At 41.5% G+C, this 144,179-nt stretch overlaps 1 protein-coding gene across 1 annotated transcript; it reads right to left on the bottom strand.

Annotated features, from left to right (window-relative positions):
* Positions 1-17,785: 17,785 nt before the first annotated feature.
* Positions 17,786-76,726, bottom strand: RSPO3 (R-spondin 3). Its single transcript, XM_009092411.3, has 5 exons — positions 76,190-76,726; positions 44,572-44,763; positions 42,912-43,058; positions 40,431-40,628; positions 17,786-18,834 (listed from the first exon to the last, which is right to left on the bottom strand). Exons 1-5 carry the CDS (start codon positions 76,284-76,286, stop codon positions 18,641-18,643), a joined length of 828 nt encoding a protein of 275 aa, XP_009090659.1. The 5' UTR covers positions 76,287-76,726; the 3' UTR covers positions 17,786-18,640.
* Positions 76,727-144,179: the final 67,453 nt, after the last annotated feature.

Below are 144,179 nucleotides of genomic sequence, written 5' to 3' on the forward strand. Positions count from 1 at the left end.
TTAAAAACAGGAAGCTGAATGATGCTGAGGAGGAGGAGTGGGAGAAGAGGAGCTCAGGATGAGTTATTTTTCTCAGTTCTCTCAATCTGTTACTTTTGCTGTATCTGTACCCATTCTGTCTGTGAACTCCCAAGGAGAGATCCTGATTCTTTTGTTTTCATTTAGTGGCATTAAAAAATTCCACACAGCATACAAAACAAATTTATTTTATTGCCCCAGTTGGCAGGCAAGGTAACATTTTCTTCTGCCAATAAGTAAACATTGACTTTTTCCATTATCCCAGCTGTCAAAATCATATCACAGTATATGTTGCTGTGGAATTGAAGTCATCCATATGGTGATGCAGACAAGCAGAAAAATCCCACCGCAAAACAGTTATTGCATTACAATACAGTGTGTTTCAATCTTTTAGTTTTCCAGTCAGCAAGTTTGCAGGATTGATGCCTCTTTTCCCAAAAGTAAATCTTGTGCCTTAGTCTCATCATCACTTGAATCCCTTTCTCTTTGACTTCTTCCCTATCAACCAGGGGAGTAACTAAACTCATTAAAAAGAAAAGTATTTTGGGATCTTCAAATCATGATATTTACAAAATTTACAGGGTTAGATTTTGTTGTTTTGTTTTTTTTTTTTAATTTGGTCACAAGTTTTACATTTGTAGGACTTAAGTTATTTAAGTAACTTATAACTGCACATAAAATGTCTGTCTGTACCTATAAGGCAGGCTTTATTTTGACTTTACTGAAGCTGAAATTCCTGCAGAATCATACATCTTCAGGAATGAAATCCTGAAAACTAGCTAGAGTCACAAGATTCTTGATATATGGAAAAAGAGTAAATCACAAGGTGCAGGTAATGCACTAATGCTATATTTTCATGAAAGCAAACTATAAAAAAATGTTGTTGTCATCTTCATCTTTAATTTAAAAAAATAGTGAATGAGCAGTTGCAATTTCCTTTTGTATCACTAGATGGTGTATGGTAACTGTGGGGAAGCTGAGCTCTTAAAAAAATGGATGTAGTATAGGTACTACTGTCTCTCCTGATCCAGATGTTGCACTGACCAGACTCCTTGCTTACAGAGGGAATGCCTGCAAAGCCATTCCTGACATCTAGAACTAATCCTTGTAGTTCCAAACCATGGCTCAGTTGTAGACAATGGCAAAACTTACTGAGTGATTCGGTGCTCGTGTTTTCTGGGAAACTGCACAGTATTTAGGCCTCAAACTCAGAATTACACTTTTGAAAAGGGGAGCTCTATTTTAAAATGCTTGAAAACACCCGTGCTTTATTGGAAAGTTCATAAAGTCTTCAAACGTTGTGGATCTGACCCTCTGAACTACCTGCTGGTGAGTGCTCAGTAGGTGTAGAAGTCCATGTGGCAACAGAATCAATGAAAGTTTAGGTTTGTAATTTTAGTTATAACAATATGAACTACCATATAGTTTCCATGCAAGGACCTACTTTTACACTAGAGGGCAGATTTTTATTTTCTCAGGTAATATTTTTGAATGCTACATTATCACAATCATACCAGCACCTCCTATAGTAATTATATATATATTTAAAAATATGCTAGTATAAAACGTTTGCTAGAATTTATAAAAGAACAAAGAAGATTTTATGCTGTTCCATTTGGATTAACAGTTCAGCAGCTTAAATGGAACTATTTCCATGTAGATGCTATAGTAGTCCATGACACTGTAGTTTGAAAATTATTAGCTCAAAATTAAAACTTTCCTGGATGACTCTGTCCTCTGGGCTTTATTTGTGTGAAAAGGGTGTCATAAGTAAAATTTATAGACACAATTCTGTGGTTAAATCTTATTTTTCCTATTCCATAGGACCCAAAAATTTTTTAGTGCTTTTTAGAAAAAATGGTGTCCAGTTTTCAGAAAAAAAAGGCGTCCAGCTACTTTGCTATTTGGTGGCTTGTACTTTTTGCATTCCCTTGGTCTCTCATATGCTTAGACTCTGTGGCTTTCTGGGTAAGAGACCCATTATGATGGGCACTATTATCTGAAGCTTTCATAACCATTTCTTACAGTGTCACCAGATTGCCCAGCAGCAGGAAATGCTGTGGAGAAGGACTCAGAGTGCAGGGTTCTTTCTTCACAGCCTGACCCTGCTGGGCCCTTGCTGCCCTTGGTCTTCTCCGCAGTGTGTGGCAGGTTCCTCGGGAGGGAAGAGAGTGAGGGACAGAGCCGTGTTGTGTGGTGTGTGATCCCCCAGCACTGCACCAAGGCAGCGAATGAGGAGAGAGTGTCCTTCTGTGGCTTCACCAGACTTTTCTCCAAGAAGAGCAAAAAGAAGATGGAGTTGTTATGGTAAAGTCTTGGAAGGAAAGTATTTTCAATCAATGCTTAAATAATTTTTCTAATTGCAGTTTTGATGACTGTCACCTTTCGGAGCCATAGAGTGAGACAGTTAATGCAAATGTAATATTGCAGATGAAAGAAACAGTATCACTTGCTTTGCATCTGTCTAATAAAGTGTTCTGAGACAATATGACAGCATCGCAGAAATTTCTTAGTGGCGTGAAACTTTGAGATGACAGGAGTTCGTTGAGGATTTGATGCATGCAATCATCAGTAATGCTGTACTGCCTGTTGTATCTCAGTGCTTAACAAATTAATTAACAAATTCTGTAAGGGAAAATAACGTCCATGAGCTGTTAAAGGGACCTTCAGCATAGATTGCAAAATAAATAATACAGTCAAAAATTAATAATTCTGATAACCCACATGGCCCTCAGGCCAGTACTTACACACCTTACATTTTGCAAGTTAGTTTCATTAGATCCATCAGCATAGACTGCCCATATGTCTGTGAATATCAGTGTGTGTTTAGCTGCCTGCTACCTGCAACCCGCTTGGGTTGGCCCAGGGTGCATGTGGAATGTTTTTCCCCTTCTCCTGTAGAATGGAATGGTTTGAAAACATGACAGTGCAATTACCCCTCTGTAGATCTTCTCTGAGGGGCTGAGAGTGACAAATTTACATCCTGGTTTAATTTGCTGCCAGACTGGTTTAGAAATGGCATGAGCAGGCTGCCCTGATAGCACCATTTATCAGAAAGAGGTGCTCCAAGAGAAGATAAATGACTTGTAATCTCAGAAGAGAAGGGGTGCATTTTCTACAGCCTAGAGTGCAAAGCCCTTTCCTTCTGTATGCTTAATCCCTTAACTTCAGCCATTTCCTGCTCATTTGGTTAGCTCTAATAGTCCTAGCTGTGCTGATTGAGTTCATATCAGTTCTGTGGATTTCATAGGATGGCAAAAATTAGCTGCAGCAATACTATATTCTCTCTCTGGACCCAAATGAAGAGACCAAGCAAAGGAAAATGGAAGGCGTGAAAGAAGAATTCACAAAATGATCACAGTACTTTTGGGATCCCAAATTTTCCAGATCAGTAGTCATTTTAACTAGCTATGAAATGAACTATAATACTGACCTGTTTCACTGGGATCTTATCCGGATTCATTAGATATAGTCCTTTGAAGATGGAAACTACCAAGTGGTAGTATTCTGCTGGCCCCAAAATCCTCTCCAGGTTCCTAAGTGTCAGTAGGCAACTCTCTGGGTAAAGCAGCTGCTTTCAATCTGCAGTTACATATCATTTATTGTGCATACAATAAATTATTGTATCTATTATATATGCTTGAGTTTATATCTGCTTGGGTTTTCTTTGGTGCATTTTTTCCTTCTCTTTGGTTTGATTGATAGGATCTCAAGATGAAATTAATTTCTTCAGCTCATGGTGAGGCTACCCTGGGGATGACTCACTTGAGCCTTTGTGTGCACCGGTGCATAATTACTGATCTCACTGGAATTTTAAAAAGTGCTGTTCCAGGGCTTCTTGTTATGTGAATTAGGTCTCTTGGTACATCTGTAATGTTAGCTTGGAGTTTGTTTGTTGCTTAGGTTTGTTTTGTAATCCTGAAAAGCCTCTGATGTATTAATGCATCATTAATTTTCAAGAATATGTACTCTGTTAAAGGGCTAAGGTAAGGAGAGCAGGCATTTTGTTATTTCACTTGAAGTCTTCACATGACCTGCATTTCTAGAAGTGTTCTAATTTTGGAGAGCATTGAAAAGCAATGGAGGGAAAAGCAATGGAGTAAAATGTTCTTGCTTCTTGGCTTCTCGCAGTGCTGATAAAAGCACATGAGAGGTTCATATTAGAAACAGATGAAGAATCTCAGTTCCACCACTCTGGTTTTGGGTAGGATGCCACTTTGGGCTCAGTTCTGCCCATTTTTCTTGCTGAGTAGCACTTAACTCTAGAATTATTTTCACTGATTTCAATTAAGTTATTCAGTTGTATGATGAACACTTCTTTCCGTGTTGTTCTCTCTCCAGGGAATTTCTGTTAGGCTTTTAAAAACTCATGTAAAGGAAATGGCTACACTATTTCCAGTGACTTTGAAACGAGCTCTGAAAAATCTCACTTTTGCATTTCTCCATTTTGTGGCACCATTGATCTCCACTGCCTTTAGCTGTGTATTGCCTAATGTCACAGGAACTCACTCACAGCCAGCAGAGCTCAGTGCCATTCCATGGAAGCTACTCACATCAGCAATGAGTAATGTGTAGCTTTTAAAGTACACATGTATGTGATCAGCAAGATGAGTAGGTTGTATCTTCCAATTATATGAATTCTTGGATTTGTATGAGGGCTGTATTTATGGCATCTATTTACCTGGGGCCTCAAGGCTGCTCCCATTATTCATTTTTACCAGGATGCTGGAACTATGTTATTTCACTGATCCTGGATTGAATTCCCTGCTATTGTAAGAGGATATAGCTAACTCCTTGAGTTCCAGTGAAGTGACACTGATTTTACACCATCCACAGACTCACTTGTATGATTTCATCCAAGATTCCAACACAGTTGGATAATGAAACAAAGTTGAAGTATAATGTAATGGCTTAAAGAGTGAGCAGGAAGGCTAGAAAAGGTGACCAGGTATGTATGAATGAGGGAATGGATGAATGAATGAATGAATGAATGAATGAATGAATGAATGAATGAATGAATTAATTAATTAATTAATTAATTAATTAATTAATTAACTTAAATGTGATTCATATTAAAGAGTTTGCAAGGCTATAAATTTCAAAGATGAGGCTGCACATTTTACAGGAGGCATAATGCTCAGTTTGAGTGGAGATGGTGAATGAATCTGTACTTCCATTTGAATTTCCATGGTGTGAAAGGTATCTATGTGATTTTAATGAATGTGTGCAGTTGTGTACATCTTCACATATGCGGTTGACAATACACTGTGCTTTGTGTTGTGTGGCAAATTTCTGTGATGCTTAGGCCCAGCAAAGTAGATATTCTTTGTAGGTTCAGGTTAATTAGTGCTGGTGCTTTTGGTTCAGCTTGATGTGATATCAACTAACTATGTTGATGGAGCGATTATTTGCACTATGTAGCTTACTACGCCTCATTGCTTTCACCTCAGTTTCTAGTTTGCTGTAAAATAACAGCAGGAGGGATAAATTACAGAATTCTGCAGGAGAAGCAGAAGGCTTTGCAAGGTCTGCAGAGGAATATTCAGAACTCAGGGTATCTGGATAGGTGTGGTGGACAGTTAGCGATTGCTGAGTGTGTGCTGAAGCTGCATATTTCTGCTGAAAAGGTTAGCAGTGGTATGATTATTCCTTCTATAGTTCTAGTCTCTGATATTATCAGGCTTCATTCTTCAGTGAGGCACATAGTATCCATCATTGTTCCTCTTTGGTTAGCTGAAGAGCTGCTGAATCTTCTTCAGGAGCCCAGATTCTGTGGGATTGTTTTTTCATTATCTTCAACAATGGGATAGAAAGTTCTTGTAACTAAAATAAGACTGGGAGAAAACTTACAGCTTTACACAGAACAAGAACTTACACAGCAACATTCTTTGACTGATCACCCAGCTAAAATGCAGTAGCAGTCAAGATCTCTCAGGAAAAAATGAAAGCCCATATTGGAGAGGCGCCTGGGGTGATAGTAGACTGAAAAGGGCAAAGAACAGAGGACTCATATTTTAAACTCATTTCAAATTCTTAACTTTGTTTAGAATAGAAAAACGGTCCAGTTATGACAGCTTAAGAACTGATGCTCTTAGTTGAGTGCCCTTAACTGTCTTTGTATAAACTTTTAAACCAAAAGGAGCAGGTCAAATTTAGGTCACATTGGGAGATTCGATATGAGTATTAAATACACTTCAGCCTCTCTAAGTGTCTATAGATGTGCCACCCATTTAAATTTGTGGAAATGTAGCTAGGCTTCAGATGTCTATGTGCATGTCTCTTGGACCTCTTGAGTTACTGTAGAGTTTCTGAGACACCCACTGGGGTCTGGCACATCTAACACAGTGCCTTTGGGACACTCAGGTCTGCAGTAGTGTCTGAACTCCAGGCAGGCTGTCCCAGGGCATCTTGGATGGCAATCCATGAGCTGTTCAGGAAGCTGCACTGAGCTCCTGGGCAGTACAGTCAGAAGAGCCACTGGATTAACTCACTGGATCAACTCAGTTTGCCCTGAAGTGACTTAGAAGGCAGGTGACAGCCATGTATCATTTCAGTTATGACACAAGCTTTACAGGAGATATGCCCTTTTTAACATTCTGTTTGTATGTCAGCACAGGCTTGATAAGGAATGTAAAATGGCCCTGGGCACCTACCTTTGGAAAACTGCATTATTCTCCAGACTCCACTACTCTGTTCACCAATTTAATGTTGACAAATTCAGGATTTTAGACATCTTATGTGCGCAGACACCTCCATGGAAACAGTGAAAATTGGGCATGATAGTCTCAGTGTGAACCTTGTCCTTTGCCTCAGCCCTGAAACAGAGAGGTGAGCGAGGCTGATTTGGCCAATGAGTTGTGCTCCAACTCATTGGCCAACTCAGCTTCTGGTGCAGGAGTCAGGTCACTGACTCCTGCACCAGAAGCTGCTCTTTTTTTCTAGGAATTGCTCTTGCCTGTACACAAACATCCATGTGCTGGTAGAAGCCAAGGGTTTTAAGGGCAGCTGTGAGCAAAAGAGAGGCTGTTGCACTGGTCAAAGCTGAAAAGGCTTTTGTGTCCTGATGGCAGATGGTGAAGAATTGGATCCCAAGAGCTTGCACTTGTGTTCTTTCTAAAATATGAGATATACATAGAGATTCCCACTGTGTGATGGCAGCAAAGAGACAATGTATTCAAGAAGCACCAAAGTTTTCATCTTTCCACTGTCCATCTGTGAGCAGCAAGATGGAGTAATGCCATAATAGAATAATTACCATAATATTCTTTAGCAATGAGAGTCTCACTGGTAGCTGAGCATATTTAAGTTATGTAATTTCTCATGATGCAGTGAAAGGCAATACCATTGTCTGTCAGTATCCATAACTTTACAGGTAATTGTAGCTATGTATGAGCCATGCTCTTGGTTGATTAAATTTGTTTACCCAATAATTAAAGGCTTATTGTAGTATAATTGTAATTGTAGTATACTGTGTTATTTCTGAACAATGGAAAAGTAAAGTCTAAAGGGTATCCAGTGGAACAAACTACCTCCTGCATGCAAATAAATTGTCCAGTTGCTGCTATAAACAAGAATCATTGTGTTCTGCCAGACTTGCAACAAAGAAATCATTATATGTCTGGCCTGTGTGTTGAAGAACAATGATCTCTATTTCCAAAATTAAAACCATAATTAACCTATTATTATGAGTCCACAACACAAGAATGAAGAAAATGATAGTGTTAGGCCCCTCTGAGTCTCAGATCCCCAATTAGCAACCCCTGAATCAGTGGTTCAGATTTTTCCCACATGAAGATTGCTTCATGCCTGACTCTCTGTTGGTTATAGAGGCATCACCCCATGGTCTGAGTCACTGAAATGCTTCTCTCATTACCTACCTGCTCTGCAGGACATTGCCAAGAAAGGCAAAGTCTCATAAGGATGTACCTCAAACACCTTAGGAAGAAACTTAGGCTTTGTTAGTTACTGGAAAGCAGAAAATTATATAGGAGGCCTCACACTGATAAATAGTTGTCACAGAATTTTTTTAAGCTAATAAAAATAAGCTGAAATCCCTTCTTACATCCTTTTTCAGACCTGCATTTCACTTTCCTTTGGGTATTGCTGGGAGTCTTGGTCTTGATCATTCTGTCTTAATAGAATTGTGGAAAATAGAGTTAAAAAAAGACAAAGGTAGCATTTCAATATTTCTACCACAAAACAAGCCCTCCAAATTGCAGCTGAGAATATACTGACGTGTGTGTACATAAGTATTTTTTCACATCCTTATTACTTTCAGATGTTGAGGCCAAGATCTTCATAAGTCTTATGTTTCATATGTGTTGTTAATGTGTCATTGAATTTAAAATTAAGACATTGTTCAGGTCATCTGAACACAGTGACAAATAGTAAAAGTCAGTAAAATGTCTCTGGCTAGATCTTCAGTATCGCCTAAGCTTCTGTGGAAAATGAGTGAGAATATTGCAGCTAAAGAATTTGCTACATTATTTAAACTGGCCAACAGTGCAAAAGGGACTTCAAATTTTGAAATACAAAACTGCAGTGAGTCAGAAAAGAAAGAGAACAATTTTAATGTGACTCACCCACTCACATCCTATCTCCAGGTTTAAGGCTGCAACCAGCTGTGCAGTCTGGAATACCCTGCATGAGTAGGGTAAAAACTAAAGCCAGATGACTAGGTCTTTTCTTTTTGTAATGAAAGCTTTGAGGTAAAAACATGATCCAGTTCAAGAAGTTCCAGGTAAAATAGGTTTTACTGACTTAATATTATGGTCAGATTTCCTATTCCATCAGTTGTTCATGTAGCTTCATTCTTCTTCTGCACTTCTGTTTTTCTGCCTCTTGTAGTGCCTTTGGAGGGACTCCTTAAACCACTGCTTTCCTCAAACAGATCTTCCTTGTGCTCGCATCAGTTCAGCAGCCACATCACTTTCTGCCCTGCACACCCATGTTTTGCTGGTGAGCAGATATAACTCTGCTCAGCCACTGAGGCCGGTGTCAGAGATCCCAAAACAGGACTTCTTTTAGTAGGTGTTGCTTTGATTCCTGGCCATGTGATCCTAGCTGCCTTAGTGTGCATGGCCTGAGTTGGAACTGTCACACAGTAGGAACGCTGCTCTGCTCGGATGTCTGCTCCAAAGTGGGACACTCAGCTGTGAGCCCAACTCTCTACTAGTCCAGTGAAATGTCACTGTCCTGGATCTGGGCATTTGGAGTATAGGACTCTCCCTGTCCCCTTGTTTGTGCTTGTTTTACTTGCAGGTCACAGCATATGCATGAAATAAATCACTTGCTTGGGTAGACAAAGATGCACACACCTGGAGACTGAGTGCAAGAATTCACTTTTTAGTTCTGACTACATTAGATAGCTCTTTGCTCTGATTTCTGATGAAAGCTGTATTGGATCTTTGTTTTCAGGATGCACTTGGAGTGGGAGGACTTATTTTGATATCGGGAAGTCTGCACATGCTGACTGGTAGCTCAGGATCTGTCTGTTGAACGCCTGCTTTGCACACACTTAATTTTTTTTCTCTCCAAATTAGGGTGAAACTGGCCATCAAGGTGGAAATTTGCTAGGCCAGCTCACTACCAGTTTTACAGCGAGGTAGCACAAGTTTTTTCCTCTAAGAAAGATGATAACTTTTATGTTTTGCATTTTTCTTCCAAATTAGGAGGCTCTAGTGTTTCTTTGAATCACTGGGAATCAAGGAGAGCAAATTTTATTTGGAAAAGAGTAGGAAAGGTGTTATTCTTTTCTAAAATAATGAATGAGGGAGCTAGGAATGCAAACACGCACATCCTGAGAAAGGGTAAAATTAGGTACTGGCTACAGATGGGATGGAAGAGATATGTTAGTTTTAGTGCTGGGAGTCTTGTGTTTTGCTTTCTCTTTTGCTAAATGCTCTCAGTGAGTTATATTGTTTAGTATATCCAGAAAGGGAGAAATTTGTACAGATAAAGAATTATTTTTTTCCGTTTTCCTTCAGCTGATTCCCATATGTAACCATATCCCTTTCATCCTTGGCAGTGCTGTTGTATGGCTATTATCTCCTTCATAGGTAGGTAGGTGTGGGAACATTTTTCTGAAGCTATTTTTTCTTTTTTTAAGCTTTGATCATTCTCAATGCTTTTGCCTGAACAATTTCTAGTTATACCACTTCTTTCTTCAACTGTAGTACCTGAAGGGGACATTGTAGTTCAGCTGATACTTCTGGCAATACTGAGTAGAACAGAATTGTTTCATATATATTACAGGCTGTATTTCTGTATGTGTATCCCAATATGATGCTTGCTTTCTTTGTGATATGACACTATTTACATTCAGCTGTGAATTACCACTGCTGCCTAAGGGGCCATTTTCTTCTTACTCTCTGCATTTGTATGCTCCTACCTTCATGTGGCGCTCTGCATTCTCCCCTTTGATTTTCATCTTTCTGCTTTACAGAAGCCCACGGGAACCTTTTCAGCCTCTGGCCACAGCCTTCTGAGAGATTTGTTCTTGTGCTTAGCTGAGAAAAGAGACTGTTGGAGCTTCAGACCAGCTTCAGCAGAGCTTGTGCAAGGGAACTCATGTTTGTACAGACAGCTTTATAGAGGATTGTAAGTCACTGTTACTGCTTGCACAAATCATGTGCAAAGGCACCTTGACTACAGATCTATCTCACTGTATTAAAAAATCAAGGCAAAAACTGTTTAAAACAATACACAGTGCTGTCAATGCATTAAGTAATCCTCTGAGTGCTTTGCATCACCTGTTGCCTTATAGCAAGCACAGAATGTCCACTTTTCAAATTAATACAGAAATTCCTTTTGATACTGTCAACTGTTCTCCAAAACATGGCAGTTATTGCTCTCCTGCAGGGGGAGATGGCTGAACCATGAGGAGGATGCTTCTGGAGCTCCCCCTTGTAGCAATAAATAATACAGTGCATGGTGCTGCTACTGTGATTTTTTATGAAGTAACATTTCAGTAAAACTGGTTATAAAACACACCAAGTATGATTTATAGGCCTGAAATGATGACTATCCAGCATTCCTGAGTGATGGATTATTTGTTCTTGTAGTCAGAAGACAAAGCTTTCTATATTGAAAAATAGCTGATACCTCTTTAATTACAGTCTAGGTACAATGTGCACATTGTGCTTCTTAACCACCCACTGACAGACACTAAAGTGCAGTGGACCTGCATTTCCTAATATAAGAAATTGCTCCTAGGATCCTGCAGGACCCATGAGAAAATTGCAAAGAATTCTTACTTATCCCTGAGCAAGTCTGTCTCAGCTGAATAAAACTTCTAAGTCTTTCTAAAACCTTCATTCTTAAGATCTTATACTGAGATGACCCCCTAATGGTGCACCAGAATTTCAGCTTAAGGTGTCCAGCTGACTTTCAAATAGTTACTTTTAATTATCATTCTTTTCTTTCCCCTGGGATTAATTTTGAACATATAAGTCCCTGGGTGCGTGTGCTTAAGAAATTTTCTTGTGTTGGCATTTTTGCCTTGTATAAAAAAAGGAAAGCAAACCAAAACAAGAATTTGATATCTCAAGCAAGATTTCTACTGCCATGAGAATACTTGGTTTTCTTTTTCTTTTTCTCTAAGCAGCAAGTACAATATGTCTAGACTTTAGTAATGCATTTGGCACAGCAAATGTAAGGTTGTAGGAAACAAGCTGTGAAAAGAAACCACAGATCAGGGATGCTAATTACATCGTTTGATGCACTACTGGAGCTCAGATAATGCCAGCAAGGTAAAAGGATTCATAAGGAGTAGAATATGTGCTCTTGCTCAAGATTATCTGGGAAGCTATCACCAAAAGGTACTCCAAATAGGATTTGTCAGGATGGAGAGTAGCAGGTGGCTCAGCCCTCACTATTCATTAACCATAATGTAAACAACTTAATTAACATTCAAGAAGACTGTTCATTTGTTACAAATCCCATTAGGAAGTGAGCTAAGCATCCGTAGTGAGGAGATTAATACCGAAATAGCACAGTATATTCCAAAGGTGTAGAAATTGGCCAAAGCTGTAGCCCACGAGGTCAGCCTCTACCCTTGGGATTCATCTCAAATATGAACACAAGAGACTAAAATGTGTGAATGGTCTCCCACAGGCTTTCAAGGTGTTCTAAACTATAATTTTGGCTCATCTAATATCCTCCCTCTTTTAGAGGTGTTCCATCCAAAGTGCAGTCTCCACCAGTCCCTCCATCCCTGACTCCTGTCACACACATGGGCACATGAGACATCCAAACCACTCAGTCTTGTTCTCAGCAGAACTGGATTAGTTATCCCACATGAGGAACAGCTACAGAACAGAAGGCAGGGGCTGGTGGGTAGGAAAATGTTTTAGAAAGAAGTAACTAGCATCGGGAAAAAATAGAAGCTGCTCACACTCTGTGAATGGTCAAAGTCACTCTTTAATGGAAGTAACAGACTTGAAGAGATGTTAGGTATTAATAATATCTCAGGTCTTATTACTGAACAGAGTGACAGCAGGACATAAACCTCTGACATGAGAGACATTATCCCAAAACATGACCGAATTGTGCTCTTCAGCCTCTGTTCAAAAAATTTCCTGGTTTAAAAACAGGCTGACACCTCCTTGCTCTTTATTTGGTCTCTGGCTTGCAAAACCAGATGCTTTTTTATCAGCTAGTTCAGGAGTAATGGGGGGGGCTTGCTGGGGGGAAAGGGCTGATAAAAGGATGACCATGAGTTTATTATTTTGGATATTACTTTTCCAGTAACTAGCAGGAATACGAGGTTATCCATCAGTGTCTCGTGGACATAGTTTACTCATTTTTAGTTCCCTCCTGCTGTGTGAAACTGTCAGAGAACAAAATTCTTAGAGTAGCTATAGGACAGATTCTGTTGTAATTTACTCACTGGAGGTTTATTTTATGAACAAAGCATCACTGTGAAAAATAACCTCCTTTACTATTTGGAATTGTGCTTTTGCCATGAGATGTTTTTCAGTTTCTACCATTGTTCAATTTTGACAGCAGACTAAACCAATACATCATTTCTTATGAAAAAGGAACACAGCCCTGAGCAGATGATGCTGATTCCCATAAGAAATATTAGCTGCATTTTCCTTTTTCATGGCAGCCTCCTTTATGAACTGCTATGTATTTAAACAGTACGTGGATGATGTAGTAAGGATTGAATAATTTGTAAAACCAGTATTTCATGCTATAGCCTAAAGTAGGAATGGAACTACCCTTCTGTTTTTCAGTCACAAAAATTACCTCAAAATCACAAAAGCAGTTCCTTAATATCATGTTCTGGGGAAACACTGGAGTTTTACTCGAGCAAGTTATTAGTTCCTTTACGGCTTCTCCCTGGACAATGTCTGTATTAACATCTGTAGAACTTTAATAACCTGTTTAGACATAGGAGTACTGGAGTAGGCTGTAAATGAGTAGAGATTACTTAATGCATAGATTAAATAATAGTGACAACATGTTTTTCATCTTCCTGCTTATCTGCAGCCAGCCAGCACTCTGTTCCCTTCTCTGCATTAATTTGTCTCATCTCTGGTTTCCTTCTATATGCACATGGAGAACTAAATTAATTTTATCCCATTGGTTTCATTCTGGGATCATTTATCCTAGTGCTTTACTTCCAATAACATGTGGTAGCTGTTACTAGTTGAATTTTGTTTACATCATCTTTTTAAAGGTGGCAGACCAACTTTTTTCTCTCCTGTCCTTGCTATATGGCCTCATATTTTGGTGGCACCTGCAGAATTTGTTCTGCTTCCACAGTAGGGACCACAGAAGAAGTTGTGCTGCTGATTTTATCCAAGAGAGCCTGCTTACCCTACCCTTCTTTCCCCTGGCTGACATTCCATAATTACAGGTGAGTCTGCTAGTAAGACTGTTTGGTTTTACTTTAATTTATATGGACATTATTAGCACTCTGAAACACTGTATAGAACACTTTCAACAAGAATTTCCACATGAAAACACAGAAATTACTGTGTCAAACCAATAAATGGGTACTCTTACTTTTTAAATGCAATTATCATTCCAGATCTGAAAAGGCAGGCCTAACCCACTAGGAGTATCACAGTGAAGTTAGGAGATGAAGATGTAATGGGCAGATGGATTATTAAAATGGTGAGTGAAAAAATATGCTGACTTCACTTCTCTTTAAATTATGCCAAATTATTGCAAAATACTAGGAAAAATCCAAACCCCTATTAACAAGAGGCCACATGAGAAAATTATTTGTGGATGTGTAACAACAGAGTGTGCTTGCTTGTAAGAGTGCAAGGTCTTTAATGAGTAAGTTTTGTGCTAAGTGACAGCAGTGGAGTAGCAGATCTGAGCCTGCAAATGTGACCAAGCCCTTGCTGATGGACTTAGCAAAGACTGAAGCTGTGGCTGATGCTCGCAGAATGTCACTTTGAAGAGTAGCTCCCATGATCAGCTGTTATGTCATCCTATGCAGAGGTTTTTGTTTGAATTTATGCAACTTTATGTGAACCATGCAAACTGAACCCAGTGCTGTCTCTGCAAATGACAATGCACAGCAAGTAAGTACAAGTGTCATGGTAAATTCGTGTGGCGTCAGAAAGTTCAGCCTTCAATAAGCTGCAGATCCTAAAGCCACAGAAAGAAAAAATAATTATAGTGACTCATGAGGGCTGTAGAGGAATTCTTCTGAATTAATAACAATATTCATGTGCTGCTTTCCCGTCAGCACATCAACCACAAGTACACAGAGGCTGAGGTAGCGACGCAAAACCTTCATTGTGGGCAATGATGGTGATGATGATGGTCCCATTCTGCTGATGGGATCTTCTGCTGCCACTTTGCTACAGGGTACAGCAAAACCTGTCATTTATTTAGTGCGTTGGTCAGCCTGACAACTCTGCTGTGGTGGCTCAGAATAATGTTACTGGGACAAATTCAGTGAAGGGCTCAGGAGTTCAGTGCTTAAACTCTTTAACATTGGATTCCTTTATTCAGGTGAGAGAACAAGCTACAGCTTGGTCAGACAGATTTGAAGTCTGGGACATAACAGTTTGGTTTTCTCTGTCTCTTTGTTACTAATGACAATTCCTTGAGCAGCTTAACTGTCAGAAAAAGCACTTGATATGTGTTTATCTACTGGGCTTAACTAATATTTAGTATTTTATTTCAGATATATTCTTTAATAATTAGCACACTATGAATTTGACTTATAATTAATGTCCATTCAATTTGTTGAATTCTCTGGGAATCACTTCAAATCAACTCTTAAGATTTTGAGGTATTTTTTTACTGGAAAGCCATTGTCAGAAAAGAAGTTTTGCACAGATTGAGTCACAGCTACTCCTGTTACCTAATCAAATCTTCTCCAGTAAGGTCCTATGAGTTCTCACTAGCTCTTACTAGCATGTAAGATCTCTCGATTTTACACATTTATTACTGGATGGGCAAAAGGTGTTATTGCAATACACTTAGCCTACAAAGGTCCATATTCTCCTTCAGTTTCTTGGGAGTCCCAATTGAGTAGTTCACCTACCAGCAGGGTGGTCTACATTCTGTGCAAGGACTTGAGAAAATTTTAGTTGCCCAAGTGACTGGGACATACTTCTTCGTGCTTCACCAGGGCTATAGGCAATATTATCAAACATTTTTCTGTGTGGGAGGAAGCAATATGACAGCAACTTCCTTGTTCATTTCCAGGAAAGAGGTAGCATGTTTTTTCAGGTACTAATGCTATAAATTATTACTGGCATGGGCCAAATTCTGTTTACATTTTTATTTCTTGCTGAAAGGTAACAGCATTCCAAGTTCTGCTCTTGGTAAAACAGACTTGTCACTGCCTCTTGTGTAAGCAGAGGATTTATAATAAAGGTTTTTGTGACAGTGTATAACAGAGCTCACATTTGTATCCTAAATTACTTTCTTTTCCTTCCTCCCTCTTTCTTTTTCCTCAGTCTGTAATTCTTGAACTACTTGATACTGCTTTTCCAGTCTTCTGTTTATCTTTGCCAGATAAATGGCATTCCTTTGACTCCTCCAACTGTTGTAGTAGAGAATAACTGAGATCAGGGACATTTTGGGTATAGTATCTGATTTTGCTTTTTCCTTTTTTTTAATTCCTCTCTGAACACTCTTGTTCATTTTTATTGATTTTGTTTGTGCTATTCTTCCATACTAAACACCCTTGCCATTTAGCTCCTATATTTAATCAAAGCAGGGAAAAAACAATCCTACTGGTTAGTTTTAAGAGTTGCAGACAAATCTTCCCTGAGTGCAACTATTCATGTGGTCCAGCTGCTGACCTAGTTTGCTGAATCCAAGTAGGGATGCTTCATCTGGCCAAAAACCTGTCTTTGGAGGAAGTAAATTGAACAGTAAATTCTTTCTGAACAGCTGAACATCCCTGTTTGCCCACCAGCACTGCAGACAGATGAATGACTGCAGCTGTAGGAGAGAGTTTGAAGCACTGGGTTCCCCTTTCTGTTGTGATACCAGCACCTCTCAGCCCAGAACTGCTACTTGCACCTCCTCTGGTGCCAGCTTCTGAGTCTGGCAGCATGAGGATTTCTCCTTTCCTCTCTCTACTTCAGCATCACCCAGAGCCTCAGTGATGCACACAGGTTCTGCACCTTCCTCTACTCTAAGACCAGGTCCTCCTCAACTGCTGCTGCCAACAAGGTGGGAAGATGTTGGTGGAGGGATTTGACTGCTGCTGCTTGGGTCAGTAGTGGGAGACTGAGACCAGACCACTCTGGAGGAGGGTATAAACAAGTTATGCAATGGAGCTGGGAGCTCACAAATAGTCACCCCTGCTCCAGCCTCCCACTGCTAGGTGCCCCTCACAGGCATTCAGCACACCCTGCTTTGCTCTCTTACCCATTCAGACTCCATTGTACGTGTGAGGAGTGTTACATGATCCTCATCTCTGTAAAATTCAGCTTTTCAGTCTTCTGAAAGACTGAAAAAATATAATAAATGCATAAAATCAGGGACTGGTTACAGAAAGTTTTAATTAATTCTCATGAATGTAGGAGGCAAACTGTGGAAGCCTTAAACACCATGTGGTTAGACTACTGCATCTACATCTATCATCAGAGAAAAAGCTCTTACAAAGCAAACTGTAGGAGACCATCCTCCATTGCTGTCTGGATGATTAGGATATTACTTGGAAAGTCACTGGCACCTGTCACTCAGGTGTCCTCAGCCTGAGAGACAGGCTGCAGTGTAGGACAGGGTCTTTTTTAAAGTCAAACTCACTGTGAGAAACAGAAATAGTGAACAGGAAGGGCAACTGATTCCTGCCACCTGTTCTGGTCCACGCTCCACAGTGGGTGGGCTGCTACCCCCGTGACGGCTGTCATTGGGCAAAACATGGCAACAGAACACAAATCGTGAGGCATGCTGGTTCCTCGACATGTTTCTGGAAAGGGTAGGTCCATTTCTGAGCAGCAACTCAGTGTGTAGCATAACCTGTGTTTCAATGATGGGCTGCTCTAGCCTCTAACAAACCTGAATGGTACCACAGGATTTGGTTTGTCCTCTGAGCAGTGGAGATTTTCACTTCTGCTGTGTCAGAGAGAAGAACCAGAATAGGAATTTAAGTAAAATTGGACAGAAGTTTGTAATTTGTATACATTTTTAAATTTATTTTCATGGATACTCTTTTGCTAGATGCACAGTGTGGGTATAAGTTGTGTCCTCTTCTGTCTGTGAAGCTATAAAATTATTCCCTTCCCCAGCAGAAAAAGTGACTCCATCACTGTGAAAAACACATACTTACATGATCTATTTTTCTGGTTTTTATTAACTCAACGTTGTCTCCTACAAATACGATTTGTCATTCACCAGAAGATTTGAAATGTAGACTTAAGTTACACATAGGTATAAAAAGCATAAAACAGCACACGGTACCACTGTTTAGACCAGAAAACATTGTGTTGTCCACAGATAACAGCGTTATTCGAGCTCAGCTCAGTTTCCTTCTGCCTTAGGGATTCAGTCTTCAAAGCTGCAGATGCTTCTGCTTCTTATCCCTCAGCAGCTGAAGCCCTGCTGGCTTTCTCCTGATGTTTCTCACCCATGTCTGGAGCACGGACCGGGAAAACACGGGGCAATCCCATCCTGCTCCACCAGAGGTTGTAAAACCTTGGGCTCCTACTGGCTCTTCAGAAATGTTTTCCTCCTTCTCTTAATTATGTACAATATATGAAGGGATACGATTTTCATCTTTGATTTAGACATATCTCTTGCCTCATACTTAAACAATAACTTGAAAAATATTTTACAAAGAAAAAGAACATTGTTCATCTGAAAGTCATTCATTATTATATTGCTATATTTTATACCCTATTATTATTATTATTATATACAAAATTTCTTAATTGCCTTTTACAGATGCATGGAAGCATATAATATAACAGTTTTAAAGGATCCCATCTTTAGATTTTTTTTCCTTGGCTCATGTCAATCTCTTTAATAAACTATGGTTGCTTGGAGAATATAGGAAGTATTTGGAATGTTGTTTAAAGTTTAGCAATAACTGGTAGCATTGTCCATTTGCAGCCTGAATGGTTGGAACACCTGTCAGGGCGATCTGGTAGAGATAGCAGCATCATAAGACTCAAACAATCATGGAGGGCCATTAATGTGCAGTGTCAGCGGGTGCCAGGTCCTGTTCTTTGTTTGGGGCTTTCCTTTTCTTCGGCTGCGTTTTGTTGTTGCTTTCCCTCTGTTCTCGGTTTTGTCTTCGGGCTGCTCGCCCTTTGCTTTCCTGTCTTGTCTCCTTGCTTTCATCTTTGTTGGATTTTTTTCTCTTCTCCTCCCTATTTTTTTTCCCTGAAAAGAAATGATGGCACATTAGAAGGCTTGCTCAGATTATTGAAATTTCTGAGTCCCTCACTTTGCCATAATCTGTGAATCCACCCCTGTTTAGCACCTCCCATTAGGAGCTGGACATTAGTATTTGGAAATGTCTGATAACCACACCCACATCCCAGGGGATTCTTGGTATTGCAACATGAATCCCATGGAGTGTCTGCTCCAGCACAGGTGTGTGATGGTCTTCAGACTAAAAGGTTTCTCAAATCAAACTCTAGATCATTGTCACAAAATTAGGCATTCAACTACTTTATTGCTTTAAATCAGGTGAGATGTTGAGGAATTTTCGGCTGCTACAGACCTCTCCAATAAAGCATCCTGTCCCCTTATGAATATTAAAACTTTGTATATTGGCTGTGGAGATGATATACTAGAGTGCATTTATACATGCACATGAGGAAGAAATTTTTTATGCTGAGGGTGGTTCAGCACTGGAACAGGCTGCCCACAGAAGCTGTGGATACCTCATCATTGGATCTGCTCAAGGTCAGGCTGGATTGGGCTCTAAGCAACCTGATCTAGTGAAAGATGTCGCTACCCATGGCAGAGGTGATCTTCAAATACCCCTTCCAACCAAAACATTTCTGTGATTCTATGATTCTGTTTCTTAGCTTTATAAACTAGTGCAGGAATGACATTGGCTTGAACTTGTAAGTCCACACAAGCCTAAAACAGATTAGATTTTTGTCTGTGCGGAACTACTGAGCTATGGAGCTGAAATTCACCTGCAGTTAGATGAATCCCAATGATATCTTGAAAGGCAACCTCTCTGGAGACTTTCCTGACAGAATATCATGCTGGCCCCTATGCCTTCTTACATGGAGAAATTTCTGGACAAGTACTGAAAAACATCTGGCTAAACTCTCTTTTATGATATCTCAATAGTGATACTAATGAAAGTCATCTATTCTTCTCTGTTACAGAGAGAATACTTTTTGGTTTTAAATTTTAACGGAGATAATCCACGAGTGTATGGAGAGTTACACAAACCTGGCAGTAGCTCTTGCTGTTGAGGGTGCTAAATTTTTATAAATTTTGCCCATTCCTGCCTCAAAACCAAAGACAGTGGTTTTTGATGCCTCACTGAGCTCTGTGGGAGTATGTCACAATGAGGGAGTAGTTGCAGGGGAAGTGGCTTTGTTCTGAGAACAGAAGACCATCCAAGGAGGTTCAGGGTGCAGGTCAGATAAAGGAAGAGAGATTCAGAGGAGGTGAAGAGAATGCAAAAAGCAATGAGCAAGATCAAGATGTCAGAATATGCTCTTCTTGCTGTGTATTTCTATGGAAATATTTTACACCTTCTCCATTCTTTACCACCACTGCCTAGGATTGGAGAGCAAGGGAAAGTTTAGATACACAAGTTAAGTAGTGACCAATATCTGCCTTTATCATTTGTTATTTCTGGGACAGTAAAACTTTAAATGTAAAATGACACCTTAAATTTCAGGGAACCAGTTAGAGACTACCTGAATATATACCCATAAACCTGCTGAATCCCTCTCTGAATTTGTAAATGCCAGCTAAGATGCCCACAGGTGAGCAGGGGAGACCTGCAGAACTGGTGTGGGAGGCTCAGAAAGAGCTGCTACCACTGGGAGAACTGGGAGACCTCCACGCAGAAGTAAGGCTGCATTGTACCCAGCTGTAATGCTCTCTCTCACTAATGGATAAATGACAGTATGGGATTTCATTCCAGTGGTTTGTAAATACTATTGGCCCAAGATGAAATGTTATTTGAATGGAAACTGTCCAGACATTCAGTGTTTGACATTACTCACTTGGTGATTAGCCAAAATCATTCAGCTGTGACTTCCCAGCCACAGTTCTTTAAGTATGTTGGAATGACATGTAATGGTTTCCCATTCAGTCATGGATATATGTATTTATATGTGTGCAGATATACTAAGAATAAGATATCTTTGTCTAGCTAGAGACTTATCTAGGCACAGCTTTACTGTTTCTGTTTTAATCAAACTGGTATCTTTACAAATTACAAGGAAAACTGATCTCTGGAAAATACTTAAAATCGAGTTGTACTTTTCCTCTGCTCTGAGGACAGCTAGTTTGGAGTCCTCTGTGCAGCTTTGTACATGGTTTAATGTTACCACCTCCATTCTGCTGCCATTTGGGAAAAGATCTGCCCTCTAGATCTATACTGTTATGGTAAAGCAGTATATCATAGAAGGGTCATCTTTGCTGGATCTTTTGTTCCTTTCGCTACTATTTTTAAAAATGAAAATTTTTATGTGACAGTGTAACTCCTAGTCAGTTTGTGTTTCACTTTAGACCCAAGAGAAGATTCTACCAGCAGTTCTCTGCTAGTATTGGGATATAGCTGGAGCCCCATTTTTGTGTGCATTGCCCTCCCTGTTCATATCCCTTCTCTCTTCTTCCCAGAGATTTGTTCCTGAATATTTTTTCTTCTTTCTTCTACTTGCTGAAACTCTCATCATAGCAGCACATTGAACTGGGTACCAGGTATCATGGAAATTCATTGAAAATTTGGGCATTTGGCTATCTGTGAAATGAAAAGTGCAAAAATTGCATGGGCCATTATGTTTACAAGTTCATCTCTGAATAAGAGTTGGCCTTTCTGTACTTAAAGAGAGCTTATAAAAAAAGATGGAGAATGATTCTTTATATGGACAGGTAGTGATAGGACAAGGGGGAGAGGTTTTAAACTAAAAGAGAGGAGATTTAGATTAGATGTTGGGAGGAAATTCTTTATCGTGAGGGTGGTGAGACATTGAAACAAGTTGTCCAGAGAAGCTGTGGCTGCCCCATTCCTGGAAGTGTTCGTGGCCAGTTTGGATGGGGCTTGGAGCAACCTGGTCTTGTGGAAGGTGTTCCTGTCCATGGCAGGAGTGCTGGAACTAGATGACGTTTAAGGCCACTTCCAACCCAAACCATTCTGTATTTCTATGACCTACTTTGCCTTTGAAGAAGATGACAAGGCAAGGCCATTATTAAAATTGGAATTCAGCGAAGAAACAAACGATGCAATAACATGACCTGGAGAAATATGTTCTCCTGGAATTTAAATTCCGTTTACGAAGAAAGTTCTTGTTAGAACGTTCTCCCGCTCTGCAGCCTGTAACATTTTAGGCGCATGAGTCTCTCTCTCTCTCGCGGCAGTCTTTCCCTGCTCCCCGGCAGTGCTGCAGTGCCCGTGGCGCCCGCGCGGGGGCGCCGCGGCTCCGCGCCAGGCGCGGCTGGGGCGGGGGCGGCTCCGGCTCGGCAGCCGCAGGTTCCCTTCCCCGTCCCCTCCGGTCGTGTCCTAAAGTTCCCGCCCGTGCCCTTCCTGCAGCTCTGCCCTCTGTCTTTGCTTTATTTTGCCTGCGGGTGAACTTTCCCGATGAGTCACGGAATTCTTGCTATGATGCACTAACGTTACTAACGTTTATTTCTTCTTATAGATTCAATGCAACCGTCCAAAATTAAAAGTAGAAAAAAATAGCCTAAATATTTTTAGAAAGGAGATGAAATATTTTCCAATAGAGTGTTTTGCTTATGAAGAGAATATATATAATATATATATCAGAGAAGTATCCGTGAGAATCTAATACATCTCTGATATTATTGTACTATTGTATTACAAATGTAATGCATTAATAACTATTGTATTACGAATGTATAATACTTGCAATATATATTCCAATAAAGTAATTAATTGGTGTTAAAATAGCTTTTACGTTGGAACTAAAGCTTTGTACAGACAACTGTACTGGAAGAATTGATCTGCAGGCAGTGTGAGTTTTCTGGTACACAGGAGATACCTTGCTGCTTCTAATAATAGCAAATTCCTATATAGATGAAAATCTAGTGACTTGCTATGATTTTGAGAAGTACAGTAGTTCAAATTAAATGCAGACATGAAATTAGTTTGGATAACAGTATAATTACATGTCTAATCAGATTCAAGGTGCTGAGTTCTTGTTAATATATTTTATAGCCCCGAGTCAAAGAAATACCCGAGTCTGTATTTACGCAATCCATGTCTGAATACATCTATTTAAACAAGCCAGGGTATTTCAGAGAAGCCTGTGCATTATCTCATCAGATGTGGTATTTCCACTAGATCTGTAGCTGTATTTTATGGATTAGCAGCAGGACGCTTTGGCCATGACTTGGGAGGCCTTGGTACTCAAAAGCACTCTATGACAGACAGTTACTTAGAAAATCATGGCTGGCATGGATTAACTAACACAGGGGACAGATTTCTTATGCTTTAAGCATTGTCACTTAGTCCCACCTATTATATTCAGCTGAAATTATTACAGGGGGCTTGGGTGCTGAAATCCCAAAACATCATAGGAAGACATAAAATCTGATTGTGCAAACTGCTTCACTTTGATGGGGAGGAAGTATTACAGGGTAGGCTTCGTGGAAATCCCAGAGGGATGAGAATCTGGCCTCAGACATTTGTGATGATTGTATTTCTTTCATCACTCCCACGAAGACATTTACTATGGGAGAGCAAAAGGAGCAAGAGGGTCATGGCACTGCTCCTGTTGGGATTGCAGACACTGATGTAACAGGCCCCTCTCTGGAAGGGTCCCACTGCTTCTACTGTGACTGTCACCATGGACCACAAATCCTCCCCACTACACTGTAAGAAGCTGAAGAGCTGCAATAAAAGACCACAAGCCACTGCTGTAACATGCCACAGTGTTCTTTCACACCCCCCACAGCCTTGTCTGACCTCTTGGTGCTTCCTGGTTATTGGAGCACTGTCAGCACTGATGCTGCAGCACCAGCGCCCCAATCCCCCTGTACCCCATGGCACAGGGACAAAACCTAAAGGTTAAGTGCTGCTACACCGTGTTGCTCTCCTTCCCACCTGTCCACACCCTTCTCAGAGGCATTTTTAGTCCTTAGACTAAAAGTCTGTCACACTTTCCTCATCATGTGGCCTGGAAAACAACAGCATGACGCAAAGAAACCATGCTGAAGGAAGAAACCAGGAAGAGAAGCATGCCCCAGGCTCTGAACTCCCTAACTCTAGCTCTGTCAACAATACAGTCATGCCATATTATGCAAATGAGCAGATCATTCTCATTTTCAAGAAAAGTGACACATTTTTTTCTGGAACATGGCCTGTAGTGTGTACTCACACTACTTGCCAAGATAAGATCTCTCCAAACCCCCGGCTGCCCAGTGATGCAATGGACTTTCTCCTTTCATTCCCAAGCCACAAGTGGCTGATTCATCTGGTATGTCTTTTTGAAGTTTAAACAGCATAACTGCATAACTTTTTTCACAGCAGTCTTTTTTTTTTTTTTCTTTTCTTCCTTAGCTATTGCAGCCCTGTTTTATAATCACTAGATTTCTGGGTAACCAGAGTGTGAGGGTCAACAACTTCAGAACAGTCTAGATGCTACATGACTTCGTGTATTTCCAGGCCTGCCTTACTGCTGCAGTTGTTCCAAATGCTGAAGAGAATATAGGTAAAACATTTAACAGAGCTAAGGTCCAAAGACATTCAAGGAGCAAGAAACTTGGCCAAACCTTGGGTCTCCTGCTGTTGAGATGCATAACAGTAGCCTACCTGGTTTCCATACCAGTCTAGATGGATACAGATCTTAAGGCATGTGTCATATCCATAGTCCTATGTAGTGATCTTTGATAATCCAAGATACCTGGACAAGATCAAAAAGTGGGCCCTTGGGAATCTCATGAGGTTTAACAAGACCAAGTTCAAGGTGCTGTCCCTGTGTTGGGACAACTCTCAGTGCCAGTACACGCTGGGTGGTGAACAGATGGAGAGCAGCCCTGCCGAGAAGGACTTGGGAATGCTGATGGATGAGGCTGGGCATTAACCAGAAATGTGCTCCTGCAGCTCAGAAAGACAGTGGTATCCTGGATTGCATCCAAAGCAACATGGCCAGCGGGACGAGGGAAGGGATTCTGCCCCTTCTCTCTTGTAAGATCCCACCAGGAACACTGCATCCATCTCTGGGGTCCCAGGCACAGGAAGGACACAGACTTTTTAGAGCAAGTCCAGGGGAGGGACACCAGTATGATTAGAGGGATGAAGGCCCTCTCCTATGAGGAAAGACTGAGAGAACTGGGATTGTTCAGCCTGGAAAAGAGATGGCTTTGGTGAGACCTAATTGTGGCCTTATAGTACCTAAAGGGAGCCTACAGAAAAAATGGAAAGGGGCTTTTAAAGACAAAGGCAGGTAGTGACAGGACAAGGAAGAATATCTTTAAAATGAAAGACAGTAAGCTAACATAAGATCTGAGGTCTTGGATCTGAGGTCTAGAACTGGTTGCCCAGAGAAGCTGTAGCTGCCCCATTCCTGGAAATGTCCAAGACCAGGTTGGGTAGAGCTGCAAAAAAAACTTGGTCTAGTGGAAGGTGTCCCTGCCCATGAGAGGGGATTGGAATTAGATTATCTTTAAGGCCCATTCTAATCCAAACCATCCTGTGATTCTATGATGATGCGATACCTCATATGTACCATATGTATTGATACTTATGTTGAGCAACTGTGTTATGGGGCTTGGTGACTAACTTGTTCTTACGTGTCCTATCTCCTCTGAAGAGTGGAAATATTTCTCTGGATGTAGACTTTAGGTGTCTTTGTATCAGGATCCTTAAAGTTTGTTTGCCTCTGAAAATAGGATCTGGACTACTAGATTGCATTCACTTGAAAAATGTTCTGATTTACATTGTGTGTGCTAGCTTGTCCTTGTAAGAACAGTGCTGAAGGAGGCACATTAGCAGGAATGAGAACGTTGTTTCCAAATACAAAAATAGCTGGGGCCTGCACCACAGCTGTTGGCATGAAGCAGGCAGAGAGGAATGGGAGGAGGCTGACCTGATTAGTTACACCAAGACAGAAGATGTCGAGTTTTTCACTGCTGTAGGAGATAAGGAGGAAGTTGTATTCTGTTAGGTGTATGGGAAGTCAGGAGATATCATTTCTTCTGTGGATGGTTGGGAAATGACACTTCTACACTCATGAGCTCATAAGCAAGGTTTATGGAAAATCCCTGGCTTGTGATGACCTCTTGCAATAGAAACTGGTTGGATGTGCCTTTCCAGTGCCATAGAAAAGATATTGCCAGTGCCTGAAAATAGAATATCCTCCAGTCAAAGAAGCAGCCAGAGAAGGAGGATTCCTATAATGAGTTCTGTTTGCTGTTTGTGGAGACATTTACTGCTGCCTCTTCAAACAAATGCTTGTGGGGATTTATTCCCTTCATGCTTGTCTGTTGGGACCAAGGGAATTTGCTAGCAGCCTTGTTTTAATCAGGATTAACGTGCTAACAACACCAATTTTGTAATTACATAACAGTTTTCATTTTATAAGAACCTGCAGCTTATAAAGTCTGAACGCAGCTTCCAAAGACAGAAAAGTAATGGCAATTTAGCAGACCAGAAAATCGCTCCCCATTCCTTAGGACAGGAAATGACCTAGACCATCCTAGTATTTAGGAAACTGGCATTTTCTTCTTTTGAGACTTTTAATGGTGAATTCTGAATGGGATTGGGTTTTTACAGCTCTCCTAAAGGAGGGAAAAAGGTCCATGAGAGAAAAGCTCTCCTAAAAGAGGGAAAAAGATCCAAATCCACTTGATGTAACTCTTTTAAGATTAGGAGAATAAGGAACCAGTACAAATATTGGGAATAATAGTGATTGGTACCAAAAGCCCATATCCTGTTGTTAGAGCATCAGGATATTGAGTAAAATTTCTAATAGCCTGTTTTCCTTTTAGTCACCAACAATCCAAGCCCTCCTGTTAGCTTGGATTGAGGTCATAAATATAGTCCTTTTTAGAGACTTATTTCAGCTGGTGCAGTCTTTTGAACAAACCAGAAATAAAAATGTGATGCTGCATTATGTCAGAGCTGCATGTTTAGTCTGCTGCTCTAGAAATAATCAAGAAAAGTTGTACATGATAAGAGACAGATGCTAGTGCCTCAGCAGACATTTAAACTCTTTCTAGTACAATAGTAACATGGAGAAAACCCCCAAAGAAACTTCTTTGTTTGGTACTCAAATTTCTGCTCAGTGTTCTCTGAAGCCGGGCTGGGGGGGAATACGTGAGGAAAGATGTTTTCCTCAGCTTTGCTTAAATTGATTGCCTCAATGGAACCTGGTAATTCAGGTGATATTTGTATGACCCCAATACCTGGATGCATCTCCAAGGAATGCCTTTTTGCATTATCGACCATGGCTCAGAGCTGGGCTATACTGGTGATTGGGTACAGATCCTGGACGCATTTTGCAAGTGCTGAATCCAACACTAGAATCGGGCCAGCAGTTCCTGCCCTGGTACTATACACCAGGAGCAGGGAGCCTAGGCATCTTCCACCATTTCATTTGCTGATATAGGTGCACCTTCCCCCTGGAGTCCCCTCCTTACATTTTCTTTAGTTTTCTGATATGCCAGGAAGGTAAAGGAAGATGAGGAGTCAACAGGATGCCCCTCTGGCCCCTCTCGGCACGGTTCACTTGTCCCCTCCACTCTGAGCATCGTTTGTTTGCATTTCTGCCTGGGGTGACGCTTGTGCTGACAGGTAGACAGGAGTCCCTGTGCACCCCAGGCCAGCTGAACAGCTGGATCAGCCTGTCAGCAGCAGGTAACATACAGGGGGACAGCAGCTCCTGATGGATCCTCTCAGCAAATCCATCAGCACAGAAAAAGGCTGTTTTTACCAAAATTCACCAGAGGCCTGATTCTGACCTCTGTGTTGTACTTGCTCGAACACACAGAGGTCACCAAGGTTGGTGTTTGGTGTAACTGCAGGGAGAATTTGCTTTCAAGGATACTTTTCAAGTCAAGGTGTTGAAAATTGACTGTCCCTTTCTGTTTTGTGTCTCCAGTGTGTGTGTGCTATTTCAGCTGGCCAAAACATTGATCCTCCCCTCTCTAAGTAGTGCCAATATTTCCGAATACATTTTCACATTGATTAAAGTGACAGGTCAGGCTTCTAAATTTCATATGGATCAGAGACTCCAGAAATTCTGTCTCTGAAAGGGTGACATGAAATTTAACTTTGGCTATCTCCATGTGTTTCTGAAGGATTTTTCTTACCTATTGAGAGAACACCTGGCAGTTTACCAGGTGGAGAGAAGCTTATGGAAAAGGACATTGGGATCACCAAGACTCATGGGCTGCCTCTAAAAAAGGCTCAGGGAATTTATATGCCAGAAAGATTCAGAATTGAGCCCAATGAAGCCTAGAAATCTTGGACCAAGCTGCCAAAGGGATCTCAGGTTTTCAGGCTGTTGAGTCTTTGTCAGCCTGCCAGGTGGGCTGCCAGAGGCCAGACCAATGGACAAACTGAAAGGATACTAGGTAGAAACCTAACACAAAGGCAAGGTTGTTTTAAAAACCTGCCTGCTTTCAACTGGGGCTTCATTGAAATCAGCACGTTTCTGGGAAATGTGATGACTCTGGTAATCTGGTATTTTCCATTTCTTTGGAAAATCAACGCCTATAAAATATTTTAAAAAGTATTTCTGAGTGGGGTTTGTGGTGGATATGCACAAAAGGAACTTGAATGCAAATATTTTAACATTGCCCATAATTCTTCAGTTTAACATGAATCACAGACAGGAGTTGACCATGTGAATTTTATCCAGGCTGTCTTGCCTTCTTTTATTTTTTTTTTCTTCACCAAGAATGTGATAAGTTTATTCTTTTTAAATTCCTCTGAGGATGAACTTTGCATTTAGAGCTTTTTGCAGTAACAAAGCTTTGCGCACTGAAGTGAGCAGCCAGCTTTATGAGTAGCTGGAAGTGGAATGTGAAGAATGATTTTGCCATGTGACAGTGCATCACTGGAGCCCACTTCACTTAGGATACTTCACCAACTGACTGCCATGCTCTTGAGATGGATGCAGGCAAGCCCCTGTGGCCCAAAGGCTGGAGGAGATGCAGCCCCCACTGAGATGAGAATGCAGCCTCTCATGAAAGAGCACCCCCAAGTGCTAAGGAAGCTCTGGAACCCCTGATCCACCTCCACCAGGAGATCTGCCCCATGTCCTGTCTCACACAGATCCTGCCAGCAGTGCACAGTAGCCATTCAGCACAACTTGCATGTTTTATTTTTCGACTTGGCAGGTGCCTTGAGAGTGTTACAGCAGTGCTGGTAAAATGGTAACACCCCTAGGTGTTCCTCTGGTGCTGGTTACAAGAGCTGAACTGCTGGAACACAAGAAAGATTCTAAGGGACCTGATGCAGAAGTTCAGCAAGTGATATTTTCAGTACAACAATGTATTGCACAAAGTCAGGATTCTCTGGAAAAAATTGGGACTGTGGAGATCAGCAGCCTCTCTCTCCAGCTGCCTCCTGCCTCCAGGTGAAGAAGTCCACTGTACAGTAGTCACCAAATATGTTCATGTTTCTCTTTCAAACTCAGTAACTAATCATTTTCTTGCCCACTCCAAGAAATTCTGTTTCAGCCAAAAGCAGAAATTGCTCACTATTTCTACAGATTTAAGCACCACCTGCTTTTGTTAGCAATTCATTTGGCACTCAAGAACTGAGACCAACCCTGTAGCCACTAAACCAAATAATATTTTGCAAGGGGCTGGAATGGCATACTCAGAAACAGTTTACAGACAGTGTAAAAATCTCAGGAGCAAGAAAACAGCAAATAATTAATGCACACATACTGTAGCAAGATACTATAAGGAGCAGGATGCTTTGTCCAAGGGATTCAGAGCAAATAGACTCTTACTCCAACCTCAACCAGAAACTCTAAGAAATTACTTGAAATTGTTGTTGTTGTACTTTAGAAAATGTTATCCAAGGTGTCTCTATGTCCAGGAAGTTAATTTATGTGCTAGAAGAGTTTCTTTCAGATCATAACCAGAGATTCCATCAGCCTTAATTATTCACAGAGACAAGACTCTTCCATCTCCATGTCACATCTTCCATTGTGTCACATTTAAACTTGGAAGATTTATGCATCATAGCTTTAGTTTAGTTTAAGACCACTATGGAAAAAAAATCCAGCAACAAAAAATATACTGTGTCTGGGAATGCAATCCTTTTTCTCAGTGACAAAGACTTTTTTTTCTTTATAATACTATATTTAAATTACTTTCTCAGGTTCCACAAGTGTAAAGCAGTGGTAAGAGTTCCTTAATTTTGGTGCTTTAGACTCGATGGATAAAAGCCACTACTGCTGCAAATCAGAGCTGCCGAAGTGCACAGAGAGTTCTCCTTACTTCAGTTAATGTTTTGGACCAAATGTCATGCTTCAAATAGAGAGATCAGGATTCTTTTTTAAAAAAATATTGTTTCCATGCTCATGCTTAAAGGTAGCAAGGGCTGGATCACTCACTGGAATTCCCCACCACCACCCCACATCCATACAAGAAATAAAGTCAGTTCTTCTGGATTTAAACTAAATACTTCTGGTTTAGCAATGCACGTTTCTGCTTAGGCAATAAACATCTGTCATCTGCCATTCATTAATATTAATTATAAATGGTCACTCGCTCATGGGATCCAAGTCCACCAGCTGAGATTTTTCCAACTCTGACCTCGTGAGGGTTTGTATAAAAAGTGCTCAGAAGGGTTCTTCAACACTCGAAGCCAGCAATAAGTGCAATTTGCAGAGTGTAGCATTTAGATTGTGCACTTAGAAAAAGGGCGGTCACAAGGGGTGATGGGGAGTGGGGGAGGGAGGGGAGGAGGGAGTACAGAGCCTGAAATGGAGCTCCTTTAAATGCTTAAGAGTTTTAGCCCTTTCTGCAGGCTAATGACAGGGAGAGGCATTGTCCATAATGAAACCAGCCCATCCATTAAACATTACTGTAAATGAAAGGTTGCATGAATTAAAGGTTGTTCATCTCATGTTTCAGGAATGTAGCTGTGTTTCATGTCTGAAGCCTGTTTTCCTTTTAAATGGAGTTCTTCAGATGACAAATGAGAGAGAATTTCAGAAAGCAAATGGGCAGAAGTAAATACACGCTCAAGAACAAAGCAGAGACATAACTGTAGCTGTAAATCTTTACACTGGGGCTACTGTTTGCTGTAGATATTGGGGAGGATTAGATTAGAATTGAGAAATTTCATTACTGGGTCATTTTGCTTGTAAAACAAAACAACAATAGAAAATCCCCACAGTTAATTGTCTCATTCTGACCTTAATGTTAGCTGTATACGTTTCTCTCATGGAACACCAGTTAATTTTTTAGCTACCATTTTGAATTTCAACAAACTAAAAATAGAAAATTTAGAAAATGCTTTTTCTGAATCTTGCATGGCCACCACAATTTTAAATGTGGTTGGCTTTTTGGGTTTTTTCTTCCATTAATTTTTTTGTTACTGCAAAATTACTTGAACAAAAATTACTAACAAATAGTATTTGTTTGCATCTGTTCTCATTTTTTTTTTTCATGCCTAATCATAGAGCAATGTGCCCCTCATGGACCATATCTGCATCTGCTCTCAAAACAGACACACTTCCATTGGCAGAGGGTTGCTACCTTATATCTCTTGTAAATTAGCAAGAAAATCCAGCCCTCTACTCTTCCTGTAACAATTATTCCAAGCTGGTGAATGCAAGAGAAACATGAACAGATATCTCTGCAATGCAAATGACTAAACTGAACAAAAATGATGAAAAGATGGTTTCAGTTCTTTGACTCAGGCCCAAATGAAAGTCTGAGCTTGGTAAATGACAGCAGGAGGCCTTATACTGATGTCAGTGGATAGAGATACTTGGATTTGTGCTCGGTAAATAGGCTGTATGCTGTCTTTTTGTGGGAGTTTTGCAGAAAGCAACAGGCAAGAAAAAGTTATGTGGAAATTTTGTTGCCATTTTATAAATGCTTATCAAAGAATTATCTAGTCCCTTACTGGTCTATGAAGCTGAGCTGCTATACTTAGGCTGGCTCTGATGATTGTTTGTCTAACCTCTTTAAAAATCTTCCATAGAGATTCCCACAACCTCTCTCCTGATCTTTAGGATCTCTGAGAATAACACTGGGTGTTATCATCTCATTGGGAATGTTCTGAAGCTTCCTTGGACCTTTATAACACCAGGTTATGGCAGCAAGTGTTTAACTTCATAACTTAACTTCATACCCTTTTCAAAGTGATGAAGGTGAAAGGGAGCTGGGAGGTGGCAGCCGAAGCAGACCAAAGGCTACATCAGGTGTCAGAGCTGGCTGGGAGAGTGAGCTGAGAAGAGACAATGAGACTGGAGATGCAGAGATCTGGGTGGGGAAAAACAAACAGAGCTGCCTGGGTGGGGAAGAAAAGGCAAATATCCAGAGAGATGAGGAGAAACAGCGGCCAAAAAAGTGCTCCTTTGTTTTCACTTTGTTACAAAGGAATGCTGAAAATCCCTGCTTTATGGTTAGATTCACAATTCTCTGAAGTCAATGGGATTTCAGTGGGCCTTGGATCAGGCCCTTTAAAATGAGGGCAGCTGTAACACAATAATGAATGAATGCCATGCTGCCCATGACTGCAGTGTTATAACAGCATTGCTATACATGGAAGTGTTCCATAGCCCAGGATTTAGCTGATTAAACAGTGCTGGATGTGTCGCCATTAGACTTGAAACATCCACAGCCTGATTTACTCTGTAGCTCACATACCCCAAATGTTTTGCATTCTTGGACTAAATTTGATAGATGCCCTATCAAACTTCTCGCTTGCATTTGTTCCTCTTTCCAGGACACTCAGGTCAAAGCAGTGAAGAGTTTAGGTCTCCAGGTGGTCAGAGCCAGGCGGGCCCTGCTCCCAGCAGCCACATCCCTTCACCTTTGCTTTGGAGCAATATTTGTCCAAATGTGAGAAAACAGCTTGATATGGGGTCTGCTGAAGCGTCAACAGAAAGAAGTTGTGATGGTATCCCACTGTGGCACACATCCTGCAAGAGCCTCATTTCCTCTCCCAGCAGTGACAATCGTGTCCCTTCCTCAGAAAGTGCTCCTTACATCACTAGGAGTTAGGGGAGGGACTTCAGCAGCATCAACTGTGAGCTGTGATAGAAGGCCAGCGGGGAATGCGAGGATGTTCTGGCAGAGGAAGGAAGGGATGAGGCATAGGAGAGAATGGCATGCTGCTCTTTTGCACATTGCCTCTGCCCTGCAGCCCTGCAGAGAGGGGAGAGTGGTTGCAGTTTCCTGTGTGCCTCTCCCTGAAACGATGGGAAGTCACTGAAAGTGAAGGTGCCATGAACAAGTTGTGCCACAGTTGTTCCCAGCTGTGCCAGGGAGGAAGATCAGAGACCAGGCAGACTCCTGCCTGTCTGCCTAACACAACTGGGAGTTTGTTTAAGGGCTCTGTTTGACCTGCCCTCTTCCCCAGTCATATCTGCTATGGAGGGAATAGCCCCAGCTGGTTTGGTGGCAAGCCAGAAGGTGGACCTGGACTTTGTGGGCAAGGAGCAGACCTCTGCCTTCTTTTCTTTCACAGATGTGGGTTTCACTTTCTGAAACTGGAGCTTTCAATCCCAAACGTTTTTATTCAAGAGGGAAGAGTTTAGGCAGGTGCTAGAAATTTAGTGCTGAATGAATACCTGATGGATACTTTGCAAGGGGGAGGAGGAAGGGTTCTTGAGGGGCTTGTATTCCCTTCAGATTTTCCTACAAAGTTCAGGCATCTAAAATATAGTTAGCTAGCCAATTCTGGAGCACAAGGAGGCACCAAAAGGGAAGATTAGAAGAGAAAAAGAGCTGATTTCTATCCCTTATTTGGTTTAGTGATCTGAGGAGGACAGCTTTCACATTGTTCACATTTTAATAAAAGAATGCAATCAGCTTTTTTCTGATTCACTTCCCTTACAAGAACAATTGACCACATACTTCTGTCTCAGCTTTGACATTATTTCTGTTAATATGAGGTTGATGCTTTTTATCAACAGCATGTCCAGCACCTTTTTAATAGCATGCTCCAGAGGAGCTCAGGGCATCTGAGTTGCTTCCCCACTGCTCCCAGGCTCCCCAGGACAGGGAAGAGGCAGAAGGTGGCAAGAGAGGAGCTAGTAGCAGGAAAGGAGAACATATTCCAAGGAGCACAGAGACAGTATCAGCCCAGCACCCTGCAGGGCTTAAACTAATTTTGATATCTGAGGGCACAACCATTTTCACCTGACTGTTCATCAAGATTATTATTTTAAGATTATTATTTTAAGATTATCATATTATTCAGAGATCACAACCTTGGCATGGTGCATGTGTACAGAGGGTGTGCATTCATGTGTAGTACCATGTATACAGGGGCACACAGTATGGATGTACTTCCTGCTTGTGTGGTTCATGTGTGTCTGTCAGAACTGGGAGGTTTGATGAGAATTTATTGTTCACAGTAGCACAAACAAAATAACTTGTCATTAAATTACACATTACTGCTAATTAGTTCAGATTTTAATGTTTGCAGGTAGTAGCGTAGTAGAACTTTCAAAACTGCCTATGATCAAATCTTGAAAATGCTATAAGGTTAAAAATAGTTTTTTCCATCATTTTCAACCCTTGATTTCTAGTCAGTGTATCCTCTACTATTAGCTATTTTGGAATCACAAATCATTTTGACTCATTTTGGACTTATTTTTCCCTCTGAAGCCTGTTCACCCAGATTTCTTTTCTAGGTTGTGCCCATGTTTTCGGGCCAGTGGCAGTGGCAGCTGGGTGCTGACCATGCTCTGCCTCGCTTGGGGTATCCCCAGGATGCCATTTCCCTTCCCTAGTGGATTCCCGGTTTCAGCAGCCCTACCATTGGAGGCTGGAAATGTGTTAAAGTTAAAGAGTCAAAACCCTTGCAAGGAAAGGAAATGAGAAGCCCTCTTGGCAGCAACAAATGGAAAATAAACAACCAAACTCTTCACAAGACAGATTCCTCAATTATAGTAACTCAGGCTCGCAAAGGCCAGAGCTAGGGCCCATTGGCATATGCAATATGTAAACACAGGGATGCAGTAATTAGCTGCGTGCTCATTTTGAGGTTTCAGAAGTCCTGTGACCTGCCATGGAGTAAGGTCATTAACCATAACCACACTGGTGACCTTCACACAGGACACCCCATCTCTCACAGTTACACCAGTGAACTCTGTACTGGGACGTCTCCCTGGCTCACATGCTCCAGCCCTCTTGTTTTAAATGCCACTGAGCTTTATGTGAGTGAGAGGATGTGACTTGTGGAATGGACTGTGATAGGAATATCTTACTTTCCCACATAGCCATGCTTAGGACTTAAATGTGATTAAGTAAAAGTAGTCAATACCAGAAATATTTTAAATTGTAGTCTTTTTTTTTTTTTTTAATTCAGAAAAATATTTGCTTAAAAATAGTACTCCTAGAAATCACTGAAGTGGTATGGACCTCCACTGCCTTGGGAAGAGACTTTTATCTTTGGAGTATGGATTGTATAGGGATAGACTATCCATTTGAATAAGTAGATGTACAGCCATTACTACATGTTTATCAACACAGTGAAATGCTGCTCTGACCTGATTTTGCCAAGACTAGGTAAAATTAGTATTGAACATGAGTACTTTTCGAATTTTTGTTTTACTGTGGCTGACCTGTGGCTCCCCTGAAATGCAATTATCCTGATTGGACTCCCTCCTCACACCACAGCCTGTTGAAGACTTCTTCAGACATTATCTGATTAATATGCTTGGAAGCGTTATGTGGACTTATAAGAGGTGGAAGAACTAGTACAAAGAAACAACAGGAAAGAGTTGAGTCTCAGTTCTCTAGGCTATTTAATGGAACCTGCAGTTTTATATTCACATGTATGTCATACAGTATAGAAGTTATTATTTTAATTTATTTACACAAAATTTATGTACTTCCTCATTAAAATTCCTTAGCAATAAATCTTGTTCCCTTAGTTCCCTTCTGTTAACCAGTCTGCATCTAGAATTCAGCTCCTCACATCAAAGGCATTTGTCTCTCTCTTATTCCTGCTGTAAACTTAAAAAGAATCATAGCATAGTGTCTCTATTCTCCTTAGAGCTTAAACCATTAGCTGACAAGCTACCTCACCTCCGGGGGGTTGTAGTCTTTTGAATTTTGACTAAAATTATCCCTCTTCCTCTCATAATAGTATCCTGCTTTCAGACTGTACAAGGTGACAAGTGCTACATTCCACAATGAAAAAGAAACATGCTATTCAACATTCACCTTCCCATGTCTTCATGTCTAATGCTTGAAATTTTGCCTGTCAGGAACAGGAACTTTCTTTTCTTTGGTTTGTATTGGCACAGAATTGACACAGTTAAGTTAATATTGCTTCTGTCCTCTGAACATAGAAACACCACCAGCATGCAAAAATTCAATACAAGAACGAGAAACAATTTAAATGTATCTATTTTCTTACAATAATGCAGCTGTGTAACCAATGTCATCTATCTATTGACTTGCATAATACCCAGATTTCTAAGGTGTCTTTCTTGTTCATAACTAATTCTAATTTTGGTGAGTTCTTTTATTATGTTCAAACTGATCAAAACGTGTTCTCTGGAAGTACTTGAAATTGTCTGATCGATGGCAGGGTTTAATTTGGACTCAACAGAAAGTCATATGTTGAATATTCTCTTCTTGGCAGAATTAGTCATGAAAACATGCAATTCTTGCCCTACAAATACTTTTGTATGCAGAATATTGGAATTTCAGAATATTTGTCTTTCGTCCAATAAAGTCAGTCTCATACATTTGCAGACAGTAGTCCAAAGGGACTTGTGTTAGGCCAGAGCACATTTATTAAGTCAAAGAAATAATATTGATGGATAATTTGCAGTGTTTGAGGAGCTCTGAAAGCTCCTTTGCTTTTCCAAGTCATCTATTTGCCATTAGCAGACATGGCTACAGGAAACACGTGTCTCAATTTTTATCTGTCAATGAAGGGTAGGAGCCAAGAACGTGTTACATGTGGGAAGGTAAAAGTTACAGTACGCTGCACTGGGTGAACAAAACAAAAAGTGTGAGGGAAAGAAAGGAAGAAGAAAAAACTGGAACTTAATATCATATAGTCATGCAGTCTAAAAAGAACACAACATCATGGGATTAAAAGAGGAGAATGATGAAATAAATTACAGTGACTTTTGGATGGGACTGAACTACAAAAGGAGCCTGTATGTGAAACAAATGGGAATTACCATGTCAGATCACATTGGGATCAACTAATTTAGTGCTAAAATAAGTAAAAAGAATATTTTAGGCTAATTGAGCTATTTGTATCCTCATTATTCCCATTCGTTTGCATCTATTCTGAAAATATTATCATCGTCTCATGGTAAAACATCATTGCATAGCCAGTGAAGGGCAAATAAAGGGTTGCAAGACATCTCATCTGCTCCAGTGACACACCAGCAGATGGAAACAAAGAAAAAAAGCCCCCTTCATCTGCTTTATCTCGTTTTGCGTGGTTGTTCCAGAGACGTGTCCTTGCTGCTGTGCGATAGCAGCGCCCTCACTGAGTAACATCCTGCCGCTGACCTCAACGTCTCCAGCAAAGTCATTGAGGCATCTGTGACGAGCACACCCCGTCATCATGTGGTCTTTGACCTAAATCCCTGAGCCACAGACATCCATCCAACATGGAAACAGCCAAGAGTGACCGAGCTGACCCTCTCTCCATGGTCATGGAGAAAAGATTAGCAGCACTGCTGGTCACTGCTGGGTCTGCTGCAACGCTTCAAAAGCCAATGCCATGGAAGTTCAACTCTAAAGCAATGCCTGAGTGGCCACGGGGAGTTGTACAATATAAAAGAGCCTTTTCAATATTTCTCAGCAGTAAATACAAACTTAGTGACTTTCCCTTTCAAGCGTTTCTGTTGTCACCTCCTTCTGCACTCACTGACAGGGCACAGCTAGCCTTGAGAACAGAGCCTGGCTTGCTTTCTTGGGCAATTATTCTATTGTTCAAAGGGGAATAGAAATTTCTTTTTGTGTAATAAGGGACAGTAGCAGTAGGGAAGATATGTTGCCTGGAGATTAAGTTGGAAAGCTTTGTTTCCCCATTTCAGTAGGAGTAGAAGGACAACTTATAGCTTAATTCTTACCTTCCTAGCCTGTCACCATAATTCATCCCTTGAAGCTCTTTTAACCTGATGTATCATGTGTGATATACCTCAGTTTTATTAATAATTATCTTTAAAAAGAAAAACAGTTCATCTCCCTGAAGCGATGAATGTGAATGGGAAAGAATTCTGTGAATGCTGAGAACGTAAATGTCAGAACAAAAAAAAAAAAAGGGGTCTCAGACACAGGCATACAAATCTCAAGGGCACACACAGAGTGAGAACACAGGTTCCTCATTTGAAGGAATTATCTACTGAGCACAAAACAGGCTAGAATATAGACTGTGACTTGCTCAAAAGAAGGAAAAAAAGCCTACCTTTATGCATATTGCAGTAAAGAAGGAAAGAAAAAGATTCATGATTGTGAACAAATTCTTGTGGTGCACAGTATTTTTCAAGTATGGTTTGGCTTAAATCCCATAAAATAAGAATGGATAGCAAAATACGTGAATAGTTTCTTCTAAAGTTCTTATTACACAGGAACAGCAGGCATTTCTCAAAGAGAAATGTCTTGTCCAATCTAAAGTGTTTGCCAAATTGCTATAAGCAAACACATAATATCATCTCAGAAAAAACCAGTTTCATAGTCCAAAATTACAGTTCAGTCCTATATTTTCATCTCTGTCAGGATTAGGCTTTGGTAGGAGAAAAAAAATGGACTCTTTCCCCAGTTACAGTGGGCTAATGAGAGGCTGTTTTAAGTTGTGCCACTGTGTAGAAACAGAACCAAGCTGTTCTATTTTGAACATAGAAATCGGTAGGATTTCTAAAGGGAATCAGTAAAAAGGTTGTCTTGACTGTGACCATGACACAGGTACAACTCTCTACCTCTTCAGGACACTGCCTGACCCAAGGAGAAGGAGGTACCATTTATGCCCTACCTGTAGCTATCTGGTCCGTAAGATCCTCCCTCTAACTACAGAAACACAGAATCAGAGAACATGCTGAGTTGGAAGGGACCCTCAAGGATCATCAAGTTCAACTCCTGGCCTTAAGCAGGACACCCCAACAGTCACACCATGTGCTTGAGAGTATTGTCCAAAAGCTTCTTGAACTCTGCCAAGCTTGTTGCTGTGACCCCTTTTCTGGGGAGCCTGTTCCAGTGTCCAGTCACCCTCTGGCTGAAGAATCTTTTCCTGATATCCAACCTTAACCTCTCCTGATGCAACTTCAGGCCATTCCCTTGGGTCATGTCACTGGTCAGCACAGAGAAGAGATCAGTGTCTGCCCCTTCTCTTCCCTTCACAAGGAAGCTGTGGACAGCAAGGGGATCTCCCCTCAATCTCCTCCTCTCCAGGCTGAACAGACCAAGTGACCTCAGCTGCTCCCCATATGGATTTCCCTCAAGGCCCTTCAACATCTTTGTGGCCCTCATTTAGACTCTCTCTAATAACATTATTGCCCTTCTCCTGAGGTGCATCCCCAGGGATGACCTAACCTTCAAAAGGGTTAAAGATCCAAGCTCCTTGTGTTTCCCTGAGTCATCTGCAGCAACCCCGGCCATCATTTAACAGTGGAACGGGGTTGTTACTTGGTACTAGCAGCTACTGCTGCCTCACAGATGTTCACATGGAGGGGCAGCTGCTCCACCTCTTCCACTCACCCTCAGAAGGGGTGGGAGGAAAGAGAAATAGATGAGATGGGGAAATGGGAGGGACAGAGAAAATGGGAGGAATGGAGAAAAGGAAATAGTCTATAGTTCCTCCAGTGTCAATCACAGTAACTGCACTGAGGACAGATCAAGTAACTTCCCCTCTGCAAGAAGGGGAGAATAATCAAACAACAGTATCTACTGCGTGGAATTGTGTAAATTATTATTTCATAGACTTTTTAAGCATCTCCCAGTCTTAACACATGCAATGCCATTCCCTCACCGTCCTGCTGGGGAGTAAGTCCCACAAGCTGCCTTGCATGTGGGGACAGTTCTGCTGGCAGTCTTGCTTCTTGGGTGAAACCAAGAGGAGTTTCCCTTGTCTGCCATGCAAACACTGTGATCTTTCTCCCAAGCTGGGACTCGATGACCCAGATGCAGATGTCAGGATCAAGTTGTGTTGTTCAGCCAGAGCTAGTAAAAAGAGTTCAGGCTGGGAGAGGGGCCACAGCACTGCATTTACAAGAGTTAAAATCTTGTAGGGAAGCATGAAATGGGAACTGGTTTGGAGGAATCCCTCTGTTGAAGCATGAAACTTGGCTGCCTGATACCCAACAGACAACACCTACCACGACATGTTTTATGATGGATCTGTTTTTTCTGAGCACTGCAATGAATGCAACTTTTCATCTTGGCAACTCTTTCAGCAGACAGAATTGGGAGACAAAGTGTCTTCCCTTCCAGCCCACCCTGTCCTCTCTAGATCACACAAAGCACATTTTTTGAGCAGTGTTAGGATTTTATTTACTGCAGGCAAAGGCACAATTCTCTCCAGCCCAAAAACCACCACATCAACAGCAGCTTTGGTGAAGCCTGAAATCAAGGCCTAAGAATTCAGGTGTGAATTATTAAAAATACCACAATATCAATCTTATATTATTATGATAACTTGGTACCTTTTCCTTCCTTCTGACATCTCTTTCTTTGTACAATACATTTTCTGCTCTCAGTTGTAGCTGGGCAAGGATTTCCCCTTGCTGATGGATGCTGGATGATCTCTTTGACCCTTACTTCATTTCCTCTTTTGAAACCACAAGTTTTTCCTTTCTTCATGCAAGGGCTCCACGGACTCCACTCACTAGTTTCACAGTGCACTGCAATAAACATAGAACAAACTTAGCCTGACCACTATATTTGTGTATTCAGAATACATATGATGCATCAGCCAAAAGGTGGCAAAAACTAATGGAATTAATCAGTTGTGAGTTGCAGCAATGAATTGACAGAAATTGGACTGTTAAGGATATGCAGAACAAAATAATGTCAAATGATTATGACAGTTACTATTTTCTACTCACTATTTTGTAATTCCATTCCTGAAACAAGGCAATAACAGCACAACTGCTCTCAGTGGAATCAGTTACTGGGGTTTGTTCTGACTTTGCTTTGGTTTGATGGAGGTGTAAGCCCTTTTAGCTTCGGTGGAATAGACTTTGGTCATGCCTGTGTGAAAGGTGAGTGAAGCCATTGGGTTAAGCTGCTTGTCTCAAAGGTGGAAATTTGGAAATTGATAGTTATAAAGGACCAACTGATATCAAAAGATGGTACACTGGAAGTCAAGTGTCTTTGGCCATCTAAAGAGCCATCATCTGTAGCATACACAAGCTAGAAACAGGCAAAGCAGAGGAGAATTTGGGTCAGTGTGAGGCTTCAAGCTTTTCAGAATGGTGCAGGTTACCCTTCCTAAACCAGAGTGATGTGAATGTGCATCCTGTACTGTTTGGAAGTCAGAAGGTGTGTCATTTCACGCTTATCCAAAGAGTGTAAACAAAAAATGGGAATAAACTTGGAAGGTTAACAATATGTTTTTAATAGCTATCCTTCTATTATGCCATCTTGCTTTCTCTTTAAAAAAGATAGTAAATATATATTTAATTTAAGTCCAACTATGTGCTTATTATAAGGCTCCACTGAAGAAGGAAAGACTTCCAGCTCCTCTATAAGGAGGAATTAGCAAGTCAACATTTTTCCAGATCCAGAATTTACTTCTAAATTTTCTGAAACCTAGAAATATAACAGACTTTAGGCAATCTTTGAACCTTCCTTCAGTGGATTGTCATATGGGTAATTTTTTTCATGTTACACTGGAGCTCTTCTGCTAAAATTATTGGCTTTCACATGCACAAAAAGGTTCTGGTTTTACTGCATAGCTTTAAATGGCTTTTCCTCTTGGAGACTGACTAATTGTTATAGCAGCTGAGTCTACAGCAGTTGGAAACAACCATCAAGAAACAAAAATGATCCCTTGAATTTCTTTTAAAGATTAAAGTCTTTTCTTGAAAATAAAACCATAAAAGCCTACACTACCACCTGACCTAATATATATTTGAGAAGGAAAACACCAAACTAGTGCACATTATCTTTATTCCTGCATTGTTTCCCCTCCAAAACACTCAATGCCAGAGAGAGCTATGTGCATGATACTGTGCAGAAGATTTCCATCACAGCCAGACTGAGTGCTCTCTGGTTGCTGGTGGCTGAAGGGGTTACAGATTGCACTTCAGCTCACGGCCCTCAGCCACCACAATTCACAGCCAACGTACTAAAATAAACTGAGCCCTGCCACAGCTTCAGTATGCCCGTGGTGGGGGATGCCAACTGCAGCTGTTCGCAGGCAAACATATCACTTGTTCTTCTTTCATTTGGAGGGATGGCTGAGGGATGGAGCAGACAGTTAGATGTGGTGACATCCGAAGTTGCCCTTATGTGAATAATTGGAGCTTTTGAGTCAGAGGCTCAAGATACAAAAGCAAGTCTCTTCTCCACAGCCAGTGAGTCACAATGACATCAATCTCACTCCTTCAGTGTCAGTGACACCCTATTTGTAATCCTCATTTTCTGAAATCAGGTGATTATTGCACCATTTTGGAGATTGGAGGTTTTTGGGGGGATGTTTCCTTAATATATTAGTTTTTAGCCTTCACCTTTGAAAAGATAAGCTTCAAAATGTTGTTGCATACATGTTTTGGAGGCTCAGGTGGTACAAGGGAGCTAAAGTAAAGCCATTGGTATTTTAATATTTTTTAAACTACATGTGGGATCTGACTCAGGGTTTTTGAAGCTTTGATATTAGTGGTGCTGCATAACACAGTGACCAAGCAAGAGATGCATGTCTTGCTACCTCAGGGCAGAACAAACAGGTTGTCCTTCCTCTGGCAGAATTGCCCTTAGCATCAAGGCTGTTTCTGTGGGACACAACCAGGTTGGTGCCTCTTGTGAAGTGGCAGACTTGGGAAATAGCTGGAGTGTTTTGTGCTGGGGAATGCATCTTGTTATGAAGAACATTTTCATTTCCCTGGTGTTGTAACTGACCATGCCTTCCTTAGATCCCACACCCCCTCTGAGAAAATGAGGCAGGACATGGGGAGCAGACTCACCAATGCTGGTGCACTCCATCGTGTGGTTGTTGGCTTCCAGCCCATCAGGGCACTTTTCAAGGCACTTTCCACTGTATAAGTAAAACCCACTTTTACACTTTGTGCAGAAGTTTCTGGTGAAGCAGGTATCACAGTCAGCTTTACATTCTGAAATGCAAACAGTAAAAAACAGGATTGTTGCTCTTTGCCATGAGCTGCCATGGGCTCTCTCACGTAAACCAGAATCACACAATTCTAGCAATGTCAGACAATCCTCAGAGGAAGCAAATTATGTTAGCTCTTCTTCCTGGCTGGTACACATGGTGAGGCCAGCCACAAGTGACCCTGGCATGGGTGAGAATTTAGAAAGGATGGTCTGATGCTGAACAGCCCCACACTGCTAATCTTCTTGGAGACCTATGCAAATGGCAGGCAGAGCAGAGCACATGAGAATAACATGTGCTGCTTCTGCCCTACCCTGGCACCAAATAGGTGCTAATTAACCCCATGGGACACAAGTTCTGGGTCAGCTCCACACTCCTATCTCCTGTCTCCAGGAGATAAGAAATATTCATCCAGGAGAAAAAAAAAAAAAAAGAAGCCAGAATTTAGAATCTGCTTAGGAGTGGTTTTGATCAACATATCATTCTTTTTCTTTAAATGGTTCCCTGATGTTCAAGCAGATGTTCTGTAGTATTTAATGCATTCTCTATATGACTACCCAAATTGGCATTGCTGATACTTTTCCCAGTTCTCAGAAATTTTTAAGAGAAATGCATAAAACCTTATGTATGGCACAGCTCATGTTTGATATGCAAGGCCACACACTGCTAAAAAGCAAGCAAATACTTTGCAGTGTCAAGTTACTCTGGAAGACTTTACTCTGGGGTCCACTCACTAAATAACTTTTATTACCAGGTAAAAACTGGGAGAGTTTCTTGGCCATCACTCTTATGTTTTTATATCACCTGTGGGATTATAAACAGTGAATTCAACAACAAAAAGAGGAGTGGGGAGGACATTGTGATCTTTTCCAGTTCATTTATGGTTCAAAAATCCATAGTGGGGTCAAAATGTTGCCTGAGCAGTAAAGAATAGAGTTAGCTTCTCTGTCCCCCAGCCCGGAGACAACACATACCAGTAAATTCCCCCAAATCAGGCTGAAACCTGGCCAGCTTCTACAGGCATTCAGAGGACTACAGTGAGCATGAGACAAGCTATAAAGGGACCAGGGCAAGCCTGGTCCAAAGCATGCCACCTGCCACCTTATTTCCTTGTTGCAGGGCTCAGGAGAGTAAGGGCAGTGGGTTAAACAGCTCCAGCCACCAGGACTCAGCTGTCCCCTCTCTTTCTTCAGAGCTGCCGGTGTTCTCTTGCTTCTGGAGGGCACTGGTGCCCACCAGTGCTTCCCCCATCACATGGGGATGTAGTGGAGGAAGCCATCACCTGGGTCCTAGGCAGGTCATTCATGCAGAGCTGGGATCCCTGAGCTTTAGACCATTTTTGTGGTCTTTAACTTCTTGCTTGCATAGAAGCAATATTTACTGCACTACTATAAAGAACTGAGCAAGCAAGGACAGAGCCTGTCCATCTCCTTCTCTGTTGACTTGAGTCCTAAGGAGACACAGCATTCAAGAGAGAACAAACAAATCCACATGCTTCCCCTTTCCCCAGCACTTACTTGCACACTTATTAATGTCGGGATACCGTGTCCCATAGTATCCGCTTGGACACGAGGAAAGGCACACTCCAATCTGTTTCATGCCAATCCTCTCCAGAACAAAGAAGAGCCTGGGCTTACATGACAGGCATCCGTTGTAGTCAGAGCATGTAGCACACCCTCCTTGGCAACCCTGGCTCACGTTAGGATGCACTGAGAAGAAAAGTATTAAAAAAAAAAAAATACTGTGAGAAAACTATACTTTAAACAAGACCATGAAATAATGGTTCCTCTGCACTTGGGAGGGTGGACCATCCATCTCTCTGACAGCTCTTAAAGATTGCTTCATTTTTTCTTGTGTCTCCTATGACCTGACTTGTCATTTCAGAAATTATTTCATCTGCATAAAAATGAGAAGCTCAGCTGACATCTTTGCATCTTGCAGAAATAGCCAACAGTAAATGATCTTTGAAATAGATGGTATGGAACAGCAGCATTCTAGAGAACATTAATTTTTCTCTTCCTTATTTTCAGAGGCTTTTTCTGCCTTGTGTGCACTTGGTTCAGCAGATAAATTCATGTTAACTTATTCTTTGTTTTCCTAGTTGGATGATTAAAAATCGATCTAGTGTATAATTTCCTTCATTGTTAATTTCTTAAATGCCATTTTATTTGAGTTCTGCTATGCAGGAATATGCCCGTGTAAGATCTGATGATACCTTGCCTTAAAAAAAAGACACAGGAGAGCCATCCTTCTCACCCTCCTTCTTTCCCTGGAATGTTCTCTCTGGCATGTTTTTAATCTCTAACAATTACAACCTGATGTTTAGACTTAACTGTGGCATTTACCCTGCTCCAGTCTCAGCATGTAGCATAGGTAGGATTATATTTGCCTTTCAGTTGAATTGTTCTAATTCTCCAGACAAGGAAGGCGAAATTTATTACACACACTGCCTAACTTCTTTAGGGGCTTGGGGATAGCAGGAAAGAGGATGCTGTTGCAGACAATCTTTTCAGTAGCAGACATTAATCTGCTGTGTGATACAATGAAGTGTATTACTACTCAGTGGTAGAGAATAAAGTTTTGCATCCTCCTGTACCTGAGAAGTTGTTACCTACTTTTAATTCCTTCTTGCTTACTCTCTTAAATAAACTGAAACTAAATAAATAATGGAGCATCAAGAACTCCAGACCCTGTGTCCCTTCTTTTTTTGGCCTCGTCTTGCATGAAAAAAATGGTCATCTTTTAAAGTGCAAGCTTTAATCTCTCAGCCTAACACACCTGGTTATATTTCATATATACAAGAAATATAGTCCACATTTACATTTGTAACTTGTATTTCTGAATTCTATTGGCTTCCTGTTCTGCCTTCTCCTCAGGCCAGTGATAATTTTTTTAAATATGCACATGCGTGGTGTGATTGCCTATTTTAGTGCTTCAATTTTATTTCGATCTGCAGACACTGCTAAATAGCTTGCACACACAATTAACTTGACTTTTTTCAACTCCTTTCTGTAGAGCCCTATGAGGCAGACCAGGAGTCCATATGAATCCATGGCTTGCATGATGAGGGGCACCACTGCCTGCTGCTCAAGGTTCAGGAACACCTCTGTACTTTGTTCACTTACACTCTCAGCAGAAAAGACATGTCCCATGAATGGGAAATGCACTTTGCTGGGCTCCAAGGTTTCAAGGACAAGTCCTGTTACCTGAAGAACCTCAAAGGGAATTCAAGTTCACTCTTCTTCTTTCAGTAATAAAATGAGGAATGAGGGTTATTTCTCTCAGTAGGGCTGGACATACACGAGCTGTTTAAACTTTGGCCTTGTTGTGCACAAACAATTTCAGTAAGAAAACAAGAACTCAGATCTCTGTGCATACTGAGACACTAGTTTTGTAACATTACCTAGAGGAAAGTGTGTTTACAATGAGGACACAACACCACTATAAGAATAAATGACATTCATCAGTGAGAAGTTGCAACCCCAATTCAGTTATCATACTTGCTTTCACTAGACTCTCAAAATACTGAGTGCTTAATAAATATACACTTTTTTTCCCCTGAAAATATTCTAAAGGCACAGAGCTTATTGATTTTGAAATTAATAGCCCAGAATTTTTTTCTTTCTAAAGTTAAATAAATGAAACTATCCTTATCTGTCTCTCCTCTGTCTTGTGGCCCTTGTATGAAACAGCTTTAAAAGGCAGACACAGTAATGCTATCTAAGAAGCTGACATTATTTAAAAACTATCTGTGACTTTCCTTCATTAAGTCTGACAGTTGGATGAAAAAGCAGCTGAAGTACAAAATATTTGTCATCAAAGCTGCTGTATAAAATATGGATGATCACTTTTGACGGGAAACATATTATGTGTGAGCACCTGTGACACATCATTATGAATAGATTCTCTTGACAGAGAAAACATTATGTGCAACTGCTCTGAGGTCAAGATGTGTGTGTGAGCCCAGACAGGCAATACTTTACTATTGAAATATGATAATTCTCTATAGCTAAGGTCCATTACATGGCCAATTTCCATCTCCTCTTTAACTCCAGAAGTACTAAGTATAAAATAAAATGTACTCATAGCCATTTCCACAATTTCTGCCTCTTTTCCTGCGTTCCAGATGCATCTCATACAAGTAACACAGCAAAAAAGGAAAGCATAGCTCCAAATGGAGAATGTTATTGGTAGTGTTATGGAGCAAGGAGTAGGATAAAATATGCAAGTCAAGCTCCACTGATTTCATGTCATGTTATAAATAAAAGTGTGAAGCAAAATAAACTCCAGTTCTTGGAAATTCTTAAAGAAAAATATCACTGAAAAGTCAGAATTAACATTTTACATGAAGCATGGGTGTTTTCTCTTAAAAACTCTTAAAGAGATGGTTTTTTTTGATTGTCTCTAACTGCATTTGGCATTTCTTTGAGTCTTGTATTTGTGTAATAAAATAGCTTCTCATTTGTATTGCAATAAGGGCAGAACAGTATTCTGGCCTAGGCAAGAATCAAAGCAGGGAGGGACAAGCCACATGCTCCAGAAACTGGCATTCTTTGAAAACACTGGGCTTTGTCATTTAACCTGTAAGAAAAAAAATTGTGGAGCAAAAATATTTGTGCCTAGAGAATGAGATAATGTGTTTGAAATTAGGCATCTCCAAGCTCCAGCTGAAGATCTCACTCTTGTTACCCCTCAGCCTCCTCCCTGTCTGGTTCAGATCCAGATGCTTTCCATATCCTTGGAATGTATGGGCCAGTCCTTCCCCTGCTGCAAAAGCTGGGTGGGATTGAAGGGATTCCAGAATCCATTCAATCTCCTGGGTACAGAACTGGCCCTTACTCTTCCTCTCTCATTGCAGCAAATTGTTAGTACCTGCCGGTCTCTAGTGCTTCACCAGCTCCAACTATAACCCCAAAGAAGCATCCAGTAGTTTTACCTCTTTTTTTAACCAGTATCAGACCCAGAGCTCGGAGTTTAAGTGGTGTGCCACAGGAAGCTGGGAACATAAACCCCTTCTAATGAAATCCAGTCACGGTAGACCAGGTGTAAGCATTGCTCTGAATTTCTATTCTAAGGTAAACAGTAGAAATGGGTAAGTAATGTATATTCATGTTAAGGAACACTTTGAAGTGAAAAAGCAGGTGATAAAGCACTAGGAGAGCACAGACCACTCCTGTCAGCCACAAATTATAGATGTGGTAAGAGGGATGAAGAGACATTCAGTGCCTTGGCAGAGGGTTGGGCACTATGACCTTGTGGGTTAGACACTGGCTACAGAACCAGGAGGTATGGAGGGTAGCATAGCAAATATGTCCAAGACATGCTCTTGCTAAGTACACTTGCTTGAAACCAGTTGGTCTTTGGTGCAGCCCTCTCCATTACAGACAAAAAAAAATGAAATGTAAAAAATTCTCACCAACTTTCAGAACTGACTCAATGGGGATGAAATATTCTATGCATGACCCTACTAACCATTGAGTGCTCCGCCCTCTTGTATCCAAACACTTTTTGAGCACAGTGAAATCACAGACTCTCAGGGATGGAAAATGCAGCATAGCAGTGGGGAAAGCAAATGGTGGGAGCAGAGACCCACAGACAAGTTCTCTCTCAGCTCTTACACAAACATCAGCCAGAAGTGTTACAAACTACTCATTTGCAGACTCATGACTGGCTATAGGTCCACAATCTATCCCTTCTTTTTTTTTTTTTTTTTTTTGTAAAACCTAAATACTGGAGATTAGGGAAGACCCTAAATGGATGTTGAAATATTCCCTTCTCCTGTCTGACTTTAAGCTCTTTTTTTCCCCAGAGGCCTCTTTTTGTGCAAGCCATTAGTCCAGATATTAGTTAAGTCTCACTTGCAAATGAAATCTCAGAATATTTTCCAAAGCCCTTCTCTGGAAACAATGAGTTATAGTCTCTGTTAAAAGCAGAAAGTTAAGGATAAGGAGCTGGGTTTGAATCTGAACTTCTGTGGACAAGAAGCCAGATTTTGACCGTATGCAGCAAACAGGTTCTGAACCTTTGCGATGATATTTTTCAATCAATTTTACTCCATGTATAGATTAAAACTTAGGGGATCAAAAAACCATGGAAATAAGAAAATGCAGGAGAAATCCATCTGGGCATACATTCTGACACCCGGGGGAAAGCACAGGGTAGAAGAATATTTTTTGCCCATTTGCCACAGCTGAGGTGCACCGTCTCATCACCACTCCAACAAGATATCCCTTAGAGGTTTGCTCTTGAAATGGATGCGCTAGGCAAATGGAATCCATCCCTGCTGCTGCTCCCGGTTTCTCAAGCTTGCGTAGTCTCACAGGAAATATTTTCACTGCAGAGCTGCTCTGGAATTCGGCCTTCCCAGCTGGGCTGCCCCTTGCCAGGAGAGCCAGACCCCACCTCAGCTTTTACCACCACACCACACCCGCACGGACAAGAGCCCTTGTGGTGGTGTGGATTTGGGATGGGAAATCCCATGGGTTCTCGTGTCATTCAATTGCTCTCTGTGCTCGCTCGTGTTCCTTTCTCTTTCCCTTGCCTGGTGAGAAGCAGCTGCCTGTGGTGGTGGCCTGAAAACAATACTTCATGTAAAGCAGAGCTACTCTCAATCATGCAGACCGTCCTTTAGGCAAGCGCAAAGAGCATTTGGCAGTCAGCTCTTCTAATGAGAAAGTCATTAAGGAATTCAGTTTGCAAACCACAGCGTATTTCCTCACTCTTTCTTGGACAGTGTTTCTTTGTGTGGAAAAGCACTAGAGGTGGGACACACAATGAAAAAGGCTGAACTGTCCTGCAGGCAACCGGCAGTGCAGAGCAGGGACAAAGCCCAGGAGCGGTAGGACAGCCCTGGGAGAGCCGCTATGCATGGGCTTGATGAATGTGTATGATCAGTGCTAAATAGATTGGGCCAAGGTGAAACCTGAGTTCGGTCTTGCAGGCTAAGCTCTGCTTGATCACTAGGCCTTAAATCACCTGCAGGGAGCAAGGGCTGGATGTGCTGTGATGGGGGAGCAGCTGGGGAAGATAAACCTGTACATGGCAATTCCTACGCTGGGTTGGCAATAAGTTTTCTGGGATCCAACTGAATTGGTAGTGATAGCTGAGGAATGTGGACTCTCTGTTCAGCCTCCTCTGGGTCTGCAGGAATCTGAGGCACTTGCAAAAGAGGCAAAGAGGAAAAAACAGTCTAAAAGTCAACTGTTAAAGGCTTAATGTCTTCTGCTTCTCTTTGTGATTTGATCTTCACAAATATTTTAGGTCTTTTATCTGAGAGGGTGGTAACTCCTCCAGAGATTTGCCTGACTTCTATTTTCTATTTTATTTCAGAGTATTGCTGCCTTCTGATACAAAACATGTAGCAAAGAGGATTCCCAAGTGTCTTCCTATGTTTTGAAGGGAAAAGATCTTATACAAAACAAAAAAAATTTCCCCAAACATCTGCCTGGCTTGACAATATTTTTCTCTTCAAGAGGCACTTTATGTCTGAGGGAAAAGAAACCAACTTATTTTATTCACCAAATGTCAAGAGTTCTAAAAAGCAACATAAATGTGAGTATGGGACTGTTCAACAGTCTCAGGGAGTATCCATAACTGTTTTGTAGTGGTGTCTATGAGCAAGGAGGCCCTTGGCCCAAATGGCCAAGACCTCACTGGGGATTGCCTCATCATTATTAAACACATGTCTGGCAGAGTGATCCTGAAAATTAAGTATACAGGCAGCCAGAACGCATTTCCCCTGAATTCGGTTAGAATGAGGATCAACAGGCTGAAAAATCACACCAGGGGTGCAGAGTTTTATGCAGTCTCCTAGCATCTTCAGCACAACAGAAATCACCCACAACAACCACAAATGGCTCCTTGTCATTCCAGAGAGTTTTGTAAATAAACTGAAAAATTCTTTTCATGGAGAGAGAAGGGAAATTGATTTTTTTTTTCCCCACATACTGTGGAGCACCACCAACATTCAAGCATCCAGGAAGTTTAACCAGTATAGGAACCAAAGAGGATCCCTCTTGGCAAGAGGCAAGAGAAAATTGCCTTAAACAACCTGATAGTGATGGTGACACTGAAGGCAATACTTTCTCACATCAACTTCTAAATCCTGTAAGCAACTACAGATATGTCTTTTAGAGTCAGCTGTAGTTGTTTCCAAATAGCCAGCCTTCAAGACTGGCTATTATGAATTCATACATTATGAATTTCTTCTAAAATGTAAACTCAATTACATAATCTCTATTTTATTGTCTAGATTTAAAAAAAGCTATTATAGAAGGGTATGTGATCTATTAAAAGTAGTACCCAGTAATTGTAGTAACCTAATAATTCTATAACCAACTGTGTTATGACAGTTGTCAGATTCAGCTACTTGCAAATAAAGCATCTGTGCTCAGATAAAAAAGGAGGTGTGACTTTTGGAAAGAGATTATATTTGATATAATAGACAGTATTTACATATAGAGAGTATTTTAATAATCTAGTCCTGCAAGTTCCTGTCATGAAGATCCCCCAATGATTTTATAGGGTTCATATGGACACAGAGCTCTAAAAACAAAGTTGTCAACATCACTGTGACTCCCTTGACTCTCCAGTCTCTCCTGTACAAGAGATGCATTCTTCTACCCAGTAAAGAAGCTAAAATGTATAGTGTACAGGCTCATTCTTTGAAATGTGTGGTCTTTCTGCTTGATGGTAACTTTCCATCTCCCATTTTTGTGTTTGTAACAAAGGTTGTGAATGCTCAGGCTATTCTGGTGGCAGCAGAGCCTGTACCCCCCACACCCCATTCACTTCTCCTGTTTTGTTCGCTTAACATACTGGAGACTTTGATTGTTGCACATTACCCAGATGCTCGAGTATTTCCAATCTGTATAAGGATCACTCAGCTCATACTGTCAACATTACACAACTACAGTAGCATTTGCAAGTTTCTCATTTCCCACAGGGTCTTTTGAGACCAGAGTTTTTCTCTCAAAGTTTTGTTTCAGAAACCACAGAAAGAACAGCAGGATGTAACAGATTTTACTTTCCATGCCGGGGACTAGGGAGAAGGGTTTAGACAGCAAAAGCCTGTAATCCCATGTCGAAACTATGATTTTCTACTACCATGTTTACAGCATTAAAAAATTAATAAGCCAGACAGCAAGCCAGCCCGCTGCCTTGGCTGTGCTCAGATGTGCCTTTGGTCAATTACTTAATATCCTCTCGATTTAATATATTTTCCTAAGTGGAACTGATCAAAAGTTTGTACTGAATGAAATGATTTCTTTCTGTGTGATGATTAAATTCATACCATACTGAAGCTAACTGGAAGCCCCAAATATGTTGCTTGCAGTGGAACTGTTTTGGGCTGACGCCTGCAAACATTAAAATGGAACATGTCTCTTTAAATTCAGGACTCACATCAAAATTTCAAGTCATAGTATAGGTATTAAGGAGTATCACAGTGCTAGAAAATCTCTAAAAATTTTGTTCTCCAGCTTGTAACAAGGAAAAACTCTGGTCTCACATTTTCATGAAGGAAAAAGGCTACCTTCTCCAGGCTGACTGGACCGTCCATCTGCTAGTGACACAAAATAGTGTCCAGAATTCCAAGTTGAAATGAATGATTAAAATAGTGCTTGTAGTGACACTCAGCAAATGATGATCCAACTGTTTTTACCTTTCCCTCGTGCCACTGGGACTCATGCTATTCTAAAAGAGAAAGAAGTCAAAAGTTTCTGACTGCAAAACATGAATAGTATGATGTGAAATCAGATTAAACTCCGGTGGAAAATAGACCACCAGAATTTAATCTGATCATCATCACCAGTCAGCTTGGACTCAAAAGTCCTGGGCCACCAAAGTCGATGGCAAAACTCCTGTGAAGAAAACAGGGTGAGGATAATTTGTTAATCAGCATTAGTATAGTCCCTGGTTTGGAGCATAATTAACTGATTTTTAGAGGGCAGTGTGACTGGATGGCCTGTTTAGATTGGGATTAAGTAATAGGATGGGTGAGATTTAAGTAGTCATTCGAATCCTGAGAAACTGACTCAGTTCAACAGCTCTGTGTGCCTGGATTTCCCAGAGAAGTAACTATGAATGGCACGTAGTTAGGGCTTGCTTTATCACCCCTTCTGCGTGCTGCCCTCCCTTTGAAGTCTGAGCCTTTCCCTCCCGACCAGCTTCGCTGCCGCACACACTGACCCACATGAAAGCAAGTCGGCGCTCACACGGAGCATCGCTCACTTCCCCAAACCGTAATGCATCTGACATCACTGCAGTGACACACAGCAGGCAGCTCACTGCTGGGCTACAGCCGTGCTGCAAAGTATTTGAGCTGAATTATTGGGGTGCTGGTGACGAAATCAAGGCCATCGTCCGTTTTGTGCTAAAGCAGAGAAACAGCTCATTTTCTTTGTGGCAGTAGGCCACCAGTTCCCTGAGAACTTGCACATCAATCAGGTCAGGTGATTGGAAGAGAAAATGAATTAAAATTAATTAAAACTTCTATTTTGGTGTTTGTTTTTTTTAATTGATGTAACATCTGCAATATCATGATTGTTATCCCAAATCCAATTAACAGTATAATGCCGGCACATCAAACTTTGTCAAAATATTTGACAAAATATTTCTGTTTCTGAAGAGTGTCATATTCTAATGGAAATTTATTCCATTAATAATTGTCTGAGCGGCTTTAATTTAAAAAAGCAATAGCAACATTTAAAAGTGATAAAGAATTATAAGATACAAAATTTCAATTTAAAAGCAAGAAGAAATTCTACAGTAAAAAAAATAAACTGAGGCCACCTATTGACAATATTAGGTAAAGAAAAACAAACCCTCATAGCCCAATAATTATATATAAAATCAATAATTAAATATCTAGGAAACTTTGGGTTTATAACTTTGGGTATAATAAGTCTTATAACACTTATTAAACATTTTATAGGAAGAGCTGAAAAGTCAATGATTTTGAAGCCATTTTAATGTTTCTGTACAATAACAAAAAATTTGACAAAAAGCCTAATTTGTCTTTAAAATTTGTCTGTAGCCTAAACAGAAAAAAAACCCTCACATTTGGAAAGATTAATGGGCAAATGATGAACTATAAATTTTAAGGATTACTTTTTTATTTGTCTAATATATTGTGTAATATCACTGATCCATATCAAAAGTGACATCTGATACTTTTTATGCACAATTGAAGAAGTGGTCGTAAAAGCATACTTTTGGTGAAGTATTTAGTTGGTAACAATGGTAGGACTCACATCATTTAGGCTGGCTCAGAGGAGAATCCTGAGGGTACATGTTTAGCTTTGCTCTGCACATTCAAGTACAAATTTGTAAGACACATCATCCTAACCAAGCTCTTACACAAGAAAATGATCCATTTACTATTTCCTGGCCTGCTTTTGCAGGTGCCAGATGCCTTAACCAGCTTGTAAAATATCCTTAGCACTTTGCAAAGAGCTCTGTTGAAGAACATTTTTCTAATAACTCCAGTAACAAGGAAGAAAGGACTGTTCTGTTCCGTTCTGTTCTGTCACGCTGTAACTTAATTAAGCTGATGCAGAATGATAGAAATAGAACTCATTATTGCAAATAGAACTGCCTAATATAAATTATACCAACAATTAGTTAGGCTTCAGTTAAAACCCAACATCCCTTAGATATTAGAACAACATGAAATCACAGCAGTTATCTTAAAAGTATTCAATATGATGAATATTTGGCAGCTCAGCTAGTGGCTAGTGGCTTGCCACCGCGTTGGGCTGCCATGAGACAGGGCTCGGATGTGAGATGACCGCAACAACACCACTCAAAATGCTGGGCTGCTGCAGAAAAACTGTGCTAAAAAATGTCACAATCAGATGCCAAAATGGAATAAGTGAAAGGAAAGACTGAACTGTGCCCTAGAATGAAAATATCCTCCTTGAGTGGCTTCCTGACCTCCTGGACTTGCACGAAGGAAGTCAAGCTGTTTGTCTCACAGAGGTATAAAACTGCAAGTACCCAAAAAGCATATGCTTCTGGTGATAGGAGCATCCAGGTCTGAATGAAGGACCCAGTTATCAGCTTGTAATTAGTAGACCATCAGAGCTCTTCATGATGTTAGAAATCAGCAAAAAATATTATGATGGTGTCAGTTCCGCACCTCCAAAGCAAAACTATACACAGTCCAGCACACATGAAAAAAGAACCCATGGGGGAAAGGATAAAAGGAATAGGTTATCTTTCAACATCTAGTTACTTTGTCTTTTGCTAACAATACCACTGAGTTATGTGCCTTTGAAGAAAGTTAGGGGTTCTTGGGTTTGAAGGTTGATAAAGTTGGCTGGTTAAAGTCCCTTTCCTACCATTGTAAAGTACTAGAATCTGTATTTTCAAATCTAGGGCCTCCAGTGAAACAGCTAATGTCCTGCTTCATTCCTGTGTATAAACCCTCATTTTCAGAATGGCAGAAGGTGCTGGTGGTCAGAGGTCTGAAATTGAAGCTATTTATTCAGGAGCCCAATCAAAGAATTGCTATTTCACTTCTAGAGCCAAACTTTAAAATTTTGGCTTTATCATCTTTGGGCTTCAATTTTCTTCATCTGCAAAGGAGAAATGATATTTATCTCTTAGGATTGTGAGGTGTTTAATTCATGGATATTTACAATATGTCCTCAGCTTTGGCTGAAATTTCTGGCTTCTTTGCACAAGAAAGCCTTCATGAGAGAGTCTGTTTCTGGCACCACATTAAACCTTGCTTTATAGAGGGTTCTCTCATATACATCAGATTGTTATGGCCACAACTACTGAGTCACGGGTGTAAGTGTGGTAACAATTTATTGTAGTTATTCACACAACATTTCCATGCACAGATTTCAAAGGCGGACTGAGACAAGTTGAGAAGCCAGTTCTTTTAACTTTCTGATTTCTGCTCTGTGACTGAAGAGATTAGATTATTGGAAAACATGCTATTAGCACTGGCTTGCAGCCAAAGGGTCTGCTATGGATTCTGCAAGGGGTGCTGTGCTCACTGTAAATTAAGGAAAAGATCTGGGTAAGTTATGAGGAATGTTCCCTTTGGGAATTGTCCACAGCAAACGAGAGCTGTGGTTGGTAAGCAAAGAGAAACAGGGAGCAGAAAAATAACAAAAAAGGTCAGAAATTTCAGGGAAATAATAGGCTCTTTTTCTCCTCTACACTGAGCATTAAGTTAACAAGGCTTAATGTTTCTTGATCCATTTTATGCCACTTTCTGCCTAACCAGACCAAACTGGGAAAAAAACCCCATTCAATTACCATGTAAGCCCATGATTAAATTCCTCCCCATTTGAAAAAACACAACAGCATATGGTTACCTGCACGCATATGTTACAGACCCCTTGACTTCAATTAGACTTGAATACCTGATTAAAATTAAGGACTCATTCTTGAATGGAGGCTCTTGTGCTTGGAGCAGACACTTATCTTCCTGAAGTAGGCAAAAGCCCAACTCCTAACATACTAACTTTGAAAATAGCACCTTGAACTTCTCAGTCATTAACTAGTTCAAACTTAAACATTTCTATTTTTTTAGCTTCTTACCCAATAGCTTTCAGTAATTGTATATTGCCAAAAAAAAATCAAATATTTTCAACATAATAACCATATCTTCATGGTGTCTCAGAGAACAAAAGCCATTATTCTTTTCTCCTTATTTTTGGAAAATTGGAAAAAAAATTCTCTTCCCTAATACTGCAGAGAAAAGCATAACTGTGAGAATTCAAAAGACTTATGTAAGGCTTCTAGCACTACTCTATTAACTTTTTAAAATTAATGTTCATGCATTTTAAATCATTGCCATTATATTTGGGAGTAAGATTCCAACAGTGCTTGGAGTCAGCAGCCCTGTTCCTTTGTGTGTCAGCAAGAGTCTCAAGAAAGATAATAATTTCAGTGCTTTTTTAATATAAAAGTGTTTGACTTTTAGATTACTAAGTAGTTTTATAAGGGGCTACTAAGCTATATCTTCACAGGAAGGCAAACAGATTGCTTTGATTCCAGTAAGACTCAAACCAGTGTCTTATAAAAGGAGAGACTCAAAGCCTGCTCATTAATCTCTAAAGTATCTTTTTCAGCCTAAATCTGCTGTTTGCCTTATAATACTTTCCATACCAACATCATATGTAACACTCCATATGGAAAAAAGCCAGTACCACAAGGGTGTTCTCACAGAAAATTAGAAAGAGGTGTTCAAAGGCAAGCTAAATAAAAAGGAGGCCAAATGAACAGGGAAAACATTTACAAAGTTTATCACATACATGGGAAAAAGAGAATAAGTATAATTAGTACAAACTATCATGATTTCAACAGTCCTTAAAACCCTTGAGAAAATTATATAATCGCATAGCAACAGCATCAGTAAGACTCCAAATACATGTGCAGTTCTGTAGGACTTTTCGCCCTGTGGTCCTCAAAGCACTTTACAGCAATCAAATGAGATGCAGCTCCATGATGTCAGTAAATGCTTTAGGGGCCATATTACCTTTGACAACACATGTTTGGAGAAGAATGGGAAATGCAGTGCCTGTCTGCTGGCTGCTATAACCAGTCTGAACTGAGACACTTGGGGAACCCCTCGGGTGGAAGCTGTGACTCTTGCCAGCAAATCCAGATTTGGTCTTACTCAGCTTTGTATTGCAAGGAGGAGGCTCGTCCATCCCAAAGCCCGTGCCAAAGCAATAGTTCAGTACCAGGGATTAAGAAAGGACAGTGCATCACCTCACTGCTGCTTTTCCACCTATGAAGATCTCTAAGCTTTGAAGGGTCTTGTTGCTTCATAATGCTTGGGAGCTGCTGGTTGCAGGCAGAGCACGGCAATGAGGGAAATTGGGATGTCATCATGTCTTCACTTCCAGCAGGAACAGTTTCTTGGTCACAACATAGGGAGACCTCTGTATTAGACCCTGCTCCAATTCTCCCATAACAATTTTGTAAGCAAAGAACAAGTGCATGAATATTTATCACCAAAAGGCTTTCACTGGCATCAAACAGGGGTGACCTCAGAAATGCTGAGGCCTCAGTCAAGCCTGCTCTTAGAGATAAAAAAGCAGAGTAAAATCTGCAACTAGCTTAGGGGGCTGTTTTCTCAAAAACCAGCCTTGTCTGAGCACACTTCACAACAGCAGTTCTTTGTCTAGGCAGTAAAAAAAAAAAAAAAAAAAAAAAATGCAGTCTGTTACAAAACATTGCCCCTAAAATATCTATGCTATAATGATACTGGAAGTAAGGATATAACCAGTCGATGGTTGGAAATAGGCATCAGTGAGACTGCATTAATTAAGATAAAATTCAGAAAACCTTGGTAGATAAAATCATTGCAGCAGTCTCAGGGAGGCAGTATAATCTCAGTCACATGTATGTTACAAATCAGAAGTGAAATATCTTTTAAAAAGCATCCTGTAGCTTAGCCATAAACATTGTGCCTGGGAAAGGAACAATTGAGTGGATCCAAGAGTTTATGCTGAGCACCTTCTGACATCCCTTGCTGCTGTGACCCTCTCTAGGGGCACATGCTGGCAAGAAAGCCTTTTGTTAGCATTTTGATGGTATCAGCTAAATCACAGTTTTCTTACTCACAGTGGGTTTTGTTATGCTTATCAATCTAATTCTAACATTTTTGTTAAAAAAAGAGAATTAATAATAGTAGATAAAAACAAATAAAAGTGCCATATTTCTAATATAAGGTGATGATCCAATATTTTCTTTGTGATTTGAGAACTAGTTGTTTCACAGGAGATTTCAGAAATTAAATAAACTTTAATTTCCTTGTAACAAATTCCACATTGTTGCTTATGAAGAAAATTGGAATTTTATGTCTAATAAGGTTTCTATGTAGCATATCAGCTGAATCAAGAGGCATCAGTGTAAGCAAAACAGATGGTAGGAGACTTGTTGATGTTACCATTATATATTTGTGCAGGATGGAGAATGGGAGAATATCAAGAAATATAATAATAATAATAATAATAATAATAATAATAATAATAATAATAATAATAATAATAATAATATAATTCACGTAATTTTCTCTTGCTGCGTCTTAGCCATTTGTCTAATCCACTAGCTTACTAATGTTCCTGTTTCTTGAAGAGACCACTACAGCTTTTCTAGAGCATGAGTACCTCTTCTGCTTGGCCTTCTGAAACTCCTATAATATGCACACACAGAGGTACAGGAGAAGAAAAATTCCCTTACATGCTACCTTCTTCCCTGCTGTGACACAGAAGCCACCAACTCTGTAAGTGACCATGATCAGAGATGGGAACACCCACCAAGTCAGCACATTCCTGCTCAGTAGCTCATGCCCAACCCTCCCAGTTGTCCAGGTTGCTTTTAATGATTTCTCCAGCTGAGATCTAAAGTCACTTATAGGAAATGGTGACTAATTTTGAAAGGTTGGATATGAGTATGAAACTGAGTTGAAAGAATGAGCCCAGATTGATGTCTAGGATAACCCAGACACATTATCCAGGCATTTTATTTAAGGTAAGGGGATAAGGAATGGGAAGGAGACTGGTGGCTGCAAAAACTAGGCATGATGCTAAGAGGTCTGCCTTACATGCATTAGTTGTGAGTGCCAGACATTTCCACCCTGGGAAGGCATCATAAGCAGTCTGGATAAGCTCCAGGCCTTTCTCTTGCAGGACTTAACTTGTTCGAGGTGGACACTGGAGTCAAATTTTGTATCCAATTTTTACCCCTTCTCTGTTGGAACCAGCACACTCTACTTACTGATCACTGACAATAAATAGAATATTTAAATTTTAAAAATCTGTCTTACCAACCTCTGCTATGATAGAAAACTCTGCTATGGTGTGCCCATGCATTGACATATACCAGCTGTTCACTGTGTTCCTAGAAAACCACTTTTAAGCAAACAAATTGGCTAACAGGTAGGTGTGTTTGTACATCTTCATTCATCTCAGCTGGTTGCAAAAGCAGCATTTATTTTTTGTTCTCAAAATTATGTCCACTGGAAAGAGACTTCTGCTAGAATAACTTCTTAAGTATTTCATATAAGATCCAGAACAGTGTTAGTGTTCATTCTTTCTATGCCACTAATATCCCACTGCACAAGGAACATTTAAGATACTGTATAAACAGGATAATTTTGGAATACAATAGGAGTTTAAAAAAAAATCCACCAGATCAGTGCTTGTCTTTTCCCCTGTAACACATGACAATTCTTGATACACTTTGAGGTGGAAGGGGACTTGGTGATTTAGGGTTTTTTTGATTTTGGGTTTTTTTGTGGGGGGTGGGGTTTTTTTTGTTTTGTTTTCTTTGGGTTTTTTTGGTGGGCTTTTTTCTCTCTCTTTTTTTTTTTTTTTTTTTTTTTTTTTGAGGGAGAGGTTATATTTTTGGGGCAGATCAGAGAATAGCAAAGACGTCTTAACAGAGACTCTGAGTGCTCTTCATACGGATCATTTAAAATGCATTGGTCAGGGTAACACACTCTTCCTGTTGCTGTCTGGAAAATTTGCAAGCATGGTACACACTACAGAATGCTGTCTCTGGGCTGATATTTGTAATGATAACACACTGACACTCAAATTACACTGTGTTTTCTGGTTGCTGCCTTCTGTCCTGCCCTTCCTTACAGGCAGCCTAGAGGTGGGACTTTCATATGCATTTGTAAAGAGTCTGTAGCTGCAAACATTAATAAGAGCTATCACTTAGGAGCAGTTACTTACACTTTGTTTAATCTCTAATGGATTCTTCTAAATATTTACAGTAGAACAGTTGTCAGACCAAATGCTGGACATTACTGGCAACTTCCCAGCAGCCAAACGGAAAGGGGAGGATGAGACGAGAAGAAAGAGACAGAGAAAGCAAGAAAAAGAAAAGAGACGAGCAAGAGAAGCGCAAGAGAAGACACAAGGCCCGAGCCCAGACAACGAAGCCAACGAAGCAGACAGCGCCGAGAAAGCAGACAGAGAACGAGCACGAGAAGAGAAGAGAAGCGAAGAGAAGAGAAGAGAGAGAAGAGAAGAGAAGAGCAGACTCCGAGAAGAAGAAAGAAAAGAGAAGAGAAGAGAAACGCCGAAACACTCCGCGCGCGCCGCTCCCGCCTCGCGCTCCCGCGCCGCGCCTCTCTCTCCTCTCCCTCCTACGCCTCTCCTCGCCTTTCCCGCTCCGCTCCGGCTCCTCGCCCTCTCTCCCTCGCCTCTCCTCTCCTTCTCACCTCACCTCTCCGCGCCTCTCCCTCTCCGCTCCCGCGCATCTCGCTCCCTCCCCATCCCTTCCTCTCCCGCGCAGAGAGTAGAGAACCTACTTGTTGCATTCTTCTGCAGGGCTTTAGTGAGACAGGTTCTGGATTCAGTAGCTTGGTGGCACTGAGCAAAATGGTCCGGAGGATTGTGCAAACCCCAGCATCAAGTTGTGGTTCGGTCATGTAAAACTGCTTCTATTCTTGTTTATCTTGGGGAAAATTACTGTTTGACTGTTTGCTTTGCAGACACTGAAGTAAATAAACTGTGTGAAAGGCCAGTGGCTGCTAAAAGAGGTGGAGGAGCTCCAAATTGTTTGGGGTTGTCAACATAGCACCTGCTGTTCTCTTGGACAATCTCTTGGCTGGTAGATCTGGAACCTGCAATATTTCCCTGTTGTTGTGGCTCCCTGACACACGTTGATACGGACTTAAAAATAAATGAAGTTAATACCCTGAGACTGAAAGAAAGCCCTTGGTGGCCTTCATCTCCTCAGGCTCTGAAGTTACCTTGGGTCTGGTGAGAACAGGGTGCGTGGTGTGAGGCAGGTGTGGAGGAGCAACAAGAGGATGGGCAGCAGTAGGAGCCTGTGGCTACTGGGAAGGACCTATATGCCAGCAGCTGCTGGCCAGCAGATCACCCACCAGGCTGTCCAGCTGTGTCTAACAAGTGGGGTCTTGGGCAGGCAGGAGGAGGGTACAGTGACTGCATCACTGCTTCACAGCTGGCAGAAGTGCTGGTACATGGGAGGAGGGCCTGAAACACGAGGTACTTGTGTGTCTTGCTATCCCCCACTGTGACACAGCGGGTCTGTAATTACACAAAAAGGCACCAAGGACTGTTATCTTTCTTTAGAAAAATTTCCATTGGCTCGAAAATGAGAGCCTTGCATGAACAAGAATCTATGAATTTACCCAGACATATAAGTTTTCTGTAGCATTTGCTATTGTAAAGGCCTGTCCTAATTTTGAGATGTGTGTGTGTGTCTGTGTGTGTCTCTGCGCGTGTGTGTATGAATGCATGTATGAGAGGGAGAGAACTCTCACTGCCTACAACTGTTCTGCCAAGATAAACTTTGGAGCATTTTATAAATTAACTCTGCTCTGTGTGTTTATTTTTCTTTTGGAGATTCTAAAAAGAGACTGTTCAACCCATCTTATTAGGGGCAGCACATTTTTTTAAAGAGAAAAATAAGTTCCGACTCTGCACTGGAAAGTATTTGCTATTTTCAGCAAAAAGTATTCTTTCCTTCTGACCTGGCATATTAGATAAGATTTATATTTCTGACCTGACATTAGGTAGTTAAGATTTATTCTTCTATATTAACTTTACTGAGCTTGCAAGCTATTCATTTACAGCATAGGGAATATATTTATGGCAGAAGCAAAGAAAGTTCACTACAAAGTAGTAAAATATGTTATTAGGAGTGTCCTGTAGACTGATGAAAATTGTGAGTACCCTTGCAGCTGGCTCCCTTCTGACTCTTTTTTCCTTCTTTGTTATTTCAACTTTAAAACTTGAATTCAAAGTCAGTTTCAATGGCAAATAACTTAAAAGAGTCCAGATGATTCTAATATATCCACATATATGTACATACATTTAGGCTGTGATTGAGAGGTGTGGGGAAGGGGATAACAAGTGACTTGAATTCTCTCCGTGTTCTGCTGGCAATGACCCAGGCATAAGTAACATTGGACCTCACTCTCCTGCCAATATAAATCAGGAGGAACTCCACTGGGGTATAAAGCTGGTGTGTGAGTGAGCACTGAATCAGATCTGGAGCTTTTCTCTATCCAAAGGTGTGGACCCAGGCAATCTGTTAATGTCCAATTGACTTAAAGAGGGGAACCGCAGACTATGATGGAAACCTGGAAGTACTTCAAGACTCTATAGGCAGGTTGGAAAGGTTGGAAAGTTAGAGGCCTCCTATTGAAATCAGTGGCAAAACCTCCCATTAACTTCAATAGGAAAAGAATCAGGCCCTAGAAATGTCTGGAAGCCAGAGAATTGCATGGCTCAAGAAAAAGGTAATAGGAGCTGATGACTTGCACCAATAAATCACCAATGCAAACCTGGCCACGCGTGGTTTAGGCTCAAAATTGCTTTCATCTGATGTTTGTTTGAAATTTTTCATTGTAAAACCTTAAAGAAGAACTGGCAGCTGAGAGAGCTGTCTGAGCACGAGGCTGCCGGCTGGACAGGGTGTGGTACCTCCTCTGCCCCTGCGTCATCGGACAGAGTCCATCTTAAAGAGAAGCAAGAAGCCCTGGCCTGCCTGTTGAGACAGCAGTGCTCACACTCTCCTCTGAACCAGAGGATTTCTAATTCAGAAACTTTCAGACTAACTCTGTAAATCCACTTAGACTGAATATTTTGGGGGAGGGGGATTATGGCTCCACAGCAAGCCAAGAGGAGGAGTAGATATTTCCATTTGTGGACATTATTTAACTCCTGTCACTAGAGAGAATAGAGATGTGCAGAGCTCTGAGGAATAAAATGTGTTGGAGAAAGGGCTTGGCATAGGGAAAGTTGGGACCATCAGGCATTACAAGAGCTGGGAATTGCTTATAGAGTGCAGTGAGCAGAGCTGCACTTTGCAGTTCAGCTGAGGAGCTCTGATGCCCATCCAGTCTGCAACAATGCAGCTGAGGAGGAGGATTCTACTTCTGAACAAACTCCTGTTTGCAAGTTGTACTGAGTAGAGGCCAACTGCCCTGCCACACATCTTGACCATCCCTGATAGAGTGCTGGGGAAAAGCACAACGTTGTGGAGGGGGCTTTGCTCCCCCTCAGTATTTTTGCAAACAGTGCATTTTTTCTGCTGGTCCCTGAAGGGGAGAGCAATAGACAAACTGGTTGGACAGTTTGATATCTGTGCTTGGTCAAACAGCCATGGACGTGTTTGATGTCAGCTGTCGCATTCAGAATAGCTCACCACTTAACAAACTTCACATTTCCTATTCTTGCATTTGATAAACCTTAGGGCTACATTCTGTTACTCTATGCAAACCTTCCCATCCTTCCTTATATCTGACATAGGCTCCAAGGATTCGCATCTTTCTGTATATGCAGAGATTCACGGCTTGTTCTTGCAATCTGTCCCTGTAAATCAAAGAAGTTGTTCACTGCTTCTCGTCTCTCACCAAGAAACCCACTGCTATCATCAAGTCATTGCACCACAGCTCAAGGGCATCCTTTCTCTTTCCACTGTTTCTCCCCAAAACCCTGGTCTCAGCAAAGCAAGTTGCAAAAATTTGTAATCGAAAGGGGAAAACTGTGTCGAGGAGGAAACTTGCTTGTAGAGACAAACAGGGGGGTGAGGATGAGAGAACACTAAAAACATGTTTCTTTGGGGTGACACTAAGGAAAAACAGAAGTTTCTAAGACTATGAGAAAATAAATATTTTTTTTTAAATTGATTTGACATAAGTCACATTATGGTACATCCTGTATGTTGTATGTATGATTGCAAGTGAATTCTGGTGTCTATTCTGGCTCAATGCATTCACCTGCTAGTTCTCATTTCCAGTCGGCTTGGGCTGGGTTCATGTGTTGAATGGATTATGAGAAGGACATGGATCATACATGTATTAAATCTGGCAGGCTAATGGAGCTGATCTAGACTTATTACTTCCTCTACCACTTGAAACTTCAGAAAATGCAACATTTTGTGTCCATTCATGTTCTCACTTATTTAGCTAGTCTGTTCTGCTGACTGTTCTTATTCTGTGAATTACTTCAGGCACTACTTTGAGAGATAGTGCTCAGGTTCAATATATGTAGGAACAAATGGAAGGCAAAGAAGGAAAATGCTCAGGAATACACAGTGCTGGGCAGAATGAATAAGTACAGCATGGAGAAAGCCATTAAAATATTACTTCTACACTTTTAATTGGCAAATTGCATTAGTTCTCTGACAAAAGACAGTGGAATACCCTCATGTTCTGTACCAACTCACAAAGTGAATTACAGACTGCATTTCTGCTCCTTTTCTTGGTGATTGGCAACAAAAACCTTCCACTTATCATGTTTTTTTAGTAGCCTGTATAAACATTTAGGCTGGATTCAGTGCACATGCAAATTTTATGCTGGCAGGGCTCTGTGAGATACTTGCTTCCTGACATGAGTTGTAACTAGAAGCAGAATCAGTCCCTTAACCTTTGTGACGTGTCTATTCTGCCTAAACCATCCTCCATTAAAAACAATGCAGAGGCTCTAATTGAAAACCTCGGGTTAGTATGGCATGTGCCTGATGATTGTGACATTTCTGTTTGCTGATAAAAGAGAGAAATATTGTCTTTCCTTGCATGCACACCAGATGCAGTTACAGAAGTGAACACATACGCATGGCCAACCCCAGGAACATCAGCAGCACTGCTGCTGCATTGTCACAGAGGCAAGAAAAGACCCTTTTCACTGGAAACACCAATTTTCCCTGCCCAGAGCATAATCTATGGAGCATTGTCTTCCTGCCATGTGGTTAAGTAAAATTCACAGCCTAGTGATACAGGTCATTTGAGAAGCAAGAAAGGTTTCATAACCAAAAAGGGAAGGGTCCATATAACTTTCTGTTACAGTTTTAAACATGCCAAGCTCATCAGAAAGAAAAGAAGGTTCCCTACCAAGCTTCCCGGGCAGTTTTTGTTTGTTGTTGTTGTTGTTCTTTAATTTAGCATTTGGTTTAACCTACATAAAATTAATAATTTTGTTTTCCATGACCAAAGAGATTATAAGAACCGTGGGAGAAGAGATGGAGTTTTCAGACAAACCAAAGGACTTCATGTGGAGTCAAAAACTTCTAGCTGAGGTTATCAGCACAAATTTCACCTATATTTTAAGACAACCTCAAAGTTGAAATACTTCAATTATTGCTTGTTTTGAAGTGAACTTTTGTGTATGTATGAGAATGCATATATACAGATATAGATATTAATGTGTAGGGGAGAAGGGAGAGATGACAATGCATAAGCATGAGTTTTTCCAATTCTAGGACAACATCTGTGGGGTCAGGGGGTTCCAGAGAATTAACTATATAAGCCAAAGAATGTTTCTGTAGGAGTTAAGGAAGATGAGATGGAAGATTCTACTTCTGAATAAACTCTCTTATATGCAGTACTGCAATTTCTGTGACTGTTCTCTTTTGAACAAGATGTGCCCAAGGTCTCTGCATACTTCCAGATGAAAAACACAGGCCCTTTTTCCTGTTCCCAGAAGTAACCACAGCCAGTCATGGAACCAAACTAGAAGGCTCAACCAGCAAGTATCATAGATGAATAACTTACTTTTCAAGAAATTATGCAAGGCTTCAAAAAGGATTATGGATTGACTTTCATAATGCTTGGTGGTCTTTTAGTGGTAGCTATAGTTAGAATCCTCCTCTCTCACATAATCAAGAAAGTGTGGAAATGCAAGAGAAGGCTACTCTTTTGAATAATCTATTTTATCCGGGCTCAGGTGTGATTTATCTTGAGGGAGAAATGAACTTCTCTGCTCACTGGGTAGCTGGAAATGATGTGATTTCAGAAAGATGTGACTAGCAGCCTGTCCTCATCTTGAACTGGTACAGTTCACAGCTTTGTGGCCAGCCAGTTCCTGGCAGATGGTCCAACTCTGATCACTCCCTACTCAGTGCTTCTAACCTCCATAAAGCTTGGGAAGACTCGTGTTAAGCAGAGTATCCAGGTACAATATGTAGATACTTCATAAATAAAAGCCTGTTTGAAATTTCCTCCATAATTTTCACATTCATAGAGTGATTGAGATGATACAACCATAATATATGTCACTGCTTGTTAGATATACTGAACTCAGAGCTAGTAATGTGGCAGCTTACTTGCTCTATGTTTGAAGGAATCTGGGGCTTTAAAGCAGGATTAGTATCTTAGTTAATTACTCAGATGAAAGAACCCAGTCATGGAAGAGAATAAACACTTTCAAATCATATTGATTTTGTATATTTTTAGCAGAAATAAATTATGCCCGTGGAGATAAAATGCAATATTTTTGTCCACAATCTGTCTAGGGGAACTTGTTTTTTGTGTTTATCTGTTCCTCAAAAATTACTTTGGTCTATTGTTCAGAAATAATGTATGGCCTAAACAGCAATGAGGATGCCCTTTTGCTGACATTCACTTGAAGTTGAATCCTACTGACAGATTTTTACATGTCTGAATCTTCTCAATTGATAGCTTAAAAAGTACATTTAAATAATTTCATTCCTAGTTGGGGCCTTGATCTTTAAAATACTTGTCTAGGACATAGCACAAGTTATAAATTCTACACTCTCATCCAGAATTTTACTTTCCCTTTTAATACGCCCTCAACTCCGAAACTTGTCAATTGCCCAACTCTTCATAAAACATAAACACAAGAGACAAATGTGTGATTTCATTTTGGACTGCAAAACAGAAACTGTAGTGGGGTTTCTTTTTTTTCTTTTGCACAACACAAAATCATGTCATTTATTTGCCTTCCAGGCCTTCAGGATCTTGCTATTGAACATCTGCGGCCAGTACACCCAGCACAAGAAGGTCTCATTTCAGCTGATTATTTTTAGTTCTGTGTTATACTAAAACTTTCTGGAATCTTCATCCATCCTCATGTGTTTGCAAAATACTTGCACTTAACATCTTCTGACTCCCATGTTTGCTCCCACTTTTCTATTTGGGAGGGCTAGCTCTTCCCTCAACAGTAACATCAAGTAATATTACAACTCATTATAGCAACTCATTATTCAGTGGCATAGAAAAAGTGAAATTAATAATGAACATTCTAGGAAAAGGAAACAAGGTTATGAAACACTTGCCAACACTGGTTTGTGTAATCTTCATGAATAAGCAGCTCAATAATGCTGGGCAAGTGTGTGTGGGAGGCTCATTCTGGAGAAACTGGCTGTTTACCTCTCTCTGACCAGTTGAGCTGTTATGATAAAAAATGTTGTTGTTAAAGAAACCTGTAATAAATCCTACTGGGAGTATTGCATGTGCTGATAACATACATAAACTTTGTAAACATATTAAAGTGTCGGGTTTTAGTGGCTCTGGTTCATGTGGATGTTCGTAAAAGTTTTTCAAGGAATGCAATGGAAATCTTGTTCCACCAGTGGGCTGCTGCTACGATTCTGGTTTACGTGAGGAGCTTGTCTTCCTTCCCCTTGAAACAGAGCCTCACCCTGTAGGGAAGCTGAGTTAAAATATCTCAAGCCCTACCTCTGCTGTGACTTTCCATGAAAACACTATCACCAGTGAAGCTGTGTACCGAGGGAGTTGTTTGGGGAGAAGTGGGGTGGGTAAGCTGGTGCTTGGTAGAGGATTTATGCTGTTTCAATCATCCCTGCTTTGTGTCATGATGTACTCCACTGACACCTCCATCAAAGTACAGCTGGGAGCTCTGAGCAAGATATGAGACAAGTTGGGTGCCTACAAAAGGGGGAAAATCTATCACACTGAACAAAGGAGCCTTAACCTGGTCTGAAAAGATGAGGTCAGAAACTGTATCAAATCCTGGATGTCCAGGGAATTCGGGTGCCCTGGCACTACTACACTGCACTGGAAACCAGTACATTCTTTAACAAAAGAAAGGAGAATTCACTCTTTTCTTCTGAAACATACCATGAAAGGAGCAACAGCCTTGCTGCCCCTTAACGCGTCCAAAAGCTTAGCTGCTAAAACATTTGGCCAGGAATGGAAAACCTAAGCTAAATTAATTCTTCCATATAGCATGACTCTAGCCCATCTGTACGGATATGGTCTAATAAATTGATGTTTTTTCACCTGGATTTGCATGTAATCTCAGGTCACCGCTCGCACCAATTTGAGTTTGCACAGGAAACATGAGGGCTTGGGGGCTGGGTAAGGAGCAGGAATGCGTGTGACTTTATTCCACTGTCGGTAAGCAATCATCTGCAATACTGTGTGCTCCATGTGGAGGAACTTCACATCGATACATTTATTATTTGTTGCTATTTATTCATTGCATTTTTTTAACACAGGTTTTCTTTAAAAGAAAATCTCAGTCACTGCATGAAAGGACCTGAGCACAGACCGATGTTCAGATAAAACATCATGTTAGAAATGACAGAGCATCTGAGAAATGTCCGTGTGTCAAGGGTGAGGGGGAAATTAAGCATTATAGGAGGTGAGGAACTCATATTTAAATCCTGTCCCAGACACACCTTAGGCACCTTATGTCCAGTGCTTGGATGTGAGCCTTTCTGTGTTTGCTCTTGCCCTTTACAGGAAGCAACAGAAATCACACATCGTTACTATCCCAACATCTATAAATGACCTCCTGTTTCATTTTACAGTGACCCAAGATCTTCTTTACCCTGCAGTAAATATTAAATGTCTGAAGTCCCATCTAGGACCTCTCAATTTTTAACATGAAACCTATCAGGATGTTATACTGACACACATTAAGAAGCTTGAAAGGATAAAATTTATAGCAGCACTACAAGAACTTGGTGTAAACCTGTGGTTTGGAGTTTTACTTTTATTTAAAAGTACTACTATAAGCATTCCTTTATCCTATTCCTCCCAATTATTCTATTGTGTGGAGCCAAAGTGCAAGGCTGGGGTGCTGCTTCAAGCTGGCAGGAGATCAGTGGCACTGCCACAGCCAAAGGCTCCCCCAGTTCAGCTCTGATTCCCCATAGGTGAGTTCTTGCCTAGGAACACTGGAGCAAGGTGTGTTTTGTGGCTCCTTTACTTCAGTGGCTGTTATGTTTGTTTACAGGAGCAAGTAACACTAACATTTTAAAATGCAAGGTCGATAGCTCACAATCTAGAAACTGCAGCACACAGAAATGTTCATTAGTCGGCTGTCGGACAACCGTAGTCCAATCGTTCCTTAAGCAGCATTGCTCATCGCACTGCTCTGTACTAGCAACAATAATAAGGTTACTCATTAATAAAATCTGTTGGATTTTATTATAACAAAACATCTAATTTTAATGATTCTGTTGTCACCAAAAACTCAGTTATTCAACTATTTATAAAAGAGTTGGAGCTCTCATCTTTTTTTTTTTTTTCAGAGCCATGGCACATTTTGTATGAATAAATGTTCTCTGAGTGCTTTTTTCTGAAGCATTGTTTGTGGTAATGGCAGACAGAGTTTTGTATAAAAACGTACATGGTTTCAGCTGCCTTTTGTCATCTGATAAGATTGCTTTGTTCAGAATTATTTTGGCAAAAAAATTGGCAATGTGATTTTGAGTCGTTCAGACTCCAAAATTAGAAGTGAGACAAAAATATTTTTTTATTAGCTTTTATGTCTCCTCCACCAAGCTTTCGCAACTTCTAATTTAATTTCGAGCAAAAGGGACAATTCACTGCAGAGGAAAAATCGTTCTTGAGAACATCCATAGTTTCAGTGGAGGAGTATTATTGGTAGTCACTATCTATAAATGATTGAGGAGGAAATGACAGACAGCTTGTTAATGTTAGTGATAAAGTGCAGTGGTGCAGCCAGCACACTTGCTTTGCAAACCAGAGAGCAAAATGAGCATGCTAACTGAGAGAAAATTAGTAAGTCTGATTTTTGAGCTTCAGCTCAGATTTTATCAGGTGTAATGTCCATAGTCTCCAGTGAAAAATTTATAGCAAGAAGAAACAGCAGAATGGAGATTGGCAAAGGCTTGGTACATTAAGGGCAAAGCTCAAAAGAAGAAATTAGTCTTAGTTAACTTGTTTGGCTTCCGTTGGCTCAGTAGGTGGAAGTAGTAAAATAGTGATGCTTTTCATATGATTAAGAAAGAGACTGCCTCCAAGCACCTTAAGCATCATAGTTTTGACAGGTAAGAGGCATTGTTTTATCCTCTTTAGGGGCTTTACATATTTGAATCATGCAATTTTACAAGTACTTTAGTATGGGATTTCTTCCAAACTCAAAGTGTATCCTGAGGTCCTGCAGAAAAAAGCTCATTCCAGCTCTAGCATAGCCCATAGGACTTTCTCCACTGAAAGTAAAGGAGGCAGGTTCAAGCTCTAGAACCCTCTTACTAATAATAGCAATATTTTTTCTGTCTGCAGAGAGAAATAAGACTTTACATATATTTTCATGTATATCATCCTACATCAATGTCTTTGAAAAGTTGTGGTAACATGTATTTAAAGTCTAAAATGTATCTAAAGTCTAACATGAATTTTACATAGTAAAACAAATGTCTTCAGCAGGTCATAGAAAAAAAAATTGAAATTATCACCCTTTCAGATATCAGGTATGAAATGGGAACTGGTCAGTAATGTCCTTTAGTCCCTTGGGATAACAACACTTATCGTTCCACATATGCTGGTATGATCAGGCGCAGATTTTACACACATACCAAGTTATTTTTTAAAAAATAACACAAGCAGTCTATCCCTATCATGCTTCTAAAGCTTTCAGCAGTTGGTAGCGATTTTCTGATATTTAATTTTTTAAGATATCTCTACAGTGAGATATGTTCACAGTTTACAACAACTCAATGGAATAACTTCTGCTTCCAATGACTGCAATAGGAATTTTACCATCTATTTCTAAATGGACAGATTCTCACCCAAAAGATGAGAAATATAGTTTTGTTGCAAAAGAAAAAAAAAAAAAAGACACACTTGTCACCATCAAAGTATATACCCTCACAGTGCTAATATGAAGAGATCAGAGAAAAAATTATCAGCAGCATACAAACACTTTGAAAGAGAACTAGCAGTAATTCAGTCCTGCCCAAGGGGGGCTGCTTGATGGCTGCTTGCCTGGCTAACTTCTGCTTAAAACTTGCACTGAAATGCAAAATTATTTCTTTTTTTAAAAATTGGTAACAAAATCTAAATTACATACCAACTCTGTAGTACTGACATCTGTGATGTGCAAACACTGAACATACATGTAGATATCAATAATATGTGTAGGTGGGGAACTATTAAAAGAATTGCTTCTACAGTGAAGTGTTATTTTAATGAATAATCTAATTCCTTTTTTCTTCCTGACATTCTATCTCCATGTGAATTACACCCTGCTCAAGAGTACAAAAATACTGAAGAAATAATTTTACCAGTTGGTGTTGTTTCAATATTTTCCCGGTTTGTTTTAATATATAGCTATCTATACAAACGGGCTGTTAAACACCTCCCGAATTTTGAGTTTGTAAGTAGTTGTATGCAAACCAGGCCAGAGATGCAGAGTGTTTGCAGAATGGAGCCCTCCACTAGTAATTGTGACCAGAAGCAGATGCTAGAAGACCTGCAGTCCCGCATCAGCAGGAATGGACAGAGGAGCAGTGGAAGGCAGGAAGGCAGGAAGGAAGGAAGGAAGGAGAAGGAAGGAGCACTGGGTATCCTGGACGTGCTATTGTGTTGAAAGGCAGGAGGCAATTTGATGGGCTACCAATAATCACGGGAGCTCTACATCCAAATTACATTTCCATAAAGTCATACAGATTATTTTAGTCACAAATGTAGGAGTGTAGTAGAAATACAGAATTTTTTCTCACTTTACTTGTTCTGGATTTCCAAATTTAGTCCATGGCTCACTGCTAGTCCACGGGGTCATGGCAAATGGTCTGCCGGTTACTCACGGACCCGCAGCAAAAAATACTTCATTTCTGTCAACTAGAAGGTCAGTGAGAGATGTACATAACTGTCAGGACTAAGTTTCGGGGGTTGGTAGTAGTCTGCAGAGCCAAAATACTTTGGAGCTATTGACTTGATCGTCCTTTTTTTTCTAAGCAAACTGCAATCACTGGCCAATACACAGAAATTCTTATTTATTGCTACGCTAGACTATACTCAGTTAGTTGCATATTACTCTGTCTTGTAAGACTCAAACCAGCAACTTTGTTAATCTTGATTGCTCTTATCAGAATGAAACCACAGATTTCTCTGCTAGTGGTATGTTTGCTTTTAATTTTTATTGATTGTGTTCTATGTCTAATTCTGGACCCAAACATCTGTCTGCACTTTGTTGTTGACTTCAGAGGAGTTTTATCTCTCCACAGCCAACTATATCTTTACTACTGATCATGGGACAGAAATTCAGGACTCCCCAGCTAGAAAATTCAGTAGGAGTTTGAAGAGCAAAAGGATTGCAAACTAGACATTTCTCAGAGGAAGAATTACTTTGGTAATAGGTACAAAGTAAGTAATGCTTCAGGACCAGATCCTTCTGATGGAATAATTTAACAAATGAACTTCAATTTATACCATCTGGGACTCTGGCATGGTGTATTCTAAATTAGCCAGTTCAGATTTTATAATTACTTTAAAATATGTGAGTCTACAATATAATACATGGAGGGGAGGGCTCTGATAACAACCAAAACAAAGTAACATGGGCTCACCGACTGCTTGATGGAAAGTTATTTGTACTGTATTTAAAAATAAGCAGGTTAAAGAGAAATGTGCATATGATTTGTGACTAAAGGAGACTATCTGAGCAAAAGAAACAGAAATCCAGGGAAAGTCTTCCACACAGTAGAATAATTTGACAGGTGCCGTTTATATCTGCACACTATAATTATAATAAAGTTGCACTATTCACTAACAGAGATTCATAGGTTTTTAAAGCCAAAGTGATTAGTGCAAGTGATCACTTTTATAATCTTTCATAAACACTCACTCTCTAATTCTTTGCTTCAAGCTAAGTAACCACTATTTATGCCAAACCATGTTTTGCAACCAGCTGGATTTGGAGACCTTGGCCAGTAGACGATGTATAGCACGTCCAGGTGAGGTGTTCTGAAATGCTTTTTGCCTTCCCTGCCAAAATAACGAGCCAGATTCCCATTCTGACCTTCTAGCTATGCTTTTCCAGCCACTTGTTCTGCTCTGAATTTCTCTTAACTCCTGCATTTTAACCATAAAACTTTGAGCAAGTTCTCGGTACCTTCTCCACAGTGTACCAACCAGCTAAATATTCCCGGCCAACACTTCCGCCCCCATTTCCCGATAGCTGCCCCGTTGTGCAGGTTGCCTGAGGACGAACGAGGTGGGACGGCGCTCTCCTGGAAGAGCACAGAGCGTCTGCACCTCCGCTCGGAAGCGGCGGCCGCCCTGCGCCCAGCGCTGCGAGCGGCCGGGGCCAGGAGGCAGACCTGCCTTGTCCCGCCGAGAGCGGGGCAGCTCCGGGCCGAGCCGAGCCGTGCCGAGCCGCGCCGCGCCGTGCGGCGGGAGCCGAGCACCTGCAGCCGCGGGCTGCCCGCCGCGGCACGGGACAGCAGAGGTCGCCGCCGGCCCGGCGCTGGCCCGGCGCGCCGCGCACCAGGTGCCTGCCGGAGCGAGTCCGGGAGGAGGGGGCCCCGCTCCGCGATCCGAGCCCCGCGGGGCCGTCCTGCCCCCCGAGCCCTGCCGTGCCCCCAGCCCGGGGCTGAGCCTCCGCCGAGCCCGTCGGGACACACCTATGGCTGGGGGGCAGCCGCAGCTTGCGGGCCCGCGGTCGCCAGGGGTTAAAGGAGTGGGTGGGAGGTGGTGGAGGCTGCGGAGCCCTCCCTTGCCAAGGATAATAAACCGGATGCCCTGACATGTTTTACTTAGCCCTTAGTGCTCCCTCGCTGTGAGGCCGTGGGGATCGGAGGGCTGGAGTCCCGGTCTCTCTCGTCCTCAGCTCCGCTTTAGGGGCACTTTAGGTGAATCAAAACTTGTTTGCAGGAGACAAACCATACAAAGGAGGCTTTCAAGGGCCAGCCTTGCCAAGCAGGGCAAGGGAGCGAATGCTGAGCAGGAGAAAATTAAAATAACAGTACCTCCCCTCCCTGAGGAAGTAACTCAGTTACTTCTTGCTGATGAAATGCAGGGGGCTGTGTTTTATGACATTTCCTCGGTGTCTGCAGCTGTCAGGGAGAGCGGACAGGCATGGGCAGCCCCTCCGCGGTAGATGCGCAGAAAATGCCTCCTCTCCTGAAACAGCGGCGGGTCCGATTCAGGCGGGGGTGGCGAGACCGGGTCGGGGGCACATCCCGGCGGCCTCTGCCGCCGCATCCCGCCTCATCCACGGCTCCTTGCGGCAGGGTCATGGCAGAGCTCCGGCCGGCGGCACTGCCGGAGGTGTCACCGCGGATTCGAGCCCACAGCGCACCCGCACGCCGGAGCCAGAGACCGCCTGACCGTGGCAGCGCCCCGCGACCTGGACAGCGACTTCCCAAGGGGGTGACTCGCTGCTGCCTCCCTGTTCTTTTTTCCCCGATGACGGGGAGCTCTCCTTTCGAACCCTCTCAAGGGGCATGGAGCTTCTGCCAGCACCGTGGGCACTACATCTCGCCCCCCCGGCCCCCGCCTGCCCAGGACCCGGGCGGGGATGGACCGGGGCCGGTTAATTCAGAAGGGATGGACTCGCCTCATCCCATGGGATTAAAATTAAAAAAATTTAAAATTTAAAAAATTCAGGGGTCACGGTCCCAGGAAGGTGACAATGGGTGACTAGTGGCCAGCGGAGGCTGAAAGCCAACGGGCCGGACAGAGCCGCGACACCCCCAGCCCCCCTCCGCATTGCCGGACGCCAGGCTTAACCTATAGCGATAATCTCGACTGCCCGCTCTTGGGAAGGGGGCTTCTTGACCGGGATGGAGAAAGGCGCTTAGGGCATACCGGCAAAAAGTTACCTGTCGTGTCATCGCCCTTTCCCTTCAGAAAGAGGGAAGACCTAAGAAAGGACGTTCCCTTTCACCAGGCATTAAAATGTAAAGCACCAGACGCAGGTCTTCTCAGAGCCCGCGCTGCTCATCCCGGTGAGGTGAGAAAGAAGAGCAGAGAAAGGTCAAAAATCGCTTTCATCCCTCCAGTTGAATGAAACTGCCCGCAAATCCGCTCGGCCGCGCCGCTGACGCGGGATTTAGTTCCCAGCGCACTCGCCCGGGCACCGGGGGCACAGAACCCCCCGAACAGGTGAACAGCACAACGAGAGGAACCAGAAGTTATCAAAGTATAAATCTCTTCGCACTTACTTCTTCCCTGTCGCCGTACCCTGGAGGCGTGCTGGCTGCCAATGTATTCCATAAAGTTCAAAGTGATAAAAAACCAAGAAATCAGTCGCAATTGCATAGTAACCCTTTGAGAGTTCGACTTCTCCTTTTCTTCCTTTTTTTCTTTCCTTAAAAAGAGAAATAATAAACCGGGGTGGTAGGCGGCAAGGGATGAACACAGCAGCAGAAATACCTGCACTGAGATCCAAAGCTGGGCTTGGCCGGCTTGATGTCTTTTGCCTTTTTTTTTTTTTCCTCTTTTTTTTTTCCTTCCTTTTTTTTTTTTTTTTTTTTTTCTTTCCCTTCCCCTTCGCTTTTCCTATTGCACTTTCCAGCAGTCTGCCCCGCTACCTGCCGCAAACCTCAGAGGGCAGTCAGCAGCGGAGAGGAGCCGAGCAGCCGCCGCCGGGGTCCATGCCGGGCCGGTGGCCGGCAGCATGTTGTGAGGGTGCCGGGGTGCGTGCGCGCCCGTGTGTGCGCCGGGCGGGCGAGGTGCCGACAGGACGGATGGATGGATGGCGGTGGGAGAGGAGTGTGCGAGGGCGGGAGCGGCGGGGGGGCAGAGGGAGGACCCAGCCCCGCCGCCGCCGATCCGGAGCAGCCGCGCTCTGCGCCGCGGGCACCGCCAGCCGCCGGGCGCAGGTGGGCCGGGCCCCCCCGGCTCTCCCGCCCGCAGACCAGGAGCCCCCGGGCTTCATGCGGGATCTGCTCCTGAGCGGGGCCCCGGGGGAGAGGCCCCGGGGCGGGGCGCGCCGCGAGGAGGCGAGCCCCAGAGCCCCGGCACGGCGGGAGGAGGCTCCCCGCTCCCGGCAGAGCCCCCTCGGGGCATCGGCGCCCGAGCATCCTCCGGCAGCTGGGCCCGCGGGCGGCGGGGCTCTGCAGCCTCGCTGGCAGCCCCCTCCCGCACATCTCCGCTCGCCTCCCGTCCGCAGCCGGCCTTGCCGGGGTCACGGCGGAGATGCCGCTACCCCCCGTGCCCCGGCCCCTCCGTGGGGAGGGGCGCCCCCACTCGCCGGGGGGACGGGGCGGGGTGCTCGGCCCCTTCCCTGCGGAGGGGGACACGGCGCGGCACCCTCTCTTCCCCGAATTTGTCCCTTACGTCCCGGCTCGCAGTGGAGGTGGGGAGATGGGAGTGGGGTGCTGAGGGGTCTCCAGCCTCTCGGGATTTTCTCCGTTGTGGCCTTTCCCCACTGGGCAGGGGTTTTCCGGGGTGGCTTCTCCGGTGGGAAGGAACAGAGCAAACCCGCGTGTCCTGTCCCCGCGGCCGGCTGGCGGCAGGCGACCCACGGGACTGGCCCCGGGCTGGGGTCGAGCGGAGCCGTGAGCCCCGGGGTGACCAACAGCAGCCTCTCGCCCCGGGACCGCTGGGACCCTCAGCAGAGCGCCGGCAGCAAGGGCTCAGCTCGGCTGCACCTCGGCGAAGCGAGGCAGCCTGTTTGACAGAAGGGTATCGCGTTTCTTTTCTCCGGCAAGGGTTTCCTTTTGGGGTGAAGGGGAAGGCTACAAAGGGAGTGTGAGGTTGATGCAAGGTAAAACTGGCGACTTCACTGGGCTCTCTCTCGCTTGCCTTCTTATCTCGGGTGCCTATCGCTGGAATGAGAGAGTGAGCCGTGTAAAGCGGTGCTGATCGCATCAAGAGCCTCAATGGTGTGAGGAGCGGCCACTCTTATTTGTAACTGTTTTCCCCACTCTCTCTCCCCCCGCCGTCCCTCTCAGAGCTGTTAAATATCGGCACCATAAAATGTGGGGGATTTAAAGGTCTGTGGGAGGCTCCCTTTGAAAAGGACTCTGGGGAAAGTCTTTCTAATCCAGGATACTTGAGCCGGATGGGGTGGGATTGCCAGAGAGGCATAAAATAAAAATCATTCAGCAGACAAAACTAGGGGCTACCCTGACATGTAGAAAGTGCATTTGTCTCGATGTTTCGTTTTGTTGGAGATTGAAACTTCTTGTGTGCTAGTGTGTGTGTATGTATAAATAGCTGAGCAAGCCAGGCGAGTGGCATAAATAAACAAGGCAGTGGAGAAAGGATGGGACATGTATGTGAGCCAACCTGCAGCTAGCCAGCCAACTCACTCGAGCAGCATTAGCACCAGTGGGCAGAGAAAGCATGTCAAAAAATAAGCGCTCTGCGAGAAACATAAGGAAAACATTAAACAAATGGGGAGTGCACTCCCTCTCCTTGCTCTGACAAAGCACGACCGAGAAACTGCTCACTGTCTCTCCAGCCCCTTCCCTTCGCTGTGCCCTCGCTCCAGCAGAGATGCGTGGGACGGATGTGTTGGGAGACAGCTCTGGGGACTGCATGGGTCACCCAAGAGCCTCAGCAGAACCGACTTGTGGAGTGTGCACCAACCCAGGGCCAAGCAGTAGGGCAGACTACGCATGAGTGGCCAGCAGCGGGGGGGAGAGGTGGTTTATTTGCTGTGGAAGAGGGGCAGAGACAGACCGAGGAGAAAACAAAAGCTGTGCCTTAACTCAAGACAGGATCCAAAAAGCGGCAGGGTGAGAGGACGCCAGGAGCCTGGTTGCCTCCACAAACCAACCCCATTAGGGGGGATGAAAACCACCCAACAACAATAACAAACTGAACCCATAAACAGTTACTGCCTTTCTGCGATAAAAGGGGAAGATTTATATTGTTGAAATGTGTGGAAGGAGCTTGTTCCAGAGCAAAACTCTGGCGTGCAATTCTCTGTTTATGTCGCTCATCCCGATGGATGAGATATCAGCGGCAAAGTTCAGGCTGACATCAGCCCTGGGGAGGCAGAGCCAGCCAGCAGGCTGGGCTGCACAAGGCTGCACAGCTGTGCCTGGGCCTGTGCTAGGTGGACGATCGGTTTTGGGGTGATCCAGCATGCAAGAATCCTCCCTTCACCAGGCCAGGAGACCTGAGGAGCAGCAGCAGCACACACTGTGGAGGGAGTTGGATGCAGTGTTTCCTTGCGAGCGAAACAGATGAATCAGAAACAGTTCCCAGGGTGGTTCAATGCGCCGCTCTGTTTTGGGGTTTATTAAACAGGGTGGGGAGGGAAAGAATGGCTGATGGTCTGTGTGTTGCCGGAAAGACAACTATGTCTGTTTTACTGAGCTGCAATGAAGCCAGCAGCAGGAGCCTGTAAAATCAGCTAGGTATTGTTTTGTTGTGGTTTGGATTTTTTTTCTATTTTTAAGGAGTGTAATCCTTTCGTCAAAGAGTAATAGCGTGTGATGTTTTCACTGTCGTAATTCCTGCCCATGCTGTGCAAAATCCCACAGCTAGAAAATCATAATTTCAGTTTTCCAAATAGCTAATGCATTGTATTAGAGAAAAAGGTGTCCTGAGGATCCTCAGATAATATCGCAAATAAAATATTAATATTCAATTAATAGTTGATATTGTGTTTGCTTAAAATGGCACTCTAGTCATAAAAACTAGCCATGTGAACAGGACAGCTGAATGCTCACCCTTTGTCATTCTTCTCTAGACTGGAAATAGTTTGTGTAAGTGAACAAAAGAGTCACTAATTTGCCTTTTCAACCTGGGAAACACAGTAAAGAAATAAAGGACTGCTTCTGATATATAACTTGAAAATGAAGCATACTGTGTCATAAGAATATGATACATATTCTTATTTTTCAGGTACTGATCAGGGCGTAGATGGCATAGGTCAGACTCAACCACCGAGGAGTCATTCCTGGTAGCTTCCCCACAGATCTGGGTCAGTAATGTCTGAGAAGGGAGAAGGGTTGGAGGACTGGAGCAGGAGTACTGAGTAACAGTTGCAAAACTCCACGCATCTACTATTTGTTAAACACCCACAATATTCTTGGCACCACACAGGACCCCAAATCATGACAGTCTTTGCTCCAGATTCCTCTTTTCCCGAACAAGCTAAGGGCAAGCACAGTTGGCAAGGCACACAGAAAGACACCGAAATTACCCAGAACCCATAGACGCAGACAAACACACACACACACACACAGACACACAGACACACACACACACACAGACACACACAGACACACACACACACACACACACACGCACACAAGCACATGAAAGTATTTGTGTTTCTGTGTGTGTCTTTTCTGTGTTTCCCAATCTGACAGTTGTTACTTTTCTCTGTGTTTCCTAACATAACCCATTTGTTATTTAGCCATTTTCATTTTAGGAGATTAATCTCCTGTAACATCATGAGTATTCTCAAAAGCTGTTAATATCACAAACAGAAGATTGTATTTGAATAGTCTAAATATACTGAAAAAAGTGAGTGATGAAAAGTTTAACTCACAAGTTGAATTTAAGTATACTTTTTAAAAAATAAACTGATTCCTAAAGATCCAGTCACAATATTCTTAATAATGTCTTTATGTTTCAGATATTTAAAATATCTAATGGCAGAACACTAACAACATGTGCAGCAGAGAACAATCCTACACTGGCAACAAATAGACTAGATGACCTAATTGATTTTTCCCATCTCCGACTTGTGCAATTCTGTCATTGTAATAAAATCCCACTGTAATCAAAGTTTACAGGATCAGGTCCTAAATTAGCATGTCGATCTGGACTACCCCTCTGTCTGGGTCAGGTCCAAAGCCTGCTGCTGTCAGCTTGACCTTTTATCAGTCTGAGAGAGGTTTGGATCTGGTCTTCGGGATCACACTGGAGGGGGGATGAATTGTTGTTTTATTGTAGGCGGGGAAAAAAAAAGGCGCATTTGTGGGAAAAACACACAAACAAATTTTGCAGCACAAACCTTCCAGATGCAGTTCAGTTAAGAAAGCCCAACAGGAAGGCCTCAAAATGAGAAGTTTTTGGCTCAGAGGAAGTTTTAGCAGTTAATACGAGGATGATCAAACCGTGCTAAGTCATTGTTTCCCTGTATTCATCTATCAGTTGGTCTTCTCTTGGACTTGTGATCCAATTGTAAAACTCCTGGGATGCAGACCAACTTTTTGTTCTGTGTTTGAAGAATCTGTGCCTAGAGCAATTGTGTCTGCAAGAAAAAAATCTCAGCATTTCCATGGAAGTATCTCTGTATTTTGGGTGCAAATACTCATTCTAGAACAGAAGCAATTAACATAAGTATTTTCTAATGTATGTTAAATTGAAAGAAACCCCAAAACTTTTGGAGTAGGCTAACTTCAACCACCCAGAAGGCAATACGAGAATAACTGTATTGGCTTAAATTCATGCATCAATTTGCCCAAGTCTGCTTCTCCTGTGGTGACAGCCCATAGGGTGGAACTATCACTGGGTAAAGCTGGAGGATGTGAGTAACCAGCAACAAAGGTTCACTGCCGTCTGACACATCCATTTGTCTAGGCATTGATTTCTCTATGATTTCAGTATTTGGGAGGAGCTGTTTTCTCACTTTGGCAGTGTTTTCCTGTGAATTTCTTTGGTGTTAATGTCCATCTAAGCAGATTCCACACTTGCCCAAGTGACTTGCTCATTCCCACTTCCTGGACTCTGTTGGTCCAAAGGTTTGGGAAATATCCGACCGAAAAATGAAACACAAAAAAGGTTTTCAGCATATTCAGTTTCCTGGTCTGGTACACCATAAGGAAATGAAAAAACCTGACATGTAAAACAGCAAGGGCAGGGAGTGTCTCAAATAGGTCAGTGAAGCAATCTCAGTGCCGTAGGTGAGATTACAAATGTAGGGTTCCTCGGAAAGGCAGGGACAAGGGAACAAACCCATTTTTTTGTGTGTGTACTCACTCAGAGCACGGCGTGGGTGACAGACAGGTTGCCTGGTGTTCACACAGAGAAACAGGTGGGCATGAAGAAGAACGATGGTGCACAGTGCTGATAGAGCTCGTGTGCTGCAGTTCCAGCTGTCCTCAACAATGCCATCCTATTGCCAGGATATACTGAAGCAGCTCAGCTCCAGTGGCCTGAAGCCATAAGACGAATGACAGGGTGGCAGGAGGTGTACCTGAGGAGCCGGGCAGCCACTGTCCCAACATGAGGAACAGAGCATTCAGCCATGGCTTACTCTGCCCTGTCCTTCACTAAACATCAGCAAATGTGTCACTGATACTTATTCTGTGGGATGTTTCAGTATTAGGCAGATAGTGCTGAGCAGTCTGGAACAGTTCTGTACCCAAATGCTCTTGTTGCTTATTTCAAGTGAAATAAGTAAAGCGAAATTCTGGAAAACAGCAAAATGGTAGTCCTGAAGAATAGTTATTCTCTGCTTGACCCTGATGCACTGGTGACATGGTACTCTTCAGAAGGACTTTTAAGCTCAAACTGATATCCATCACTACGTCTGGAGAGTTTGAAGCAATTGGATATGTTGCATCAGTTCATATTTTGCATTCAGTTCATCAGAGCTGAAAAAAGCCCTTGTACTTCTCTGAAGAGAAGTACAGACATTCCCTAGTGAGAGCCTTACCCTTTTTGTGTACCTTCCAACATATTTCTGACCGCTGTTCATGAATGGAAAGAATCACATCGTGTTTTACTTCTAAACTTTACTTCTCTTTTTGCATGAGCCTGATGACTGGTCCTTGAATAACAAGGATTTACTGACGTGGATCTTCTGCTAAGCTAATATCTACATCTACTACACCGAACAAATTACAAATCAGCCATCAGACAGCTACAACTTGAAAGCCAAGTTGATGCTTGGAAAACGTTTTCAATTTAGGAGTAGCAAATCCTACATTGTAGGCATATGACTTTGCAAGTAACATCCAACATTCAATATTTAGATGTCTAAACTCTCCAAATAAACTGTGGCAATAGGTGTTCCTTCCAACCTGCTACCGGAATCGACATTCATCCTCAATTGAGAGCAAGCAGGAGCTAGCAATAAGGAAACACTCAGCCCAGCTAGGATTTTCTGCACAGCTAAATATCCATTCATGCCTGAGTCAGCCAGCCTCCTCCATCAGGGAAGAAATTAAGATGTTTTCTTTTAAAAAAGTCAGTTGTGTCTTTTTCTAGAGTTCCCTTTAGCCCAATGGCGATGAAACTTGGCCACTATGTGGACCCACACTGCATGAGTACCTTCCATAGGAGTGTGATTCAGGGTGCAATTGCACCCCACAGCCTGAGCTCTCAGTTATGTGATTCTTTGGCTGAGGTTGCTTCACAGGCTGCTTTACTGCGTCTGTGCCACCATAAACATTCTTGGTGTCAGACGATAAGAAGGAAATGATTTTAAGGCACATGAAGGGAAATCTTATTTTCTGTCTCTTTTTTGAAAGCATGCTTGCACATTTCACATTAATGGAAATTTATTAGCAGAAACTGGTGTCTTCTGGCTGCATATACCCTAACCACTAAGAAAAGTCGCTATTGTTACCATTTGTATTTTTCTGTCCCTGTTTTGTAAACAAGCTTTTAGATGCTGCTTGATGAGACGGGCCTGGTTCCACTGGTGCCTGGGTCTAGATCCTCAGTGAATTTTGCTCTGTTTGGCCCACAATCTGCTCACGCAAGAGTCCTGCCTGTGCTGGCTCTGGGTCTCTGCAGGAGCTGTGCTCTGAGGAGCATTCACCCCAAACAAGGAAGGACATTGTGAATTTAATTAGGTTCTTCCAGCCTCAGCTGCTGCTGAAGATGATTCTTAAATCACAGCTTTCTGCACAGCTATCAAAATCCCTTTTGGAGCAAACCTCTTGTACCAATCTGCCTTAATGTGCCTGCAGAGTTTACATACACTAATAACATTCAGAGCATCTCAAGGAAGACTTTCCTTGTCTTTACATTATGTTGTCCCACCGACCTTCCATCTAAGAGTGAAATAATATCTCCAGCTGCCTAATCTGTTAGTTACTTATCTTTAATAGTTAACTGTTTGGGAGGGTTTTAGTACCCACTGGCTCATATAAATGCATTTAGGGTTGCACTTTGCAGCAGGACTTAATAGCAAGGATTATTAAGGACATTATGAAGACTTTTTAAGGACATTGTTAAGAAATGGTGTATTCCTGGATAAAATATTTATTTATAACGTGTGGAGTTAAGAGGGGGTTTTATTTGCAGCAGGAGCTTCTACAGTTGGTACTGGCAGGCTGTTTAGCCATGGGGTATGCATTCAAGGAGCACATGTATATGTTTTTCAGGAACTAGAAAGCTAATTTTGTACTATGGAGTCAAGCAGGGCATATGGTAGATAACAGTCCCCTTTCACATTCTAACACAGGATTGAGATTTCTTAACAAAGGCAATAGAGTTGCAAAACAGCATGACTTTGTTGCAGTTAGTAATTAATGAGGTGCTAAAAGTGCCTAAACAGAGGATCGCAGACAGAGAATGCATGACTCAAGAGGATAAGAAGCCCCCATCATTTCAAACAACAGTGTCATTTAAATAAACAAGCAGCAAGTCGCTGGGCGTGTGAGGTGGGAAGGGAGCAGCAGGCAGCAGCAGCAGCATGCTCTGTCAGCCAGCACTTTTCTGCCTGGGAGAAACCAGTTGAGCTCTTCCAAATGTAGCCAGAGTCTTTAGGTGTGAAACATTTGTTTAATCCCTTATTGGGGCGCGGGGGAATCACACACTCATCGATGCTGCCGCTTTTCTGGTGGCACGTTAGTCAATTCAATTTATAATCAAAGAGCAGTAATTGCCCTGAAGGTCGTTACCAGCGACATGCTGTGCTGGATGAAGTCTACCTGGCAGGCTGATTTTTGGTTTTTTCTCCCTCATAACAAACATAATTTTCTGTGTGCTCAGATGAAATTTAAACCACTTGGTTTATGCCTTCTTATTTTATGTTTTCTTTTTTTTATTATTTTTATTTTAACAAGCTTGGGACAATTTGTGTCATTCCGCAGAACACTCCAGGATTATTATTTATTTTAAGAAAAACTAATTCCAGTTCAAGTATTATATGAAAATAGTAAAAGTTTATAAAGTATTTTTCCTGCAATGTTTACTTTCTTTCCAACCAAACATTTATAAATAGATTGAGAGAAATGTGGCAAAGCACCAAAGTCATCCACTGAGATATTTCATAAGAAACTATAATGTAAAAGTGGAATAAAGGACCACTTTTGGAAGTGATTGTTAGTGAATTCTTTTTTTTTGGGGGGGGGGGGGATATGATGCAATATGTCATGTTGACTCTCTGGAGTCTATGGCATAGTGATCCAAATTTATTCCTGGAGGTACTGCCATGCAGTACATGTGTTGTAGTCAGACTGAATTTATCTGTGCATTGATGCAGCAAGAGATAGCAAACTTTGGGTTTCTTCTTTCATTTCTTTTGTGGCTTTAAAAACCTAGCAACTGAGAATACATCATATGCTGGAAAGTAATGGACCTAGTTAGTAAGAAATACAGTTTCTCTATTTTCATATCCAGGCAGCTCAGTAAGTTCACACTTTTTTTTTTTTTTTCCTTACCCAGGTATTGTATTTTTTCATCTTACTTTCTGCAAAGAGAGAAGGAAAACTGTGCTTGTCCTGTATTGCCTCTTCGTTATTACATATGAAACTTATGGAATGTATTTGTTTTCTGCTTGTTTTTCATTAGAAACATAGACATAAATGTTTTGAGAGACTCTGTGTCTTGTTTCCATTGAGTTCTTTCTTGAAAATTCAGTTGTTTATTCTGTGCTGTCTTTTCTTCTGTTCAATATCCCATTACCACCTGTAAACAAACCTGTGCAGCTGCCCGGAGTGGCAGTGGGAGCACTAGCAGATCCAGAGAGAGGATCCATTGGTGTCTCGTGTCCTGCACAACAGGACCGAGGGAGTTTCACCAAAAGGCTTCTAACGACCTAAGTGACTCCACCGGTCCTCCTCATTTTGAAATGGGTAACCGATCCTCATTCTAGAAAAAAAAAAAAGGCATTTGGGAACATGAGGCGTTGCAACACTGTGTGGGGTTTGTTTGAATCCCCAGGGGCCAAAGTGAATAAAGGTCCTGTTCTACAACAGGTCCCCAGAGACACGGGTCTACTCCAACAGCACTGCAGCCCAAATGAAAGCTCCCTTGCTGCATTTAGCTGGTGAAGACAGGAAGGCTTTGGTCTCCTTTTCGGAAAACATAGAATTAGAATTAGAGCCCTATCACCTCTCACTGAGAAAGAAGGTTTACCTTTGTTTTCTGGTGTCAGAGAGGCACTAAGGTGCTCTGCTCTGAGCGCTGCAGGGGCTTAGCTCCAACTGGCAGAGAGCTCCATTGAAGAGAGGCTGCTGGTCACAGAGGGATTCTTGCACTTGGAGAGAACTTCGGTGGGACTACAGGGAGTTTCTGCAACAAAAAAAGGAATCTCCTGATTCAAGCTTTTCCTTAAATATACTCTAGAGGGAGTCAAATCTAAAAGTTTATTTATCTTTAAAGTATTTCAATTGCAGTTCCTTCTTTTAAAAGGTTCTGTTTGTTTCCTGTTTATTTATTTTAGACCTGCTATTAATACAGCAATTTTGGTTGAATGTTTGTACTTTTTCAGATCAGGTAGGTGCTAATAGTACTTTAAGAGGCACTACTCAGAGTGATATGTCACTGTCATGGCAATAAATAGCCCTTGAAACCAGCAGTCAGTTTTATCTTTGAAGGAAGCAGGGCCCCAGGAGACAAAAGCAGAAAAGAAAGTGAAAGAGTTTCATATTCCAAAGAAATTGAGGTATTGCTTGTATCAAAGTCAATTTTCCTACCTTAATTTGTATGACTTCAGTGTCTGCTGACACCAGGTCTATAACATGAGAACTTCATTGTAGAAGCATAACTCTGAAACAGATATCCCATCAATTGTACACTAGTGTCTTGGAGGAAGGCTGTGGCCATATTCTATTTAAGAAACAAGTCCACTGTTAACATCAATATGTAGTTTGAATATGCAACTTAGTTTACAGTGATCACTGGACTGTGTTTTATGGAATTAAACCTATATCAAAGGGCGAGGAGAGGGAAGACTGTGCCCCTTCAAAAATGATTTTGGGTGACAGCATCTCATGGAGCAGATCTACCTCTCTTTAACCTCCCTTTGCATACTTATCCAGTGTAGCAGCAGACAGGAAATTTTCTGCTTTTATTTAGCTTCCACTGTTACAGCTGCTAAATGTCTCCTGGCTTTCTGACAACAGCAGAAAACAAGCATTTGTCAGAAAACCATGAGTTCAATTTCTTCCCTTAGAGGAGAGAGCGAGCAATGCTCGTGAGGTTCCCCTCTAGAGATTCCTCCACAATCATTGAAGGAATGACGCCCACTGTCTCACAGAAAATACTATCTGCTATCTGGAAACCCAGAAACTCCACAAATTCCCTGAGATCTAAACACTCAGCAGAGATAATGAGTGGGAGGCTACAGCTAGCAGTTGAATTTCAACCTGGTTTCACTCATCAATGAGCACAACCTGGTGTAACTGGGTGAGCAGAGCCCTGCCTGTGCTGAGCTCTGTGCTGTGAGGGGATCTGTATTTTTTCATAGGGGAAATGTGAAGGATGTGGGGGGTATAGTCATGGAGTTAGAATTGATCTGACCGCATATTTGCATATGAACTTGTCTTCTAGACTGCTTTTTGTAGTCAGAGGAGAGACACAGGTACTTTATAACTGATTTATTTGTCTTGTGATAGATGTCTAAAAGAGCTGACCCAAAGAGTGTCTTATGATATGTAAATGCCCAAAGTTAGATGAAATAATTTCCCTTCTGCACTATTGTGTATAGACAAAGGAATGTGTAGAGGCAAGGTCAGGCAACTGATAGAGTTTGAGAAAATAAACCCAAGCTCATTGACATTTCTGACTTCCAAAATCATTCTTGTTAGCTTTGTTTCACCCAGGCTTGAGGCATTTTGCATAAACCCCTGGAAAGCACCACTCCCTCCCTCCCTCCCTTCCTCCCTCCCTCCCTCCCTCCTCTTGTGCCTGTGTCTCCTAGAGTGATGAGAGAGCTCGTCTGTCCTGTGGGAAATCCATGCTCATGTCCCTCTTTGCCATGACATTTGCTGTGAACTCTGCAGCAAAAAATTGAAAGGCACATCTTACCTAATGGTTTGCATTGCATGGGCAGAGGCTTTTCCAGCCCATCATCTGCAGCTTACTGTCCATGTTCTTTCCAGCTTTCCAGGTCCATGGTAGCACATTGCCCAGGTCACTCTCGCTGTCCAGTTCTCTGCTGAGCAGCTGAGAATCCCTGTCACTGCAGGCTGAAGGATGTCCCTTCCTCTGTGGCTGGAAAAGTCCTAATTGATTTTGGAAAAAGGAAATAATTGGTCAGAAATCACTGGTGACATCAGGGGAGAGCCACCCGTGTTTGGAGAGAGAAGGAACAAAGGTTTGATTTCCAGTTCTCCATATTCTAGAAGGTGCCTTACCCTACCTAACCCAATCCAACAAAATGCAATCCAATGCCAGCCAATGGTTCATGTTTGGCTCTGGCTGGAAATACTTCAAACTTTCCTGATAGCATCAATGATCACAGCACAATTTTCCTAAGAAACTTTAGCTTCACTACATCCTCTTTTCCTACAAAGCTGCTACATTGAAAAATTTGGTTAAATTCCTCAGGAATATTTTTCCTTTAGTTCTTTCTAACCACAGCATTGAGCCTCCCTTAGGAACAATGTGGGCCATAGGGCTGGTGGATGAACTCTGGCTGTGTTTTTCAAAGAAATCAGATGTATGAAGAGGAAACCAGGGTTAATATGAAACATTGCCCTACACCTCACATTGGCTCAAAGAACATATTTTTCTTCTCTGTGTCTTTCTCTCTCTTTTTTCTCTCTCTTCCCTATTTTTTCTTTTCATTATTAAATGAAATGGATCAGTTTTTCCAAAGTTTACAAAGAGGAAGTGCAGATTCTGGTGTCACTGTTTATGTGCAGAGATTGACTGCTGCCCATCACATTAAAAAAACCAGCATTACTAGAACATTATAAAAGGATATTTTATTCAAATTAGATGACTGGCTGCTGCTTTGGCTTCATGTATGCTTTTATAACTAAGTAGAATATTTCACACTTTTCATCTTCAAAGCCCTTTATAAGTGTTTACTTGTTAGTCTTCACAGTGACCTCAAGAAATATCATTTTTTTATCATGTCTATGAAGAAAGGGGAGAAAGAGAGGACCTGATGAAAATCTTATTTTTCTTATGAAAAAGAAAGTTCCCAGCAGAACTTCTGTTGTGATACTGGTGGTGGGAGATCTGGTGTGGACAAGGCAGCAGCAGCCACCAACATGCAAGCATTGCAATCTGCCCTGGGCCATGAATAGAGGATACAGATGGTTGTTGGATTAGCAGTGATCAGTCACAGCAGTGTTACAACTATTCCTACCTATTGGTGGAACTGCAGCAGTGGGAATGTTCTTTGGACTAAAATCAGTACAGACAAAGCAAAAGAGATTTGCCCACAACCAAGCTTATTAGGTATTGCAACACAATTCTTGTATAAATACTCCCATTAAGTTCAGCTGGAATTATGAACTCTTAACTCAGGATGCACTGGAAGTCACAGTTAGGTTGTGGAGAGGTGAAAACAATAGTGCCAGTAATTCAGTTTAAATGACTTTTCCTTGTTGTTTTTCTTTTTTTTTTTTCCTTTTTTCTTTTCCCTCAAATAAATTGCTGATCTTGAAAGCAGATGCACCCAACTCTGTTCTTCCTCCTGTGGAGGAGTGTTGCAAGCACTCTTACATGGCAATGGGGTCTGCTTCCCACAGGGCCTTGGAGGGCTGAAAAGGCAGAGAACATGTGGTAAAAATCAGGGCTGTTGAGCAGCTTTTGAAGGACAGTGAGTAACATTAGCTCCATGAGATGCTAATTAGTGATAGAAATGCAATGCTGTCATCAGAAGTACCGTGGCCCAGATTTGTACTCTCAGGTGATCCAGACTGCGGAGCTGTCTGCCTCGAGACAAGAATTTCCACATATATAAAAAACCATATATAAAACCCTTTAGGGATAGATAATTAACTTAAAATTAATAAGCATTCCTCATCCAGATTATTTTTGAGTAATCATCAGTTTCCAACATTTTGCCTTCACCCAGTTTAGTTAAAGAGGTGAAGTCAAACCCATCCAAGCCCTATATAAATATTATTTCATTTCTTAATACTAGCTCATTTGAATTCACTTAACAGCTCTTCTTGACAACTAAAAAGGCATTTTAAAAGAGGTGGAACTACCTCACTAGTTGGGATTTATGCCAGCTATTAAAACCACAGAGAATGCTGTACTGGGGCAGATTACGTTGCATCTGCCCTCCTGGGGATTCTTGTTCCTGCCTCTGCAGTGCCTTTTCCAAATTACTGCCAAAGACAAACACTGCAACATTCACAGATTCAGGGTTGTTATGTCTCTGCTGCACCAAAAGTTCCCTGGTTCAGCTAAACCACTTACACACAGAACCTTAAGAAAGTCCTGTCTCCTACCCAGGATTAAAGAGTAAAGTTCTCAGGATTTTTGTCCTTGCTTTTCTGGCTCATTACCAAAACCACTGAGGAGCTGTCCTGTCCTTTGCAAAATCTCACACGAGCAATATGTTCCCTGGCAGTCAGTGCCTGTGTGAAAGGGAGTGGCACAAAGACACAGAACTAAACTAAACTCAACATTCTTCAAGTTGAAGCTGAAGGAAAACCTTAAAGAAACAAAAGGGGGGGGAAATAAAGCTTAACAGACTGAAATCTTGCAAATGCCATCCTTTTTTGTGGCATTAACTCTTTGTGGTGGATTTTGGTAGAACTGGGTCCAGAATGGGAATAGGATGGGTGTCAGACAGGATTCTGCAATCCCACCCACACTTGCACAGTTTAGGTTTGTGGTGTGCAGTTAATGTGGCCGGCAGGGTAGCTGTGCCCTGGTTAGAGACACTATGACAAAGGCTTGTCACCCAGAGGTAATCTCATGAGAGTAGGGCTGTGCTTCTTCCAGTGGGATCCAGAAGCCAGGTAGCTGCTTTGCTTGAGGATGACCCCTGAGCTGGGAAGCTCTGCTGGACCTGGGTTAGTCCTTCAGGGAGACCACTTGGAGAGCCTTGTGCTGAGCCAAGACACCAGATGATGCAGAGCTTCAGGCACAAGGTCACATGAAGGCTTAGCTGAGCCTGGCCCTGTGCTAAAGCTCTCATCTCTTCTCAGATACCCAGGTACTTATGGGGTAAGTTTGTGCAGAGGTGGATCTGTTTTGGGATGGCTGGCATTTCCTTACAGAAGAGCCTGAGTTGCCTCTGTGTTTCAAATACTCTCACTCATCTCTGCCTCCCTGTGTTATCTGAGCTTCATTGAGGATCCCTGCTCTCCTCATCCTCCACTCCAGACAGCACAGGGTTAACCAAATTTGTTGGGCTGACTGAGCCTAAATCTCAGTTTTTTTCCTGCAAAAACAGGCTGCAGGAAAGGCTTTGGTAGAGATTGGTCTGACTATGAAAAGAGGTGTCTATCTGAAGACTAAGAATAAAGGTGCCACCCTGAAATGAAAACCCCAGAAAAGACCAAGAAAGCAGGAGAAATACATCCACTTAATGATGCCCCAGACTGTCTAGGTGGCAGCCTGCTGGGGCAAGCACCCTCGATTAATGGAGTAACCTCTCACCCCTGGAAACTAGTTTAAATCTTGCCTTAGGGTAATAAAGGAAAATTGCATCTGATGGTGTCAAATTAGTCCCTAGTGGACTTTTCTGCACATCACAAATTCACCACAAATTTCACGTAGTTTGTCATGATTGGCAGAATCTGCTGGGGAGAAGTTTAGGATGAAAATAGCTGAGGTTTTTTAGGCTGGAAGTCAAGAGTCTTTTTGCAAATGGCTTTAACACTATCAGACCTTCACTGTCAGAACAAAGCCTCAGATTCACCCCCCACTCCTCAAAGCAAGGGAAACAAATAGAAGAACTGCCATCTCATGACAGAATTGAACCATTATTCTCTCTCTTGGCTCTAGAGCCAAGATGGTTTGTCAGAGACAGATCTGGCCTATCCCAGCTCAACATCAATGTCTCATTTGTGAAGATATTTGGGGTTTCCACCAGCCCATAAGAGATAAAAATAATAGAATAACATGCTAGGGTTTAAAATAATCAAGCCTTCAAAAAACCGGTGGACTTGGCATAAATAAACTGCAGATTCTCTTGAAATGTGACCATTTCACACATACTGCACTGTGTGAAATGGCAGCTGGGAGACTCCCTAAGTCTGCAGGTGTACATCTGCTTCAGACACAGGCACATCTCTGTGCCTCACACTTGCTCTGTACACACAGAATTTGAGGATGAACAACCCCAAAAGCCTATCCTGTGCATTAGAATTTTGAACAAATTATCTCTAAAGAAATAAAATGACCCTTTTTAAAGGCTTCAAAGAAGATTTACGAGGGCAGGGGAAGAAATAGGGGAAAAAAAAAAAAGAATGAAGAGAAGCAGCAGGAAGATGGTGTCTGCAGTCATTCTCACAGGTAATGGGATGTCACATCTCTCTTCTCTTGGTTCAGTACCTGAGCAAAGCCACCTTAAATGGAGCTGCTGAACAGCGAACTGGAGAATTTAGTGAAAATGAAAGTCTCTTCATTCAACAGTGTAATTTGAGAAAAAAGGACCTTTTTTCAGCCACTGTGAGAAAGAGACAATGTGCTGGCCCACATGGTGTTGGAGCAATAACAATACCTACTGATGCAGTCTGGTGTTACCATACAGGGCTCTGAAAATACCACAGCCCCTGTTTGTACTATTGCTGGATGTCCTTGCTGTCAGTCGTAGCACTTGTCAAACTGCTGTTTTCCAGATTTATTGGCTTTTCTCATATCCTGTTGAAAATCCCTAATAATGGTGTTGAATTGGATATAAACACGGGCTTAATGTCTTTGAACATGAAACTTACGCACTTTGCAGAGATTAGCTGAAATAAGCTTCAGTAACATGTGAGTTTTCTTTCAAACAACAGGAGGAAACACTACGCCTGTTTTTATGAACAGTCTCACTTGACAAAACAGAATTTAGAAACACTGAGCTACCCTGTCCTGCTGGTCATTTTGGCTGAACTCCCCCAGGATGGAGATAGCAGTGCCCGGCTGAAAGCCTGGTGCTTCTCTGAGCCCATGATGGGGATCTACATAGGCTGGAGGATGGCTGCCAGTGAGTCTGCAAGTGGGAATGGGCTAGAAGCCATTGCTCTGGAAGTTGGGATCATATCTGGAGCATGAGGACAGCACCAAATCCAGTCCTTGACCTGTTGTGTGCCCCACAGGAGGGCAGTTTCATGGACACCTCTGACAGTGTGGCCAACTCAGGGATCTCTGTTTTGCTGTGTTTTCTGCCCATCCTTCTTCCCCAGCCTGCCAGGATGCCTTGCCGTGTCATTTTGTGGAGACCTCTCAGCAGAGTGCCTGTACCTACTACAGGGGGTGGCTACTGAATAATTCAAGTGAATAGCATAGCGGAAAACATAAATTAGAACTTTTTTCCAATATATGCATGTGTAATGTCGTTCTCTAAATAACTAAGAAACATGCAAATAAGATAAACCTTATAAGTTCTGTCTGAACAAAAGAATTCCAATGTCCATTCCTACCTGTTCTCACCCTTGGCATCTCCCTTTGAATGATTAATATCACAATTTTGCATAAAGCTTTGCCCTAGAATAGTCTATTGTATTGCAGATCCCTACCTAGCTCGCTAATATGAGCAAGTGCTAACACTTAAATCTATTTTCTGGTGGAAGCAAGTAGCTGGATCAAGCTTTGAATGAAGTGAGTTTTTGTAACTCTAAAGGTTGTCTACAAAGCTGAGTTAAGAAGTGCATTAAGATGAAATATTTAGGCTCAAGTCATAGAATCACAGAATTACAGAATTGTTTGGGTTGGAAAGGACCTTAAAGGTCCTAGACTAACCCCTCTGTAATTAGCATGGACACCTGCAACTAGAAAAGTTTGCTCAGGGCCCCATCCCCATTCCTGGCCTTGAAGGTTTCCAGGGATGAGGCATCTACCACCTCTATGAATCACAGAATCATTTAGGTTGGAAAAGACCTCTAGATCATCAAGCCCAGCCTTTGATCACCACCTCGTCAACTAACTGTGACACTAAGGGCTATGTCCAGTTATTTCTTGAACAACTCCAGGGATTGTGACTTCACTACCTCTTTGGGCAGTACATTCCAATGTTTAACAACCATTTATGTGAAAAAATTGTTCTTGATGTCCAACCTGAACTTCCTCTGGTGACTTCTGAGCAACCTGAACCTCCCCTTCCCTTCTGGGCAACCTGTGCCAATGCTTCACCTCTCATTATAAAAAATGTCATGTTTATATCTTCTCTAAGTATACCCATTTTTTAGTTTAAATCCATTATCTCTTGTCCTGTTGCAACAGGCTCTGCTAATAAGTTTGTCTCCATCCATCTTTCTTATAAGCTGTTTTCAGAAACTGAAAGGCAGGAGTCATCTTTTCTCCAGGCTGAATAATCCCAACTCTATCAGCTTGTTTTCATAGGAGAGGTGCTCCAGCCCCCTGATCATCTTCATGGCTCTCCTTTGGATCTTTTCCCAGAGGTCCACATATTTCCTGTGCTGCAGGCCCCAAAGCTGGACAAAGTACTCCAGGTGGGGTCTCAGCAGAGCAGAGTAGAGAGGCTGAATCACTTCCCTTGACCTGCTAGGCACACTGCTTCAGATGCAGCCCAGGATACAGCTGGCCTTTTTGTGCTGAAAGTTCTTATTGCCAGGTCACATCCAACTTTTTATTCGTCAGTATTCCCAAGTCCTTCTTAGCAAGGCTGCTCTCAATTCATTCTATGCCCAGCCTGTGTTTCTGTTTGGGATTGCTTCAAGCCAGGCGCAGCACCTGGAATCTGGCCTCAAGCAGTTCCCAGGGGCCCACCCCTTGGGCTTGTCCAGGTTCCTCTGGATGGCATTCTGTCCTTCAGATACATCAATCACATCACTCAGCTTGGTGTAGTCTCAAACTTGGTGGGGGTGCACTCAATCCCATTGTCGATGTTACTGATGAAGATATTAAACAGTGCTGTTCCCAGTATGAGTCCCTGAGGGACACCATCTGCAACTGGACATTGGAGAAAAGAAGTTGGTTTGTACCTCACCCTTCTCCTTGACAATTGTTACCAGTTTGTCACTCTTGTCCATCTAGGAGGTAAGCTTTCTTTCATCTTCTTTTTCTGGCTAACATATAACATAAGCAGCCCTTCTTGTTATTCCTTGCATCCCTTTCCAAGTTCAACCCCAGCTGCATCTTGGCCTCCCTGACCCCATTCCTGCACAACCAAGCAGCAATCCTCTACTTTATCCCAGGGTGCCTGTCCCTGCTTCCCCTGCCTGCACATTTGCTTCTTTTCCTTTATTTTGGCCATCAAGTCGTGCTACTCAGCCATGCCAGTCCCTTGCCATTCTTGCCCAATTTCTTGTGTCTGGGGATTGAGAGCTCTTGCACTCTTGCAAGTAGACAGACACCAGATTTCCTTTGTTGTCTCAGTCTCAGTCTCAGTCTCTCACCCATAAACATTCAGTCTGCTGCTCTTCAGAGGCAGCTCCTCACGCTCTGTCCACTTCTGGATCTAGAGGGCAACCCATTTGCCCCTCCTTGCTCTCCTGTCCTTCTTGAACAGCCTGTAGCTATCAAAAGCTGCATTCCAGTCATGAGATTCATCCCACCAAGTTTCAGTCATGGCAATCAGGTCATCACTTTCTAGCTGCACTGTGGCTTTCATCTTCTCCTCTCTGTCCTAATGTGGTTCTGGAAAGGTGAGGAAGGAAAAGAGAGGACTAAGAGCTGAAATATGTTCAAATTGTTTTAAAAATAAGCCTCTTTTCTAAACTACTCTCCCAGTTCCTGTTTTTCATAAAAACTAAAATAATCCCCAGAGTGCTCTGAATCAAAGCCTCCTATACCATTTGTCACATTTTAGGAGTAAAGTTAACCTAAAATTTTACTTCAGCTCAATTTCATCTTCCATATAAGCAAAAAAGCAAATGATTCTCAGCACGTGCAGAGAGATGAATAGAGACATGTTCATTCCCTGTCACACATAACCTGCCCCAACCTCTTCAAATAATGCTTTCATCAAAAAATACTGGTAGAGGGAAAGGTCACGGGATGTGATGTACAATGGGTAGCTGAGGACAACCCGAGATGATGTCATGGGCAAGATCTGACAGCAGAGGAAGGATACAGATCTACACTTTCATTAGTCATGGTTTCTGTACAAATCCGTGCAGAATTTTTTCCTTAAAAAATACATCCCTTAACTATTTTAATCTAAACCAGCACTGTTAGCTAGTAAAAACAGTGAGGTCTCATCTTTTTGCTGTCTACTCGCTAACAGCTTAAATTAGACTTAGAAAATTCTTTCTTCTATGGATGTCTGGGGCATAAATAACACCATATGTTCAGCAGTAGTTTAAATAAAATATCATTCTTACCTTGACAATGACACTGCAATTTAGGAGCCATGGCTGCAATCACTATGCAAACACTGAAGTATTCTGCCTAATCTTTATAAAATATTGTAATTCTTTCTTGATGCCTTTAAACTTCATTATAAATATAGCATTATATTTGTGAGGGGAAAACCCCATGATCTTCTAGCTTTGTGCTGCCGATATAGACAAATCAGAAAATTTGAATGCCATGAGGAACAACCCACAGAGTGAAAAACTTGTTCCTAAGAACATATGGACCTCACTGGCCTCAGGAAATATTTGAAGAGTGAACACATATTTCATCAAGATTTTTGAAATCCCAGGGGTGAGGAAGGAATGAAAACATGACAGACTAATTTAAAATGGCAGGTATTGCACTTTTCCTGTTCAACACTGGAAATCAGATACCTAATATTAACCAAAGTAATTATTTTTATTACTCCTATTAAAGAGGCTAACTCCTGCCATCTCCCAGATTTCTGAGAGGGGTTGAATTTTTTCCCCTCTGCAGAGGTGGTTATATTGCCCTGGCTTGGGGTACATACCATTACTTTATAGAGTGATGTCTGTTTTATCTTCCCAGAAGACTGTACCTGAAAGAGTCAGTTCTGTGCAGAGGGAGAAATAAACTCTCACTGCTGGACCAGAAGCAAAGGCAGCAGCCTCTGAACCCAGCAGGGGCAGACATTTCATTTGGGGAGGATGGGAGGCAGCTGCCCTGCAGCCTGTTCACCCAGAGGATGACCCCTGCTGCAGCCTGGCTGCTGGAGGCAGTGGAGGTCAGGATGCTCAACACTGCACCATGGGGATCTGCTTTCCCCTCAGCTCTTCTGCTATCCCACAGCTTGACTTTGGGAAAGTCATTCTCCTCCCAAGTTTCCCTCTGCCCTTTGTGGGGGCCATTTAGATGTCAAGGAGCCATTCAGATTGCTCATTTTCCTATTCAAGGCTGAACAGTTTTTAAACCCATTTCCATAAATAAAAGTGGACACAGCTTAAAACTGTTGACAGGAAGTTGAATTCCTCCTTTTCCTGAATGCCTTTCACTGCCTTCTTCAGCCACTTGCCTGCTCATTGGACCCGTTTTATTTCCAAGTTCAGGAATGACACTTTAAACATTTAATTGCTGCAGTTGAAGTGTCATTTTCAATGTTAAATATAACCACCTCTCTTTTTTCTCCCCCACTCTGGTAAAGCAGAGTTTATATACAGAGAGATAAGCTTTTTAACCTTCTGACTATATGCAGAAGTGATTTGGGTAGTCTGACATAAAGTCTGATTCCAGGGAATTTTTGCAGTTGTTGCTGTTGTTGTCTCAGCACAGGCAGGTGGGCAGACAGGATGGTAATGAGAAATTTTCTACCAACCCTAAACCACAAGATTTTCAAAGATATTTCACATGTTTTTCGGGCTACTGTATGAAACATTCCCTTGAGATCCCAGAGGGCTTGGATTTACTGCTGCTGGCACAGGGTATGTGTTGCTCTCTAACTAGATGAGTTTTACCTATAAATCACATGCAAGTTACCTACTTTTGCCTTTGCAGCAGAGGAATGGCAAGCCTGTGCCTGGTGATGCATGGCTGATGCTTTCTAGTAGCATGCAGCTGAAATATTGCAAAGTTGGAACATTTTACAGAGATGAGTTTGCTGTACTGGCATTCAATGCAGCAAAACACTGTCACCACTTCCGAATTTCTCAGAGGTTTTCACAAGGTTGGTTTTTCTCAGGTTCAAGGGCACAAGGGTCATGTTACTGTCATCAGGGGAAAGAAAGCTTTGGTGACAGAGTCCTCCTCAAGACTGCTCCTTCATCTGGGCTTGTTGTGTGGTCGCTGATTTCCCCAGAGGGGCAGTAAACCAGTGAGGCTCTCACACAAGCAATGTTCTAAGTCTGTTCCTCCCGCTTTGAGGCCTTTACTGCTGCCAAACCCCACTAAGAGGCATGCTAAGTGGTATAATGGCACTGAGCATCACGGGGCACAGACACATTTCCAGCGGTTGTGGAGAAATCAATCTGCCTTGGTAAGAATGACTGTGTGCTGTGAAAACCCTGATAAGAAATATGAGATGCTAAGATACACCAGGCTGGCACCAGTTTTCAGTGATCATATTGGTGGCCATGTCTAGAAGCAGATCAAACAGCCAGCCTCCCAAACTCCACAAGCAAATGACATGGTGTCTCTTGCAGGTGGCTTTCTGCCTATATGAGAAGATCTGCACATGCTGGAAGAGGAAAGAAGAGGTGTAGAAGAAATATGAGAGAAAGTAAGAGACAAGAAACTTCACTGTGTGCACCAAACTCCAGGTTCAGAGACGTGAGCCCAACTTCAGCCCTTCTACCAGCATCTATGGCTCACCCTCCCTGGTTTTCAGCCAATACATTAGTAAAGGGAATTAGAAATATGGACTGATAATTACCATTCATAAATAACACAGTTCATACAGATCTGAGCTTCGGTGCCAGATGTCTGGGCTGGCATTGGATGAGGTTCTCCAGGAACAGAAAGAGCGTCACCACATTGGTATGGCACAAGACCCAGGCAAATGAGTCTGGGAGAAGCGGCTCGGTGCAGTGCTGCACTCTGCTGCCTTTTTTGTTTCTGGTGCTGTCACTCATGGTGCTGCATGTGCCATGAGGCACTGAGAGCGTTCTCTGAGGGAATGTAAGGACATAAGGTCTTATATGGATTATAGCTGCCATTTCCAGGGCAGAACTGTAGAGGAAGCAGCCCTCATGGCTGCCAATGCAAAATCAGTGCGGACTTTAAACACTCTTTTAACACTCTTTTCTGTGGGATGCAGAGGGATTTGTTTCAACATCCAAATCTTAGTAAGTTTTTGTCTTTCCACACTGCTCTATTTCATGGAATGGGGATGCTAGAGGCTTGCAGGCAGCATGTTGGTTGTACGTTTGAACTCTCCTTCCAGAATAATGTAGACAAATAGAACACGGTACGTACAAAAATAACCCTCTCCTTTTTTTTTTTAAAGAAAAACATGTCTGTACAGGAATCATGGCTGGCTTTTCCCTCTCTTTCTCCATTATGCCAAAGACATTCCACTGTGCTCCACAATCCTGCATGGTAGAAATGCATGGTACTGGAGAACGGAGAGGAATTACCAAGAAACTGATGAATAGGAAGGTAGAGATTGCAGATAAATGAAGTGGGTGTTTCTGACCTCACCAGCCTTTATCTGTACATCATTTATCTAGACTTTCAATTAGCCAGTCATGGGTTCAGAACTCCCAGAGCAGACCCATGCATCACTACTTTTAATCTAGCAGTATTTATGAAGTCAGCCTTTGTGATGTGTAAGTCACTATGCTGCTTCCAAGACCACGCAGCCACTTTTCAATGTCATCCAGGCTAATAAAACTTGACAAGCTAATTCTGATTCCCTGAAGGGACAAAATGAAGGTCTCTCTTATGCACTCCTGGCATATTGGGGTCCAGAGGGTTTATTAATGACTTGAACACCGCAGTAATTTGCTTGAGGTTGGTGTTCACCAGTACATCAACTCCATATTTAAGGCTCTTCCTACAAGATCAAGATGTAACAAAAAAACATAATGCAAAATAGTGATTAACCTTACTAGTGAATAAACTCATTTTGCTGGTATCAATTTGTTGAGTTGATTGTGTTGGCTTATCTCCCCATAAATTAGGATTATGCACGGCTGACATTGTCCATCTTTGTGGTTGCTACTTTGAAAGGATAACATTAACAAACTCCAAATAATGTGTTTATGTGTAGGAAGAAGGGTTGCACACATTTTAGCAAGACAAAATGCTCAAATCTAGATGAACTGGGAGGACTGAGATCTGGTGTTGTCATTGTGGACCCATAGCCAAGCACAGGAGGAGCTTGGGAGGGAGTAGAGAAGCAGGAACTGGCTCCAATTCCAGTCAGACATTGTGGTCAGTGTCGCAGTGCTTCTCACTATGCTGATCCTCTCTCTCATTTTGTCGGGGCTTTTACATTTTCTGGGAAAATTCCAGCCTTGCAATCATCCTGTGACACCCCTTGGGAAAAGAAAAATGACACAAAAGCATAATAAAAATAGCTGCTACTGTATTACATGATAGTTCTCCCACAATTAAAACCCACTACCCAGATTCTGGATTCCTCATGGAACAGTAACAGTCCTCAACAGCAGAGAAATAGTTATGTAGGTGGGAAGAAAACTCCAGAGATACATTTATATCTATTTATATCAAAGAACACTTCCCTCATGAACAAAGGCTTTTTGCTGCCCTCGAAATCCAGTCCAAAAAACTTCTAAAGGCTTTGATTGTTTTCTCTGCACATTCTGCTGTAGCATGTTTAAATTCTGCTTTACGATAGCACTGGTCAGCAAGAACATGATTTTATGAGGTGGGTGGCAAGAAGACCACAGAGGCAGTGCAAGATGCACTGTTTCTGTACAGGTGATAGAGCACTGGGGTGATGACAGCGCCAGATTTTATTTCTGCTGGCTAAAAATTTATTTCACATATGTTTTGCTTTCTGCTTTAACCAGATGATGATTTCATTTATTTGATTTCTATCTTATGAACCCTATAATATCTTATATTATCATGAATCATCTTATATCATCTGCCTGCAATGACACAGCCCTCCCACGGAGAAACAAACCGCCAGGTCAACCTGGATCCATACTGGTGATAGTGATAAGTGCCTTGTTGACAAAAAGCAGAAGAGGATAAAACAGCCTGAGCAGAAAATAAGTTTTAGAGTAAAAAAAAAAATAATTCCAAAGTCAGGCAACCGTGTTTCAAAAGTGCCAGAGCTGATTTTGATTGGTAGAATTTACTGTCGTGACTCAAATCCCAATTTTTGTCGAAGTTTCACAGTCATAGATCCATGGTCTATGCCTTGCTTGAAAAAGGGTTAAATCAGCTGAGATTAGACTTTTGTATTACACACATGATTGCAAACTAACAACACCTTGTTCTGTGTTTCAGAATTTTGTATTTAATCCATTGTGAAGCTTTTGATTCCTGTGTGATTTTAAACCAGATCTTTTTAGCCTCCAGAAAAAGCAAGCATATGTCTTCTGGACAAGCCTTTGCAAGACAGAACTCTTGGTCTAGTAAAATACCACTAACAGTGATACCATTACATCCTTTCACCCACAAGGTGAGACTTGCTTTTATTCTGTACATCTGCAGCAGTGGGTTTGAAGAAACCCATGGTGGTTTGCTCATCTCATGCTCACTATACTACATTTCAGAACAGTTATTTCTTTCATTTTCATGACCAATTAGTGTTAATGTCTGCAGGAAAGCTTGGATGACTGGAGCTAGCCCCCAGGGCACCATATCCCCACCTCAGCTGGTTAAGGTCATGCAGTGGACTCTTATTAACCTACTCCTCCTGAAACAAGGGCACACCAGGGAGCAATAGCAAGGTGAAAGAGGTTGATATTTTGGCAGGTACCCCTGACCTATTTACTTTGGAATAACTTCGGAAATAGTACCTGACCAAATTAGGATTGGTAGGAATAAATTCTACCTTTTATTTAGCACTGGCTATGTGACTGAAATTGGTGGGAACAATGCACTCCCAGGAACAGGGATTTTTTTCCCTGAAGCCTCATCGTTTCCTTTGTGTGACCAAAGTGAGCAAAGCTGACATGAACAAGTGGCTTCATGAAACACAGCTTTTGCTGGAAAACCCCAGTTCACAGCTGTGAAGTATGCAGCTGGCTTTCAGATTGCTCAAGTCAGGCCATTGCCAAGGGGCACTGGCTCATGTGCCATGAGCCAGTGCCACCCTGGCAGAAGCAGGGATTGAAGGTTGTTTGAAGTTGTACGGTGCTGTGAATGCACAAATCTTGTCACTGGGAGGGATGAACAATCAAGATAGCCAGTGCAGGAACATGCTGTCAAGGAGAAATCCTTGTAGCCCTTGTCCATCAGCAAAAGGATGGACACCCACCAACCCTTCTGTCTTGCCTCCTCTTCCCATGATACACAGGGGAGACCAGAGAGCTTCAATTCCTTCATCCTCGCACAGGCTGAAGTATCTGACCCACATTTACTCTTTCTCATTGCTGGCAGGCAGCACAGCCTTGTGTTTCTGAAGCTGTAAGAAAGGAGTTGATTCAGCAGTAAACATAGGCTGTGCTGATTTGGCTTTTCCAGTGGCTGTCAGCCATGAGTATTACTCATGCCATACCTCCAAGATCATTTGAATCTGCTAGGAATCCAGTCTTCTGCTGCTGAAAGTGGAGCTCTTGTGCTGTCCTGTGGGCTCAGCCTTTTACTGCCACAGCCCTCCCTAGTGCTGTTACTAGCACTTGTGTGGGCCTGTGGGGGGCTGGATCAAAGAAGGTGCCCCATGGCTAACTAAAGTCCCTCACCCACTCCTTTGCCCATGGAAAACTCCATACTGATATAAGTGCTCCCTCAGAAGTGCTCGATCTGTCTCTGTGAAGAGTTTGGAAAGATAAATGTCTCAGGATACCAAAAGAGGAAATTAAAAGGGCAGAAAGGAACTTTTTGATCCCTAGCAGTCATGGCATTTGTGTTAAGTTTGTTTTCAGATTATCTCCAAATGTCAAAAATGGGGTAAGACAGATCCATTTCAAAATACTTGTGGCTTCACAACACCTCTGTGTGCAGGCCAGGAAAGGTGCACCTGCTTAGTCCACACTGCATAATGCTGTTCCATGTAGTGTTTCAATGGTTCCTGCTATTTGAGAAAACTATACTCAAGTGTCAGGAAACCTGATTGAAAATATGTGCAATGAAATTCCCAGGGTAGTCTGTGAAAAAGACAGCGTAGCTCAAGTAACATCATACGTTTAAAACTGCAAAAGACACTTTGAAACCATGTGTTGTGTAATGATTGGGGTGCTAAATCATGTGTCAAAGCTGAGAGATCTAATTTCTCTGAAAAGTGCTGATATTTTTTGATGCTGAATAGAAGCTGTGTTTAAAAGAAATGATCAGAAAGCAGAAGTCAGTTTATGAGACCATTAGTGCTTCAGATGTGGTTTGTCTACTTAGCAGCAAACCCAGCCTGTAGCAAACAGATTTTGGACATAAGAAACGAATCTTCTTATCTGTGCCCAAGCCTCACATAACCATTTGCCTTGATAGTAAAAGTAACCAGTGATTAAGTTCTTGCAACAGAGAAGTTGGTAAAAAGTGATGTGTCAAAGAAAGCTCACTGTGTAATGGTTGGTGTCTTTCTGCTGGAAATGAAGGCTTACTGCTGCTTCCTGGCCAAATCTGAAATGCATTAGTCATTTCAGTGATTTGAACTGCATCCAAGACTTCCTCAGAACTGTTCTTAGTAATCTGTCTGCACTGTCTTGCTCTTGGCATTGCCCCAGAGTGTCCCTGCAAATCTGTTGCACCTAATCTACCCGGTGTCCACAAGCTCAATCAGTATTTCTCTGGTAGTTCACTAAGAACTGTCTGTGCTATGATGAGCTGGACCAATTACTCGCCATTTCCATAAGAAGAAAGTTCGTTTCCATTCTGAAAAAATGGAAGCTACTGAAACTCAGCTAGAGATAGAAAGACAAGTAGAGCTGGAATGGCAATTAGCAGCACTGGGACAGAGGGATTTAAGCAGGTTTCAGTCAAGACAACCCCAAACTGGGATTCTTTGGCCCCTGTATGGATAAGAAGGAGGACCAGACTGGAGACACCAACAGAGAAAAGCCAAACAGCAATCTAGAGACCACTGTCCTGATGGGGCCATTAACAGCTCCAGATCTTTCCTAGTACTGACAAATCACTTATTCAGGTGTAAGATATTCCCTGAGCTAAACTGAGAGTTTTTACATAAAGGCTTAGTTGACTGTAGGACCTCCATTTTCTTTGTTTCACTTTTGTCCCTAGCAAGTGGGACTCAAGGCAGCCTCTAAGTAGAGAAACCACATCATCAAATACATAAAAAATAGTTTTCAGTACCCAGTGGTGCACAATGCAGGCATTAGTGATAGAAATCCTGCAATTCTTGAAAGTGAAACTGCAGGATGCACTACTATAGGGATATTGATCCATCTGTTTTTGGGCTTTTCTAACACACTTGAGATTTCAGAGGAAATTTGGGTTGAGAGCCCAGTGTGTAACTTCAATCTACTGGCTGACCCAAGATCAATTTAAGCCCCTAGCACTTGCAAAGTGCACAGATCTCACAGCAGCTTGTGATGAACTGAGTTCCTGCAACCTCACTTGGCATCCTGTTCCTATTAGCCCAAATTTCAATGGCTGCTGGCACAGTGGTGCTGGGCAATCCTTTTCGTAGTAGAAATTCGGTGCTGTGTTGGAGAATGAACTCTTAGGATTTTTTTGATAACACACATATTTCCTCAGTCTTCATTGCACTCTGTCACCAAAGCTTAAAAAAGGCCCACCAACAGGTAGATTGTTCCTATCAAAGGCCTACTCTGAGCTAAGCTCAGCTCTTCTAGTGCCAATTCAGACTGAAAGTATTGCCAGCATTATGGACTAGTAATAAACAAACCACATGGAACAAACCACGTGTACCAATACGACAGCAAGGTCACTACAGTCCTTTGCAATTGGTAGCATTAAACTGTTATAAACCATAAAGCTTTAGCCATCTGAAGGTCTGTTTATAGGGAGATGTTTAAAAACAACCCCCCATTTCTGGCTTGAAGTTTTTCTTCTGATTTTCTGAACCCTTATCCGGGCTGGAGCATGCCCATCATGCAACTGCCAGAAAGCATGGCAATGCAGTCCTGGCACTCTGTTCCAATACTGACATTCAGCATGAGGAAATGCTGTAGTTATTAAAACCTGCTGTATCCACTTGTAATCTCTGTGATCTCCTTAACAAGGCCAAGCTGCCTTCCTCAGATGCCAGTTGCCCTACTGTACACCTCACATCTCAAAATGTGCTCTGAGGCTCAGAAATGAAAGCTGGATTAATGTCAACAGTTAGAACAGGTCTGTAGAGCCTGTGTCTTACCATCTGTTAGAAAAAAAATCTTAGACAGAAATATGGAACATAACAAGTAGGAAGGAAATGCTGCTAAGTTGGTGGGCTGAGAACACTTCAGCATAGGCATCTGGAAAGGAACAGGGTCTTTCCCAACACATAATGAAAACAATTTAGGGTAGTGCCACTTTATACCACACTGTGAGTCACAGGATATATCCTTCTGAGTCCCCCAGCACCTCATGTGAGGTATGCACATCTGGTTGAAGTAATGAGAGGATGGCTTTCTGCAGTAGCTGTTCAAATCCACACTCAGCTAACCCAGATCCCAGGGAACACCTGCACTAAATTCACTAGGGGTGGCCCGTCCTGAGACACTCGGCGAAGACATGAGACTCTTAAAATTTACTCTCCACACTTGAAAAGCCTATCACATGACCTTTGTTTAAGCAATAGGACACACACAGTCCAAATCAGTGTTTAGTGTGAGGATCTGGGTTCAGGGACCAAAACAAAGTCAGTAGCCAGGAGTCAAGCTGAAGGTCAGGGGAAGGGCTAGCAACAACAGGCTTCAGTTGTCAGCCAGCCCAGGAGCAACTGTAAGTTCTGGCTGCTCCTTCCAGCCAGCAAACCGGGGTTACTTTAGCATGACCCAAAACGGTTGCTTATTCAGTCATTCCTGCCAGGCCTCACTGGCAGGGAGGTCTGGTCCAAACCTAGGACCCAGAAACACGCTCTCAGTTTTCATTTGAGAAAATAAACAGAGATAGGGTTTCAAACTGTGGGTGTTAAACGCCCATGAAGAACTCGCACGGTACAGGTCATCCTCCCTTCTCGGCTTGAAATATTCCACATGAAAATCTGGCAGACCATATCTAAGCAACAAACACATTTGTCCCACTGTGGGATCTATTTTGAGGCAATACTTAACCAAAGGAGGACTCAGCCTGAGGAAAACATTTTTTTCCCAATCACTAGTGACTTGAGAAGCAATTTGCAAACATGCCTAATGTTGAGAAAAATCTGCTATTAAAGTGAATGCCTAAATCCGTAGGCATCAATGGAAGCCAATTAAGAGCAGACAGAAAACACATTTGACAGTGTCTCCCACATAATTCCCTGTGTTGGAAACAGCATGGAAAGATTAATATCCAATAAAGCTAATATGAAGAAATACAGAAAGCTATCATCCTTTCAGCTTCTTGCATTTTGTAATTCTCTTCTTGCAAGCAGTAATCCTGTCAAATGTCATGTCAGTTTTGTAATTTTTTTTTTTTTTTTTAATGGCAGGATACTTTAACAGTCATTACAAATATCTCTTGGTATGCAAAGCATGACCATGATACAATGCAGGAAAACTTCACAATTCTGAGAGCAAAATGGTTACATGCAATCCTCAAAAACCTTTTCCACTTATGTATAGATTTGTATGAATTAATTTCTTTAAAAGAGGCTTGCAGATTGTGGACAGTATTAATGTGCTCCTCTTGAATGGAAATTGAGTGAGGATATCAATTACATCACAGTACAACATCTTTAGGAAGCTAAACTAATTTGATTGGCTTAAACTGGAATCATTCCAGAATTGTATAAATATATTTGAGAACAGAAATTAGTATCTATCTTTCCTTTAGTTAGGGAAGTAGCTCAGGAAGTCTCACTGAAGCTGATGAAATATCTATTTGTTGTGTGTAGCACAACTGATTTCTTAGGCTTGCATGAATTAAAGATGCCACTGAAGCTTTTTATGTACTAAACCCCAAGTTTTAATAAATGTTTCAAAAATGTTTGCACTTCTCATGTGACATTTTGACATGCTGACAGAATAAGCATCATGACATTTTATGATATTGCAATTTGTAGGAAATTAAAAAATAATTTTTTCAGTTTTAAATTAAATCTAGCAGCATGAATTCTACATTTATTACAAAGGATAAATACTCTTTATTTTTTCCCCAGCTTTATTCATTAGAGCAAGAATGGACTAATTTAGAATAGGTGATCCTAAGTTTTATAGAAGGTTGTGTATGGATTTACTTGTAGCTCTGGAAATGCCCAATAGAATGGAATTGCAAACAACAAAACAAAATCCAGCTTTTTCAGAAAATGTGTAGTTAGAATACCATATTTTCTTAGGACAATTGCATGAGCAAAAATTTTGGTGGCAAAGACACACACTCTTTGCTTTCTTTCCCTGCTCTCATTACCTCACTGCACCTTGTCATCCTGCTCTGAAGCTCATTACTCTCTCAGGTAAGTCAGGGAAATCTGCTTCTGAGTCCATATATAAATCAAACTATTCTGATGTTAGCCCAATTAAAAAAAAAAAGTAAATAAAATTACTTAACAAGGAAAGAAACCCCCCAAATTTCCACAGACTTGTGGTTGCTTTCACAGAATCACAAAATATTCTGAACTGAAAGAGATCCACAAATAACATCAACTCTTAAGTTTGGGGATTGAACCCACAAACATTGTCATTTTTGGTACAACATTTTAACCATCTGAGCTAATCTCAGAGTCTTTCTTCCATATATTTCTTTTTAAAGAAGACACTGTCAATTCCAGCTAATGTTCCAATTTATCTTTTAACTTAATTTCATTTCATTTCTAAATTGTTTCATTGTTAGCTCTTTCCTTTTCTCCTCTTTTTTTGCTAAACCAGATCAAGAGGCCCTCATACATCTGCTGAGATTGAAACACAGTCATGTGATAAGAACATAAGTTTTTGTTCATTGGGATTCCTGGTTCCTTTGCTGCAGAATATGACAAATTTGTAGTGAAAAAGAGGATCTCAAGAAAGGGACAATCTCCCAGTAAAGGAAGCCACATGCTCCCCCATTTCACCACAGCAAACTTTCCTGCACAGGGATTGGCAAAATCCATATCATAATTCTTTTTCTTCCATATGATAATTCATTGCAGCAAAGGTGGCACATTAGCTTGCAAGATATACATTCTTTGGGCCTTCTCATATGTATGGAGTCCAAACACTAATACATGGAAGAGAGAAATCTAAGCCTTTCATAAGTAGCTCTCCATGTTTTGTCTGGGTTTTTTTGGGAAGTATAGTGAGATTTTTACTTTCTGAAAGCTTTTTTCCAAGTCTATAGTTTAGGAAGTATTCAGAAAACCACAGTCTAGCTGACAAATACACTATACATTTCCAATGTATTCTCTGCTGTTTGGCTACTAAACCCACCATAGAAAATGTAATTCTGTTTAGTAGTGTGACCCTCGTTCTCTCCAACAAATGTGAGTCCTTTCAGCACAGGCAGGGTTCACTTTCTTACTTCAAAGGTTTTCTAGGCAATTTTCTAAGGTACTGAGCTATTCAGAGCAGTGGGGAAAAAAAAAATCTTACTTTTTCATTTACATCTCAATACTTTTTTCTGCATCCAGTTAAAAGCATAGGATTTATTGATATTTTGTGTTAATGCAATTTAATTTGCTAGTTTCTACTTTCCTGACTTATTTGCACAAACTATAATATTTTAGCTCTTCTTTCATGCTAGAAATCAGTCTGTTATATGGCAAAAAGCTTCCCTGGCAGTTCTGCTTTCTGTTACTTCCTGACATTATTTTGGTTCTTTTCTTGCTGATTTTTCTGGTACAAAATATTTCTTCTGTCACATGCAATTTTACTGTTAGTATCTCAAAAACTCTCTCTCAGGATATTCAGTCTGTAAGCATTTGTGGGGAAGAGCTATTTGCTACCATGAATTTTTGTCTTTGCTCTTTTAAACACACACAACAAATTTCTTATTCTTAGAATATGGGAAGAACTGATGCCAAGGAATTTCCCCAGAGAAGGGAACTTATTCTTCTTTGGCCAGACTTGCAGCACTCCAAAATTGGTATAAATCCATTGAAGACAATGAATGACTTATTGATAATTTATATGGTGATAATCTAATGCATTTTAGTTTAATTATTTTTATAACACAGGGAAGATTGGTGAGTATGTATCATTTTAATCTGCCCATATATCTCATGTTAAATACTTAAGGAAGAGGGATCCAGGAATAAATTCAGAGGCATCAAAACCCCATAGTCTTACAGTTGTTTATCTTGGGAAATATAGGTGAAGGCTGGTTACCCTAGAAGAATCTTTTCTGCACAACACCGGGTTTTCTGCCTCAGATTGAAAGATTTATTATTTTCTTTGTGGTTGGTAGAGTCAATCATTGTTTAAAGGTTTTTTAGGAGGCTTCAATGTCTGAAAAAACCCAGACAATAATGATAATTTATACAAAGTGGAAAACTAAAAGGAAACAACTCCCAACACTTTAATAGAAAGATTATTAGTGATATTTGTATAGTCTGTTGTTCATATTGCTGTGTGCAGGTTTTTGATCAAGCCTGTTTTTTTTCCCTCACTATTTCACATAAAAGATGATAAAAATGGCACACCAAATTGATATTTGCAGGTCAGAACCAGGATTTTCTGAAGTTAGCTTTGCTCTTTTCAGATCTTGTTGTCTAGTTCTGTCAAAAGAGAAAGAAACCTCAACAGACTTGATCACAACTTTACAATCTGCCTGCTGTGGGCTGTGCCAGCATGCTGACTTTAATGCTTCTCTTAAGGAGCATAGATTCACTAAAAGCAATTATAACCACATGGGAACATTCAAGGCAAGCAAAGAAGGGAATTAATTAAAAATGAAAGAACATGGAAAAGTGTCTTGCACAAAAATCAATGGCAAAAGCAACTAGTGTTTTGTAGGAATGAAACTGTGCAGATATCAACCACATCAGATAGTGATGACAGGACGGCAAGTGACATTGCCATACAGATGATGTGGAAAGAAGTCCAGCCAAATGATGTTTTCTGGATGAAGCCAGCACAAACACAATCATGCTGTGCTGTGCCGTGCTGTGACAACCTGTCACCCTTGTCCCACATTTATCCTTTATTCCCTTTAATTGCAAACCAGGATGCCTCAGCACACCCAACCTTTTTGGTCTGCTTTAGGCATTTGGTAGTTCTTGGGATCTGAGTTTGACTATCTGCCCAAGACTGCCCAGGCAGCATGGGTGAAAGTGGAAACAGATGAGAAAACATGGTGAGGAAACATAGGCCCTTCCTTCCTTTGGAACCAGTGATGGTCCATGCAATATCTGCATCCTTCAAGAAGTGGACATTTGAATGTTCCATCATCAGAGGATGGACTGGAAACAGTCCAGTGCCTGATGCAGGTGAGAAAATGGAAACACTGTGAGAAAAGTATGTATCTTAATAAAATCAGAAAGTTCAGAAAGCCCAAGAAACTCATGTTCTAAGAGATTTTGGGATCCACAGGCTGGACATTGCTTGGCCTTCTTCATCCAAAGGTGAGGAAACGCCTATGTGAATCAGGTCTGTGCAAAGCAATGTCTTTAGCCATTCCCTCTCATGACAACTGTAATCCTCCTCTCCCTCTATAGAGAATGTATGGTATGTGATGGCATTCAAGAAGTGTGAGCATCATTGAATATTCTCCTGCCCCCAGAAGGTTCTCAGTCTCCTTTCCATCATCAAAGAAAAAGCTCTAAACTGCATAGGAGCATTTATGGTAGTTCCTTCTTATGCTGTTCATGAATATTTAGTTACTAAACCAAAAACCTAAACTGTTGTCAGCTAAATTATGCATTCCATTAGTTCTCCCCCTCCAAAAAAACCCCAACCAAACAACACCAAAAAAGAATTGTAGGAACATAAGAGAAGTGGTGTCATATTTTTTTTCAGGTAGGGAAAGAAATGAGACCCAGAAGGATACCTGAGCCACAGTGTTGCTGGGAGGGGAGTTTAGCATGGAGACAGAACATTTAAAGTATTCTCCTCTCCCCTTTCCATTTCATAGTAGTTGCAATGGACAGATCTGTGTGGAATGAACTGGCTTCTCCCAATTCCCCACAGATCTCCATTATTCCCTTTGTAGCTGTAGACCAGTGGAGCCTGGGAGCTCCACTTCAGACTGTCTGATGTGAGTAGCAGGAAATATCAATTTAAAAACCCTGACAGCCAGCATACAGACCAAATAGACTCAAAGACCCAGTCTTTGATTTCATTAAGGTTTACTTACCCATCTGTAAGGTAATGAGTTTTTAAGTCTCAGGCTGATCACTGGACATATCTAAAGACAATAAGAAGCAGAAGAGAAGACTTATGGAAATACTTATATTTGTACAGATCTCTTTTGAAATGGAAATGTAGTACTAAGAAGACAACAATAACTTTTATGGCAGCTGGAAATTCCTCAAATAGCACTTAGGACTTTCAAAATTAGGAAGGACTTACTTAGAATCCAGTTCCGTAATTCCTGGGTCATATCATCAGGGCGTTCATGCCGATGAAGTCATGGCGTGAATTCCTGCCTGTCATTACTTCGCTTCAGTCCTTACGTCCTCCGTCCTCACCTTAATGAGTCAGTCCGGCCTTCCTTACCGGACTTACTTCATGCCGTCACTTCCTGCAGGCCGTACTGACTTCAGTCTGCCGTAAGTCAGTGCATTGCTTCCTACGGAATGGCGGCGTCCTGCCTGAGCCTTCACTGTCACCGGCCATCGTCACGGCGTACGCCGTCCTGCTATCCTGCGCACTGCCTCCGTCCCACTGCTCGCCCAGGATTCCTTCAGCGCCTTCCTACGTCCATTCGAGCCTTCCTATCCGTCATTAGTCCTGAATGCATGCCTTCATTCAGTAGTACGCTTCGGCCTTCCTTCCTCCTTCCGAGTTCCTTCACATTCCTTCCCTTCCTTCTTCCTTCCTTCCTTCCGTCCTTCCTTCCTTCCTTCCTCAGTTCCCCGACTGAGAGAGGTCAACAGAATCCAACTGACAGCACACAGCAGTCTTCAATAGCCCAGGTTTGACCACTGTGACTTTAATCTGTCTTGTGCCAGTTCAGCATCATACCCTACAGGGGACTTTTTCATCTTTTTTAGCCTTTATGCAACTAATTTTTCACATGGTTTAAACTCTGTTAAAGAATACCCCAACCTTAACAATCAGGATGCAAATGGAAAAGGAAACCCAAGATGTTCTCCAGCTGGGAGGAGGATGATGTCTACCCATAAAATATAGTTTGAAAGCTTAGCAGATTGGGTCTGTATAATTTAAACTGATATCTACAGTCAGTCAGGTTTTCTAAAAGGGGCAGATAAGTTAAGTGGACATGAAAGTCAGGATATGTTTGTTAACATCTTAGCAACTTTGTGAAGCAACACAGGAGACCTTGTGAAGACAGTTGAGCAGGTGATCTAGTAAGGCTAAAGAAGGTGGAGCAAAGTGCCAGATATATAAATTTATTAAATTAGCAGATCACCTGCAGAGGTATTTTCAGAAGAGTCAAGGGCCCTTGCACCTTTTAATCATGAGCAGGTCTGTCAATCTGTGAGTGTTTTGTGACTGTCAGCTGTGTAATGCCTCTGAAGGTCAGGCAAGAAGACACTGAAGAAAAGGCCTGTAAATAATAAGTTCCTTTCCTTTTATGCCTGTTGAGAGCTCACTTCCTAGGAAGCTTTAGGAAACTTTTTTTCTGTATATTTATTCTGTTTGTTCTAATTTCTACTTCATTATTTCTAGTCTTATGTCTTGGTACAGTCTTCTCATGGCTGCATCACAGTGCAGGTGGGATGCTGGTGTCATTCCTCCACCATTCCTCTGGTGTCATTCCTCCACCTTCAGAGGTTGGGTCATCCCAGCAGTCTGCAAGCAAGCTCAGTCTTACTTCCAGTCAGCTGAGACAGGCAAAGCTGGGCAGCTGCAGCACATCAAAAAAATGAGTTTTTCTTTCTTGCTTGCAATTTGTGATGCTGAAGAACATGAAGGAGGGCTTGTGTAACAACAGAACCAGGCTGCACTAATGTATTACCAATCCTACTCTGTCCTCATATCATGTCCTTCTTGATTCCAGTTTTTAAATCTGGTTGTTTTTCACTAGCTCCATGGGTTGGCATGCAAGGTGTGTGTGGTACCTACAGATGGATGCCTACACGAGGAATAAATCCCTAGCTTCTTTTTACTGCTAACACATGAAATTAAAAAAAAAAAAAAAAAGACACTTTTTTGGGGTGTGGCTAACAGATCTACTTTAAAATTCTACTTCCGGAAGACACGATAAGCACCTTCCAGGAGCCTCTTCCTCTAACTGCCTGAAAGAAGAGTTAGGTGACCAGCTCAGATGGACATCTACTCTGCTGACACACACATGAAGTAAGAGGAAGCCCAACTAGATACCTATTAAGGAATCTACATACCTAGGTGATATTTTAATTTGGAGGTACTGAAATAAAGTCTTATAAACCTGAAGTGAGCTAAAAACTAGAAATTGATTTATTTGTTCTAGACATTCAAATGTGAAAATTACACCTTTCAAGACTGAAGTGAAGAAATGCATTAATCTTTTTACTGTATTTTAGTTTTTCTAAGAAAAAATCCTATAGTTTTATCCCTCTAGGGCTACATCCTATATCTACAGATCAAGACCTAAGGATCTGGTGATCTGAAAATCTGTAAAATCTTAGATAAGCTCTAGAAGATGCAAACCATATGTTCATCTCCCTCATCAAATCCTGGAATTAAATTCATCTGTAAATCTGTGTTTTATCCACTGCCATATGGGAGGGGTATATTGTTCAAAATATAGATGAGAATACAGGTCTAGGTGGAGATGAAAAGTGCCTGGTCAGAGTACTTTGCCTTGGAGAAGGAATGCATTCATGAACATGCCACTTGCTCTCTAAGGTAGATATGTGCATTTTGCATACACCTGTCCAAGGGCCTGAACTACAGCCCAGTGTCAATAATTACCCAGTTTTTCTTTCTTCTTAGGAACAGTTGTGTTCTATGGAGGTTTATAGTTTAATATATACTTGTTGGAGAGGCAGATCATGTTCTCCAAAGCTTCCTGCCTGTGAAAAAATGCCATAACACTTAATGTAAAATACTACTTGTCAAGAACTGCATGGCAAATCACACATGATCTCTCCCTTTCCCAATTAAAAACCTACTTTTAAGAAATGTGGCAATAAGCAGAGGCACATGGGCTGCTTGGCAGTCTGCCTGAAAATCCTTGCAGCCAATGAATAATGATTACACTACAGGGCATCTGCTATCCAGAAATGGACTGTACTGTCTCCCAAACCTGCTATTGTGTCTCTGGACACAACACGGTGGAGGTGAATGTATTTTTTCTTCTGGTCACAGTGAGGAGCCAGATTTTCATTTAAATGAAAGATATGATTAAACAAAGTCAAATAATACATAATGCTAGCAAAATATTAACATATATAAACTACTTTGTTTCAGATTTTTCTAGATGAAAGGTAAGTATTTTGCTATAAACTAGAGCAGTTCTAATGGAAAATTATTTTCCAGAGGTCTTCTAGAAAAAATTCAACATGGATAGAGATTAATGGCTGACATCCCAAAACAAAAGTTTCAGGCAAGTTAATAAACACAGAGAGCTGTCGGGACAGGTCAAGCCATTGCAAGCACTCTTCTCCACCACAACAGGAAAAATATTTTCATTTTCATCAGGGTCTTAGCTGATAAATCAAAAGCCAAGACTTCCTCTCTTTATAGGCAGAAACATCCAGAGAAAGTACTGAAGGGTTCTGAGGAACAAAAATGCCTCCAGGAGGTTGGGTGGAAAGACCAAGCCATAAAGAGCTGGAACAATTATGAATTTGAGAGAATGAAGAAAGCAACTGCTTTCCTGCTTTTTGTTTGTTTGTTTGCATGTTTTGAAGCCATGGCGCTTGTGACTTGAGTCTCAGCACAGAGATTTTCTCTGTCTACTGAGCAAGGGAAATAAAAAGGATTGGCAATTCTTAGAACTTCAAAAAGAATTCAATACTGTCAACTGAACGGAAATTTAGGAATTTTACCTATGGACAGCTCATTCCAATCTTTTGGAATTAGCTGGGTTTTGGCAACCAAGTAGAGTTTAAGAAGCAAAAGTTTGCACATTAAGAACTTGTCAGCTGGGGAGCAGCATTATTAGAAATGCTGGCTCAAGTCTCCCACATACTAAGAGATTCAATTTAAAAACTTGTGGATATAGAATATAAACCTTTATATAAGCCTATGTGAACATAACACATGTAAAAATAAGTTGGATAAACCTGGAAAAAGTTTCAGAAATTTTGGAGTTGGTGGATTCAGCTTTACTCAGAAATTCTAAAGAGAAAAAATAAGTATGTATTTTGAGCAAGGCTTCATTTCAGTTTGCTTCCCAATGCCTTAGAAAGTGTGTTAATTTTAGTCAGGTTATCACAACTTGAAAAAGTGTATGAAGGTGAAAAGGGTCTCTGTTGTGTTGTGATAATGATTAAGATGTGAATCTGCAATCATTTATGCATTAGCTGCATCTTTTTTGCTGACAACATGAAGGTCAGAATATGAAAAATTATGCATAGCTGTAGACATTGGCTGGATCAAAGTCACAAAGTGAGCAGACAGCTTTGGAATCGTGGATCCAAACTTCACTAGGCTAGTTTATACCATCTTAATTTCTTTGTGATTTTTATAAATAAAAAAGGTTCACCTGATCTTTCAGGGTTGGACATGTAGCCCTCAAGAAATTATTGAGGTTTTGTAAGTCAATAGAGAGAGTTACGTATTTCCTCATTTGTAACAAATATTGAAGTAGCTGAAATGATAGTCCTAACTTTAATACATGAAATGAAATTTATCTTCTGTCATACAAGCTAATGCTAAAGTAAAAAAAACATGTAAAATGGTAGAACTGTTTATAGCTTTCTGATTCTTTTCCTTATGGGGAAAGTTGCTTCTTGCCATTGTTTTCTCTTAGCATCATTCTCTTATTATATATCAACCTTGGTTCAGGCATTTTGATACTATTGTCCCACATCAAACTAAACATTACTTGGCAACAGGCAAGGACAAACAGATAGGCTTACAATTTGTTTTTATAATTAGCTACTGTGTCAGTGTGAAATCTAGGATGCATGTCCAAGGTATATGATCATGAAGTGCCGTGCAGGGTTACCTGCTAGGCTCATTCTCAGATTAACCACCATGAACAAATGGGCACATAGCAGGGTGTAATCTTGGCCTCGGCAAGGGCAATTTCAATGATTACAATGTCTCATTGCTGAAGCTGCTTCTAGACATTTAAGGGGAGATGGACCATGGCAGGACCCCACAGAAAGTGAGGATCATCCCACGTATTTCAGATCGTTGGCAATGCTACTTAAGTTACAGGCAGAGACTTTCAAAATTTTCTTTTTCTGTCAGTGGAGAGAGAAAAGTCCACTGCCATTGGCAGATGTCTAAAGTTAGGGGGGATGAGTGAAAGCACAACTGTTTCCAGGCATAGGCAAAGTGGCATGTATTGCCTTCACATCTTTCCACATATATTTCCATAGAAGGGTGGCTCACATAAGGTTTAATTGAGCTTGTGTTGCTACAATTCAGTCCTGCCCTGCCCTGCCCCACCATGAATAGATGCTACCCATGATGCAAAAAATTCAAAATTTATGGGTTACATGCAGACCATCCCCTTAAAGCACCTCCTTTTGTAGACTGAAAATTATACTAGAGGGGTCTTCATGCATGGTAGAAGGAATTGTCCGGGCAAAGAAGAGACATGGCAGTGCTGGGAACAGATATGATGGGAGCAAATAAGCTGGTTGTTGGTATGGCTGCTACTCTGGGAAACACCACACAGGGTTCTGGCACAAGAGGAACTTTAGGATCTTCTTAGGTCCCCAACAGCCCACTCAGACAATTCACCACAAAATAATACATCTGCTTAAACTGCGTGAAGCTACACTGCAGTTTTTAAATATGTTTCTGTTTGATAAATGCATTCTGTTTGATAGGGGAATGTGCTGTGGTGGGCTATTTGACTCTGTTGATTTCTAACACCTTGCAAGAGCTCAGGAAGTAATGAAAACACATTTAGATGTATATGTATAGATGAGTTTGTACATACATCTTAAGCAAAAACTGTATTCTGGATTTGATAATTTCTGTGAGTGGAATTTCTGTTCTTATCTGACAGAGGTCTTGTACCGTATTGAGCAGTGTGATTGATACAACTGGACACATCAGAAACCAGAACCACATTGTTCAACTTCTCCTCTAGAAAAATTAGAGATTAGTTTTGTATTTTGTATTATTTTGAACCACTCATGACCAAGTGGTTATGTAGATGTTTTACTCTGAACACATTCTTCAGAATGTTTAAATATCTTTCTTTGTCAGCGTTTTGTTTATATTTTTGCTTTTGTTCTCTACCATGAATGCATCCGGTCAATATTTTCCTGATGGCAGAACCTCTCTGTGTAATGTGTGCATTTGTTTTCTTGAAAATGCAATGCGTTTGAGACACTTTCAGTGAAACAAAGAAGTGTTCTGCAAATTCTCTTAATTCTTGACAGCTCTGCCCCAAGGACAGGACCACTGGGCTCCCAACCTTGGGCAATTGTTTTTGTCTGAGAACAGCGAACCGTCAGAAACTCCTGGTAGTGCTCAGGAAATGTGCTGATTTCTATAAAAAATCTGCAGGATAGAGAAAGGCATGATTTGGGCTTAACCATTATTTGGCCCAGTATTGATCACACACTAAATGAAATTTTGTGCCATTCCCCTCATCTTGTTTTCCTACAAAGCAGTAAAACTGTTCCTTTGTTGACTCCATTCGCAAATATTTTTTTAAAAACTCTAGACTAATGACTTAAAGTTTCAGATCATTCACTCTGTCATTTTGATTCACAGCATGATGGAGATAAGAGGTAAGGTGTTCAAATACTTCAGTGATAGCAGAAGGGTTGTAGAGAACCCAGGTCTGTTTCACTGGGCTCAACAGAGAGCAGAACATTTTCCTGGAGCTTATAAAAGGACCATACATACTGTGCTATTGTGTATCAAGACAGACATGTCTGTGTTGCAAGCCGATTCAAGTTACTCAGCTATTTCTCTAACCAGACACTTGTAGCTCCCTACCTTTTATTTCTCTGATCTAAAGCAGCCATAACTTGCAAGCATGGATTCATTACAGAGGTGAAAGGAGGCAGTTTTAGTTCTCTGAGCCATCAGTCTGGGCAATATGTGCCTCTGTATTCCATCAAGCAGCTGTGGCCACACAGTTGTGCAGCCTCTCCATTCAGATCAGAGCTTCAGCTACCTCTGTATTGAAAAGCATTTCCCCTCCAGGACCCCACCCCAGCTGCCTCTTGGGGTAAGACTTGAACAATAAAATGAAGACAACTTCCAGGTAGTTTCTATATTCTCTTGTCCCTCCTTGCAGAAGGGATTTGGGCAATTTGGGCAAAAGTGTCATTAAAAAATGTAATGGTAAACACTTTTTTTTTCTTCCTAAATGTCTCTAAAGGGAAGCAAAAATGGGCAGCTCAGGGATTGCTACACACTGTGTCAAATGACTAGAGTTTTATGACCTCAAGAAACGTGGAATATTTATAACTGCACTTACTAGCCTGAAAAGCAGGGTTACTGCTAGTGTGATGTGAATTGGTTGAATTTTCAATATTGAAAATTTGGCCTCAGAAATGGGGGGGCCAGTTGTAGAGAAATACACCTCTTCCAAAGCAAACATTGTCCCTGTTCTTACAGTATAGAATCACCACAGGCAGGCATCATCATGGTTAATGTGTGCTAGAGGGGAAAATTACAAAATTCCTACTTATGACTGAAAAACCAAGGACATGGGAAGAAATACTTTTATTCAACTATATTGAATATTTATCCATTCTCTGCCCCTTCAATTTGTTAAAACAAGCCCACCATAGCTTATTGCCACATCCCTCACTGGAATGACATGTGTATTAAACAGAAATACAGTTCAGAATGTATTTTGAAAGCAGACTTTGCAATGTCTGGTATAAATTTATCCTCTGGTGTTCTTTTTTACTTCATTAACTTCACCACATTCATGACAAACTGAGTAAGGCAACAGAACAGTGGCAAAATAAATGGGGCCTTTACAAAATAAGATGCTGCCTTGCACCTCTATTTGAATAGAACTGGCCCACCATGCCTTGGGTTATTCCAAAATGTCTAGACTTCCTTATTAAAGATATCCCATTTTCTAGCTTTTGCCAAGATTAAAAAAAACATCAAAACTTGCATAAAATGGCAAATGGATGCAGTGGGGGGGGGGGGTGAAACTAAAAACAAACTCCTTAACCAAACCCCAAAAATTTACATCAGTGCTAACCAAAATAATTGAAATTCTTGAGAGCAGATGTTACTTGAAATTCACAGGCACAGATCAATGTTTCAAAGAGCAAAGAGGTTTATCATTTAAAAATTGTGTTGGAATTCAGGAGCTGAGCAACTACAAGAAGAAGAGATGCTATATTAGGATTTGGTGAGGCTAGATGCCTGGATTCACAGATGACAACTCCTCTGTACCCATTAAAAGTTCTTTAAAAAGTTACGGGCTGTAACTTCAGAGTCATTTTGTGTGGTCAAAGGCAAACAGCACAACTAGTTTGCTGGCATTTCAGATTTTCTGCATCTTGTTTAAAATTCTTTAGATTCACTGTACTATATAAAAATGTGATAGTTTGCATATAGGGAATTGTGGTTTTGTTCAGATCTGTGGTCTTTGCATCCTGGAAGTCTTGTTTTGAGACCAAATCTGGTCATTCCAAATTGATTACACAAAAGCTATAGAGTAGGTTATAATTTCCATGGTGTGTGTAATATGTGGTGTAGCTGATTGGGCACTCAGAAATTGTGGTAGACCCTCCAGCTTGCTAACTTCCTAACTCAGCAGATCACAAGCTTTTATATGCATATATGTCCCGTAACAAGGATGGTGATGTTATTACTGTAGGTCTAATTAGATATCCTTTAATGTTGCTTTCACTCAAAAATCTTGGAGATGCATTTCATCCGGATTTGGTTCTTTTCCAGATTTTTTAAAAAGGAAATAATTATTCTGTATTTCCACCACAATTTAAAAAATAACACTAAATACTTGCAGGACATTGCAGACTAAAAGGAATTAAAATAAAACCTCATCAGGAAAAGGAAACTTACACCAAGTTACAAAAAACAAAACCAAAACCCTGCATGAGTAATTGGATCCCAGAATGTAATGAAGTGTTGGCTGAACGTTGTGCTACATACCAAATACTCCCTTTAACAAGATGAAATCTGAAAACAGTGGAAATATAGATCAGAGTTTCAGCTCAGACATGATAGTATAAGAACAAGGAGCTGTGTTTGAAATAGGATTCCCATTAGTATATATTTTTAAGTTAAACATATTTTTGAAGAGACCTATTTTTTGTGAGCAACTAGAATCCGAATGGAATAAAAGCCTCAAATAAAATCTACCAAGGGCTTAAGGGAACTGGCACATCACATTAGTAGGACGACATTTTTTCTCCTCGGCCAGTATTGACATTAGGCAGAAATTAGGTGGAGAAAGAGGAGATAGAAAATGTTATTTATACTCTGGTTATAAATTTTTGATTGAAATATAGTCTCTCACAAAAATAAAATAAAAATCAGATAAGTTTGTTTGTAGTCACTGGATCTATTGATAATAGATATTCAGTTTGTCATAACTCTGGAAAGAGTCAAAGATGGGACACTGCATGAATACGCTTGAAAGAAATGTTCTGCTTTTCCTCTCTCCAGCTCTGGAGATTCCCATACTGTATAGGTCAAGGATGGATTAAGCAGAAAGGGAAGCTGGACAAGGTTGCTATGCCCTAGGCCTCCCAAGGTGTCAGCAGAAAGGCCACCAGGAGCTTAACACAGCACAAATGTTCCTTGACTAACCCTGACACCAGAGTGGGATGCTGAAAGAAAAGCCAGGGTTTAAGTCTCAGCTCTGTGAGAGCAGGAGCAAAGGAGAGGGAGGACTGCCCTGTGCATTCTGCTCAGAAATCACTTCCACACCTCTATTCCAGCATACAAAGTAGCTCACCAGTACCATGGGACTCCACTGTCCTCTCTGGAAACAGGAACTTCAGTATTTTATGTCAGTGTCAGAAGATAGAAACAGACACAAACTTAGGGAGAAATACCTGCTTTAGGTCCAGGTTTAATTTAAAGGGACATAAAATTCACTGAGGTCTGAAACTTCACTGTTTTAACGGGCTGTTATTTAAAGCTTGAACTGCATTTTTAAAATAGAGGCAAACACCAAGTCAGAAGAATTTAAGTTTCTCCTCATTGTCTATTCTTGTCACAAGTTAGTGATATTCGATTCTTTGATTCTGTGTAGTTACAACCATCCCAGGAAGAGGAATTTTGCCATGCCCTTTGCTTAAATGAGGCAAATTAAAATATTCCCACTGAAGTGATTAGATCTCTTCTGAATTTTACTGCCTGGTTATGAGGCAGCAATGCTTCTTTTCAACAAAGAAAAAAAGCAATTGAACTTCTTCTTGCTTACTACAGGCCTTATTTCTTTATCAGAAATTGCCCTTGGTTTGATAATTTTGAATTTAAACTTGCTATGATTGGGGAGGTCAGATGTATAGGCAGACATCCAAGGCTCAATTCTCCTAAACATCCCTCCCTTTCCCCTGCCCATATCATAAAGGTATTCATGCTGTGGTCCAGAAATGTCTGATTCTCTTGAAGATCCTTCAGGGGATCTGCCAGTCCTCTGTAGCAGATATCCTCTCTCACACACCTGGTGTGACACCGGTCTCAGGAGTTACACTGAGTATCTGTGTACGAGCAACTGAATCAAACACATTAAGACATTTATCACAGGATTTTCAAAAGTGTTTCATCACTCATCTCCTACTAAAAGGCGTTGCAGATTGATTTGGATCATTATCATCATTAGCAACCTAAATAACTGGTCCTAATACTCTAACCTGTCACCATACAGCAATTGAATATCTTGCATAATGGCTGGCACACATCCACTAGATAGCTTGCCAGACATCAGAAAAGGTGTAGAAGAGTATCTATGGACAGGATAAACCACAAGACCTGGAAATCAGCACACAGCTGACTATGTTTAGAAGATGGTTTTATTGCCATATAAAAGCATTATAAATATCCATTAGTAACATCAGCCTGTTATCACAGAGATAAAGAATTATGTATAAATTTGACTGCATTTCAATTAACAAACTTGAAAGTTTTAAACATGCTTTTAATATCTTCTCACTGGCTGCCAAGGCTGCACCTCTGCAAAGTTTCTTCCTCACCATTTCTCTCTGATGCAAGTTTCCCTTGTGCAGGATGAGGTGATGCCTTGAAGGTATAGGCATCTTTTGAAGAGGCTGAATGAAGAAACAGTTCCTGAGTACTGTCCCTGATTTCTGCTACCCTGATCTGCCTGCCTTGACCCCAGGGATGTCAAGAAACCTGGGAGCACGAGCCAGGCTTCAATCTCCTTAGAAATGTGTAAGAACAGATGTAGAAAGAAGGGAACAAATAATAGTCCGCAAAACCACAGTAGAATCCCTTCTCTTTTGTTCTTGCAAGACATTTTTACACTGAAAAATGGAGCCATTCACACCACAGGAGTAATATAAAGCAAGCAAATTCTACCACTTGAACAGATAGATCCTTGCATAAATGAGAGACATGCCTTGTTTCTGCACCTTGTTCCTGTAACTCAGATTTTACCCCATGGTGGCTGACAGGTTGTGCAGTGCACTGCAAAGCAAGGGCCAGACTGTGTAGCAATATTTCCTACCATCACTGCTGCTAAATCAGTTTGCCTCAGATAAGGATGCCTGGACAGAAGAAGGAAGCTCTGTGAGTTTTGTCTCTGTATTAGGAAGAGCATTTTCCCTCTCCAATGAGACCATTTTCCCAGCTGGCACAAAGTCACTGACTTCACTGGAGCTCACCCAATGTGACACAGACGAAGAGCTGGGCCAAAATAGAGTCACAAACATTCAGATGAATAAATACTTTAAAATGTTTGTACCTAAGGGAGAGAAACTGAGGAGAGAGAGGATTAGCTGTGCTAGAGGTGTTGAATGTGTGGTTAAGCAAGAGTCACTGTTAGGCATCCATCCATACCTTTCAGGCGGTGAATAGGGTGTCCCTCACGTCTGGGTTTTCTTCTCTCTTTTCTCCTCCCCCCACCACAACATGTTTGGCATTTGGAAGGTTTGAAGTAATTTCTTCCTTTGGCCTCACCTGGGATCTTTGCTGTCCCAAAACCTCCTCCTGACCTCAGTGTTGTGTTTTCATTTAAAGTCGGGGATGTCTATAAATGTCAGCAGTACAGGGCAATTAGAACTTTGAAAAGGGCTGTAACATAAACCAGCATTATAGTGAAATGGATACTGCCTTAAGCTGCCTGAAATTCACTTGCTGTTGGAAAGACAATATCCTGCCATTCTCCCATGGTGGCCTTCAATTGAACACATTTGGCTGAGGGTTGACCCATTATTAGGATAAGTCTCTGCATGGCTTGAAACAATGAAGAAACACAGGGGGAGAGAAGACAGCAAATTGGGCTGGTAGTTAGCCAGCACTAAGCAGAAATGTGACACTGGATTAGGCCTTTATAGCTGTCTGTGGTGCTATCTGTGAAATCCAATGCTCTCCTTGTTTCCCTGCATTGCAGGCAAAAGCATGTGGCTAGATGTTGAACAAAATCCCCCATTCCTTTTTTTTTTTTTTTTTTTTGACTAATAGCCCCTAAAACATACCTTTTGTAGCTCTAAAAATAAACATTCATTGCAATAGCAATTTCACTCCCTAGAACGGTGCCTTTTTCTCATATGTCATTGCACCATGCTAATTTATGATGTTTCTGGGTACCTCTGTCCTTGTCCCTCCAGGGCACGTGTGCTGCTTCCCTTAGCTGCTCCAAGCTGCTATATATAAACTCTAATTCTGCCTTAATATCAGGTCCATTAAAGCTGTTCAAACACCCTCAAAACTCAACACACTTTCTTACCATGAAGGGGAAGGAGAAAAATTTTCTACACGAAATATGTTCTGAATTCATCAAAACTATTTTCCTTTCTTTCATGATGCAAACTAATGTAAAAGCAATATGGTAACACTCCCTGAGCAACTGGGAGTACGTGTTTCAGTCAAGCAGGACAAAGAGAAAAAAACAAAAGCTCCAAAGAGACCAATTCAATGGATTTCTATGCAAAAACCTGTATTTCTGCAGAGAGAATTCATGGAAACTGTCTCTCTGCTCCTAAGGCAACATTTCATGTTATTGCACTTTGTTATATACTAAAAGTCTATACAGGCAGAATCTTGCCAATTTTCTGACAGGGAATTTTGAAAAGAGATTTCTCTGAATTATAAATGTTTGGATTCATGCACTGCATTTTTTTCTCCTTAAACCTAGTATGGAAACACAGAGCCATGAAACATGCCTGTGAATATAATCATGCTTTCCTGCAACTCCTTGGAATTCAGTCAGTTCACTGATCCTGCCTACTACCTAATAGATAGGAATGCTCTTTTATGGAACCTTGACTTTTCTCAAAGGTCCCACACTGCACACTCACCTATACACATTTAATCACAATCAGATTGAGGGGTTCTGATGCAAAATCTTGAAGAGATTCCCAGCAGACTTTGGGTCAGGTTTGAAGGTTTTTGAAAGGATGCTTTAGCAAAATGGTAGGATTTCAGCAGAGCCACCACACCCAACAGGGACTGACTGGGGCTGGTTGCTGAGCATTGTGCTGTGCTGTCCCATGAGTGTCCCTGGCCTCATGCTGTGAGGATGTACACACTGAAAAAGGCAGGTACATAGATAAGTTGTAAAGGCTGATTTCAGAGCTGATTTCAGTCTAAACCTCTCAGTCAGTATGATGCCATTTTAACATCTGTAATAAAACTGGTCCTCTCCATGACATACACAAATAGGTCACGGCCTGTGAAATCGTCAGAGCTGTCAAGGGAAAACCAAAGTATGAGGTTGATGCTGGAAAGAATGCGTAATTTACTGCACAATGGTCAGTGCAAGTTCTTTTTCCAAGCAGAGCTAACTCCCTAGAAGAAAATCTTTGTGGCTCCATAGGGCGTAATATGGTTGTTCCAGCACATTTCTAGTCACCCTGAGATGTTTTGCAAACAGCATGGTGTGCAAGTTTTATCTCTGACCTTAGCAGTCCTGTGATGAAACTTAAAGCATGCATGGTCTCAAGCAAATATGTTGCTTACACAGGAAGCATGCCTGCACAGCAAGCAGTATAGTGCTGCATGCCTCATCTCCACAAGGATCAAGTCCACCTTTGGGAAACAGGCAGGAATGCGAAAAGACTGTTAAATTCATCTAAAATCTGTGTTGTCTGCTGAAGAGAGAGAGGTATGTGACATCTGGAACAGGAAGAGCTTAAAACAGGGGAATGGATGCCTTTTATACATATATATTTTTCCTGATATAAAGTATAAGTAAGCCTTTAGACATTTTTTACATACTCTTGAAAGTTGTGTAATCTACTCACACCAATCTCTAGCCTGCACAATACCTCAGTTATATTCCACTAAGGAAGATATAACTCCTGTGTAACACCTCCCACTAGCAATTTTTAGTGATGAGGGAACACAGGAACCATGCTATTATTGACTGCAAAGCCTTTTTCAGCTGTTGATACACAGCCCTCCAAAAGTCCAATCTAGGACTCTGTAAAGACCTACATCTCCCAAACTCTACAGAGATTTATGGTTCACAGGTCTTTGTCAATGATTTTCCTAGGCTGGACACTGAAAGCTGAATGATCCTCATGCTGTGAGTCACGCTCTGCAGGAAACTTTTGTTGCTCTGTGCAACAAAATAAAAGCATAGAGGAAGAACTGTTTTTCATTTGGGCTCTGGAGAACCTTTTGAGCTGTGCATCAAAACATGGGTCCATGGAGCCTGGATGTGTAGTTTAGTGTCGTTTTCTATTGCCAAATATCCCACATGTCATAGATTTCTCCTTACTCTATGGTCAAATGCTATGTCCCACACAAAACCAAAAGACATTGATTTCACCACGTTTTTGCAGCAAGCACTTCCCAGGTGCCCAGAAGATGGGATCTTGGAAAGAAACTACAGGGCATATACAGACTTTCTAAGGGGGGTGGTAATGCCTGGCTGAGCACACCATGAACCCAATCAAATCACTCCCATTTGCAGATATGGAGCAGAACTGGTCCATGCCACTGCCCTGCCTGCCGCCTCCAGGGTCTTCCTCTGATCCTGCCATGCTTTCAGACCCGGCTGCCTCCCACAGGCATGCATTCCCTTTGGCCCTCAGTGCTCAGCCCAGGTTTCTGTTGCTCTGGAGCACAGGCAGAAGCTCCTCAAAATTCTCCACTACAAACATTCCAAGCTTGAAAATCAGCATGTTTTACCTACTTTACTGCCTTAGGCCAGTGTAGGATAAGGACCAAAATTATTACTTAATACTAAGGACAGTTTTAACCAATATAAGTAAGTGCACCTCTGAGGAATAGTCATTTGCTGCTTTGCTTTGACTATATTTAGTTTCCTCATTGGGACAAAGACATTCAACCACTGGGGTAACTTCTGCACTCAGTTATCACAGTGTAAAACCTGATTACCCCTTCAGCAAAAAGCAGTCATTTGAGCCTTACAAGGGCATCGCTGAGAAGAGAATTCGACCACAATTTACAGTATTTCTCACAATACCAGCTGTACATTAGCCACAAAAACATCTCAGAGATGCCTGGATTAGTCTCAGTGGTAAATGAGAACAGGTAATCCCTTCTTTAGAGATGATTGTGTGGGACAGTTTACTCCCCTTCCATGAGAAACCTTCCTTAGGGCTCTTAACCAACTCCTGACTTAAGACTGTAGTTCTAATCCTTCCTACATGACTTTAGACCACAGTGAGTGCAAGCCAAGCCCAAATCTGTATATAGCAAGCCACAAAATTGTACAGCAGAACACCACCAGTTTGCAGGCCAAAATGTGGGATGCCCATAGACCACCTGATTGCCTTCTGGAGTGCCCAACATAACAGGCAACAGAAGGGGCTGCAGCTCAAGGGGCTGGGTCAAGGAAGATGCTGAGACTACTTCTGCCTTCTCAGGGGAATATTTACAAGTGCTCCTGAGGAAAAGTGGGCTGAATTTCCTGGGAGATCAGCCTGGAAAGGACAAGGTTCCAGGGAGACCTTATAGCAGCCTGCTTGTTTCAGGGGTGTTGGACTAGATGACCTTTAAAAGCCCTTGGCAACCCAAACTATTCTGTAATTCTATCATTCTATGATATATCAGCATAAAATGTTAGTCATCGTACCAAAAAATGTATACAGGCCTATTGTTATCTTGCGGTTAAAAATCACACAAATAGGGAAAATCACATCCATTTCAGTTATGATCTCATTTCTGTACATGCTGCATGGCCCTTCCCCAAGTACCCTGCTCATAGCAGCTGACTGAATACACATGAAACAGAAGAATTTTCACCAAGTTTACAATCATATTTTCCACACAGATAAATTATTTGGTAGATCTACATCTGTATTACTGAACCAGAATACAAAACACTTGGGTCAATGTGTTTGTGGAAAAGCATGCAAACAGTGGCATAAGCCACTGATACTTTTATTTGAAGAAGCTGAAATTTTATATTTGAATATGTTAAGCAGAAACCAAGTAAATACTTTAAATAAATTCTTCTTGGCTTCTTTATTCTTAAATGGAAGACTTTCCTTTAACCAAATAATATATATTGTCCCTGGTACAGCTAAAAAAGGGAGGTAATATACATACTTTAATCTTTTTTCTTGTAAGTCTGGCTGCTAATGCTCAAGAATGTAAGATAAAATGAATGAAAGCCTACCTTGGGAACCTTGAGTAAATTCCTTGCGCACCACACTGCCACTTTATTGCATAATTAAATTTATTGCAAAGGTACTTTATCTTCATTACACATGACAACTTCACCTTTTCTTGCCTTGTAATCTTCTGTTTAAGTATTTAAATCCAGATATTCTTTCTTCTCCAGACTTATGTGCACATGCAGTTTAACAAATTACAGAAATAATTTATCTGGGAAGAGTCAGGGTATATTTTTTACTCCACACCTTGTTCAGAGTTGCCAGATAGGCACAGTAAATGCAATGTGTAGCAGTCTGGCCCACGACTTACCCGTGTGAATGCTAAACCCACTGTGTGCTGTCCTGTGTCCCTCTGTGTGGTTACATGACACCATTGACTGCAACACCATGAAACCAAATAGAAGCCAGTTGCAATGTACCAAGTAGTCTTCAGCTATCACATACCAAGACAGACAGCACTGAATTGGAGAGCTCAGCAGTGATTTCTCTTTGAAATCATCAGTGTGGTAGTCTAGCACTGTTCAAAGGCACCCAAGCTTGTGTTCTGGTTGATAAAGTGCAGCAGAAGTTGTAGGTCAGCTGCTCTTAGTGAGCAAAGAACTTAAGCCAGGGCCAGAGGACTATAGGAAATCACAGAAGGAAATTACTGTCTAGAATCCTATTTGTGTCTTTAATAGGATGACTGGAGAGGATGAAAGAGAGGCAGAAGCTGGAAAGTGGAAGATGCGTATATCTGGAAGAAGGGCAGGTGGAAGGAAGCTACAAGGAAAGAGTAGCCCAAGGCAGTGCTGCATGGAGGATAAAGCAAAGGGGCATATCCCACACAGGAGGAAACAGACCACTATGGCTGTCCTGAGGACAGGAGGGGAAAGGGATACAGATGGGCAGAAAGAAGGATGCAGATATCTGAGGGACATAAACATATGAGCAGCATAAAGCAATGCTCATTCTCTGAAATCTTCCTGGAGAGGACCTTGGAATTACAGACATCAGCTGAAAGGAGGAGTTCAAATTCAGAGCAGAGCAGGAGAGGCAAATAAACTGAAGGGTGAGTGTGAGGGGTGGAAAGAACAGAAAAATAAGGAACTGGCATCTCTGTTTAGAGGAGATGAGAAAGGAGCCCATGGAATGAGGTCTCTAATTGTGCTGGGGAAAGGGAAGGAGATTTGATGGAGATCAGGCAAGTGGGATCACGGTGATGAGCTGTGGGGAATGGTGATGGCAGAATTGGACACAGGGCTCAAAAGTAGTAAATGGGAAGAGTTGATGGAAAAATCTGAACCTGAAAACTAAATGAGTTTTTGCTTAAAAACCTCATCATGTTAATCCACATGTGAGGAAGGCTGTTTATGTCCAACAGAGGAAAAACAAGGAAGAACAGTATCTCACCTCTTTCTTGTGACAGCTGCTCCTTGATAACTCCTCAAAGTTTTCTCATTTCACTGTTTTCATCATGTAGGTTACATAATATCATGCACTAACTGGACTTTCTCTGGCAAAGGTTCCAAATTTGAGCTTCAATAAATAGGTGCGGCAGAGCCCACAACCAATTTTTTTTCCCTGTGCTTTTCAAAAAGTTTACCTGGGGTCTTGTAGCTAAACAAAAAACATGTTCCATGGTCTGGATACCTTATCATCTAGGTGGGATTTGAATGGGAGTTCTGGTTTCAGGACAGTCATTCCTCCAAAGTATCACACCACATTTTTCACATTTTCTGGACCAGATTTGAAGTCTGACTCTCAGTGGTATGCATATCAGTTTGAACCAGACCTGGGACATTTTTTGAATTTGCCTGACAGATTGTTGTGTTCCTCTCTTTTGTGAGAAGCAGCAAGTGGACCACAGGGAACAAGAGTACTGCTTGCACTGAAACACAGCCCTCTGACAGAATAATTCCAGTTTGCTGAAATAAAAAAGGCACTTGGAGAGGTCTCAAGGAGAAAGGGACTCCTCAAACACTTGTGCCCCATTTGCAGACCAGTCCTTGTGTTCTGGGGGGAGAGATGGGTCACATGCTGTAAAAAAAAAAAAAAAAAAAAAGGGTGAAAACTGGTTTCTTCTGCCCCATTTATGTCCCTTTCTGTCATATGATGTTCAGAGGGATCATGGTACCAATGGGGATTCCAACAGAGAACAGTGTCATTGCATTCCTTCTTCCACTGCCTCTAAAATGTGCTAAAATACATTGATGGCTTGCACCATGGTAAGATTAAAAATCACTATATATTTAGAACTGTTATACCTGAGATGCTAATGGTTTCTATTTCAAAGCACATTAAAACCTACAGCACTGATGTTCCTGGCAGCCTGGACCTCTGCAAGCTCATATTACGTTTATAACTACAGCCTTTCTTTTGTTTCCTTTTTTGTATGGCATATGCATGATGTTTTATTTTTATGTTAGAGTTCAGGAAGCCTTTTAGTGAAGCCTGATGGCTAATTTTGGAGGACTGAAGACATCCAAACGTTAGGTACCCAACCACGCCAGCCACCTGCCACATCTACATGACACAAGCAGGGAGGTGGCATGCCGGGATTTGATACTTGCCTTTTGTAACCAGCATGTGAGAATCTGAAAGAACACCCACATGGCTCATGTGTGCAGGACATGTCTGCAGCTTCTCCTGGGCAGAAATGTCAGCTCTGTTTACCATTGTAGGTTCAAATATTGGTTATAATATCACGGTTGGTATTTCTACCTCTGAGATGAAGTCTGATCAGACCTTTAGTGGTTTCTAGTTGCAGCTGGTTTGTATTTCCCTACTCTTTCTCAAAGCCTTGGGAGAGGAGGGTGTGGGATTTGGTACAATACTCACCAGTTATAATAACGTTTATGTGAGAGGGGAGACATTTATTAATGTGCTACCACTGCAGCAGCACGTATGTGAACAGAAACCCCAGCATGCCAGGAGCTGCATGAGTAGGTGTCTGACAACAGTGCCTGTCCCCAGGGAGCTCTCAGCCCAGCCATGCAAGAAGAAACTGCAGGAGAGACCTAGGAAAAGTCTCTGTGTAGGTCACTGGGAGAGACTGGATCTGGGGAAGGCAAATCCATTTTCTTGGATCTTAAGTCACAGCACAAGTTTACTGTCACTGGCCAAAGCCAACCAGTCCCTTAAAAACTCAAAGAAATTATTCTGTGGGAACATGAAAGAACACCACTTTTCTTTAAAGCAATTAAACTCCTATCTCTTTTAATTAACATTGTAGCTCAACTTCAAAATTAAATTGGTATCCTGAAATGACAAATTAAATTCACTTCTCTTACTGCTACTGAAAAAAAACATCTAGATTTTAGAAATGCCTACGTTTTCTCTTCATCTTTTTGAGTGGAGCAAGTCTATCAGTTCACAGTTGCATTAAAAAGCAGATAAATTTTATATTTGTCAAAAATGCATTCAGAGAGGTCCACACATAGCCTTTCAGCTTCTGGATTAAAAGAAATGAAAGGAAACATTATGTTTAACTTGTTAAAATATATGGTATAGAATAAGAATCATGAAATGATAGAATGGTTTGAGTTGGAAGGGACCTTAAAGATCATCTGGTTCCAACACCCCTGCTCTAGGAAAGGACACCTGGCATTAAGACCTGGTTTCTCAGACCCCCATCCAACCTGGCCTAGAACACTTCCAGGGATGGGGCAACCTTCTGTGGGCAGCCAGTTCCAGTGTCTCATCACCCTCACAGTGATGAATTTCTTCCTAATATCCAAAGTAAACCTACCTTCTTTCAGTTTAAAGCTATTCTCCATTGTCCTATCACTGCATGCCCTCACTCTCCAGCTCTCTTGCAGGCCCATAAAAGTATGGGAGCCTGCTACAAGGTCTCCCTGGAGCCTTCTCTCCCCTGGCTGAATAACCCCAACTCTCTCAGCCATTCTACATAGGAGAGGTGCTCCAGCCCTCTGATCATCTTCATGGCCCTGCTCTGGACATGGTCCAACAGGTCCACGTTCTTATGTTTGCATCTCCAGAGCTGGATGCAGCACTCCAGGTGTAGTCTCACAAGAGCAGAGCAAGAATAGCTTTCCCCAGACTGCTGGTCACAAGTCCTTTAATGCAGCCCAGGGCAGCAACTTTTCAAATGCTGGTATTTTTCTAAAGGTGAACTAACCCACATTAAGTTACTGGAAATCAGCAACAGTTAGGATATTGAAGCCAGGAGGACAGGAAACAACCAGGAAAGTCCATTTTGTGAGAATTACCTTTAAGTAATTGAACAGTTTTAGGTCTTTAAGTAATTTTATTTGCGTAAGAGCAGAACAAAGCAATAGGTAACATTTTCCTGGTTTGGGAAGATATAGCAGGCAGGTAAACAGCTCCAAACACTTCCAATTGGACATATAGCATCCAGCTGTGTAAATAACTTATTCAGGTAAAAAGCAAACGGAGAAGCGTATGGAGAGTAGGTGCTGCCAGATTTTCAGTAAGTCAGGCATTGGACTGTCAGCACACCTGTACATGGGTAAGGCAGGGTCTGAAGAGACCCAGGGATTTAGGAGAGGAGAAGCTAGACTGTGGGGTGTGACTGGCTGATGGGCAGCTAGAGGGAAACTCTCAAAGGTCAAATGAGACTCTCAGTATGACTATGTTATCCTAAGTCTGCTGGGATTTCTGAATGCTTTAGCAAGGGTGAAAAATACCTTGCCACAGGGGTTAAAAGTGACATGGTTTGGTTTGGGAGCCAGCTCCCCATCTAGCCAATGCAGTGAAGCAATGTTATCTCTTTCTGCGCTCATAATATCGTATGCTATGTCTGTGTGCTGTTCTTCAAGCTTTCCCTTCTTGTGTGCTCCAGAAACAGCTGGTAGTTCTTATATATCTTAGCTAGAGGTAGATTTGGGAGTGTAAGTAGTAAGGATCAGTTGTAGGCAGTCCCCTTTGCAATGTGCTCTGCAAGAGCCAATGCACACATGCAGTGCTGCAGCTGTCCCACTCCCATGCAATAGTTAGTGGGCAGAAGTAGGCAATGGCTCCAGGAAAAAGCAGGGATGAGCACGGAGATGCTGCTCCCAGTCTGTGTCCCTGAGTGGGCTCCTGTGGGTGGTGGTACACAGGGAAGGCTTCACAGAGCTGCTGTGGGACCTGGCTGTGTACAGCAGTGTGGGTTTGGGTGTGAAGCAGAGCATCCTTTTCAAACCCAAGGTTTCTTATTCACTGAGTATCATCCTTCACATGACACGCTCTTGACTGCCAAAAGCAATCTCAAATACCGCTGCTCACCCTCTCCCACTGGACAATGTTGGTAATCCAGTCAAACTCTCCCAGAAATGAGTGCATCATCAGACAGATGATGGCAGGGCGGCAGCCTGCTCTGGGAGCAGTGGGGCTCCTGCAGTGCATGGGCTCAGGGGAGCCCAGCTCACTGGGAGAGCTGTTCATCTGGATCCTGTTCATCTTCCCTTCAAATAAGGGAATCTGAGGAGTTTGTCTCCGATTTCTCCAGTGACACCAAGTTATGTAAACACTCTTGCTGCCATTAACAGCTCGCCATTTTTGCTGTTTGAAACATAATCACTTTGTATAACAATATGGACTGATTTGGGTATCCAGTCCAACACGCCCTGATTGCCTTCTGTCTAAACATTTTAGTGCTGTAAATTTATGGGGACTCTGCTGGCCTCTCTGAAAGACCTCTCAGAATCACAGCAGTTTATAATGATACCACAATGCAATTCAGCATTTCCAAGAATTACTTTTGTTTTCTTTAGAACAGAAAGGGTTTTTTTTTTTAAGGGTGGGTTTTTTTCTGTTTCTGACCAAACAGAAATATTTCTAAGCTATTGTATTTTAAAATAAGCATTCTCTTTTTTTATTTTGTTTTGATTTGCTTCCCCTAAGTGTTGGCCTGACCCTCTGACTTCAGCAGGAGCCTGGGAAGGGTGTCTTAGTACCTTGCTGAAAAGACTGCAAGCATCCTGCTCAGAGCTACATGACTGCCCAGCCAGGTCCTGCCACCGTGCCTCAAAACCCAGCCTCAGACACTGGGGAATGTATGCCTTGGCAAACCTGAGCACAGAGGAAACTATCAAACATTCAGAGCAATTGTTGACAATTTCCAGTCACCACTAATTGCTTGGGGCTTTCTTGGACCCCTGCCACATCTATACCTTTGTGTCCTTAATCACCACGCACCCTTTGGATATTATGTCACACCTGGGACATAGCATAATTTATCACTTGCAGACGGATTAGCATCACAGCTCGCTTAGATAAATTTTACTTTAGCCTCAGTCCCAGAGGCCCTTCTTTTATAGCACAGTTTTATCCATTAAAATTATGACTTCCAAAATTCTGTTGTATTTTATGGCTTCCATGAGATATTTATGACTGTTACTGTTTAAGTGGACATTTCTAGAGATTTACTGCAGAAATAATTCAGGCAAATAGCTCAGAAGAGGTACTGCCAATAGCTTACAACTTAGGTTTGGTGTTGTTTAAAGACATGTTGTTTCCAGTGTGCATGCAAGTATGGACCCTTAATGTATAATACTGAAATGCCACTGAATATGTATTCAAAAAGCCCTTTCCATATGGACTACTTCTAGACAAAGTCCAAACACTTAGTTTTAATCTTCCAAACTCCCTCCTTCCCCAAAGCTGTTCATATTCTTTGCTTTTCTGCAAAGCGTGAGAGATGAAAGCAGAGGCCAATTAAAAAGCACTTGTAGAGTCAGGCACTTACACCAGCTCTGTGACAGGGGATATATGAGAGGTGTTTCTCTTTTCCTAGTTGCTTGGTTTGGTACTAATTGGGGTAATGCTATGGGTGGTCAGGGGCCCGAAGGACAGAGCTCAGGTTGCAGTTTGACAGAGCCAGTGAAGGCTTAACTTGCTGCAAGGGGAAAGTTGATCTCTGCCCCTTTGATCCCTTCAGGACTAGAACTGGTCCTCCATTCTATGCTGTGGAAAGTTTGAGGATTAGGAAAGTCCATGGCTTACAGCTCATCTCTGTGAGAAGTGACTGATGCTGTCAGGCAGCTCTGCAATACATTTCCCAGCCTTTTTCTCCTTGAGGTGAATGTGAAGGCTTTTACAGCACTGCAGCACAGGAGCAGGAGCACTCTCGTTATCATGCCGGCTTCCACGCTTCCAGCATGCTCCTATTTTAAAACCTTCAGCATCCTGATGAAATTGAGCCTTGGTGAAATTGAGCTGTTGGGCAGCTGAGAGGAACCCCATGGAAGGTCTCCAAGTGTCTCACTGTTAATGACACACCAACCAGGTGACAAATGTGCTGGGCTCCATGGGGCATGGAGCAGCAGGAGATTTTCACAAAGTGCCTCACTCCCATGGATTTTAGGTAAAAATAACACATATCTAACTAGGCTTACAATGCACACTTTGAATTAGAAATCAGATTCCTAAAGACTTCTGAAATTCGACACAAATTACTCTTCAAAACATACATCATCAATAATTTTCATGAATTAACTCAATGTGATTCAAGACAAAGCACCAAATCCCTCCCTGCAACATCACCAATGTATTAGTGTATCACCAATCATCAGTATTACCCCAATGAGTCAACTGGCATGTGTGAAAGGTGTGAATATGGCCCTCACAAATGCTGAAAGTAACTGATGCCAAGAGGATTTATCTGTTTGCAGCAGCAAATTCATACGAAGTGACAGGAGGAAGACAGCAAAGTTTAACTGTCAGTTAAAGGTAGCATGTCTTCATCTGTCTGGAAGAGAGGTAAGTGTAGCTGTGGGAAGATATCCTGACTGCACATAGAATCAGCTGCAGCTTACTAATGGCTCACTTTGGTCCTAGCATCCCTGCCTCTGTCAAGGAACTGCAGAGGTTGCTGCAGAAAGAGAAAAGGTTTAAATTAAAATAATGTGATTTAAGATTGATGTGGGTCTTGGACTGACCTTTACACATGGCAAATTTCATCCTTTGAGTTTCTTTCCTCCCCTTTCCTCCCCTCTCTGCCCCCAAATATGCTCTTTTTCCCTTCACTGCTCTCCCCTGCTGAACTCACTCTATAGAGTTTTGTAACAGAACTGAAAAAACAAGAAACAGACACACTATTGTGTGCTCAAGCTCATGCAGGACTCTAAAACTAATCTTTGTTCTGGCAAATCTCATGCAGCATTGACTGCTTTGCTGGCTGCTTCATTCATCATATGGAAAATGCATTTTAGGGACTACCAATTACAAGAGCCAAACAGTGGCTTTGTCAGTACTACATGGTAACCATTACCTTTGTAATTGCATGGTGACTGATGTTCAGTATGATGTAATGACAGGTTAAATAAATGCATACTAATTTGTTCTGCTAAAAGAAAAGAACGCCAGCACATTAACACAATTGAAAGTTATTTTATATGATTATACATGAAGTAAAGGTATGCATTTATCATAAAAATTGTGTGTAGCTGCTATGTTTCAACTTCTAAAAATTCTTTCTCACCTTTAGAATGCTTAGAGATGTATAATCTCTCTTCACCCTTGTTAACAGTGTTTGCAGAAGAAACATTTCAAAATGTGTGAGATATGCTGATGTTGGAGTTCTTATAAAACCTGAAATACCTTCCTTCTTTCTTTGGTAAAATGTTATCTTAGAAATTTTTCTGTATTTATTGAAAAGTCAGTTATTAAATATAGTTTTATAACTACTGAAAGAAATGCGGGCCTAAATTTCAGACGGTATATGTTGCCATGTGTTGAAGAAAAAAGTATTAGAAAACTATTGTGAGGTCAATTATTAACAAAAATATACCTCATATAGTTGAAGAAAAAGATTTCTGAGAGACATCTTGATGTGAAAAATGTCAGTGAAACATAATTGGGAGGCTGGGAATTATTCTAAGTGAAGTTTCATAGATAGAGAAATAGAAGCAAAATCAATGGTACAAAATAAAAAAAATAATTACCACAATTGGGAGTAAAACTTGGAGGAGTTTTTTAGTTCTGTGCAGAGAGCAGTAACTCAGGAAACCAAATGATGGGCACAGGAGTTACCCTGAGCCAGAAAGACCAAGCTGTCACAAAACAGGTTCCCTCTGTATCTATATTTCAGTTTGGATATTTGGCTTGATTTTCCTCTTAGGTTGTCAAAAGCCCAGAATTCCCAGCTCACAACCTGTAGATAGGACTGCCTCTGCCACAGCATTAAAATGGCAGGAAAGGTCAGAGTTACTGTTGTCTTGCTTCAGATTTAGCAGGTTCAGAGGAGAAGGAAATTGGGCAATTGGAAAACTTTTGTGCCAGGAAAATCCATGCCTGAAATCTTTTAGATCCTTTCCCCCCCACAATTTCTTACCTTTTCCCCACATTTTAAATTCACCTTCCAAATCTTTCTTTTCTCTCTAAAATTGACGTGTCTTTCTTCCTGCTTTCCAAATTACCACTCTCCTAAGGATTTTAACATTTCATGCTCTTTCTATAGGATGTCTTCTCTTTCCTTGATATAGCCTGGTCTTTGCAATTCACAGACCTTTCATGCTACCAACAAATTCTGGGGCAAGTAAAAGTTTATAGAGGAAAAATATTACTTTTCACTATGTGAAGAAATTCAAAATCATCTAGAGTTGTAATTTAGCATTCAAGTATTCAGTATGCAAATCTTCTGTGGAAATTTCTTGCTGGCAAATACAGTGATCTTAGGGACTGTTTCCACTAGTTGTGGTCATAATTCCAATAGCAGTTTTCTAATACAGGTGAGGTGTTGACTAGATACAATTCCTACACACACAGACAAAGAATGGCTCAGGCTTTGACAATGGTTGGATGTCTTTCCTTTCTGGTTGGAAGTCAGCAATAATCCCATTTTGGCAGAAAGAGTGCCCAAACTTAGAAGTTATATTCCTGTTGTAGCCTTATCTTATACATTACAGAGGTAAGCTTTATTATTTCAGGCTGGATACATAAAAGTGAGGAGACTAAATGTGGTTTTATGCCAAATTAAGGAACAGAAGTCATAGAAAAAAATGTAAAAGTATTCTGACTGTGTTTCTTGCCTTCATGGCAAACACAATGAAACTAAATTCTTTGGAAAGTGCCAAAATGCTCCTGTTGCACAGAAGGGTTTGTAGCGTGGGGCATCCAAGTACATCTGCAGGACAAGCTGTATGAAAGCAGCATCCATCAGGCTGGTCTGTGGAGGGGCAACTCCAGTGGGATCAGTCTTCTGGTACCACCACTGCTGCTACTGTGATCCACAAAAACTGGCTCCACACACAGGTGTAAGATGTAGCACTGACCATGATAGAAATGTAGTGAGGAGGGGTGAGGGAACAGAGCCCAGGAGGCAGAGGACCAAGGAGGAGAAGCTGCTCATGTAAATAAATGTGTATCACGTCATCATCCTGTGGTTTCTATTCCTAATTTCTTACACCAATTTCTTAAAATTAGAAAATTAGAAAATTACTTTGCCCTGTCCTACTGGGTACAGAAATTTTGCTTTGAAAGTCTTTATGAAGACTCGTGGTCTTTGGGAATTTTGTCAATTGTATACATTCTCTCAGCTATCTTTGACTAAAATACAAAGGAAGCAGTAAAATGTAATGACAACTGGAGGACATAGCCTTTTTCTGATTCATTAAGGACAGCAAGATTATGTTCTTTTGCAGAAGGAATCAGTTGTTCCTTCTTTCCAAGCACGCAGTAGATGTTAGAAGCTGTGAGAAATTTAGAGAATCTAGGTTTCACTTACAGAATAACAGTAGTACATGAGCAATCTTAAATTGCATTGTCTGCTAAGGCTTCAGAACTGATTGCCCAGTATCAGGATGTAACAATTATTAAGGCATCGTTACAACATAAATACATGATCAATCTGTCCTCCAAGCTGGGGGTCTAATTTAGTGAAATTTTACTGTTACCAGGGAGGAGCAATGCTGGATTGACACACCATCTTAACAAATTCTCCTAGCTCTGTAAGGTTGCATCATTGCAGTCAGTCTTTCAGCAACACTTTTTTCTCTAACTTCAGGTTACTGTCATGCAATTAGGAAATAATTACATGGTTATTTCACCATATAAAAGATAGTAAATCACAAAGATTCTGAGCTTGCTTCGCAGGCCCTGTTTAGCTTTAAGCAGAAGTATAACCTTAGACAAAGTCACTGTGGCTTTCTTTGGACTTGATGCTAAACAGGGCTGGGGCAAAACAATGTCCTATGTGCCAAATTTCTGAACTGCCTTTGAGTCTAAGTACAGAAATTCAGTCTCATTTTGGAGTTTTAGCTTGCTTGAATGCATTGATCTCCATATACAGATGTGAGCACAATTTGGTCCATTTCTAATTAGAAAAAACAGGGGGACAAGAGATGAGAAAAAAAACAACAGTAAAAGGTCCGTAGTTTTGACTATCCATGTACCTGTATGTATGTATGTAAATCCATGTGCATTTCTAAATCTAACCAGACTTCTATCTAAATTTCTTCATCATTGAAATAAAATTTGTTTAAATTACAGAGAGAAAGCATCCCCAAACTTGCTAGTGGCTCTCTGAGTGCTGCAAGTGCCGTTTTCCAGAATGTGCACCATGTCTGAAGATGCTCAGAGACCACACATGCTCCTGGTGCTGCAAGGTGCTTAGTGCTTCAGTAGCAGGTGTGTTGGGCTCCACAGTTCTTTTGAACCAGTCTTATTTTGTCCTCAAGAAATTGAATCAAATGTTTTTTGTTATGTTTGGGCTGGGGTAGCAGTAGAGTTTGGGGGGCTTTCTCTGTCCCTGGAGTAGAGAAGGCACAGGCAGCTGCATGCCAAACTATCTCCCAGTGATGGGAGAGCTTTCCATCTGCAGAACTGGGAGGTAATTCTACCTCCATGCTAGATGAGGCATGGGCAGCATGTTGTGTTAAATTAGACTCATAGCTTTTTTGTTATATAGTATGAACTGCTGTCTGGAGAGACTGGTGTGAGAGAACCTGCAGTCTTCACTCTGGCATATCAGTGTGGGTGGGAGCCAGAGTTGGTTTTGGCCAAAAGGCAGAATGTTATCTCTCAGGTCTCACTCTTTCTTCCTGTCACCCCTTCCATATGCAGCAGTCACAGAAACAGATAACTGGGGGCCCATAATCTCTTCCCATGCAATAAAATCTCAACAGGAACAGTTGCCCTTGCTACATCAACATTATCCTCTTGTATTGGAAGAGCTAAAGCTGTGAAAGGTTATTTTTCAAATGCTGAAATGTCCAGGACATATCAAAACATTTTAGACTTGGCACATGGGTGCTAAAGGACTCCAGACCCTCAATTGCTTGTGACAGAAATAAGGATTAATTGGTGAGTAAACAAGTAAACACTGAATGGGGCACAAGAAATCAAAGTCAGCCTCATCCAGCTGTATGTGTGGGGAAGTAGCTCCAATACTTGAGAAGTCTGAAATAATAATAAAAAAGACATTTTTAACATCTATGTGACAATGAGTGATGAGATTTTGTCTATATATTAGCTCTTACAGTAGCACTTGGTCTATTTCAAAGAAAGTGCAGCTCCTTAAATTTTTTTAAATCATGTATGAGCATATTTTCAATTAATATAATTTGAAAAGCACTAAAAGCTTAAGTACCTTTATCAAACATTAAGGCAGCTGAGCTGGCATTTAGATTCTTCATATTTTCAGGCAACCACATTTGAAATGGTGTATATAGTGTATAATACTTCCAAAAAATGAATGTTTTTAAAATAAGCATTTCGAAAAGTATTTCTTTCTCAATTCACTGTCCTGTCATTTAAAAAGCAGTAAACTTACCAGTTGATCCCAATCCTCAGCCCTGCAGCTCTTTTTGGCAACATTTGGCAAATAAATAAAAAGCTCTTATTTTGTCTTTCAGGTATGCCTATCCAACTCCCCTTGATTGCAAAAGACTTGTGTTTGCATGTTGGTGAGTTTTTTTCATGTGAATGAAATCTTTTGTATGCAATGTCTTCCCAAGACAGATTTCCCTCTTTTGCCTTCAATGTTACAATTTGGTTTTTTGAATGGTAGAAAGTATAGAAACAGGAAGCACAATCCCATGTCAAAATAGGCCCAACCTGGTAAATGTGCAGGTAATGCAATTTTGTTATTTGAAAATATCTGGTTGAAGCAAATTTTCACCAGTAAGTTACATCTGTGGAGAATAAAGGTAAGAGCTGAGAAGAAGACAAAGATCAAGAGTAAGAAGAACAGAATACAATAGGATGCTTGAGGAGCAGGCCACATAAGATAATGTCATGATATGAACAACAGATGAGCCTTGTCCTTCCTGTCAGTGAAGGAAACAAGTCCTTTCTTAGCTGCACAGTGTCCTCTAATTTTGCTATTGGGCAGAGCAATTGGGCAGTGACGTTCAAACTACTTATCCCAGAATCATAGAAACCTTAAGGCTGGAAAAACCTTTGAGACCAAGTCCAGCTGTCAGCATAACATTGCCAGGTGCACCACTAAGCACTACATCTGCATGTCCCTTTCTTTGAGGTGCCAATCAATTGCCTTTGCTTTCTTAGGCAGCACATAGGTATAGACACTTCCCTTTTGGTCCATGAGAATCAGAGCAAGTGGGAATGTCAAGCTGGGAGAAGGGAATTCCGTTCCTTGGCATTTTAATATTTTTTAACATTAATAATCTTATTTAACTGACTTTTGAAATCAGGAGATATGTAAAACATGAATCTATTAATGATGCCCAGCAGAGCAACACTCAGATTTGAGGCTCTTGTAAAAATGGGGGGTTTGCCTTTTGGATTCACATGAGACCATTAAAAAAATCTATTACAAACAAGAAACAAGATGGAAGTATTGACGTTTGCTTTTATTTTCTGAGCTCTGCAGATTTGGAAATAAAATGTTATTTATGATAAAACATTATTCTCAAGATAATTGTGGTTCACAGGAGGAATTTAATTTTGCAGTCTGTACACTGCTGTCTTGATACAGTCTCTGGAGGCTGAATGTGTGGGCAGATGCAAGTATAGCAAGTGACCTAAGGAAACTGTCTCCCAGCTGCTCTGGAGAAACAACTTCTGACAGGACAATAACAGTCCATGACATTTTAAGGCATTACAGTGTGGGGCTTATGCTTCTTGCTCATGACATTTCTGTACCAATGGTCCCAGCTGGGAGATTTGAAACAAACAATAAAGGATGCTCCTTCCCAGGATACTCAGGTGAGCTTTCCTTACTACAGGGTATTATGGATGGTAATGGCTTACCAGTCCAGAGACAAAGCTATGGAAGAGAAGTTCCACAATGACTCAGAGTCATGAAAAGCAAGTAGATTTTTTCTATATTCTCTCAGGAAGTCCCTAAGCCACAAGTTACTGAAAAGGCCTGAGAACACTCCAGGGAAATACTTCTGGAGCCTGGTGTCATTACATTTTATCACCATTCTTGGTGACAAGATGCTGGTTTGGATGAACATTTGACTCAGTATGGCCATTCTTTGGTTGGTCTGTCTTTGCAGTCACCATCAGTACTTCCAGAGAGTTCTTGGTGGGGTTTGTTTAAACTATTAACAATTTTGAAAAAACCTGTTAATACTAGCCCACCTTGCATTAAGTTGAGACTTGAAACAACTTGCCACATTCAGGAAAAAGTCTGAAATACCAGTTTGAATGGGATTTGTGAGATTTCCTGACTCAGTTTTAAAATTGAATGTATATGCTGCTAAGGTCCCTTAAAAATTGATTTTGTTTCACAGATTTCAGTAGATAGGACTATTCAAAAGAAAAAACTGTTGGGAAAGAAAGCACCAAAACAGTCTAGAAAGACCAAAAGTGGCTTGTGGCGTTTAATAAATACAGCCCTTCTCTCCCAAGGGAACATGTCACTCTGGTCTCTCTTGCTTGAGAAAACCCCAAGCAGTATTTTATGTTAGGGCAGTATTTCAAAGCAACCTATCTTTTCTCCTGACATTCTGATCTTTAAAATAAATGGGTCTTCGTGACCATTTTTTTTTTCTATCAGCAGAAGCTGATGTGAATAATTTAGGATGGCACTGAAGACTTCCACCAAAATTGGAGAAGGAAAAAGAACATGCAGAGATCAGTAGGATCTCCTGGTTTTTACTGACTGGTTAGAGTTGAATGGGATCAAAGAGAAAAGTAATTTTATTAGTTGTCATCATTCTGCTGTGATCATCTCTTCAGACTGAAATCAGTCTGTACTATCCCAAAGTGATGGTGATCACACATTAGTGGAAATAAGAAGCATGAAGTTCCCTATTATTTCTTCTCTATGTTAGAGAAATTATTCCCCACCTTTTGTCTTTGTCTTTCACAAACACATTTTTTCACTTCTTTTCTCAGATTTTGTACAGTGTTATTGAAAGTGAATGGCTTCTCCACCACATTCAACCCTCTGCTCCTGCCTCCTGCTACATTAAATCAAAGTGCATAAAAGAGTACAGTAATTTTCTCCCAGGTCTGTGATCTTCAGTGTTACCCTGAAGTGGAGATGAGTGAGGATGATGGCTGGAAGGAGAAAGCATGAGGTGGGATAAATTTGAATGCCGCATTGGAGCCCAAAAGGAACTGTAAAATTGTGGTCACTTAGAAGTGCAAATCTGGTTTATTTTTCAAGTATTAAAAACAGACATTGCCTTTGGCAGCATTTTGGAGAAATGTGTCTTAGCAAATTTCCTGACTGAACCAAAGAATTATTCAACATTACTTAAAGACTTGAAGCTATGGCCTAAATAGTAATTAGCATACTTGTTATTGGCATAGATGCTTTCCTCTGCAGAAAGCAGATGTAACAGTAAATATGAAAGTGATAAAAAATTTCTCTTTTCAGCAGTCCTGCAAGTCATTTGGGTTTGTTTTTTTTTTTTACCATCATGTCATTTTCTCTTCAGAACTCTATTAACATTACTCATCCAAATACAGAAGGACAAAACTAGCCAGAGATGCAGGAGCATTGCAGCACAGTTGGCATGGCAGAAAGCTATTGAGGTCCATAAAGAATGTTCTGTAATCCCAAGGAGAAATGCATTGGTGGAAGCAATGAACCAAATGGATGTTTTTAGTGATGGCGATGGCTGGCATTCAGAGCA

The sequence above is a fragment of the Serinus canaria genome, chromosome 3, assembly GCF_022539315.1.
Source record: "Serinus canaria isolate serCan28SL12 chromosome 3, serCan2020, whole genome shotgun sequence".
NCBI classification, from domain to species: Eukaryota; Metazoa; Chordata; class Aves; order Passeriformes; family Fringillidae; genus Serinus; species Serinus canaria.

Excerpts from the sequence above, each read along its gene's own strand:
- RSPO3 (XM_009092411.3), bottom strand. The coding sequence starts at position 76,286 with ATGCAATTGCGACTGATTTCTTGGTTTTTTATCACTTTGAACTTTATG. Across the intron at positions 44,764-76,189 it reads GGTACGGCGACAGGGAAGAA|TGCATCCTAACGTGAGCCAG; the intron begins GTAAGTGCGAAG and ends TTTTCTTCTCAG. Across the intron at positions 43,059-44,571 it reads CGACATTAATAAGTGTGCAA|AATGTAAAGCTGACTGTGAT; the intron begins GTAAGTGCTGGG and ends TTTGCATTTCAG.